The sequence below is a fragment of the Monodelphis domestica genome, chromosome 1 (assembly GCF_027887165.1).
Source record: "Monodelphis domestica isolate mMonDom1 chromosome 1, mMonDom1.pri, whole genome shotgun sequence".
Lineage (NCBI taxonomy): Eukaryota > Metazoa > Chordata > Mammalia > Didelphimorphia > Didelphidae > Monodelphis > Monodelphis domestica.
In genome coordinates, this window is record NC_077227.1 from 569,974,266 (window position 1) to 570,118,444 (window position 144,179).

The 144,179-nt window shown below is 37.9% G+C and overlaps 2 protein-coding genes and 1 long non-coding RNA gene across 19 annotated transcripts in view; all 3 read left to right on the top strand.

Moving 5' to 3' along the window:
• The window catches only part of AAK1 (AP2 associated kinase 1), a 259,638-nt gene extending 251,825 nt beyond the window's left edge, over positions 1–7,813 (top strand). For all 15 annotated transcript variants that reach the window (XM_007476256.2, XM_007476263.2, XM_007476258.2 and 12 more), the window contains one exon: positions 1–7,813. This exon is cut by the window's left edge and continues 92 nt beyond it. In XM_007476256.2, coding sequence (XP_007476318.2) covers positions 1–1,053 — 1,053 coding nt within the window. In that variant the 3' untranslated portion in view covers positions 1,054–7,813.
• A 19,650-nt stretch (positions 7,814–27,463) lies between these two features.
• Positions 27,464–95,855, top strand: NFU1 (NFU1 iron-sulfur cluster scaffold). 3 transcript variants are annotated; one of them, XM_056813441.1, is made up of 9 exons: positions 27,464–27,618; positions 36,978–37,081; positions 40,498–40,633; positions 64,765–64,831; positions 67,091–67,205; positions 69,650–69,710; positions 71,085–71,132; positions 91,327–91,501; positions 95,571–95,855. In XM_056813441.1, exons 1-9 carry the CDS (start codon positions 27,560–27,562, stop codon positions 95,613–95,615), a joined length of 810 nt encoding a protein of 269 aa, XP_056669419.1. In that variant the 5' UTR covers positions 27,464–27,559; the 3' UTR covers positions 95,616–95,855. The 3 variants fall into 3 exon arrangements, with proteins under 3 accessions (XP_056669419.1, XP_001381686.3, XP_056669420.1); XM_001381649.4 differs by lacking the exon at positions 71,085–71,132 and having other exon boundaries at positions 27,465–27,618; XM_056813442.1 differs by lacking the exons at positions 27,464–27,618; positions 36,978–37,081 and adding an exon at positions 37,688–37,725.
• A 10,879-nt stretch (positions 95,856–106,734) lies between these two features.
• Positions 106,735–119,954, top strand: LOC107651969 (uncharacterized). Its single transcript, XR_001629388.2, has 2 exons — positions 106,735–106,921; positions 119,789–119,954. It is a non-coding gene; the product is annotated as an uncharacterized LOC107651969 (long non-coding RNA).
• Positions 119,955–144,179: the final 24,225 nt, after the last annotated feature.

The window sequence follows — 144,179 nt, forward strand, 5'->3', positions numbered from 1 at the left end:
GGGCCGGGGGCCAGATCTCAGAACAACTTGGAGTCCGACTATCTGGCGAGGGGGAGGCCTTCCAGCAACAGCTCCTTTCACAGCAGTGAAGAAGAGGGCACCGATCTCGAGGGAGACATGCTGGATTGCAGCGGCTCTCGGCCTCTCCTCATGGACTCCGAAGAAGAGGATGAGTCCTGTAAAGCTCCCCAGGCCGGGTTAGTAGAAAAAGTGAATCTTACTCAAGCAGAACCTGGCAAAGAAGAGACTAAGCCAGGCCAGGGGGGAAAAGAGAACCAGTTCCAAGCCTTTGTACAAGTGACCGGAGAGGTCTCTGGTGAGCCCGATGTCTTTGCCACGGCCCCTTTCAGGAGCGCACGGCCCCTGTACGATGGCACGGATGTGTTCACCAAAGCCCCGTTTGTCACCAAGGGCCACATGGCTCCTCAGCTGCCTGAGGATGCAGATGTGTTTCTGAGAGCTCCTTTCACCAAGAAGAAAAGCATGGAAGAGCTGGTGGGCCCTCAAGGGGCCTCCAAGGATTTAGCCTCCCAGGCTGCCCTCCACAGTCAGATGGGAGATGGCTCGCCAGTTCTTAACCCTCTGCTCTCAAACCTTGATAGGGGGGTGCACCCCACAGTCCTCCCTCCCCTCGCTCAGTACCCCATGGTGGGATTTCCCCACCAGTCTAGCCTCCCTCCCAATTCCCTCCAGTCAGCAGAAGGCCTAGACACCATCCCTTCCAAGGGGACCTCTCTGGATCCTGGAGGCCACCCTAATGACAGAAACAAAGGTCACCCGTCCCAGAAGGAGGCTGCCTCGGGCTCGATGGCCAGCAAACCATTCCGCCCCCAGTCATTGTCCAAATATTCCCGTCACTATAGCCCTGAGAATGAGCCAAGCCTGGAAGCCCAGCCCATCGCTGCCTACAAAGTTGTTTCCCAGAGCAACAAGCAGTCAATCTCTGGATCCATTTCCATCACATCCTTTTCCTCCAGGACTACAGAACTGCCCGGTGTTGATCCTTTTGCTTTGGCACCTTTTCCTTCCAAATCAAGCAAGCCGAAACCTTAAGAGCTTCTTCCATTCCTGAAGCCCCTCACCTAAAACACGTTCCCCACCCCCCCACCGCCACCATCCCCTTTCACACTCCCCTCAGCTGCTCTTTACTGACCCTCGGACCCCCCTCTCACCACAGCAGAACTTCTCTTCCAAGCCCAACTGCAGGAGTTGGAGTGGGGTGGGGGATGAGTTATTTTTAAGTTATACTCAAGTTTTCTTTTGCTTATATTGACTGCTGGGCTTCTTGGAGTGTTCACCTTTATGGTGGCTTTTCACATAGGTCCCTCCATGATTACTAAGAAGCTATTTACTTCACCCCTTTTACTCTCAATCTTGAAGAGGCCAGGTGATGTAAAACCTAATTTCTGTTTGGTGTCAGGTCTAGTGAGGACTCTGGAAGAAGGCCCTTCAGACCAATTTAATGTTCCCTAAGGGCTTTTTTTTGTTTTGCTTTTAAAGAGGTAGTTTCTGGGGGATTGGGAGTGGAGGGAATCGGGCCAGATAGCTCTTTCCTCCCAAGTGGAAATCTCATCTTGCAGCTACTGATTATTCTCAAAAAACCACCAAACTCCAGATGGAATGCCTCGTTTCAATGATGAGTTACTGTGTGCATGCTGGGCTTTGTGCACACTGTCACTGAGTGTGAACGTATGGATACGTGATGTGCCTCTTATCCATACAGATTCAGAAATGCATGCTTGTCTGATGTCTCCTTGCATATTTGTAGCAATGTCAATGAAGTCTCCAGATCATATTTTACCAACTGATTTGAGTACTCAGATCTGTATTTTCTGAGGCAACAATGCATTTGAAGCATGTGGCCTTTTTGCAATACAGGAAACATTTCCCAGCAGGTTAATACTATCCTCTCACTCCCCAGATAGCCTTTCATTAGCATTTCCCTATGGATCTAATTTCACTTTGAGACCCAGCTGTCATTTAAGTCCATTTTTTTTTTCTTTTGACAACAGGATTGAACCCAGGGGAAGGAATAAATGGTAAAGGCTTGGTGGAAGGGGTGCATCACGATAAATTTCTTTCCCTATTATTATTTTTTACTGGGAAAAAAAAACATTCATCTGATCATGCAATATTCATTTTATGTATGCATTTTTTTCTATCATGGCACTATAGGAAAGGACATTTTATATTTGGGTTCCAGCCAGGGTCTGAAATCTTAAAAGAAGAGTAGAAAAATAAAAAGCAGCAGGCCTGAATCCAATAGAAGATCAATAGAACAGTCATAATGCTGAGCTGGGAAAGAGTTTTTTGTTTAGGATTCTGGCTCTGTTTCTGTTCTGTTTGATTGAAGGAAGAATGGATTGGAAGTATCCAGATACAATATGTCAGGGCAAAGAAGGGACCCAGAAAATTTCCAATACTCTCCTCTCTTTTCATGATATATTCATTAGAGAAAGAAGCAAGGAAATGACGAGTGTCTTCCAAAACTGACAATACCTACTGTCTTTAGAAAAATCTGCCACATCCCTACTTTCTCTTGGACCCTTCATTATTAGTGCCTTAAAATAATAACTAGGTTTCTGGGAGATCTCAGCTGAAAAATTCAGCTACGTGTAAAAGCACACTTCATGCACAAGCTTTCATGTGAACTCTTCACGTGACACCTAGTGAGTTTTGGAAAATTTTTCTGTCAGATAGAAAACTTACTAAGCCAGGTTCCTACCTTGAACATTAGAATCAAACCTATCAATTTTATGGTAGCGATACCTGCCCTTCAAATCTGTTCCTTGTTGGGACTTTATCAAATGTCTAGTCCATTGGTAAATCGGATTCTATGTTCCATCAGGGCGACTAGCAACAGCTTCCAAATTGAGGTAGCAACTGTGCTAATTTATGTCCTTGTCTTGGGAGTTGCTAAGAAGACATAGATAGGTAGGTAGGTAGGTAGATGGATAGATAGACAGACAGACAGACTGTTAGACAGCTGCCTTGTCCAGCTAAAAGTGATGATAACCAGGCACCTCTATGATTGTGAAGCAGTCCATGGCACAAGTCATCCTGTTCACCTGTTGAATAAGTTAGGTATACTGAACCTTTGCCCATGGAACCCTGTCTAGAGCTCTTCTCATAGCCACTGTTGAATTGCCCACAGGGGCATGAGAAGAGAGATCAGAGATCTAGTGTCATCCAGGACCTAAACCCTCTGTCCTTGGGAGACGGCTATATTGTACACACACTGACAAAGAATGGACTTTTTAAGTTGACAGGAACCTTCCAAGTCCAATCTCTTCCCCCCCCCCCCGCCCTAATGATAGGCTCCCCTGCCAGATGATCATCCATCCATCTTTTTTATTTCATTTTTTAAAGAGCATGGCAATACATCTTCATGTCTGTGGTATCAGGTACTGCCAAGCAGTATATTTGGAGAGCACCTGGCTTTTTAAAAGACAAATTAACAACTTAATTATTTTGAATTAAAGTGGGTGAATAGATATGGTTTGTACACAGGAGAAAATCATGATAGCCAAATTACCCAGATAAAGAACTCATTAAAAGAGGTGGAATTGGACTAGTCATCTGTTTTCAATATCTCAGTCTAATGTAACTTAAGCCTGAATCTCTACAAATTACTGTATGGATCCAATGATCCTATGCATTTCTCTAGTATATTAAAAAAAAAATAGATGCCATATCATTTTCTTTTCTTCAGTCCTTAAGAGAAGGCTTCAGTGATCATTAGATGAAATCATCAGATAACCTGCTAATTTCCATTTAAAAACCACAACTTCCTGGGATCTGTGTTATATTTTCTCCCTACTTGTATTTTTTTTAATTGCCTCTACTCAATTTAGAGGTGGCAAAGTAGGGTAGTGGATAGAGCACTGGGCCTGGATTCAGGTATACAGAAGTTTACATCCAGCCTCAAATGCTTACCTAGCTTTGTGATCCTGGGCAAGTCACTTACCCATTTTACTCAAATGTAAATTGGGGATAACAATATCCCAAGGTAGTTGTGATGAACAAATGAGATAATTTGAAAAGTCATTAGCATAGTGCTTGGCAGTAATTGGCATTTAATAAATGCTTGCTTATTCCCTTTTCCTTCAATCCATTCCATTTTGTAAGTTTTGCCATTGAAAATAAATGAAATAAAATTAAAGTCAGAACCACAAAATTCCTAAGCATAGTAGGCCACAATTCCCAGTTAAAATTGAACTATCTAGAAAGAAGTCCTATGTGACATGGGTAGTTTTTGCTTCTCCTGTGACCTTGGCCAATTCACTCCTCTGGACCTGATTTTTCACCTATAAGATGAAGAAATTGGATTAGACAATCTCTGAAGTTCCTTTCATCTCTAAATGGTGCGTTTTTTACTGGGTTGCATGAAACTAACAGGAAAGGTTGTCACTCGAAAATTATTCCCTTCACCCCACCAAGACATCTTCTGAAATCAGTTAATGAGTTTATTTTGTAGGATAAATGGGGATCCGTAGAACACTCCAAATTGGCATCAAGTAAATAATGTAAAATAGACGTCCACTTCCATAGTTAAGAGTGAAGGAGACCAAATTTAGTTCATCAAGAAATGCTTTTATTCTGGATTTGAGGGTGGGAGGCATAGAGGATGGGGAAGGTTTTTTTGTTTCCTTTATTTCTAACATGGTCGGGGATATGCAGTTTAAATAATGACCGTCAAAGAAAAGGTATATTCTTTCTGTGAAGTGAGCCAGAATACTTATATCCTGATGTGAAATTTTGAGCCATAGCCTATGCTGATTTACGCTTCAAGAAGTCATGTTCAATCACCGTCACCAAGGATGACTGAATTAATGGACTTGATTCCTCCTGTGTTTTTATAAAAGAAAGACAAAAACCTTCCCTTACACTCACAAATTAGGTGGATGTGTAGTCCAAGAACCTGGGTTCAGGGCCCAATTCTGCTACTTACCTAACAGACCTTGGATAAAGCACTTGGTCCAGTGTCTGCAGCTATAAAGTGAGAGTTTGGGACTAACTGATCTACAGGTCCCTGCTAGCTGTGAATATTATTCTAAATCCTCAGGAAAAGTCATTAGGTGGGAATAGGGGCTGACTATGTTAATCTAAACTGAAAGGAGGCAACATAACAGATGTCCCCTAGACGGCCCCCTTATTTTTAGGTTGCTGTCATTGCTGACTTTGAAATTTTCTCATGTGTTGGCTCAGCCAAGTCAAGTTCTTTGGGTAAAGTGAAGTATTCATGTTCATGGACCATGGCACTCCTATGTGCAACCCACGAATATAGAATCTGGCAGTGAAGACATTCCTAAACTAAGTCTATGAATGAAGGTGCATAATGGTTTTTTACTGGCTGACTCAAGTTGGATTGCATTTACCACTCATTCCAACCCCTCTTCTTTCCATGGCTGCACATTCAACTCTGCATGGAAAATCGAAGTGTTATAAAAATAGGTGTATTTCCCTCAAGTGATGTGAGAATAGATATCAAGTATTGCAGGATCTTTACTTTCAAAAGTGGGAGGGAGAAGGCTCCTGTGGAAGGCCCAGTAAAATGGGTGTGCCCACACATATAAATAGGAAATGTGATTATAGGAAACTAAAGAAAGCTGAAATCCAGGACAAGGACCCTTTACTCTCCTGATGAGGAATACTTAGTTACCTGGAAAAACTTTTAAAAACCAATGCTATGCTTTTCCTTTGACTCGGTGGTGGTCCAGCTAAAACATGTCAAACATTTAATGAATTTTAGGTCTAAATGGTGGCCTAATATGGAAAATTATGAATCATGGCATTTCTGTCATGGGATTGATCACCCAGCTTACTCTATTAGGCTCTGGCAGTAGCGTCCAAATTTGCACCAGCAATAGTCAAGATTTCAGCAAGGTGAAAAATATATATCTTGAGCGGTAAGACGACATTTGGAGCTCTTAAATGATACTCTGCTATTAGTCATCCCCTTCCCAGAGCTCTCCTTTTTAAACCACCCTCCGAGGGCCAGCAGGCTCACAACTGGAAGCTGCTTGTTGCATTAAATCTTTTATCATAGAAAGAACTATGTTTAATATACGTGTATATACATCCATATGAAATAGGATCAGCATGTAGCTGTTGGCTCAGACGATGTTTGTTTCATGCATCAGGAATTTGATGAGATAACTGGCAAGATGCAAAATGGTCTCTGGGCACATGATTTTTCTGGTTACAAAATAAATTTGCTCAGCGTGGAGAAAAACCAGACATTTCCCCGTCTGCATGGGCTCCCATGTACGTGTGCCCCTTCCCTACCCCCCCCCCTTGAATCCTTGGCACCACTGCAGTATCTACCTGGTTCAGTCACGATGTTCTTCCACTTCTTGGTGCACAGGCATGCACACCCCCAGGGTGTCTTGTCCAGGGAGTCTTGAATTGCCGGAGGGCCGATGGGCCGGCTGGGCTTCTTTCTTGCCAAGCACGTCTCTACAAATGGTTTCGGTATCCGGCTCCTTTTCGGGCGCCCAGCCCACCTCCTGTGGCAGCCTTCCCATCCTAGCATCCTGCCAAGCAAGGCAGCGCTCGATAGGACCCCATCCCGCCTCACTGCCAGCCAAGGGGGGAGCGCTGGCGGGTGTGTCGCCGCTCTGCCTTGCCCGGGATCCAGGTGAAGGTGTCCCCTGCCATCACACCCATCCGCCCTGTCCCCGACGCGTCACCGGGCTGTGCTGGCTGGGGAAGCTCCATCTGGCCCTCTCGCCGGGGCGCATCCCACCTCCACGGTCACGTCTGAGTTTACAGTTCCACATTCTTTTGTTCTTGAAGTTCAGCCAGTCTCTGCTGCTTCGGGGCCCTGTTACAGTAGAACCCTAGGTGCAGAGAGCAGTGCCCGTTCTTAGGTAGCAAGGGTTATGTCTTAATTCCTTTTGAAAATGAACTGCAGAAACATGATTTTGATTTCTACCAATTCAGCTGGACGCGGGAGAAAAGGATGTTTTGTCAATGCAGCTTTTTCAATCACTCCAGCCAGGTTTATTCTCTGAGCAACCACCAAAGACTCCTGCCTGAGGACCGTGAATGGGAGCACACGTACGTTTGTTTCTCTCACCGTGCTAGTGACTCGTGGCCTACTTCTCTGTGCTCCCAAAGAAACCCAAAAGTGGACTCTAGGTTTTTGATATGAAAAAATTCTGCTCATGCTTCCGATGGCTCTCCTGGATCTGAAGTGGAAGGAGTGAGACATGCATCCCCGTTAATTAAAGGCTTGGATAAAGATGGCGTTGGCTAGCCTGGGTCCAGTTGGTCCACACTACGCTGCTGTGCAGGTGAGAGCTCAGACTGGGCCCCAGCCTCGTGATGTGAGAGGGGCAGCGTGTAGCCCCTCCCCCAGAAGAGTCCAGCAGGAAGCTATTGTAAAGGAAGAAACGTTCCAGGCCATCCTCTCACACTGGAGATGGAAACAGGTGACGCAGCCTCGGCATCCTCGGTGAAGATGAAGAGGCGGGCTGGCTCCCTCGGCTCACTGAGGCTTCAGGGTCTCCCGTCTAACTTTGTTTTGAGCAGACTGAATGAGGAGCCAGACCTGGGTATAAGAAGTCCCGGGGGCCTTAAGCTTCAGAAAACAATCTCAAGGGCTGTGAATGAGTAGCCCAGAAGACAGTCGATGGAAAAAGCCACTTTTCCATTCTCAGTGGTTTGGGCAATAATTCTCATTTGCAAGCTGTTGGCATTATGCCTGTGCACTCTTGGCGTGACCTATCTATGTATCTGATAGTTTTTATGAAGAATTGTTAAGAGTAAGAACCTCTTGAAAATGGACTTGATTAAAATAAATACTTTATGCCTTGCTTGAGTCATTCTTGCAATTGGGCTTCTTCGTAGGATTGGAAGAAGCCGTGAGCCGTAGTTGGGTCATTACTGTCAAAGCATTCAACCCTTTTTAGCCTTTACCTGTATTCTCGGGCACAGTGGAGGAACAGTCCCTTACAGGCCCTGTTTTCCTTTCTGGTATACAGAGATAGGCAGGGGCATGCATCCCAGGAGGCACGCAGGGTCACAGAAGTGCCGATGTTGCAGCCCTCCTACCACCCGGGGCAAGGGGGAACTTGGAAATAGTTCTCCCGGGTGAATCCCCTGCCGCCACCACTATAGTTCTGAGTGTGATCATGCATGATTTTACACATGAGGAAACGGAGGCCCAAAGGTCAGATGTCACACAACCAATTTGAAAAAGCTGAGACTAGAACTCTCAATTATGGAAACTCAGCCCAGTGTTCCTTCTGGGAGGCCACATATCTGGTGCTGCTGTCCGGTGCATCGTGTCTGGTTGTGACTAATAACACTTACATAAAGCCTTCAGGTTTGCAACAGCCTTGCACATACCTCAGCTGACTCGTCACAACTGCAGGAGGAAAGCACCCAGTGTTTTGATCTATGACTACAGTGGGGCAGGGGATGAGCTCCCAGTGGAATAACTCCCTCTAGCAATGCAGTTCCACTTGGGAATGGTGCTGAGGCACGGAAAGGTGGTGCCCCGCCAAGGTCAAAACTGGTGTGTTGGAGGTGAGAGTTGAACTCTCTTCTTTCTGTTTAAGAGGCTCACTAGCCACTACACTGTGCTATTTAATACCACAGGGTAGCCCCCATTTTGCAGCTAAGGAAATGGGCTGAGAGATTAAGAAACTTAACCACCAGTATAAGAGGGATCACAGGCAGGAAAGGAACCTAGAGCTTCCTGACTCCAAGTTCAAGACTATTCATTATGCTGCCTCTTGTGGGAAAGCATAGTGTCTCTGGAAAGAGAACCCCAGCACAAATATAAGGAAATGCAAAAACTTGGAAGAAGGGAACTAGCATGGGGCATATTTTCTGGTCCTCTCAAAAGGGTAGAAAGATGATAGGCCCATCTTTCCTTTGAAAAACAGTACCCCAATGAGATTTACCCAAAGTTCCTCCAGATAGCTCCTATTCTGGCAGGCATGCTCATAGGAGAAGGAAGACTCCAAAAGAAGCTGTGGCATGCAGAGTTGGAAAGGACTTGCTCACTAACTTGCCACAGTCACATGGTAAGTGGCAGAGATAGGCCTGGAATGGGAGCGCTCTGGTTTTGAACCATTGTGCCACATGAAGTCCAGGCTTTTTGTCAGACATTAATTGAATAAAATATAGAGCTTATCTATTAGGATTGTATTTTATGATCAAGCAAAGACAGCTGAAGCCCAATATTAATGACCTAGTGATTCCTGAAATGAAGCGATGTCTCTTGAGTTCTTCTGGACAATTCACTTATCCTAATGGGAGAGATTGGAAACTTCCCTAGGGAAATCAGACAGAAAATAGGCTACTTTCAGAAGCTTCTCTTTTCTGAGAATTACATAGCTCTGGCAAGCCCTTATTCCAAAGTAGCAGAATTCGTCAATCAACATGTATTATGTAACTACTATGTGCCAGGCACTGTGCTGGAAATAGAAAAAAAGAGGCAAAAGAGTTCCTGTCCTCAAGGAGTTTATAATCAAGTAGGGGAAACAATCAGCGAAGAAATACATACAAAGCAAGCTATATGCAAGATAAATAGGAAATAATAAGGGGGGGGGTCACTATAAGAGGGATTGGAGAAGGCTTCCAGGAAAATATGGAATTTTAGTTGGGATTAGCAGGAACCCAGGAAGCTCAGTAGTTGGAGTAAAAGGAGGAAGAGCATTCCAGGCATGGAGAAAAGTCAAGAGAAATTGCCTGGAACTGGGAGATGGGAGTGCCCCCAAGGGGGCAAATGGAATGAACCATGGGTAAATCCATGCAGACCAAAGTGGACCATGGGTAAAGTGACATCAGTTCCCTGGAGCCACAGGGCAACAACTTCCCAAAGTTCCCAAACTAAGCAAGATGGCAAGTTTTCCTGAGAACACCTACCCACCCTCTTTATCTCTCACACTACCTCTTTACCTCAATTACTATACTAAATACTGTTGCTACATTCTCTTCTTATGAAGCTTATTTCCTTGGAATGAGTCTGTATGAGTTATCAATCAATACTCTGGAGGAGAACCAATTAGCATTAACCCCATCAATTATGTTACACCATCATTCCTTACATTATACCACAGAGGTCTAATCCAATTTTTAATTTACCAAGAATTAAGCACTTGCTATTGGCTAGATGCTTGGAGTTATCAAGTTTACCATCCAGAAAGGGGATTGTACATGGATAACTAGAAAACTGTTCTATGGATGAAGTAATTGAAGGCCAAAGAGGCCAAGTGATTCCCTGAGTTCCAGAAGTTAGCATAAGAGCTAAGACCAAATCTAGGCTGCCTGCTTCCCATTCCATTAAACCACACTGTGCCTGGTCCAAGGTAGGACTGAGGGTTTGAAAGGTGGCAAAGTTTAAAAGGGGCAGCCCAAAACATCAACAATGCTTTGTTTCATTGAGTGGGGGATTGGAGGGGGCCTGCTTCCATCAGCATATATTTTGACTCCCATAATTCTGTCAGCAAGTTTTGGGAGTTGTTTGAGAATCAGGAAGTAAAGTGGTTCATGATGGGCAGAATTTGAGGCCAGACCTTTCTGATGCCTGACAACACAATCCACTTTATAAACTGTCTAGGCAATGAGGCAGCTGATGGTTCAGTGGATAGTGTGGAGTCAGGAACCAGGAAGATCTGAGTTCAAGTCCATCTTCAGATACTTGCTGTGTGACCCTGGGCAAATAACCTAACTTCTGTTTTCCTTAGTTTCCTAAACTATAAAGTGATGGCATTAATAGTACCTACCTCCCAGGGTTGTTTTCAGGATCAAATGAGACAATTTTATGTAAAGTACTTAGCATATTAACTGTAATAGAGCAGGTATTTAAGTCTTTAATGTCTTTCCTTTAGTCCTCCCTTCCTCTATGATTATGCTGTTATGTAGTTAGTCAAGAGTAGTTTGTGAAGAGGAGACACGAGATGGTGTGAAGCTAGAAACGCTAAGACTTGGCAACACATTGGATATGTGGAATACAACTGAGGAGTCAATCTGGCTTGTGGGCCTGTGTGACTAGAATGATGGGGATACCCTTAATAATTGGGGAAAAGGGAGGGTGTGTGCAGGCTGATAAGTGCTATCAAAAAGAAAACCCTTACCTTTTGCCTTAGAATCAATACTATGTAATGGTTTTAAGGCAAAAGAGCGGTAAGGGAGTTAAGTGACTTGCCCAGGGTCACACAGCTAGGAAGTGTCTGAGGCCAGATTTGAAACCAGGACCTCCCATCTCTAGGCCTGGCTCTCAATCCACTGAGCTACCCAGCTGCCCCCCAGTTATATCTTGAACATGTCAAGTCTGAGATGTCTACGGGACATATAATTCAAGATGTCTATAGATGGTGATATGAGACTAGAGGTCAGGCAAAAAAAAAATAGTGCTGGATAACTAGATCTGATATCTTTTACATAGAGGTGATAACTCAACCCATGGAACTGAGATCACCAAGTGAGAAAGTAAAACAAAAGGAACCCAGGAAAGAGCTTCAGGGGCAGTCGTGTCCTGGTAAATATTTTTTAAATTAATTGTCAAAAAAAATTTTATGTTTCATTTCCATTATTAACATTTTCTCCATCACTTTCTTAAATCTAAACAATCAACAGAACAATGAAGCAAATCCTAGCTTATAGTTGCCCATTTCTGAGGTGTAAATGGACACCCTAAAAAATTAACAGTCAGCTCTTAGGTTTAAACTGGCTCCAGCAAACCCTTCCTTGGGAAACACAATTAGTAAGCATGTCCTGGAGGAAGAGTCAGCAAAGGAGACAAAGAAAGAGTGGCTAGATAAATAGGAGAAGCAGAGAGAACAGGTTCTTGAAAACCTAGAGAGAAGACAATATCTAGGAGAAGAGCGTGACTGGAATTGTCAAAGCTTTCAGAGAGGTCAAGAAGGAGAAGGATTGAAAAAGGACCCATAGACTTGGCAATTAAGAACGACTAGGTGGGGTTATAAACCCTAAACAATCACCCTAGTGCAAATATCAATAATATGGAAATAGGTCTCAATCAATGATACATGTAAAACCCAATGCAATTGCACATTGGCTATGGGAAGAGGGTGGGGAGGAGGGGAGGGAAAGAATATGAATCATGGAAACATGGAAAAATATTATAAATTTTTCAAAAAATGAAAAGAAAGACTGGGGAGGGGGCAGCTAGGTAACACTGGGTAGAGTGCCAGGCCTGGGTTCAAATGTGATGTCAGATACTTCCTAGCTATGCGACCCTGGGAAAGTCACTTAACTCCAATTGCCTAGCGCTTGCCGCTCTTCTGTCTTAGAATTAATACTAAGACAGGAGGTGAGGATTTTTTAAAAAGGAAAGCATTAGTAACTTTGGAGAGAACAGTTTCAGTTGAGTGTTAAGTTCAGAAGTCAGACTGTAGAGGGTTTGGAAGAAAGTGAAGAAAGAAGAAGGACGTATAGATACCTATCCATCATAGCTTTTTTAATTGCCATGAAAGGGAAGAAAGATATAAGATGGTAGCTAATGGAAATGACTGGATTAAATGAAGATTTTTCCAAGGCCAGAGGATACCCAGAAGCATTTAGGTTGGCTGATAGAGATTGACATTTAGTGAGAGAGTAGGGGTGATAAGGGGGTAAGAAAGGAGACTGTAGAATGAAATTAGATCAAGAATGCTTGTAAAGGAAATTACACTGGCAACAAGAAAGGACACCTCTCCGTGTGAGACAAGGGTGAAGGGGGAAATAGATGTCTGAATAAAATGAGCTCACGAGGGGAGAAAAGGGAGCTCTTGATGAATTGCCTCAATTTTCTTGGTGAAGTGTGAGGCAAGAGGGTCCCACATTTGATGTTTCTATCTGAAATACTGAGATATTCATATTTGAGCTTTTCAGATGTTTCAGGCCCTCCGACAGGAAATGCTAAAGAATTTCACATCTATACCTCTCAAAAGAACAAATTCTTAGGCATGTCCTTGGTGAGATGCAATATTACAAATGTTTTAAACCTCTATTGTAGTAAAGCCCTGTGCTAGGGCATTGAGGGTCAAAAAAACTTAAAACATAGCCCTTGCCCTCATGGAGCTTATACTCTAAAGGAGAGCTGATATAAATATAGCCTTATCTCCACCAAAAAAAAAAAGTAAGGGAAAACAGGATGCCCACAATAATGCCACCTAGAACCAGTCTTGTTAAAATTCTACCAAAGGAAGGATAACATCCTGTTGCATAATAAGTTTATTAGAGCATTATAAGGCAAAGTGTTGCATGAGGTCAGAAGAAGTTCAACATTCAGGAACAATGTTCCATCCAGACGGTAAAGGGAAGACTTCTTGAAGAAGTTGGCATTTGACAGGTTTGAAAGAATGGGTGGATATTCAACAGATGGAGAGAGCTTGTTCCTGGTCCAAGGAATTGGGGCCAAAGAACAGGTGGAAAACGAAGAGGACTGTTTGGGGGCAGATGGTATTCCAGTTTGGCCAAAACATACATCATTTGAAGAAAAGTAATGTTAAATAAGGCTGGAAACATAGGAAGGTAGCAGACTATGAAGGACTGCTAACCCAAAGAGTAGGAGGGAGAAATTGCTGTATTTGTTGGGGACAGCCCCAAAGACTGCACAGTTTTCTTCCCCTTAGAGTTCAGATCTAAGTGCCTATAACCCTGGTAAAGATAACACCGAGGAAAAAACTTCAAAAAGAAAATGTTTCCATAGTAAATTGTTTTAACTATATAGCTCAGTCTCCCTTCAAACATGAGTTACTTCTAGGTTCAAGGTCTAGTTATTCAAAATCCAAACTAAGATTCCTTTTTTTTTCCCTTCCTTCCTTCTCTTTCCTTCCTTCCTTCCTCCCTCTATCTCTCTCCTCTTCCTTCCTCTCCCCTCCTCTCCCCTCTCCTTCCTTCCTTCCTTCCTTCCTTCCTTCCTTCCTTCCTTCCTTCCTTCCTTCCTTCCTTCCTTCCTTCCTTCCTTCCTTCCTTCCTTCCTTCCTTCCTTCCTTCCTTCCTTCCTCCTCTTCTTTCTTTCCTTCTTGGATCAACTAGAAGATGCATTAGTTCAAAGTTTTAAAAAAACATTTAATTAAAAAGTCAAGAAAGATTAAAAAAACATGGACAATCCCCCATGTATCTGATATAATGTGGCTATACTCTCCCATCATTCCCACATTACCAGTGGGAGAAAATATGCCCATATAGAATACATGTGGCCTGGGAACATAGCATGAAGGACTCGGGCAGAGCGAGTATGGGAGGCTAAGTCATGTTGTTAAGACTAGAACTCTCTGCCACAAAGGCTACCACTTAGTATTTCTTTCAATTTGCTGAAAATTACTGTTATCTGCTGCCAAGGTTCTCTTTGCTGCTATTTACTCATTCTCCCTGAAATTACATCTGTCACTTAACTTTCTTCCCAAATGGGAGGGAGCTCAGCTCTTTTAATTCAGTCTCCGGAGTTTTTTCAGCATTGTCAGACACATAGCTGTATCCTCCCGCCCAAACCCTAGGTGTAGATCGTTAATTTTGCTAAAATCCTTTTGCTTCTGCCTCAGCTGCCAATCCCTGATCTTGGTCGGATATTTGAGTTGAGGTGAATACATTTCTTTCTTATTGAGAACAAAATAACAGCTTTCCCTTCATAACTAGGGGATGCAAAACAGTCAAGATGATACAGATCACCAGGTCAGGTAACTTGGAATGGTCCACACAAGAATTTTTTTAACCCTTACCTTCCATCTTAGAATCAATACTGTGTATTGGTTCCAAGGCAGAATTATTGTAAGGGCTAAGCAATGGGGGTTAGGAGACTTGCCCAGGGGCACACAGCCAGGAAGTATCTGAGGCCAGATTTGAAACCAGAACCTTCCAACTCTAGGCCTGGCTCTCCATTTAATGAGTTACTCAGCTGTCTCTCACACAATTTTTAAGGAAGGGGATGATGGGATCAAGGAATCATCCTCTTTCAACTACTAAGCATAGTTTGCAATTGGGAAAGGGTGAGAAAGCCTAAGGCTGTTTTGGCTTCCATGCCAAAAGGCTATATAAGCACCACAGTAGTGATACTACATCTCTAGTGGTGTGTTAATCAAATTCTAGGTTAGGGATTATTTGAAACAAATTGAAGGAACTGGTCTCTTTCTCTACCACCAAGAAAAGCAAAATGTACATCTCTACCAAAAAAAATTGAGGAAAAGCGTAACTTGTTATCCATAATATTAATACCTGGAACCATCAAATGGGGAGACCCTAGGACAAATCTCATTTCTAGAGCAATGTAAAATCCTTCCTCCCACCCCCTGCTAGCCTTTTCAGTCTTCTTACACTACCCTCCAAGCCCAAGTACTCTCTAATGCAGTGACACTATCCTCCTTATTGTTCATTACAAAAGGCATTCTATCTCTTGATTCTTGGCATTTTTAAAGTCTCTCCCCATGCCTAGAAACCTCTAATTCTCATCTCTGCCTCCTTGCTTCCTTGAATCCCTTCAAACCCCAGCTTAAATCCCACTTTCTACAAGAAACCTTTCCAGATCCCCCTTAATTCAAGAGCCTTCCCTTGGCTGATTATCTCCGAGTTATCCTACATATAATTTATAGATAGTTGTTTTTGTTCTGTCTCTCCCATTAGACTGTGAGCTCCTCAAGAATTCTTTGATGCTTTTTTGCCTTCCTTCTATCCTCAAAGCTTACAACAGTTTCTGGCATGTAGGAGGTACAAAATAAATACTTGTTGCTTGTTTTATTTGTATTTATTATTTTTAAATGTTTTTATTAATTCAAAGATATTTTATTTTCCCAATTACACAAAAACAAAATGTTCAGCAGACATTTTCCCAATTTATGAGTTCCAAACCTTCTCCCTCCATCCCTTTCCTTCCCTCCCTCTTGGAGATGTTAGGCAATCTGAACTGTGTTATACATGTATTATCATGCAAAACACACTTCCATGTTGGTCCTTGTTGTAAGAGCACACTCAGGCAAAATCAAAACCCCGAAATAAAGCCGTAAATAAACTGATGTGAAAGACAGTAATATTTGTTGATTGTTAACTGACATAGATTCCTGACTCCAAAGCCAATACCCTTCCACAGCTGCCTCGAAGAAGACTGGGAGAGGAGTGAAGAATGGGTTTCAATGAAGTGATTATGCTATTACAACCCATGGTTTTTCCAGTTATTTTAGTGCCAGACTAATGACTACAGATGGCTCTATGTATATATAAAGAAATCCTCTAGTAAATTGGACATTTCCTTGGCATGGCTCCTTTTTAATAAACATCACTCACAAACCTCTCCATACTTTAGTCTGTGATTTTTGTTCACATATTTCCAAAAATCCAAATAGAAGTTTGCCCAATGTGCTGAAGGCTTACCTCAGACTTTTTATATCTGAGGGGTTCCACTCAGGCTATAAAAATCAAAAGTTCATTAAACATACTGACTGCAGTGGTGGATCATTTTTAATGACATGATATTGTGACAAGGAAATCACTTTAAAAGACTGATATATATTAATTTAAGGTCGCCAAGGAATTCAGCTATGTAATTCCTAAATGAAAACTCAAGTCAGCAGTCAATCTTTTATGGAGTTTAATTACAAACAGGAGGAAGAAAGGTATTAGAGATAGAGAGAGAGGGGGAGAGAGAAAGGGGAGAGAAGGGAATAGGGCTTAAATACCCCTTCTGTTTAGGCTGGGCCAAAAGGCCCAAGCCCTTAGATAGCTGGGGCAAAGAAAAGAGATCAGTCCCTATTACTCACGTGACCAAAATGGAGAAACAGTTTCAGAGGCCCCCACCTTCAGCTTCCTTCAGAGCAAGCTTCTCAGAGCACACTCCAACCACTCAGACCAACTCCTCAACCACCACCCCTGAGTCTTCAGACCCCTCTATCTTTAAGGAAACCATCCAAGTTCCCTCCCCTCAGTTCTCATATCTACCAATCACTGTCCATCAATTTCCCTGTGCCAATGGAGGCTCTAGCTTAACCCAGGACCGCCCAGAGGTCTCTGGCTTTGCACATGTCTGTTGAAGGCCATATTTTCAAATAATTAAATCTTTGATCCTTTGCTACAGCCCTTCCTAAATCCTGTTAACCTGAGTAGGATATAGATTGGAATAATTACATTTTGATCTATGCTGCAGCCCTTCCTCAATCCTGTTAGGACTGAGTAGGGTAGAGATTGATTCCAAGTATCTCCATTGTATCAATTCTAAAATCAATCATGACTCAAAGAAATTCCTGTTCTATGCTTAAGCATAGGTCAAAGTCCTTTCCATTGTTCAGCAAAAGGTCTCTGTCCTAAAGTAATCTTAAGAAGGGAGGAGGAGGAACCTCCCATGCCAATGGGGTTCACATTCCAATAGACTATCAGTAAGAAATTTTCCAAGTATGAAATTTCCCAATGGTGAAATTTCCAACATTTATAAGTCTAAGGAATTTTAAGGTTTACAATCCCCCCTGATGATCATTGGGAGACTAGTCTCCCCATTGATCATTTAACATAATCATTTTGTAGTTCTAAATTCACTTCTAACTAAAGATATACACAACATTCAATTTTCTAAGAGAAATTAGAATAGTGAGAGAGGAAATAGAAAAGAAAAGAAAGCAAAACCAATGTTTTGCTAGGCGCATTGACAGAAAGCCAAATTAGGGGCAGTCCCTTTTGGCATAAATGTGTACAGTTACAATAAATGTTCAATCAAAAGTTCAGTCCAATCAATCACATCCAAAGTTCATTCTTGATCTTCTTGATGAAGTGTAGGTTTTCGGCATCTTTCTGCAACAGTTCATTCTCTGGATATAAAAGTTTCAAGCTTCTTTCTTGAAGATCTTTTCTTAAACAGAATCAAAATCTTTGAATTTTTTTATAAAAGTAAAATCTTAAACAAAATTCTTGGATTTTTATAAAAATACAATCCCAAACAAAAAAATTCAAAAATTCTTAGATTTTAAATTAAAATACAATATTTAATTAGCCAATCATCTAGCATTTACATACATGCATCTATACATACATACAAAATCTCATTTGATCCTTACAACTCTAAGATATCCTCATTTTGACAGTTGGGGAAACTGAGAGGTTAAATGATTTACCCAGGGTCATATAGCTGCTAAGTGTCTCTGTTGGGATTTGAACTGAAGCCTTCCTGACTTGAAAAAGAAAGGATCTTTGTTTTCACAGAGTATTCTTTAAATGATTTTTTGGGGTAATCTTTGAAAGTTGGTTTTGTCTGAAGAGTCAGATCATCAATTCAAGTCAAATTAAATTATTTCTGTAAAGGGCTTTAGAACCATTAAACATTGTATTAAAAATGAGATGAGGAGGAGGATTTCATGCAGGTATGTGTCGCCTTTTCAATGAATCTGTAATTTCCTTGAGTCCAGGGACCAAGACTTAAACAAACACCATCATGACCACTATATAGCACATTTCACTTTTCAAAAGGCTTTCCCATAATTCTCTTATTCACCCTTCACAGCCACACTGGGATACAGGCCTAGCAGTCATTATGATCTGACCAGAGCCTGGCTCACCAGACTCACAGCCTAGGAAAGTACAGTGACAAAATAATTTGTTGGCCAGTTGTCTCAGTTGTGTCGGACGCTTGGTAACCCCATTTTTGTTTTTTTGGCAGAGATGTTGGCATGATTTGCCATTTCCTTCTCTAGATCAATTTCACACATGAGGAAACTGAAGCAGACAGGGTTTTGTGACTCGCCCAGGGTCACACAGCTTGTACATGGCTGAGGCCAGATTTGAATTCAGAAAGATGGGTTTTCCTGACTTCAGGCTTGGTACCCTATCCATAAAAGGTGCTTAACGTTTATTCAGTTGACATTCATTTAAAGATAGGCCTTGAGGGGGCAGCTGGGTAGCTCAGTGGATTGAGTGGCAGGCCTAGAGACGGGAGGTCCTAGGTTCAAATGTGGCCTCAGACACTTCCCAGCTGTGTGACCCTGGGCAAGTCACTTGACCCCCATTGCCCAGCCCTTACCACTCTTCTGCCTTGGAAGCAACACACAGTATTGACTCCAAGACGGAAGGTAAGGGTTTAAAAAATAAAAAATAAAAAAATAAAGATAGGCCTCGAAGCCTGGATATTGGCAAATGCAGAGACCCCTAGTAAGATGAGCACACTGCCACACTTCTCACTGCAGAGTTTAACAAGCTGGAGCGCATCTAAAGGCGTTGGCCAGGAGGGGAAAGATGTCATACAAGTGAACTGGGATGAACTAGCCCCATTAACTCACTAGTCAGACAGCAGACAAATAGGTAGATACACAGAAGTGGAAGAAAAAGGGAACAGTGACCCTGGATCACTGTGTCTTCAACAGTATCACATGGTAGAAACATTAGACAACGTTCTTCTTGGTCTCAGCAAGGCAATGGGTGGAAGTGTTAGAGAGGCAGACTGAAGCTCAATACAAGGAAACATGTATTTACTAAAAGTGGAATGGTCAGCCTCAAGTGGCTTCCCCTTCCCTGAAGGTCTTCTAGCAGAGACCCCTGGCAAAGAATGGCGGATGTCCGGAGATCTGAGGCAAAAATGCCCCTCAGATGAATAAAGGTAGGAATTCATCACTTCAGCTACTTGAGAGGAGTCCAGAAACAGCTTCATCCTCAAAGAGTGAAGGAGGCTCAGAGGAGACGCTGGTGACGTGGGCCAGACCAGGGTTGGCGAACCTTGGACAAGTTGAAGTGCCCAGAGGGCAAATTCGAGCTGTTTGTGAGCCCCAGGATGACCAGAGAGAGCAGATGGAAGTGCTTGCTTTAGGAGGTGGGGCAGAGAGGCTGGGCAGCAAAGAATGTCCTCAGGCATGCTGGGAAGAGGGGAACGGAGTGGCTCCCTCCTGCCCAAGACGGTGCCATAAAAGAGCTGATTCACAGGCTGGCCTGCATCTAGAGTCAGGAGTAGCTCCACCCAGGAAAAGTTTCCCTCCTGCTCTCTGCCATGATCTCTCCTGGGAACCCCTGGCTGTGCCTCCCATGTGTACAAAATCAAGTTAAGTCATGAATCCTGTTCAGTCATGAAACTTACCCACAGTAGAGAAGGCAATAATAATCAAAACAAATTCAATAGGAGAAAGCAAGAATAATTATACATATATATATGTTATATATATATATGTATATATGACTACTCATAAACCCAGGTCCATGGGAAATGCATGCAGTGTCCATAGGAGGCACAGCCAGGGGATCTCAGGAGAGAGAGAGATCATGGCAAAGAGCAGGAATGTATGGCTGCACTCCCCCTGCCACAGTGACTACAGGACCTAGAAGAATGAACTGAAGCTGAGCGGTGGTGACAGCTCTCCACCTCAAATCCAACTCCCCCATCCCCTTTACCTGGCCAGTATAGACCCATGATGGAGGCAGCCAAGAGAGGGAGACAGACAGATAGACAGACGAAGACTGAAAGAGGTGACAGGCCCAACATCAGGTCACATGCATGGGCTCCCTACTGTAAGGGTTAAATTGGGAATTTTGACAAAATAAGAGAGCAGCTTTTAATAATTTAAGTTTTAATGAGAATATAGAAGAGCTGTAAATTAATATTATCCCTTTAAGGCAGAGAAAAGAGAACTTCTAGCAACTTTTAACAATTAGCTTACTTTAATTAAAAGAGATAGTAAAAGAATATAGTAAAATGAATATAGTAAAGGAGAAAAATATAGGAAAGAGGTATAGAAAGAAAATTTCCTAATGTCTGTTCTAGTTATCCTATAACTACCTATAATTACTACTTAAAACTGCCTATATCTACCTATAACTAACAACCACCCCACAAAGTTCCAACCCAATCAATGTTTAATCCAACCCCAATTAGGTCTGTCAACGAAGACCAGCCACTCCCAAAAGGTTCAAGAAAGAAAAAAAAAACCTAACAGCCCAAACTAAAAAAAGCCCTCTAAAGGCTAAAGCCCAAAGGCACTCTCAATAAGGTCAGGCCCACCTTTATATTCCAGCAAATAATGCTAAGCACTAACCCAACTCACTCCGAGCAGCCAACTTCCTAGCAACTGCTAGGCCTAATTATTAGCAACTGACAGCCTGACCAACTCATGCTGGCTCCCCTTTTATACCCTTCTCCTTCCTCACTTTCTGTCTCTATGGTTTCTACTTCCTGTCTCTATGGTCCCTACTTCCTGTCACTGTGGGCTGGTTAATCCCTACACATCTCTATGGTAAGAGGACCTCCAGGTCCCCCCTTAACTTAAAAAAGGAATAAAGAATTCTTTTTACACTACAAATGACAGATCCAAGAGTCATTTATTCTCTAACCATTTCCAACCCAACCACTTGGGGTCTTGGGATAAGCTTGTCTCCTCTTGGCCATGGATGACTCACAGCTTGAAGAGCCATCCAGGACACCTGGGCACACTCATGGGAGCCTCCCGTCCCTGTAGCAACCTTGAAATAACTCTTTGGGGGGGTGAGGGGGTTTGGAGGAGAAAGGGGATACCTTGGAATCATGTGTTCCTTTAGTATGTCCTCAGAACTCTGACTCAGAGACCAACCTGAGGGATGAGGAGCCTCTCACTGCCACCAGGAAGAAGGCTCGCTGTGAGCCCCCCAGTGGTTGCAGTGGAAGGAGGCTGTGAAGTCCACATGTGCTTTGTTACTGAGTATACTCAAGGAAGCCACTGCATTCAAGGCCCTCCACACCTCCAACCTCTCTAACTTTCTATAGTACAACTACTTCTCATACTAAATATGCTAGCCAAAGTGAGCTACTCTACTATCTCTCAACCAATCTTTTCCCTTCTTTCTGCTTGCGCCCTTTTCCGTTCCCTATCCCTAAAATGGATATGCCCTCAGTTAAATCTAACTAGATTCTTCCTTCAAGGCCCAACATATCTATTATTTCTCCACACAGCTTTTACTATCTATTCTTCCCCAAGTAAGAGTGCTCTCTCTTCTCAAACTTGTCATGCTTCTTTGCTTGTAATATAATTTCTCCCAGGGAGATAGATTATACAGAATTTAGAGCACTGGCTGTGAAGTTAGGAAGACCTGGGTTCAAATCCAACCTCAAGTCACTTACAGGCTATGTGATCATGGGCAAGTCACTTGACTGCCTCAATTTCTTCAGCAATAAAATGGGGATAATCATAGCACCTATTCACAGGGTTGTGATCAAAGAGATAATATCTGTAAAGCCTGGCTCACAGTAGGTACTTAAATGCTTATTTCCTTCCCTTTTCCTCTGTAGTTATCTCAAGCTCCCCAAGAAAAAGATCTTTGGAATCTCTATATGTCCAGAACCCAGTATTAGACTTTGCACACAGTAGGTGCTTAATAAATATTTGTTGAAGTGAAACTTTAAATTAGGAGGTCAGGGATGGAAAAGATCACTTTTTAGTTGAAGAGATTTGAGAAGGCTTGTAAGAAAAGTAATATTTGAGTTGGAATTTCAAGTATATATAAAAAAGGATAGAAGAGAAGGGTAAAAAAGTAAGAAAAGATGAAAAAGAAGATCAATCAATCAATAAACATTTATTAAATAACTTCTATGGGCTAGGCACTATGCTAAGTGCTGTGGATGCAGGGTGGTGGTGATGGGAGAGCAAAACTCAGTTCCAACCCTCAAGAAACTTACAATCTAATGGGAGAAACAATATAATCAGGAGAAGTGAGGTAGCTTAGTGATTTGGGAGCCAGGCTTAGAGATGGGAGATCCTGGGTTCAAATCTGTCCTCAGACACTTCCCAGCTGTGTGACCCTGGGCAAGTCACTTAACCCTCATTGCCTAGCCTTTACTGCTCTTCAGCCTTGGAATCAATACACAGTATTGATTCTAAGAAGATAATGTGTGTGTGTGTGTGGGAGAGAGAGAGAGAGAGAGAGAGAGAGAGAGAGAGAGAGAGAGAGAGAGAGAGAGAGAGAATTCAAACTCTAAAAATGATAAATAGGAAATAATTAACAGAATTAACTGGAATTAAGAGGGGGAAAGACTTCCTGTAGAAGGTAGGATTTTGGTTAGAACTTGGCCAGGCAGGTCAGTAGTCCAGTTGGTAGAGGGAGAGCATTCCAAGGATGGGGGACAGCTTGGAATTACTTGGAGCTGAAAGATGGAGTGTCTTGTTTGGAGAATGATTAGGAGGGCAATTTCACTGGATGGAAGAAAATATGTGGGAGAATAAAGTGTAAGAACACTGGAAAAGTAGGATGGGGCTAGGCTATGAAAGACTTTAAATGACAAACTGAAAATTCTGTAATCAGTCTTGAAGACAATAGGAAGTCACTGAAGTTTAAGTGAATGGGTGAGTGAGTGTGCATGAATATTGTGTGTGTGTGTGTGTGTGTGTTTAGGGGGATGTGAGATTTAAAATGGGTGAGGTCTTAAACTGCAGTGATTAAAAGAGTGGAAGATATAAATTGTGATAGATATAAGAGAGGGTGAGTAAATTTGACCGCAGAAATATGTTTCACTACAGTGTCTTGGGTTTTAAAATCAAATATAAGGTGGTTGCCAGGGAAATATTCCTAATTATTCAAATACCCAAGTCAATTGGGTTTTATAGAGATTTTAATTAACAATACAATGAGTAATCAAAGAAAGAGAGAGAGAGAGTAAGAAAGGAATAAGTATGAAGGGCCTCAAGCCAATATGGCCTAGACCTGAATCTTAAAAAGAGAAATCAGTCAGTTAACACTCACCACAAGGTCTGACTAAACAAGGATACTAGTGATACCAGGCCAGCATCCTTCCTCAAAGAGTCTTCCAGCCAGAGATTGTTTCAAAGGGCCTCTCTCAAGAGCCTCCAGAGCTCCTACCCCAGAGGGATAGGGCCCCTCAGAGGAGCTCCTCAAGGAGCTCTCCTTCAGAATGAGATCCTCCAGAATGAGAATCAGAAATCAAGATCCCTGAATGAGATCCAAGCTCTTATTTTTAAGGGCAAAATTTCCTCTGTCACCTCCCCTAAGTCCTTACATCTAAGAATCACTGTAGATGTTTTTAAAGGACTGCCCATTTTGAATTCACAGCTGAGTAGTTTTAATCTCTTTAGTAAGTCAGGAAAAAATGCTGCTGTGTCGACAAATTTCATTAAGAAAAAACCTCTGAATAAGTTATCACCCTTTTAGGTTTAAGTAGTTTACAAGTTGCCCCACCTTTATAGGTACTTAGTATCCCATTGTATCAATTCTAAAACAGTCATGACTCAAAGAACTTCCTGTCCCTTCCATAAGCATGGATCAAAGTACTTTCATTGTTTAGCAAGCAGTTTTAAGTAGGGTGGAGTAGGGATACTCCCAAGGCAAGGAGCCTTCACATTCAAGTAGAATTCTCACTATCTGCTAGGGAATTCTTCCAAGTAGAAGATTCCCCAATGGGAGAAACCCCTAACATTCATAAGTCTGAGAAATTTTGAGGTTAACAGGGAGGAGGTGTCATGATCAGACCTGAGCTTTAGGAAAATCATTTTAGTGGGTGAATGGAGGACAGATTGAAGTAGGGAGCAGTGAAAAGGCAGGCAGACCCACCAGCAGGTTACTATAATAATCTAGGCATGAGATGATGATAGCCTATACTGGAGTGGTGGCAGTGTCAGAAGAGAGATGGGGGCATATTTGAGAGATGTTGCAACATAAAATCAACAGTCCTGGTAACAGCTTGGATGGAGGGAGGGGGCAAGAGGTAGTGACTCCTAGGTTGTGAGTCTGAGGTTAATGTTACCTTCTATATGATAGGAAGGGGAAGAGTTGGAGGAAAAGAAAATGAGTTCCATTTTGAATATACTGGGTTTAAGATGTCTACTAAAACTCAGTTTGAAATGTCTCAAACACACTTGGAGATGTGAGACTGATGATCAGCAGAGAGATTAGGGCAGAATAGTAGATCTGGGAGTCATCACAGCCAAGAGAAAGTAATTAACCATGCAAGCTGACAAGACCATTAAGTGAAAAAGCATAAGAGAAGGTCCAGGACAGAACTTTTAGGGACACTTACTATAACAGGACATGATCTGGAATAAAATCCAGCAAAAGAGACAGAGAAGAAGTAGTCAGATAGATAGGAGGAGAACCAGGAAAGAGTAATATCCTGAAAACCTAGAGAGAAGAGAGCATCAAGGAGAGAGTGATCAACAATGCCAAAGGCTGCTGGGAGGTCAAGAAATGAATGAGGATGGAGAAAAGGTCTTTGGATTTGGCTACTAAGAGATCATCAAAACAGGAGAGAGCATTTTTCATGAAGTGATAAGGTGAGAAGTGTGAAGATAGGGTTATCTCTCCCCTTGCCTATTTTTAAATTAATCAACAAAAACTGAAAATACCCCTATTTAACACTAAGTAGTGGAGGTCCACAAGCTACTTGCTAAAAGTGGGTGTCAACTGCAGAATCGACTGACCACCCCCTGAACAGTGCTAAGCAAATTTAAAGACTACAATTGGCTCCCTTAAAGTGGAGGAAGAGACAGGAAGGGACATGCAAAAATGACTATAAAAGTCTTGAACTTTCTGTCGAGGGGGGTCCTAGTCCTGAATTTTCGGCTTAGAGGATGTTGGACTAGAACTGCAGCTTGGAGCTACTACTTGGGACATCAGCCTGGGACTCTGGCTCTTGGACTGCTTCTGGTAAGACCGATCCTAGATCTTCTCCTTTGGAGCTTTGGCTTGGGTGAGTAAGAAACTTACCCTCCTTTCCTGGCTTCTCAAAGAAGTAGTAATTGCTGAGCAATACAGGTCAGGGGAGAACCTAAAAGGGGCAATGAAAAGCAAAGAGCATTCCAACTCTCCCACCTCACCCAGTGAGACAAGGAGAATGAGTGAAGGTGCAGCCAGTATTGGAAAGTATGGCCAGGACGCCTGTGCCTTCAGGGGGAAGGCCAAGTTATATTAAGCGCTAGTTGCTGGAAGGAGTGGGAAAGGAAAAGATTTAAGATGAAAGGAAGTTTTATTGCCTATGGAACAGGCATTCTAGAAAGTACAGTGGAAGGGCTAGGTGGTTTTTGGTTGAAACTTTGGGGTGGGACTATTGAGGGGCATAGAAATGAGGAATTGGGTGGGTGAGGGGTAGAGAATGGGATTTAGATGAAAATCTATAGGAATTCAGTCACTGAGATGTGAAGGGTATGACCAAGGAGGAAAATGTTCAACATTGAGTGGAAGGTGCCACTCTTTTTCCCAAGAGAGGCCGGAAAGCAAGGTGAAGGCAAATGTGCCTCAAAGGAGAGCACACAGTCAAATGAGAGGTCTACCTTCACAAATCCTCTTCCCTCCTAAGATTGGAGATTAGGCTGGGAAAGGGTACCGCTGGAGATGAAAAATGAGTTTAAACAGTAGGAAAAAGAAGCCTCATTCCTTCCCAGCTTTCCTCTTTCACTTCTCCCAAAGGACAGGTACCGTAGGAGATAGAAGGCCTGAAATCTTTTCCCATATGGAGCTCTCCATCCTAGCTGGGAGACCAGGCTGACAGTAGGAGATGGAAGCTGCTTTGGGCTAGCACAGATCAAAATCTTTGCTTTCAGGTAGATGTAAGATCCAGCCAAACCACTTACAGCCTTTCCTCAGGGGACACACTAGGCTGAGCAGGAGATAAAAGAGCCAAGTTACCCTTCAGGTCATCTGACATCTTTTCACTTGACGAACCTTGCTATGAGGTAGCAGCAAGAAATGGTAGTCTAAGTTAGCTAAAATAATGGTGTTATAAACTAAGAGGATACTAGGAAGATACACTGGAATTTAACACCAGGAAAATGGGGCATCTGGAGGTGGAGTTAGTTTGATTTAAAGGGGGCTGTGGGAAACAGTGGTTTCAAGCCAGCTCCTCAAGGTTTGTGAATTGGGCAAATCTTTAACCTCTCTGGCCTGATGTCAGGTTCTTCATTTATAAAAGGAGGGACCAGATTCATCTCTAACAATAAGAGTTCCTATAAGCATTCCAAATTACAGACTGGCAAATGTTTAGCTGATTCTTGGGGGGGGGAGGGGTTGCATCCGACATTTTAAAATTTCATCTGCATTATTGACATTTTCTCCATTACTTTCTTAAGAATGAGATAAATTAATCCGATTTCCTCGTGCTAAAAATTTGACAATAGAGCTGGCTGCTTCCATCTGACTCCAACCCACCCCCACCAGAACGCCTTCCTCACTACAACCCTGGGAGAGTGGTGGGCAGGAGGATACTTATCTTCATCTTAAGGATGCTGCTGAAGTCTTTGGGGTAAGGGAGTAGCTAGGGGTGGGGCAATACATTTTGCATCCAAAACAGGTTTTGACTTCGGACCGCCAAGGCTCCTGCCTCTATGGTCCCTTCCCACACTATGCTTTATTTAATTTGGGAAGAACCTGAGATGAGCTTCACGAATCTGTGGCGATCTTGCTAGGCAACTGCACTTTCATTCATGGTAAAGTAGAAGCAACAAAACCATGTGGCTCTCAACTGGACCAGTTTTCCCCTGAAGGATTCTGCAATTCCTGAACTGACCAGCAGAGGGATGTCAATTCCACACACCACTCTTGGAGACTCTTCTTCTTTAAGTAGGTCCTTGCCTACTTCATTTCCGGCCTTTCGGAACAGGCGTTTGGTAAGGCCTACCATTCTGAGGAGAGGGTCCTTGATCCACGCTTGCGCAGCTAAGTAACTAAGATGGCCGCAGGTCGGCTGGCTTTGAGAACAGCGGCAGCTTTGGCTGGGCTGCGCGGGCGGTAGGTGATGCTCCCGGAGCCCGCGGGTGGGGAATGGGATGATTGGAGGCTGAAGCAACTCTTGGGGTTGCCCTCCCTCCACCATACGTAAGCGTGAGACTGGGGTCGGCCGTGTCTCCCTAGCAACATACCCTCAAGTGTATCCTGCCCTCTAGGGGGTGGAGGGGAACTGGATCCCCTTGTCTGACTTTCTTTCCGCACTCATTCTCTTCCAGGACCCAGGCGGAAGTGGTGTCCTTGAGGGGCGGTGATGCTCTGGTCCCTCCCTTCTCCCGCCCCTTTCCAGCCGGCTGGGCCTTGGTTGGCCCGATTGGCCCGGTCCAACCCAGGCCCAGGCCCAGGCCCACCTCCCTAACCTATTCCATTCTCCCCAGCTGCTACGGGTTGGGGGGAGAAAGGGATGCCAAACTTCGGGAATGTCGGCTGCAAAGGGCTTTGGGACAGCTAGAGCTGGAGAGGATTGTGGAACCTAGGAGTAGGATCAGTTAGAAAGGGCTTTAGAATAAGAAATTATATCCGAACTGGAAGAGGCTCTGCTTTGGATACAACATTTTAGAGCTGGAAGGGGATTTAGAATAAATAGAATATTCAGTTGAAAGGAACCCTAGAACATAGAATGGCTGAACTGTAGGAGATCTTAGAAGATAGTCTGTTGGAGATGGAAGTAACCAAAGAAGTAGTGTCAGAGCCAGAATGGACCTTACATATAGTGGGACAGATAATATAAAATATAGGTAGAGATTCTGTAATGTTAGACCTGCCAACACAAAACTCGGTCTGGAAGGGACTTTAAAACAGAGGATGTCAAGACTAGGTGGAATCTATAATAGTTCTAGAATTCCTTAAAACAATTGCAGAGTTGAAAGGGAATTTAGTACTCTTTGCTCAGGTAAAAATATCTCTCCTTCTAGCATTTCTATTTAAACCTATTTTGGATGCTTCTCACCCTTCCTCTTATAAATTCTTTGTATTCATATCACCATGTATCTATTTTTATATGCTTAAATACACATGCCACCCCCAGTAGAATGTAACCTCCAACAGTAAGGTGACAGTGAATAAAGTGCTGGTCCTAGGGTCAAGAGGACTTGAGTGAAAATTTGGCCTGAAACACTAGCTATATGACTAGGAAAGTCCCGGAACCTAGTTTGTCTCAGTTACCACATCTGTAAAATGGGGATAATAGCACCTATGTGGATGAGTGGTTGTGAAGATCAAATGAGATCATGTTTGTAAAGCACCTGGCACATAGTAAACACAGTATAAATATTAGCTAGAACTGATTTAGTTCTGTCTTTTTATCTCCAGCAGCCAAGACGGTATCTACACATAATAATCACTTAGTAAAATGCTTATTGATTGATTGATATATATCTCCTCCTCCCCCATTAGATTGTATCATCATCATCTAGCCTAGTGTCTAGGTAATAAATCTTTGTGAAACTGAGCTGAACTATTAATGGACCTCAAATCAGCTTGGATTTACCAAACATCATTATGAGGAAGATAAGAGCATAATAATAGCTCATTTATATAATAACAATGCTTAAAATTGATATAACACATTATATTCATAACTTCAGTTGAGCCTTATAGAAATTTTATGAAGTAGCAGTATTACTATACTCATTTTACAGATGAGAAGATCTAGCCTCAGAAAGAGCAAATGGTAAGAGAAAATAAGTATGTATTTAGTACCTACTACCTATTATGTAAAAAGTGATTTAGTCTCCACCCTCCTAGCCTTGCAAAGAACTTATATATTCAAATGAGGTGGATAGAGGGGAGGCAACACTTATAAGGAAGTGGTAGCTCCAGGGAAGGGAGTTTTGGTTTGGGATATCTAAGGGATTGAGAGTGGAACCAAAGAATAGTGGGTTATTTCCTCCTCTCTTAGCAGTGGTATTATTGATTTGACTGTTGTCCAAAGCATCACACCTAGCAAAATTTGGAAAGATCATTAGTAATTATTTATTAAGTGCCTGCTATATGTCAGCATGTGAAGACTTTCCTCAGTGGAATGAGCAAATGAGAACAATTTGTTCCAATGGCCAGGAGCACTTGGAGCTTGGTCAGACATTGAAGATGCCAATGTTATCCACTGCATCCCTGGCCATCTCCAGTCTTCCTAATTTTGTCTTGCAATTGGATTTATGCAGCTCTGGAAAAGAGAGATGCTGAAGATTGGGCAATTCTGACTCACTTAAGTCGATTTCACATACAAATCAAGCCATCACCCTGTGATGTCATTGGTCCTCTTCAAAACAAAGAATGAACAACATGTATCTTCCATATAGAGAGAGGATTTGTGATAGTCTTTAGGGAAAGGAAAACCTGAATTGACAAAGTCATGTATTCTTAATTTACTGAAGTATGTGCAATGTCCTTTGACAAGTGTGATAGAGGCTGCACTTTTGCCAGTCTCTATCACACAAGGTTAAATAATTTGGCTGATGACACATAAATATTTAGTGTTATATGTTGGACTAGCAAACAAATTTCCAAACTTACCATTCAGCATTATTTCTATGACAACATTGACACCATTCCCACTCTTTTTCTATCTTCTTTCTTTGGTTATTTATGATTTAATGCCAAAATTGATCAAGGAGTAGAAGTTCATCACAAGCATAGTTATTCTAAATAATAATAACTAACATTTAAATAGCACTTATTATTTAACATTTTACAATTATCTTACTTGATATAATAACCCCAGAAAGATAGGTGCTATTATTATCTCTTTTTTTATGTGTGATTAAGCTGAGGCAAATGGAGATTAGGTGACTTGACCAAGGTCATATAGCTAGTAAATGTCAAGCTGATTTTTAAACCTAGCACTCTATCTCCTGTGCCATCAAGCTGCTTCCAAATAAATAAATGTTTGTAGCAGGTATCATTAATTTTTGCCATAAAATACTTTGTTCTCCCTACATACCCATTTTAAAAGAACAATCAAAGCAAACATTTTCCCCAATTTTGAACTAGCTTTTCTGGGTCAGTATGTGTTTTGTATTAGCCAAAGAAAGCAAAGGATTTATTTAAAGAAAAAAAAAACAACAAAACTTTTGCTACTGGCTGAAGTGCAAAGTTAATCAAATTCATTGCTTACCCCAATTCAACTGTCTTATTGCCTCCCTTTTTTTTTTTAACCCTTCCCTTGCATCTTAGAATCAATACTGTGTATTAGTTCTAAGGCAGAAAAGTGGTAAGAGCCAGGCAATGAGGGTTAAGCCTAGGGTCACACAGATAGGAGGTGTTGGAGGTCAGATTTGAACCAGTAACTCCCATCTCTGGACCTGGCTCTCCATCCACTGAGCCACCTAGCTTCCTTTCCTCCCATCCTTTTCGGTCATTCTACTTGCTTTGGGCCCTGAAGTGTTGTTAACATTTGAATAGTAAGATAAAACCTCACAAGTTTGTTGCTTATTCTTTTCTTTGATACTGAGGCATTTATGTTTCAAATCTCAAATTTAAAAGAAAAGAATATCTTAAGTATAGATACCAAGAAGAATTTTATTACCAAATGATTATATAATGATGAATTTTTTAGCAATATCAGTTATCAAAGACCATCTACTAAATCTGCCCACCTGCTCTGGAGTACCAACATCAACAAAATCACAGATTGAGAAGTACTAAATTAAGTATACTCTCTCCTAAAAGATGGTGAAGTGAACCAGGGAGAGAAGCTTAATTTTGAGCTCAATCTTCCTATAATAGATTAGAGAACTCAAACCAAATTTTCATGACATTTGTGGTCAATTCTTATTAGTGAGTTTGTGAAATTACTTTGGAGTAACTATTTAATACAAGATCTAGTCCTTGCTATTCCATACTCTGATTCATAAGATTCATATATTGGGAAGCAAGGAATGGAAAGCTGATTGAAAAGGAAAAGAAATGGCTACTATAGGGGGAATCACGAATTTTTATTCTGAGAAGCTAATAATCTGGCCACATATATACAGTATACCTTTGTTACCTTTTTACCTTAGAATTAGAGAAAATTGAAAAATCTAGTTGTATACTGCTACCTTTATAATTAGAGGCCTATAGGCTCCCAGTTATCAAGTATTTCTTCTAGTCTACTTTTGATAGGGTATGCATTTCATTTAGAGTTATACCTGTTTGTGAGTTATATAAATTTAGTTCAGCATGCCTAGTCACAGGAAATATTATTTAATATTCAAATAGATCTGTGATTTCAGAGGTTTGTAAATTTCATCCATTACTACATATCACAACCCATCCATGCCTGCTATTTTTCATGATTTTTGCTCTTATTCTCCCATACCTTAATCACAAGTCTAGCCAAAGTGCTAGAAGCTTTGTTCATCAAAACTTGACATTACAGTTTCTAGTAGAGCATTTTTGACTGTTTACCTATCATCCTTGTTCCATATGATCAGCTCATCTTTCTGTCATTCTATTTCTTGATTACACCTTTACGCCTCTTTAGATTTCCTCATGGGTTAAATGTTTTGGATTATTCACAATTATCCTGAGCCTCTCCATCACTCTCTTTGTGAAAACTATGTTTAATTCTTTGAAGACTTATATTCCTTGTTTCATTGCTATACAACACTGGTAGAATGATGATATTAAAAAGATGGACCTTTATTTTCAGTGGAGGTTTGGGGTCATTAAAGAAGTTTTGCAGTTTCCTGAAGGCAATCCTGCTTACTTTCCTCTTGTTGAGCTCTAGACCCAGCTCATCCCTTTGAACTGTTCAATATAAACATACCTAGAGATTATCCATTCAAATGCATGCTTTACTCTTTTTTTTTTTTTTTAAACCCTTACCTTCTGTCTTGGAGTCAATACTGTGTATTGGCTCCAAGGCAGAAGAGTGGTAAGGGCTAGGCAATGGGGGTCAAGTGACTTGCCCAGGGTCACACAGCTAGGAAGTGGCTGAGGCCAGATTTGAACCTAGGACCTCCCATCTCTAGGCCTGGCTCTCAATCCACTGAGCTACCCAGCTGCCCTTCATGCTTTACTCTTAACACAGTATTATTCTTCATATACTGTGTGGCTGGGTGGTCAAGCCAAACTGCCTTGAATAACTTATTGGATTTAATTCAAGACCTGTGAAAGGATAGACATACCCAGTAATTTTTTCTTAAAGCTCTTGCAACTGCAAAGTGTTCTCTGATTCTTAGTCTATGTTGTTTTTTGGGAGGGCAGAGTGGGTTTGAATAGGATAGTGGCATGGTGGAAAAGAGATAGATGATCACTACAGGAGGAAGCAAGAATGTTCACTCTGAGAAGAAGCTGGATTTCTTCCAGGAAACTATAGTGTTCTAAGAATTGATGCAATTAGCACGATATTAGCAAACAAGCATCTGAATGACCTCACATTCCATAAGAGACCCTCTTCAACTTGGACTCTATGTTAGATCTCCTCTATCACATGTGAATGCCTTTTGGCAAGCGTACATCTCCCTGTTTATGCCTTACCCAGTGTTTAAAGACAAACTGAATAGGATTATTTCTATTGTTTTTTTTTTCTTTTAAGTCCTTTTTGTGTTTTTTATTGTCATTCAAAACACAATTTCATATTGGTCGTGGTTGTAAGAGCACACTCATACATAATTAAAACCCCAAAATAAAACCAAAGCTACACTTATGTGAAAGACAATTCCAGCTGTTCTTTCTCTGGAGGTGGATAGCATTCCTTCTCTTTCAGGATTATCTCAGATCATTGCATTGCTGAGAGTAGCCAAATTTTCACAGATAATCATGGTCTAATATTGCTGTTACTGTGATCAATATTCTCCCAGTTCTGCATATTTTGCTCTACTTTAGTTCTTGCAGGATTTATCATACTAGATTTCTGTGGTTGTTTAGAACAATATATTGCATACCTAATCTTATTCCCGTGGCCCACCAATCTATTCCTTAGCCTGTACCAGATTGTTTTGATGATTGCTGCTTTGTAGTAAGATTTGAGATCTGATACTGCTAGACCTCCTTCCTTCACTTTTTTTTTCATTAGATCCTTTGATATTCTTGACCTTTTGTTCTTCCAGATGAATTTTGTTATTTTTTCTAGATCTATAAAATAATTATTAGGTAGAATTATCATTTTTATTATATTAACTCAACCTGTGAGATATTAATGAGCAATTAATATTTTTCAAGTTGTTTAGATCTGACTTTATTTGTGTGAAAACTGTTTTGTAATTGTGTTCATATAATTGCTGTGTTTGCCTAGGCAAGTAGATTCCCAGGTATTTTACATTGTTTAGAGTGATTTTTAATGGAATTTCTCTTTCTAACTCTTGCTCTTTATTAGTAATATATAGAAATGCTGATGATTTATGTGGATTTATTTTGTATCCTGCAACATTACTAAAATTATTAATTATTTCAAGTAGTTTTTTTAGTTTATTTTCTAGGATTCTCTAAGTATGCCATCATATCATCTGCGAAGAGTGAAAGTTTAGTTTCCTCATTGCCTACTTTATTTCCTTCAATTTCTTTTTCTTTCCTTATTGCTAAAGCTAGCATTTTTATTATAATATTAAATAATAGTGGTGATAATGGTTATTATTGTTTGACCGCCGATCTTATTGGGAAGGCTTTTAACTTATCTCCATTACAGATGATACTTGCTGTAAGTTTTAGGTTTTACTTATCATTTTAAGGAATTTTTTCCTAAAATTTTTCCTTAAAAAGAAATAACACTTGTTCCTGTGATTTCTAGAGTTTTTAATAGGAATGAGTGTTGTATTTTGTCAAAGGCTTTTTTCTGCATCTATTGAGATAATCATGTGATTTCTGAGTTTGGTTATTGATATGGTCAATTATATTGATAGTTTTCCTAATATAAAACCAGCCCCACATTCATGGTGTAAATCCCACCTGGTCTTAGTGAATGATCCTTGTGATATATTGCTATATTCTCCTTGCTAGTATCTTATTTAAAAATTTTTCATTTATATTCATTAATGAAACTGGCCTATAATTTTATTTCTGTTTTTGTTCTTCCTGGCTTAAGTAGCAGTACTGTATTATTTTTATGTCTTTTTTTTTTTTCAAGAGATTCTGAATGATTATGATGTGGTAATAGGAAACACTTTGTTTTTAAAAAGCCTGTAAGGCAACATCTTTTTCTACCAAATTTAGTGCTTTTTCATAATCTACAAATGGTAAGCTCAGAGGGATCTTAAGTACTCTATATCTTTCAGTTAATTATGAAATTGTAAAGATATGGTGTGTATTATTGAATATCCTTGAAAAAATTTCCTGGTTTCCTATCAATATTCACATCAGGGAAACTTAATTCATGTTTGACTGATTCAAAGTGATTTGGTATAGGTGGGAGAAGAGGCATATAGGTTAGTAATTATTGATAATTTTCTTGGTTACTTTTTTTGGGCCTAAGCTTTTTTCCCTGTGCCTTTGGTATTTTTCCTATCTTCAGTTATCTTGTATATTGGCTTTCCTCATGATTGTCTCTCCTACAGTAGAGATTATATATATATATATATAAATAAAATGGGTCTAACCAGCTGCTTTCTCTCTCTTTGTTCCCTTTTAATGCTTTTTATCTTTTTTTTGGTAAATAAATTCTGTAAGTACAGTTGCATTGTCCTTGATGAAAAAAAGTTAAAATTTTTACAAGTATTTTTCAGTTTTGGTTTATTTCCTTGTTTGTTGTCTTTACGTTTTTATCTTTAAATATCTGTGGAATGACTTTGCTTAGTTGGGCATCTTGCCAAATTTTCTTTAATCTGGTTCTCTGTTTGTGAACCAACACTATTACAAACTCATCCATCTTCCTTTGTGAGATTTTACAAACAAATTTATATTCTAATATGGTGTTACCTTTTGGGCAGGTAAGTCTTATGGTTGTTGACTAAGATGCTTTCTGGGCTTTTTTGGTCTTTCATGGTAATTTACATTGATTAAACCAATAGATAAAATTGTTCTTGGTATCAGTATGATTTTGGGTGCCCATTTTCCATTTTTATTGTGTATTTTCCATTTACATATTCAAGATTAAACTTAGTTATATCTTTTTTCTCATTCTTGCTTTTAAAAAATTCTATTATTAGTTCTGATAATTCAACTCAGGGATAATCCCTACACTGACACAATAATTACAATTCTTTTCTTCTCAAAATTTAATGTTTGATTTTTTTTGTTGTTGTTTTTCAGGCGCTTAACTTGGGAATTAATTTTTTAAACCTTTGCTTTATGTCTTAGAATTGAGATTAAGTATTGTTTCCAAGGCAGAAGACCAATTAGGGCTAGGCAATTGGAATTAAGTGACTTGCCCAAGGTCATGATAGCTGGGAAGTATCTGAGACCAGATTCAAAGGACATTATTTGTCCAAACATTTTTCAAAAGAAGTTTTCATTATATTAGGATTCTTTGACCTTCAATTCTGTCTTCCTGAGTAATGCTTTAGCATTTATTTTTCCCCATTCCTACTTTCCCCACTGTTTCATCAAAGTCACTAAGTCACATATGCTGATTTAATTTGGAAGACATTACCAAATTCTTAATAGAATTTCTTTATATCTTCATTTTAGCAACTAATATTGATACATAAACTAGTTTCATAGTAGTCTTTAAAAAATACTTAACAATTGTTGACCAAATGTCCCAGGAAATAATGTTTCTTATTGTCTTCGTGTGTACCCAATTCTGCCCACTTCTTACTTTGCCTCTCCAATGAATACCTGAGTCATACTCCCATTTAACTGTAGTTTTCTAATTTTGTTAATAGCAAGAATATCAAGAAAGATGTGATTCAGCTCCTCAGCAATATGTTCAGTTGTTGAGATTCTTGCTCAAGGAACTTACATTACAGAATCAATAGTCAGATTAAAATTTATTGATAGTTTGAACAATCTGATCTTTTTTCTGCCCTTCTTCCTGCTACTATATTGCTACTGTAGAAGTAGAAAAGGAGATTCAGTACTGAAACCATTTAAAAATTTTGTTTCATGGATTACCATGGCCAAAAATTTCTTCATTAAGTGGCAAGCTTACTACTGGTAATGCTTTATATGTTTAGCTAGAATAGTCCTCTAAAAATAGACTATATCTGTTGTCTAGACCATTTATGAAACCTTTCCAAAATTATAGAAGAACTTGCCAGATCTAATGTTCTACTGATGTAACCTTTGAAAACCCTGTTTACCACCACACTTCAGTGAAACATTGAAGTAGGATTTTGTGAAGAAAGATTATTATAATGTGAAATGAAAAACAAAACCCACAATTATTGTGGTTTTAGTGCTTTATGTGGCTGATTACTTTTCACTTTTATGTCTTTTTTTAAAAACTTTTTTTTAAATGAGTTGAAACTTAGGTGTAACTTCTTTTTCTTTTTTTAATTTAGATTTTATAACATAAAGCTAAATACGAACGACATTAGAAAGCAATCTCTGCATCAATATGTACAAAGACAGTTTCTGCCTCCATTCACAGCATTATATAATACAGGTAAAGTTCTATTATAAATTGAGTTTCACAAAAGCTAATGGAACTGTAATAAGACTGACATTCTTGTGATTTCCATATTACATTCTTCAACATGAGAAAATAAGTTGTATTTTTTAAATTTGGAGATCTGTAAAATAAATCATTATTTCATAGCATCACAAAATTGAGACTTGTAAGAGAGAACCCCTTCCTCCATTTTATAGTTTGTTTTTTTTCCTTAGCATTTCCTTCATTGGGCAAATATTACAATCTTAGCTTATAAAAGGTTAATTTTGTTGTATGCTACAATAGTTAAAATTTTTCTATATATGTTCATTCTCTGGGTACTTTGTGCTATCTCTAACAACATTGGTTATTTATTACAGGTCATAACTTGTTAGAAGACAATAGAAGTATGTTTTATTTCATATATATCTCATATCCACACATATACATGTGTATGTGTATATGTGTATTACATATAGATAAAATTAGGGAAGGAATAAGCATTTATTAAGTTAGGCACTGTGCCAAATGCTTTTTATAAATGTTATCTCGTTTGTTCTTCACAACAATCTTACAAAATCGATGCTATTATTGTCCATTTTTACAGTTGAGAAAATTGAAGCAAACATGTTGAACGACTTGCCAGGATAATAATATTTGTAAGTGTTTGAGACCACATTTGTTCTCAAATCTTCCTGACTGTGGATCCAGCACTCTATCCATTGTACCACCAACTGCACCTTAGGGAAAGATGATTTAAACAGGAAAATGAATATTTGATTTTCTAGACAATTTCCTGGAATCACCAAATACCTGAAATATAAGTGTAGAATAACAGAGCTATTTGACAAAAATTCATTTAGACCTCTTAATTTTGGGTGTCTTATTTCAGTAACCTCTTGGTTCTTACCATTGGTGAACAAGTCATATTGTTTACTGTTTTTTTTTTTGTCATCCATTAATCTAGTTTGGAATAACAATGAGGGAAAGTGAAAAGTCAAATAAAACACCAGACCCTGAATTAGGTGAATGATAATGCCAGTGGACAGATACTAAAGTCAGAATAAGAATCAAGATTAGTAGAGAATCTCATCAAATCCTAAATTTAGAGCAGGAAGATACCTGAGAGGTCATTTAATACAATCCTTTCATTTTTACACATAAGAAAACTCACAAACTTAAATGACTGACTAGACATAAATACAAATATTAATTTGGTGGGATTTGAACCCAGATCTTTTTGACTCCCAGTCCAGTGTTCTCTTCATTACACAGCATTGCCAAAATGATGAGTTAAGTTTTAGATATGTTGAGATGCTTAAAGGACATCTAGGGAAAGCTATCCAGAAAGAAGTTTGAGACTGAAGTGTGGCGCTTAGAAGGAAGTCAGAATTAAAGATAAGTATTTCAGAAAAGTGATATTGAAGTCATAGGAATAAATTAGATTGTCAATGAGAAAGTATAGAAAGAGAAGAGAAGAGGGCCAAGGATAGACTTTTAGGGAACACTCACATTAGGCATTAGGAATTATTTGAGTAACCTGAAAAAACACTGGGAATGTTTAGTGATGTAGGAGGAGAATGAGGAGCTTTTATTATGTCTGAAAGCAAGGATATCTAGTGAGTGGGGTTTTTAACAATGCAAAAAACTTCAGAGGGTCAATTAGTATGAAGCTTGAAAATGTAAAGTGTGTAGGAGAAATAAAAAGCACAGTGAGATTTGAGATGAAAGGAACTATGTTAAGCTTGGAAATCAGAATTCACACCTAAGCTGAACCTTGAAAGAAGGGGTTAATGCTAATAGACATAGAAGAAGTCTATTTCAGGCATTGAACTCAAAGGTTTGCAACTGATAAAGTTCAGGACAAAATCATTGCATAATTCATCTGGACCATAGATTACTATGAAATAGGGCTAGTTGGAATAATATTTTTGTGGACCTTGCAAGCCACCTTGAGGAACTTGTTTTATTTAGTAGGCTGTGTAGAGGGAAGAGTTGAAGGGGATTTTGGGAGGAGACCCAGGAATTATTGGAGGAGCAAAGTATTGGAGGGGGAATAAAAGGATAGGATTAAGGATACAGGTAAAGGGGTTACCTATGACAAAAAGGAGAGCTGTCTATTCCCTTGAATCAAGGAAAGGAACAGAGATGATGTAGTAATATTAAAAAAAGAAAAGAGGATGGAAGTAAGGAGTAAGGAGTTTACCTCTGATGGTCCCGATCTTCTCATTAAAGTAGTACATAAAATTACTTGCTGAGAGAGTTGGGAAGAGGTGGCATTTAAATGTTTTAATAGAGGAAATGGTTTTAAAGAGCTGCTGTGTATAGTGTGATAGGAAATCCATAAGAGCCAAGTAAAAGAATTGCCTTTTTAAAGAAGGACCCAATTGAGAATAAATAGTATAATTTCACATTGGACCTACTTTCTATGCTAAGACCTTTCCCTGCCTCATCTGTTGTTCTTTATCTACTTTCTTGTATTCAGGTAGGTGAGTAATGCTTCCATTACTTCCCAGTTGGACTGGCCTCCTCAAACACTCCAATACAGAATTAAAACAAATAGTATATAATAAAAATTAATATGTCTCTCTACTTATTTCTCACATCCATTCCTTCCTCTTCCACTCTCAAATAAGGAGAAAGGGTCAAGATACTCAAGCTGACAAACTGAGTGTATTTTCAAAGTGATGAATATAGAACATTTCCATGGCAACCACATATCTTGCCAAATAATCTTCCTTTTAAGCTTAAAATAAAGTTGTGTTGTTACCTTGTTATCTCACCACATCCCCAAGATAGAACACTTGTTCATATATTTAAGTAGTTTTGCTTGTGAAAGGATAGTTTTAATTTTATTTTAGTCCAAAGAATTGTTGGGATGATAGGTTCCTGGAGACATAATTTAATACTATAAATTATTGATTCATCATTTCATCAACTAGTTGTCATAATTGCAAGATAGGAAAGGAAAACTTCAGTTTTCTTCTTATTTTTGCCCATGACAAAAATAAATCTATTTTCAATCAAACCTGGAAACTGGAAGAAACAGTAAGAAAGAATTTCTGATTTTTCTGAAAGAAACAATCCAGAAAGCAATTTGCATGCTCACTTACAAATGTATTAAACTTCTAATCTTTTTTTTTCTTTAAGGGAAGTATGCTGTTTTGTATAGAACAAATGAAACATTTTGCTTCAGAATCAGTATTATAGAGAACATACTTGAGTGTATAGGAACAACATCCCAAAATATTATATTAAAGCCATTTTGCAAAAATGATGAAGATTTTTTAAATAGATGTTTTCCATCTTTTGGACACTTAAAGACTGTCTAATTTTAAGAATATTTTGAGTTCTTAAGGGAAAATGTAAAAGCATTAAGATTTTTGGAAACATTTTTCTAGAATAACATTTTTCTTTCCTTCATCTTTCAGTGCGATGCATGTTTATTCAAACACAGGATACCCCCAACCCGAACAGTTTGAAGTTTATTCCAGGAAAATCAGTGCTTGGATCACAGACCATGGATTTTCCTACACCAGCTACAGCCTTCCGCTCCCCTTTGGCTAGGTACTTCAAAATGTTTCATATATTTCCCGAAGTAATACAAATGTCTGCTGAACCATAAATAAGATAGCATGTTTTATGGGATCTAAGTTTTCTCATTATAAAGCAGGTATGTTTTCTCTCTAAAAGCTTTTATACTTTGGAGGTGAAGATAAAAGAAAAATAACAATTAATATTATAAGACATTTATCCTATCATATTTACCTATCACTCAATCTCCTCCTTATTGCTGTCATCTGTCATCCTTCATCCAATTTCCTAAATTCCTCCATGAATTTAGCATATTCTTTCTGTGTAGTTCATTTATCATCTTCCATTTTCATGGATGTTAGTGTCTATTTTTAAAGAATTGAAATGTAAAGAGTGAGGACTGAACTTTGTTTCCCTTTTCTTCTGATTTTTTAAACTTTTAAACTAACTCAGTTTATGTTATTGGGTCCTATACAAAGAGAAGGAAAATGCTCTCCATATGGGGGAGGGGCAAGGAATGAGAACACAAACACACAAAGGAAAGAGGCTTTGGTGTCTGGGGGCTTTTGGATAGTTGTTCAGTCAATTATTATGTGGGCAATGTGCCTAGGATACAAAGAATATACTGGAGATACAAAGAAAGGGGGATAAAAACAGTCCCTACCCTCAAGGAATTCTTATTCTGATGTGAGAAATAATATGCAAGTAACTATGTATAAAATATGTAGTGTGAATGGAAGATTATATTAGAGGGAAGGTATTAGCAGTTGGGTGGATAGGGGGAAAACAGGAAAGAACTCCTGGATTTGAACTTCTGATGTCTTGGAAGACATCTTGGATGTATTTGTAGGCATCAGGGGAGACTGAAGATTAGAGAGTGGAGATCATATAAAGGAAAGGAAGGGATGTGAGATGAAGATGAGGGGAGATGAGGAAATTCTCACTGAATACCTCAATTTTCTTCAGGTAAGTATAAAGCAGCTTCAATTGAGATAATGTAACAAATTTATAGTAGACCCAGTCATAATTTTCTCTAGGTCCATTCAGCAGAATATAAATAAGGATGAAGGAGGAAGATGATCAGAGTTATACAAGGTTGGGATTTGGCAAGAAATGACCAGCAGTTGAACAAGAAGGCAAGAGACTCAAAAAAAGTTGGTCCTGACACCATACAGGTCTGACAAACTGTCTTTGGGGATATACAAGCAAATATTACTTTGGGAATCCACAATGAGAAAATGGTAACTAGAATGTTACAAACTTCAAAGATGGAACAGTATAAGGGTAGCCACAGAGAACATTAGGAATAACTTTCAGATCTTTTATACTGGTCCAGCTGTACCATGGATGGTCAGCTCATTTGAAAAGATTGTCTGGCTTTGGAAGGCAGAAATTACTTTGTCTTTGAGTCTCATTAATATCTTTAATTCCTGTTGTAACTTCTTGCTAGACACTTAAGGGGTAACTCTCCTTCAGATTTGCTTCCCTGCTGACATTAGCAACAGCAATGGAAATACCTCGGTCATGGTTCTGGGAAGCCACTGGGGACAGAGGAAGCATCAGTTTTCTTCTGTATGCTTATTGGTGACCATCTCTGACACACTGTCCTCATGATTCCTCAGCCTCATCATTCCCCTGACCTCTCTCTGGCCCATTTAGCAAAATATTAATGTGACCACACTTTAGACTTCACCATCTCCAAGATCATTAACTTTAAAGTTTTATCCTCATAACCCAGTCAGTTCCATTTTTCCTCTCTTCCTCTTATACTGTGCCTTATCCTTCAGCCTCATACACCCTGATATCCTCTTTTATCTCATTCTTTTCCCTCATGAGCTATCCTGTTTGTTGGCTCCTCTTTCTCAATCAGTCAGTAAGCTATAATTAAGCACCCATTATGTGCCAGACACTATGAGAGATATTGGGAACACAAATATGAAGGTAAGATTACATACCCTGAAAGAGTTTACTTTCTACTGGGAAGGGAAAGCATGTGACATGTTCAAAGATAAATACAAGATAAATATAAATACAAAGTAGGAGGAATGCCTTGCATTAACAACTGGAGGAATAAGGAAAGTCCTCTTGAAGAAGGCAGCACTGGAGCTGAGCATTTGAATAGGCATCAAGGTGGAAGATGCAGTGTGATGAATAGGAAACAGTAAGTAAACAGATTTGGCTGGAACATCCAGAGTAATGTGAAATCTGCCAGAAAAATAGACTGGAGCCACATTGATAAGGGCTTTAAATGCTAAACAGGAATTTGTATTTTGTCATAGGCCGTAGAGAGCCATTGATATTTCTTGATCAGTGAATTGACATAAGTCTGTGCTGTGGGACAGTGGCATCAATCAAATAGAAATCAAATTTCAGGCTGCATATGGCCTTAGAAAATCACAAATTAGCATCATGTTTTATTGTATTTTTATTTATTTTGTTAAATTTTTCCCAGTCATATTTCAATTTTATTGTGCCACATTGGAGTATGTTGAGACCTGCATGCTATAAGTTTGATACTTTGACTTTAGGATATCATTTTGATAGACATGTGTCTGATGGATTGGAGAAGGTATATATTAGCTGTGCAGAGACCAATTAAGATGCTAATATAATTTTAGTGAGAGGATTGGCCCAGGATGCTATCTGGGGTGTATATGGAAAGAAAGGGTTGAATGGGGGTAATGATGTGGAAGTAAAATCATCAAAAGTTGGCAACTGATTAGATATAGAAAATGAGTGAAAGGACAGAATCAAGGATGACTCTTAGATTGCAAACCTGGGTAACTGGAAGAATGGTGATACTACAAACATAAATAGGAAACTTAGGAGAAGGGGATAGGTTTAGGGGGAAAGATAATTAATTCATTTTTGTAAATGTTGAGAATATACATGTGAGGAATATCAGAGTGAATATATCTACCAAGCAGATGGTGTTGCAAGTCTAAATCTCTGAAGAGACTTTAGGGCTAGATATATATGATAGTTGAACACGTAAAAAATGATGAGATAACTAAGAGGAAAAATATAGGGGGAAAAAAAAACAAACAAGAAAATGGCCCAGGAAAGAGCCCTGGGATATACCTATATATAATGTTTAGGACACAGAAGATGATTCTGCAAATGAGATTGAAGGTAGATTGGACAGGCAGGAAAGAACATGACAAAGCAATGTCACAAAACAGAGAAGAGAGAATATCCAGAAAGAATAGGTGATTAACAGTGTCAGTTACTATGTATAGAAAAAAAGGATGGGAACTAAGAAAAGGCTATTATATTTACCAACCATCTTGACCTTGGGGAGAGCAGCTGCACTCAAGTGGAAGGGATTGAAGGGTTGGGAGGTGAGAGAGTGGAGGCAATAAGTACTAAGTACAGGCAACTTTTTCTAGATGAACTATGAGAGGAAGTAGAATGTGTAAACCTCAAAATTTCTTAGACTTATAAATGTTGGAAATTTCACCATTGGGAAATTTCATACTTGAAAAATTTCCTATTGATAGTGGGTCTTGACTATTGGAATGTGAACCCCATTGGCATGGGAGGTTCCTTCTCCTCCCTTCTTAAGATTACTTTAGGACAGAAACCTTTTGCTGAACAATAGAAAGGACTTTGACCTATGCTTAAGCATAGAACAGGAATTTCTTTGAGTCATGATTGATTTTAGAATTGATACAATGGAGATACTTGGAATCAATCTCCACCCTATTCAGTCCTAACAGGATTGAGTAAGGGCTGCAGCCTAGATCAAAATTTAATTATTCCAATCTCTACCCTACTCAGGTTAACAGGATTTAGAAAGGGCTGTAGCAAAGGATCAAAGATTTAATTATTTGGAAATATGACCTTCAACAGACATGTGCAAAGCCAGAGACCTCTGGGCGGTCCTGGGTTAAGCTAGAGCCTCCATTGGCACAGGGAAATTGATGGACAGGTGATTGGTAGATGTGAGGACTGAGGGGAGGGACCTTGGATGGTTTCCTTAAGGATAGGGGGGTCTGAAGACTGGGGGGTGGTGGAGGAGTTTGTCGGAGTGGTTGCGGTGTGCTCTGAGAGGCTTGAGCTGAAGGAAGCTGAAGGTGGGGGCCCCGGAGACTGTTTCTCCATTTTTGGTCACGTGAGTAATAGGGACTGATCTCCTTTCATAGCCCCAGCTATCTAAGGGCTTGGGCCTTTTGGCCCAGCCTAAACAGAAGGGGTATTTAAGCCCTATTCCCTTCTCTCCCCTTTCTCTCTCCCTCTATCTCTCTATCTCTAATTCCTTTCTTCCTCCTGTTTGTAATTAAAACTCCATAAAAGGTTGACGGCTGACTTGAGTTTTCATTAAGGAATTACATAGCTGAATTCCTTGGCGACCTTAAATTAAATCAGTCTTTTAAAAGTGATTTCCTTGTCACATTGATAGCTTGAAGAGGAAGGAGTAAATGAAGGCTTTTGAAGGAAAGAGGCAATCTAGGAATTGTTGGTGAAGGAGAAGTTGAAGATTATGTAGACAGAGAGGATGAACAATAAAGGGAAACTTCCAGAGAAAATGGAAGACCTAGAAGTGAGGAAAAGGTGTATGGTGGAAGTAACAGAAACCAAAATAGGGATGTGATTTGACGGGTGAGAGATAACAGTAGGACAGAGGGAAAAGGAATTCAAGTATACAAGACAGTTGTTAACAATGAAACTTTAATGTTAATGTTCTCTAAGGTTCTGTCATTAGCCTTCTTTTCTTCTCTCACTATACTTTCTCACATCTTATTCACTTCCAGTTTCTACTGTCATTTTATATAATTGATTCCCATTTTTATATCTCTACCTCTGATCTCCCATCAGAGCTCTATACATAAACCTACATAGATATTTGCAGTTGTCTTTAGGACATTACCACTGTAGCGGCAGCCCACCAGCACGTCAAATTGAGCAACTCCAAAATTAAATTCATTATCTCTATCCCAAAACATCCCAGCTTTTGGACTTAACTACTTATGTCAGTGATCGTCCATGTTTAAAATCATACAATCATCTTTTATTTTCCCAATGTCTGGACTCTTCAAATCAATCACTTCTCAATTCCTAGATTTTTCTTGTACCACAAAATTTTTTGCATTTATTCCTTCCCTTTTGCCACTCTAGACTTATTTGTGGCCATTTGTTGTACTTATTGCAGTAGCCTCTTTTTTTTAACCCTTACCTTCTGTCATATAATCAAAAATAAGTATCAGTTCCAAAGCAGAAGAGTGGTATGGCCTAGGCAAGGAATTAAACAACTTGCCCAAAGTCACAGCTAGGAAGCTAAGAAGAGGCCATATTTGAACCTAGGTCTTCCCAATTGCCAGCCTGACTCTCTATCCATTGAGCCACCTACTTTCCTCTTACAGTAGCCTCCTAAGGACCTCTTTGGTCTCTTCCTGCTTTAATGTCTCATCCCTCTAGTTCATCATAAATCATGCTGTACCTCCAAAATTCATGCCAGTCTTCTACTTAATAGTACTTCTTACTACTTAATAATACTTCTACTTTAATATGTCCCCCTTAGCTATTGAATGAGGTCAGTTATTTAGTTCCAATGCCTTAGCTTGATGTTTGGGGATCTCTATAATTTGATTTGATCCTACTTTCCAGCTTTATTTTACAATATTTCCTTATATGTTCACTATGTTCTAGCCAAATAAAACTACTTACTATCAGTCAACCAACAAGTATATATTTAGTTATTACTATATTCTAGGTATTGAAGATACAATTAAAACAAATGAAACAATCTCTAATCACAAAGAACTTACATTGTAATGAAGAAGACAATAAGAACCTAAGTATATTCAGAATAAATATAAAGCGAATACATACAAATAGTAAAAAAAAAAATAGTCAATACTATATTAAGCACCTACAGGCCCTGCTCTGAAGAAGCTAGATCAATTATGGAGAAAGACAGTACAGAAATAAATTAAAAGTCTTGGGGGGCAAGGAGGCCTATACCCACAGTGGTAAATGATCTGAAGGAGATATTAATTACTGAGTTGATTTCATCTTGAAGAATGATGAATATATGGAGATTATGAAATTGAGGTCAATTGGGTAGGAAGTGGTGAAATGAATTCCTTGAATCCCTCCTTTAATGGTAGAGAATTAGAGAGGAGCTCTCCAGTATCCTCTCCTTTCTGAGTAAAGAAGGAGCCCTGGGGACAAAGGTCAAACAAATAGCCTATACAGACTCCCACTCTCTTGTCTTGATTCCTTTGCTTAATCTATTTCCTAGGCCCAGAATCCCTTCTCAGTTCATCCTATACTTTCTTCAAGATCAGTCCTAGTCAAAAATAATCCTTCCCCTCTTAAGTCTTATATAGTATTTGGTTTGAACCAATATTATGTACACATTTAGTTTTTATTATAGTTATTTGTGTGTTTTATTATCCTCCTAGACTACAAGCTTCATGAGAATTGGAACTCTGTCTTTTGATAATCTTTGTTTCTTACCCTTTACTTACCACAGTGATGTCTATTTACTGATGGAATGTTTGTTAAAGCTTAAGAAGGTCTAAAACTTGAATAAGATTAGAGATAATGTTAAGAAAAAAGCAGAATGCTTACATTATGGTGTTAAGTGTGGTAAAACCTTTTCCATGTTCTTGTTGTTTAAAAACAAATTGAAACTATTCTACATATATTTAAAGATAGCTGAATTTCTAGACATTTAAAGACTAAATTATGAACCCATTCCAACTGGAACCAATACAGAAGTAAAGAGCATAAATTATACTGATTCTATTACTGGCATCAGAAATAGCCTAGCTTTTGAAAGCAGGTGAGAGAAAGTAATTTATATGCTACTTGGACAGAAAAACCATTGTGTAAGTGTGAAATATATCACATCATGAAACTGTGAAAAAGAGAAATGTTGGATTAAATCTTTTCATGCTTGGTGTTCAGAGAAGGTATGCTAAGAGATTTTAGATTCAGGCACCATCAAAATAGACTTTTAGGAATTTATAACTGTTACTAAGAGCCAAACATAATTAAATAATATATATTATTTTAATCTTTCTATCCTTCTCCACTGTTCCTGATTCAAGATACCTAGAACAGTTATAGGTTCAAGGATAATTTTAAGAAATTTCTAATTAATCTAGATTCACAATCTAGCTTAAGTGATAACTGTCAAAACTCTAGGTGGCAAAGAGCCTTTAAAAATTTTTGGAAGTAATGTCATTTCCTGAATTCAGAAAGTTCAGTTATTTCGTTTCCTGCTACCCTTAACAATTATTCACTTAATAGTGTATTCAAGGCTCAGAACAAGCCTTCATGACAAATTAATCTTATTTCAAGGTTTACTAAAGTGTTAGATTTGTGATAGAGATCCAGAGACTTTGAAGGACAGAGCCTGGAAGAAAAGCAAAGGTTCATCCACAGCAGGGGATGGTTGAGAAAGCTTGGAATATTGAGGTAAGAGGAGTTTCCAAGGAGGGGCAGTTGATCTCTCTATCTTGAGACAGTAAAGGTGCAGACCTGATCAGAGACCATATCCTGAGCCATACAAAATCCCTCATTGAATTTAATAACCATTTCCCCCCAAAGATACCAAGAATTGTGGCAGAACCCGAGAAGGAATAAGAAACAGCTAACAAGATCTCACACAGCTCCTGTGACACCCTCGGTCTGGACATTGGCTCTGCTGTGATAGACCAGGGGTCACAAACCCTGAACCTCTCAGAGACCAGATATATATTATGACATTATTTTAGCAAAATACTTGCAGAGGCTCTTGTAATAACCTTGTGAACAAGATAAAAGAATGCTAACCAAACAAGTTTAATTTTGGAAATACCAAATAATCACACATGAAATTATTGGTTAACCAATCACTGTTATCTGGAAGAATGAGGAAGCAGTGATATGTATGTCACAGCTCTGTCTTTGTCCCTCTTATACCATTTATTATTTGGATAAAAACAAACATAAAAGGGGGCAGCTAGGCAGCTTAGTGGATTGAGAACCAGACCTAGAGGTGGGAAGTCCTGGGTTCAAATTTGTCCTGAAACACTTCACAACTGTGGGGACCCTAGGCAAATCACTTGACTCCCATTGCCTAGCCCTTACCATTCTTCTACCTTAGAATTAATACATAATATTGATTCCAAGACAAAAGGTAAGGATTCAAAATTAATTTAAAAATTTGCAGATAACAAAACTGGAAGGGATAACAAGTATGCTAGATGACATTCATAATTCAAAATTGGTCAGCATTGATTGATCAGAAAATTAACTGAAACTAGATTAAATTTAATGATGATAAATGTAAAGTCTTCATTTATTAGACCTACAAAAGTTTGTTATGTTCAGGATCCTTGAGACTTGGTTTATTTGGAGAAAACCTAAGGAATTTAGTGGACAATTCACTTAATCAAATACAAACCCAAAGTGTAACCAGACTTCTAAAAAAGATAGTACATTTTTAGACTGTGTAAATGAAAGAACAGTATTCAGATAAAGAAAGATAATATTATTAATTTAGTAAAGCCATGATCTTGTAATATGTTCCATTCTAGGTGAAAAACTGAAATGTGTCTGGAGCAAGGTAACTGGGGTGGTAGAGAATGGAAATCCCTTTTGATGAGCAATAATTGGAGAAAATAAGGATATCCAGCATTAAAAAAGAATTGGGGTCCGAGTTGGAGGCTGGTTTCTGGGTTCTTTCAGTTCTTGCACCAGTCATTTCCACTGTCTCAATAATCTCTCTCTTAATACCCTTTAAAAGCAAAAGTCTGCTGGGGGCTGTAACCCAGAAGTACCAATGCAGCAAACCTCTGAACAAGTGGTGCCTAAGAAAGAGGCTCTGAACTACTCATGATGGAAAAAGTAGTCTCTGCTTGTGCCAGAGAAAGCAAGCTCTAAACTTCTGGTGCAGGGCCAGAGAACTAAGGAATTGAGGGAGTGGGATAGGTGACCAGCAGGATATTATGCAGGTGGGGAGCTATGCAGCACTCTACAAAGTTTGAGAAAAAGTGCAACCAGTTCTGACCACCCAAAAGTCACTGGGAGCAGAGACATGGGCTAACGAACCATGGATTGCTCCATGTGGGCAGAGGCTGAGATGCTTTGACATGCAGCCCCCAAAGAAATCACAATCAGAGAGGAAATAGTCAAGAAGTGAGGAAAGGAAACAAAATTAAGAGGCAATGGGATAGGAGACTGAAAGTACCAAAAACAATTTCAGGAGGAAGAAAAACTTAGAAATCTTGAACATAAACAAATCAACAGAAAAAAACTAACAACAGAAGGAAATATGACCTCCAGATCTATTCAATTATTTCATGAATAAATACTACAAATTAAAGAAAAATATTCTATCACTTGATGAGACACAGGACCTGCAGAATTCAAGGAAAACATGGAATAATATCACACTGTTCTTAAGTAGCTAAAGAGAGAAATAAGAATTATGAAAGCAGAATTTATATCTTGAACAGCAAAATTAACCAGAACAGAAAAACTTGAATCTATTCAGAAACAAGTCCCACTGGTTGTCAAGAGGAAAACTATCAAAAACAAAGGAAAGGATATTTAAATAATGCAAAAATATTCCACATACACTAGAAAAAAGAGTTCTTTTAGAACTTAGTGTTCCAAAGAGCCCTGGAGCTCAAAATACGGCCCAGGGTAAACTATCCTACAAATATGAGTTGAACCATACAGAACAAAAGAGAATTAGTCGGTAATAAAGAAGAGTTTGGAATGCTTTTAGAAAAAAGAAAAAACCAGAACTGAAGAAGTATTTGCTTCTCCAACACTCCAAACAATAGAAATGCATGAGAAATAAATGTAGTAGCCAAGAACAGCAACTTACAATAGTGATTACAAAGAGACCAGTAAGAGACTTCTCTAAATGTTCACAAAGAAACAGCAATAAAGGTGTTAATCTGGTAGAAACAACCGTGAAGAGACAGACAAGGGGCATTATAGACAGAATTTGGCAACACAATGTCTACAGTTGAATCAGTTGTTGATTTTTTTGGGGGGTGGGGCATACTATAACATGGGAGAGTACATGAAGAGGGTAGGGGGAATAAGAGTTAGCAATGAGGAGAGGTACCTTTGTGATCTCAGAAAGAGGAGCACTTTGCCATTAGTACTTCCTTAGTAGTCTCTGCCCTTGAGTTTACAGTATAGGGCACTAATTTCCTTTCTCTCTTTTTTCAAATCTTATTTTCCATCTTAGAGTCAATACTATATATTATTTCCAAGACAGAAGAGCAGTAAGAGGAAGGCAATGGGGGTTAAATTACTTGCCCAGGTCACACAGCTAGGAAGTGTCTGAGGCCAAATTTGAACCCACAACCTGTCCTTAGGCCTGGCTCTCAATCCACTGAGCTACCTAGCAAACCTTGTGTACTACTTTCATAGGAACCATAGGCATCATTATTTGTTTTTTGTGAGGGCTTTGCAGTCTTTTCTCCAGCAAACTAGAATGTGTGTCTTTATCTCTTCTTTGCATCTCTCATCTTTTTCATTCTCAGATCTCTGCTTATTCTGTTTTAAAGCCTAAATCTTAAGATGTGACTCAGATGTACACTAGCCATGTCTCAATTAGTGATTCCCTAAAGCCAATCAAATTAATTCAAGAATTTATTATGTAGGTATTGTGTGTCAAATACTGTGCCAACTGCTAGGATCACAAGATAAAAACAAAAAAGAACAACCTTACAGAGCTTTCGTTTAGTTGGAAAAAACAACATACAGAAATATAAATAAATACAGAGTACAGTATGGCCCCCATATCCACAGGAGATACATTCCAAGACCCACTATGGGATGGCTGAAATCACAAGTGAACATCTGCCTGCCCCTATATGCAAATATAGATATATATATAGATATATATACTCTCTCTCCTTGCTCCTACCCTTCTGGTTAGAGCTCTGCAGCCTTGCAACAACACCACACCAAACCCACCCTATCCCCCCAAAAAGTGAAAGTCAAATTGAACAATCTGCCGACCCAGGGTAACTGATATCAGGGAAGGTGAAACCTAAGATAAATGGCAGGGGGGAAAGTACTGTACATACAAAGAAACTGTGGGGCCTCTAAGAATCCTTCCATTTCTAAGATTCTGAGATTCTTTAAATATAAATCTTTTGGGACTAATTTGACTGTGCTCACTCTCTTTCCAGTTAATCATGCAATTCTCTATTTTAAGAGGGTTTGAGTCATAGAAAATCTTTCCTTCAGATTTTTTAGGAAACTAGAAATCATAGAAATCAACCTCCTACCCTATGCAAGAACATTCTCAAAAACACCCCTGACAGGTTGTTTTTGCTTCAGCACTTCCTGTGGTGGGAGATTCATTGCTTCACGATATACCTCCCTTCTTTTTTTGACCAGCTATGAATTTTGGAAATATTTTTTCTTGTATTTCCTCCCTATAATTTTTACTCATTCATCATAGTACTGTCCTATAGAGTTACACAGAATAAATTGTCTTTTATATAATAATCCTCCAACTATTTGAAGATACAAATTAGGTCTCTTCTAAGTTTTTAACTTCTAACTTTTCTACACTAAATATCTAGTTCAGTGGTTCTCAACCTCTCAATTTGTAGAAATGAGAATACATAATGTATATCAGGTATTTACATTCCAAATCATAACTGTAGCAAAATTACAGTTTTGAAGTAGCCACCAAAATAATTTTTTGGTTTGGGATCACTGCAACATGAGGAACTGTGTTGCGGGGTCACGGCATTAGAAAGGTTGAGAACCACTGATCTAGTTGTTTCATCTTTTCTTTATATGAAAATCTTTTGAGATTCTTTACCATTTTAAAGTTCAGAGATGTTTTTGTTCACTTGACTGATAAGCAGGACCAGTGATCAAAATGAAACCTGGGTTCAATTCAATTCAATACTTAAACTCCCACTAAGTACCAGGTTGAAGAAATTATTTTCTGTCCAAAAATAATAGGGAACTTTGCTGTCATACTAGCCAACCTGATAGGTGTGAGGTAGTATCTCAGAATTGTTTTGATTTGTATTTCTCTAATTATAAGAGATTTAGAACACTTTTTTTCATGTGCTTATTGATAGTTTTGATTTCTTTATCTGAAAATTGCCAGTTCATGTTCCTTGCCCATTTAGCAATTGGGGAATAGCTTGATTTTTTTGTACAATTGATTTAGCTCCTTATTTGAGTAATTAGACCTTTGTCAGAAGTTTTTGTTATGAAGATTATTTCCTAATTTGTTGCTTCCCTTCTAATTTTGGTTGCATTGGTTTTGTTTGTATAAAAAACCTTTTTAATTCAATGTAATCAAAATTATTCATTTTACATTTTGAAATATTCTCTATCTCTTGCCTGATCTTAAATTCTTTCCTTTCCCATAGATCTGACAAGTATACTATCCCATGTTCACCTAATTTACTTATAGTTTCCTTCTTTATATTTAATTCTGAATTCATCTTGGTGTAGGGTGTGAGATGTTGATCAAAACCTAATTTTTCCCATACTGTTTTCCAATTTTCCTAGCAGTTTTTGTCAAATAGTGGGGGTTTGTCCCCAAAGCTGGGGATTATTTGGGTTTATTGTACACTGTCTTGCTGAAGACATTTACCCCAAGTCTATTCCACTGATCTTCCCTTCTGTCTCTTAGCCAGAATGACCACTGCTTTATAGTACAGTTTAAGTGGTACTACTAGGCCCCACACCTTCACATTTTTTTTCCATTAGTTCCTTTGATATTCTTGATCTTTTGTTCTTCCAAATGAACTTTGCTATAATTTTTTCTAATTCAGTAAAAAGGTTTTTTCATAGTTTGATAGGTCTGGCACTAAATCAGTAAATTAATTTGGGTAGAATTGTCATTTTAATTATATTAGCTTGTCCTACCCTAGAAATTAATGTTTTTCCAATTATTTAGATCTAGTTTTAATTGTGTAGAAAGCGTTTTGTAGTTGTGTTCGTATAATTCCTGTGTGTGTCTTGATAAATTCCTAAATATTCTTTTAAATTTTATTTAATTAGTCAATTTAGAACATTATTTCTTGGTTATAAGAATCATATTCTTTCCCTCTCCTCCCCCACCCTTTCCTGTAGCTGACATTCCACTTGGTTTTACATATGTCCTTGATCAGAACCTATTTCCATGTTGTTGATGTTTGCACTAGGATGATCATTTAGTCTACATCCCCAATCTTATCCCCTTTGACCCATGTAATCAAGAAGTTGTTTTTCTTCTATGTTTCTACTCCCATAGTTTTTCCTCTGAATGTGGGTAGTGTTTTTTCTTGTAGATCCCTCCAAGTTGTTCAGGATCACTGCATTGCCACTAATGGAGAAGTCCATTATATTTGATTACACCACAGTGTATCGGTCTCTTTGTACAATATTCACCTGGTTCTGCTCCTTTTGCTCTGCATCACTTCCTGGAGGTTGTTCCAGCTCCCAAGGAATTCCTCCACTTTATTATTCCTTTGACCACAATAGTATTCCATCACCAACATATACCACAATTTGTTCAGCCATTCCCCAATTGAAGGGCATCCCCTCATTTTCCAATTTTTTTGCCACCACAAAGAGCGCAGCTATGAATATTCTTGTACATGTCTTTTCCCTTATTATTTCTTTGGGATATAAAACCAGCAGTGCTATGGCTGGATCAAAAGGCAGACAGTTTTTTTTTTGCCCTTTGGGCATAGTTCCAAAATATCCTCCAAAATGGTTGGATCAATTCACAACTCCACCAGCAATGCATTAATGTCCCAACTTTGCCACATCCCCTCCAGCATTCATTACTTTCCTTTGCTGTCATGTTAGCCAATGTGCTAGGTGTGAGGTGATACCTTAGGGTTGTTTGGATTTGCATCTTTCTGATTATAAGAGATTCAGGGCATTTTTTCATGTGTTTGATAGTTTTGATTTCTTTATCTGAAAATTGCCTATTCATGTCCCTTGCCCATTTTTCAATTGGAGAATGGCTTGATTTTTTGTACAACTGGTTTAGCTCTTTATAAATTTGAGTAATTAGATCTTTGTCAGAGGTTTTTATTATGAAGATTGTTTCCCAATTTGTTGCTTCCCTTCTAATTTTGGTTGCATTGGTTTTGTTTGTACAAAAACTTTTTAATTTGATGTAATCAAAATTATTTATTTTACATTTTGTAATTTTTTCTAGCTCTTGCTTGGTTTTAAAGTCTTTCCTTTCCCAAAGATCTGACATGTATACTATTCTGTGCTCACCTAATTTGCTTGTATTTCCTTCTTTATATTCAAGTCATTGGTGTAGGGTGTGAGATGTTGTTCCAAACCTAATCTCTCCCATATTGTCTTCCAATTTTCCCAGCAGTTTTTATTAAATAGTGGATTTGTGCCCCAAAAGCTTGGATTTGGGGGCTTATCAAAGACTGTCTTGCTGAGGTCACTTACCCCAAGTCTATTCCACTGATCCTCCTTTCTGTCTCTTAGCCAGTACCTAAATTGTTTTGATGAACACTGCTTTATAGTATAGTTTAAGATCTGGGACTGCAAGGCCTCCTTCCTTCGCATTTTTTTTTTCATGATTTCCCTGGATACCATACCCTTGATCTTTTGTTCTTCCAAATGAACTTTATTATGGTTTTTTTCTAATTCAGTAAAAAAGTGTTTTGGTAGTTCGAGGAGTATGACACTAAGTAAATTAGTTTGGGTAGGATTGTCATTTTTATTATGTTAGCTTGTCCTACCCATAAGCAATCAGATGTTTTTCCAATTGTTTAGATCTAGTTTTAATTGTGTGGAAAGTGTTTTGTAGTTGTGTTCATATAGTTCCTGTGTTTGTCTCAGCAGATAGATTCTTAAATATTTTATATTGTCTAGGGTGATTTTAAATGCAGTTTCTCTTTCTAACTCTTGCCTGCTGGGTTGTATTAGAAATATATAGAAATGATGATTTGTGAGTTTATTTTTTATCCTGCAACTTTGCTAAAGTTGTTGATTATTTCCACTAGCTTTTTAGTTGATTCTCTAGGATTCTTTAAGTAGACCATCATATCATCCGCAAAGAGTGATAGCTTGGTCTCCTCATTGCCTATTTTAATACCTTCAATTCCTTTTTCTTCTCTAATTGCTATTGCTAGCATTTCTATTACAATGTTAAATAATAGAGGTGTTAATGGGCGTCCTTGCTTCACTCCTAATTTTATTGGGAAGGCTTCTAATTTATCCTCATTGCAGATGATGATTGCTAATGGTTTTAAATATATACTGTTTATTATTTTTTTTATAAGACCCATCTATTCCTATCTTTCATAATAGGGAACTTTGGACCCTTTTTGAGCAATGAAGTGATATGATTAGTTATGTGCCTAAGGAAGATTTTGGCAACTCCGTGGAGACCAGATAGGATAGGAGACTAGAGGCAGAGAGACAAATTATGAGAATGTAAATGCAGTTGAAAGATGATGAGAGTCATCATGTTAGTCAAACATGAAGTACACAACATACTTAATATATTAGACCTCAACTTTTGGGCAAGGACTTACTATTTGATAAAAACTGCTAGGAAAACTGACACAGAAATTGAATTTAGACATATATCGTACCATTTACTGAATTAAGTTCTAGATTGGTAATGACCATAAATTATGACAAATGATAAGAGCAAGGGAGGGAATAATTGTCATAGCCAGTCTGGGGAAGTACCAAATAAAGGGCAGAGAAGGTCATATAAGGTAAAATTAGTAGTTATAATTACATAAACTGGAAAAGTTTTTGCACAAATGAGACTAATGCAGTTAGAAGAGAAATAGTTAATTGAGGGGGATCTTGTAGCAAGTTTTTCTGACAAATATCCAATATTCATGATATTTGAGGAGCTGATTTAAATATATAGTAACAAGAATCATTACTCAATAGATAAATTGTTAAATAATTTGAACAGGTAGTTCTTAAAGGAAGAAATTCAGTCTATCAACAATTATGTGAAAAGATGTTCCAAATCACTAATATTAAGTTAAGGGAAATGCAAGTTAGAATAACTCTAAAGTTCTATCTCATACCTATTAGATTGGAAAAATAGACCAAAAAAGGAAAATAAAAAAAGTTGAAGAAGCTATGGGGAAAACAGGCAAAATTAATAGCTTATTGGTGAAGCTTTGAATTGGCCTAAATATTCTGAAAACAATTTGGAACTATATCCAAAAAATCTAGGCTTATTCTCCCAGAGAGAAAAAATGAAGAAAAGGACCTAAATGGACAGTAATTATATAGACAAAATATTTATAGCACCTCTTTTTTGAAGTTACAAATAAGAAGAAATAAGGTAGAAACATTAAATTGGGAAATTTCTGAATAAATTATGGTACTGTGAAAGAGAGGATTATACAGAGAGAAGTTATGGAGATGGAGAAAGAGATTCAAAATAGTATAGCAGAGATACAACAGGATATATATGATTCAAATAAAGGGAACATACAAACAAGAAAAGAGAAAACCAAAGAACAGATAAGATCATATCTGGAAAATTTCTTTGCATGTAGGTTTGGTTTAGGGACTTGAAAAGGAAGGAAAAGTTACAAAAATTTACATCAACAACAGTATAATTACATCAGTAGAGAAAAAGCAATACCATAGTTATCTATACTATCCTAACACAGTAGCAGCAAAGAAAATCGATACAAGGAAACCTACAGCTGAAGAAATGAAACACATTGTTGATAGCCTTACAGAACCAAACCACTCCACACAGGTGCTAACTGAAACAACCAAAGAACATTTCGGACAGCTCAAGAGAAAACAAAGAAGACTAATTTTAAATGTAGAAGCAGCAATATTTTGCCCATCGCAATTTAAAGAAGAAGATTCAAAACATATTAATTGTAAACTTGGGAAAGGGGTTGACATGAATATACAATCACACAAACAAGACATGCTCGCCCTAGTACCAAAGTTGGCAACATCATATAAAAGCATGGGTAGAATAGAGCAAGAAACACTTCAGTCTTCAAGCAACTTGACATCTGCCAATATTCTAAGTGCAGACCCTATGTCTCATCTCATGCTGGGAAATAAGATGGGAGCTGTCCCCGGTCCTGAACTACAGTCTCTTGACATAGAAAGATATGGAAATGATGCAGAAGGCAGGAAACAGAATGCAGTTTACACCAGGTAGTTTCAGTAATCCAACCACACAGACAATAGCTAATGTAAAAACAGTGCACATTAACAACATGACAATTGATTCAGCAACAGATACACCTGAACCATATGTGTGTATTAAAGTGGGAAAAAAGAAATACAAAGCTCTCATTGACACTGGTGCTTCAAAGTCTGTGCTAAAGTCATTCCCAGAAGATACTACCATAGAGTATGGTTTCAGTGGCAGGAGCTACTGGGGAAATACAACAGGTCCCAGAGCTCAAAAGCACAATGGTAAAACGTGGTTCTCTGTCCATTGACCACACATTTCTCCTAATACCTGGATATCCAGGTAACCTTTTAGAACACAATTTTTTTATGTAAGATAGGAACAACTTTACAGTGTGAACAATCTGGAAATATATATTTACATCTACCTAAGCAGTCTCTCAAGCACTATCCTTTGTTATTTCTGGGACAACTAAATGAAACAACTGAACAGAAGCAAGCAGTAGCATTGATGTGTGATATACCTAAAGATACACACCAGGAGTACTTGCTAAACACCAGAATGATGTGGGTAGAATTAAATCAACAATACCAGTCAAAATAGAAGTCAGGGATGGCATACCTCCTAAGATACCTCAGTGTAGACTCAGTAAAGAAGCAATTCAAGGCATCACTCCTATAATTAATAGCTTATTGGAACAGGGCATATTAAGACCTACAGTGTCAGAATATAACAACCCAGTACTAGCCATCAAGAAAAACAAACGAAATCCTGATGGATCATACTCATGGAGATTTGTTGAGGATCTTAGAGCAGTCAACAACTTTAGTAAGAAGACACACATCATAACACCATCACCGAATGACATCTTTACAGAGATACCCCCCAATGCTTGTTGGTACACTGTGATAGATCTGAGCAATGCCTACTTCACTAATCCATTGCACCCTGACTCCCAAAATATTTTTGCATTCTCATGGGGCCAAAATAAGCTCTGCTGGACTTGTTTAGTTTAGGACTATTGTGAGAGTGTGTTGATTTTCTGTCAGTTACTTAAGAAAGACCTAGAGACTATAAAATTCAAGCACAGCAAACTGGTACACTATGTTGATGATTTATTCCTTGAATCACCTGATCCTAAAACATGTTTGGAGGATTCTAAAAGGCTGCTAATAGAGTTGCATAAAAGAGGACATATGGTCTCCAAAAGAAAGTTCTAGTGGATTCTCCTGAAAGTCGAATACCTAGGATTTATCCTGGGAAAGGGCAACAGGAAAATCTCTAGCAAAAGGATGGCAGATAGTCAAAATCTAGGAATCCCAAGAACAAAGAAACAACTTAGAGCATTCCTTGGGATGGCAGGTTTCTCTCGGCAATATGTCATAGGATATTCCAGTGTATCTAAATGCTTAACAGACTTGACAAAGAATGAGGTGGAAGAACCATTGCAGTTAACAAAAGAATATCTCCATGCTTTGTCACAGTTGAAACAGGCAATTCTAACAGCCTCAGCATTAGGAATACCAAATTATGACAAAGAATTCCATCTGTACATTCATGAAGCTCAGGGCACAACTTCTGGAGTTCTAGCACAATACTTAAGACTGAATTTGAGACCTGTAGCTTATTACAGCATGATCCCAGATAAGGTAGCACAGGGTACATTGCCTGAGTAGCATAGTTGCAGCCACCCTCATGGTGAAAAAAGCAAATGACATAGTACTGGGATGTAAGCTACATTTATATTCTGCTCACTAAATTGAAAAACTTTTATAGTCACAGAGTATGCATGCATTCACATCTGCCAGGCGGTCTCAGTATGAAGTCATTTTGCTAGGAAATGATAATTGATCTTTCATAGATGTGCACCTCTAAATCCAGCAACCCTGATGCCTGACTTGCCTTTGGTAGGAGAACCACTGCATGACTACATCCAAACAATAGAGATGATACATAAACCAAGGGAAGACCTAAAGGATATCTCTTAGGGATCCAGAAATTGAGTTATATACAGATGGATCCTCATCCATTTTTAGAGGACAAAGAGTCATAGGTGCCGCAGTAGTGACCAATGACAAGATGCTATGGCATGCTTCACTAACTGGTAATGTTAGTGCCCAAGATGCTGAATTAAAAGCTCTAAAGACATCACTGGAATTGGCAAAAGGCAAACGGGTGAATGTTTTTACAAACTCAAACTATGCTTTTGTAACGTTGCATGCGAATGCATATACATGGAGAAATAGAGGTTTTGTAACATCAACTAGAAAGAAAATTGTATACAAAGAACTTATATCCTGCCTAAGAGTATCTATAGAATTGACAAGTGAAGTAGCTGTTATAAATTGCAAAGCACACACTTCTGGCACGGACAGTATATCCCAGGTAAATCATAGGGCTGATATAACAACTAGATATGTAGCCAGATTTGATCCTTTCTGTGTTCTGAGTCTTTCTCTTGTGGAAAAGCACGATATTACAAAAGCGTATCACAGAGAAGAAATTCAGTTATGGCAAAAACACCTTGGGGCCAAATTAGTGAAAGGAATATGGCTAGTGGAAGGAGGAAAGCCCATACTGCCCAGAAAGCTTTATCAACATCTATGTAATGTGATTCACTCTAAAGGTCATTACAGAATGAAATCCATGTTAGACGAAATCAGAAGATTTTGGGCAGCACCAGGGATATCTTCAAATGCTATTAGAATTTGTCAGGCATGTGATATATGTAGGAAGTTCAGTCAAGGTCATTTCAAGAACAAAGCATTGGGAGGGAGGCCATTAGCCTATACACCTTTCCCAATGTTTGCAGATTGACTATTATCAATATGCCTAGTGACAAGGGACACAAGTGTGCATTTGTAATCATGGATCCATGATTAGATGGATAGAATTGTATCTGGCTAAGAATAACAATACAGCTGTAGTAGTGAAAACACTACTGAAGGAAATAATTCCTAGATATGGCATTCCTGATGTTATTGATTTGGACAGGGGTTCTCATTTTACATCACAAATATTGCAAGAAGTATATAAGAACTTAGGTATTAAGAGTAGCCTACACAATGTCTATACACCACAGAGCTCAAGTGAGGTGGAGAGGATGAATTAAGAGTTAAAAACAACCTTTGGAAAACTGTGCACAAAAATACCTAAAGTGGACAGATGCTCTTCCTTTGGCTCTATTCTACCTTAGAACCAGACCCAGAGGAAACTTGCCTATTTCACCATTTGAAATTCTTTATGGACAACTGTTATGGCATGGAGGGACCACTAAACCATTTTACGTATCCATGCTAGGAGGAGAATGCCAGCTCCACACCTATCTGGTAGAAATACAGGATAGACTGGAAGAACTCAGGAATTTAGGATTATTGGTTCAGAGAGTACCACTAGATTTCTCACTGCACAATATTATCAAACCAGGTAATAAAGTGTATATGAAGAATTTTGTCAGAGACACACCTACTAAGACTAGATGGAATGGTCCACTAGAGGTAGTCTTAGCTACTCCTACATAAGTAATAGGCAAAGATCAGTGGTACCATGCCTCTCATGTGAAACATCACTATGCCCATGATGACAGCCCAATAGAAAATCTAGAAGAGACTACAGGAGAACTATAAATGAGAACAATGAGAGTGAAGAAATAGAAGAAAGCACTGCAAAAATAAGTATACATAATTATCTTAATCTCAGAAACAACTCCATGAAACATCACGAATCTCTGCTAGATTAATGACAAAATGTTAACATCCAAAAAAACCCATCTCCAAACCTATATAACAGAAATATACTTATAATAAACTACAGATTTAATATATTATACACACATGAAGATATTCACGTAGAATCACACATGCACTCACAAATAAATCAATCTTACATGCACATGAGAAAAAAATTCAATCTCACACACATGCACAGAAGAATCTTACATACATGCATGATCCTCTACGTTACCATCATCAAAAGAACACAAACTTCATTCAAGGTGAGGCAACAGTTAAGTAGGTATGCTCTACAGAGGAAGATCATCAGACCAATAGAATTTCTCCCATCAACACCAAAGACAACAAAAGAACTTTAACACCAAGAACTGATGATATATTGGGTCACCTAAGATTGATCGTCGCGCACATTAACATCACATTTAGGGAACTGCATGCACAGGCACACATAATACTACATGTGAAGAAGAAAACGATCATCAGTCAAAATGAGATGAGGATTCAAAAAGAAGAGAAGTAAGTATGCATCTAACACTACACAATTAGTACATGAATACATATACACACTGACAAGAAAATTTTTGGTTGAATCGTAGATAAGATCAACTTACATAGACTTTCTACCTTGCAGTTGAGTTTTCTGCAGGACTCATACAGGCAAGAAAATACAAGAATTCTTGTCTGGATGAATTCTGAACAAGGCTCATATATATACATGTAATATGTATTTGTACATATGTAATGTTTGCATAGGAAGAATACATGTACATATGTAAAATACTAATGGTCTAACATACTAACACATAGCATAGGAAGACTAATATATTAATCATTAACAGACAGGGAAGATTAAATCAGGGAAGTTTGGAATTAGAGATAGACAAGGGACAGATTTATTTTATGATAAGATTTTTCAAGGAAAATTATTAATAGAATAGATGTTAGAAAAGTTCATGAAATTTCATAGCTATAAATCTATAATTGTACACTGCGATAAGAAAACCATAGATTATTGCAGTGTTAAAATGTTGAAAATATTATTTTGTTAAAAGCCCCATGTATTCAAAATACTTTCCTACCTCCCACTTTCCTATAATCCTAACCTTAGAAATAGAATTAGTCAGAGTAGGAGATACTAAGATAGGTTAAGATTTGTTATTTTGGGGGGAGGAGGAATACTTAGGGAAATTTAATATATAGCATAGACAGAGTAGAACTTATGGATAAGAAGGTAAGTAATGGACATTATTACAGGGATCAGGTTTTCCCTGTACAACAGAAAAGGGGGAGCTGTGGAAAAGGATTACAGATTTCATTGCAAAGACTTAATTGCAAAAACACCACGAAGGAAGATGTTGGAATGCTGATTGCCAGAGGGGGATGGGCTAGAAACTCTAGCTGAGAAAAGCAGCTGGACAGTTTGAATCTTGGCTCTTTCTCATCTGACAAGGAGGAGAGAAGAGCATCATCGGAGCTCAATCTGTTGAGGTCCTTCAAATCTCTGAAGTAGATCAGAGCACAGCCCTACCCATTTTAATAATGAATAGAGACTTTTTCCCTGTTGAGAATAGAAAAGACTATCCACTCAAAAGGGTTACAATTGGCATCTTCTATAATTGATATCCCTCTAAATCATGAATCTACCAGCCTGACTCTACATCTCTCCAGGGACTCAACTCCCCAGACCTGAGCCTGAGGGGGGAATTTAAAATATTAGTTAGAAATTTCTTACTTTCCCCTCTACCCATAAAACCCCATTCTCCTTATAGAGAATAAATAGTTGTTATTATCGGAGCTGCAATTGACAGTTGAAACCAAAGAGGGAGAAAGAAACATCTTCCTTACCATCAAAGAGTTGTTGAGATCAGGATAAACATCCATAAGGGGAGTAAGATCAGAAACTAAAGACTGAAGGGGAACTTTACCTCTTACTTTCAGCTCTAGACCTTGGTCAGACCTCTCCCGTTCCATTGTGTAGCTCTGCCTGTGAGGGGAGGGAGTACCTTCTTCCATCTTTCCCTTCTCTTACTCAAATACTTCTAGATTGGTTTCTGACCCTCTAGGACAGTACATAATAATATATCATAAGAAGTGATAGGGGGCAGCTGAGTAGCTCAGTGGATTGAGAGCCAGTCCCAGAGATGGGAGGTCCTGGGTGAAAATGTGGCCTCAGACACTTCCCAGCTGTGTGATCCTGGGCAAGTCACTTAACCCCCATTGCCTAGCCCTTACCACTCATCTGTCTTAGGACCAATACATAGTATTGATTTTAAGATGTAAGGTAAGGGTTTAAAAAGAAAAAAAAGTGATAAAAGATGATTTCTAGAAGATAGAATCAATTTTTCCTGGAAATGGCCCCCTTTTTTTTCATTTTTATGACATTTACATTGCCATAATTTGTTCAGAAATTTCTAATTTAATGTATATCCCTTATTTTTCTTGGAATCTTAAAAGAAGGAGTAGAGAGATGAGATTAAAAATGGGGGAGGGGAAGTAACATAAGAATGGAATGGAAGCATTTAAAATGCATGGAAGAGAATAAAACAAAAGTCAGGAATCACAGACAAGGTCAGTTATAGAAATAATTAAATTTGTATGTTTTAAGAGAAAAGCAAGCTGTTTTTAATACAGATCTATGACTTGATGTATAGCTTTTTTAAAGTTCTGCTTTGTATGTGGAAATACTCCTTTTATTTGGTATTAGCTAAGTTCAGAAAATAGGAGAAGGATGATGGTGATCTGAGGTGGCCTATGAGTGCTGGGGTTGGGACATGAGATCTGGCAACTGATTGGATACCAAAGAGTATGGAAAATGGGAGAAAGGAAAGAATCGGGGATGATTCTGAGGTCACAAGCTTGGAAGGTTGGAAAAATATTGTTATCTTCATCCAAAGAGGAAATTTTTGAGTAGGGGTGTACACTGTAGAAAGGTGGTAGAATTTTACTTCTGACTACTCCTTTCAAACAATATGACTTTGGTTAAATGAAAACATTTTAAACTCTGTAAATATAAGCTATCATCTTTTCTTTTGATGGGAAGGGAGGTTATACTTTAATTTCTAGCTCACAAGATTTTTTAAATCTTTTGGTTTTGATCAGATCTATCATTTCATTATTTACAGAGTTTCCAATGAGGAACTCTACCACTACAGGTAGATTTCAGCTCTGCAATGCATAGTTTTAGATGTCTGGAGGTCTTGAGAGGTGTCACATAAGCCAATGTATGTCAGAGATGGGACTTGGACCCAATTCTTCCTAACTCCTAAGCTAACTCTAGCCATTGTGCCTTTTTGAATCTTACTGATTAGAAAAAATTTTTTCCCCTTTGATTTTAGGCAATTATTCAGGATTGAAGGGGTGAAAAGTGTCTTCTTAGGACCAGATTTCATCACAGTCACAAAGGTAAGAGTAATCAGAAATAGGCCTAGAAATGTTTTCAGAATTTCCTTCCTATCTAATTCTCCATTCTGTCTTAGTAAAGTGCTGCCTAGTCAATAGGAGATATAAACTGTTTCATTAGATACTTCCATTTTAGTTTTTCAAAGCAATTGTGGGAATTACCCCATGACATGAAAATGACCATAATAGATCAAATCTGTGGATCATTTACTGCATTATTTTATTACAGTAGAAATTAATTTTTGGAGAATACAACTACTTTCAACATTGTGGATATCTTCTAGGCTATTTCCAAAATTGAAAACACTTGTGCAGCATTATTTTTCTTTTTTTTTTAATTAAATCACCTCTTTCAAACATATAAAATCCTCAAGTCTTGCTATCTATTTACAAAATTGTATTTGCAAATTCCATGCCCTCATAATTGGGTAAGCTATCACCATATCCCTTTCAACCTTCATCTTTTCACACTAAAGGGTCCTAATCATTGTAATACTTTCTTCTACCTCATTGTCGCCAATATCTATCTTCTTTTAGCTCCCCTAGAATGGGACATCCCTAGCATTTTGTTTTACTTTTCCAAAAAAATTAATTATTTACTTTTATATATAACAAAATATTCATGCCCATTATCACCAATTTTTATATAGTATTTAATTTTATTTAACATAGTATGAGAAATGCTAGCAGGAACAGTAAGAGAAGAAAAAAATTAAAGGAATCAGATGATAAGATAACATGTAGAAAATCCTAAAGATTCAACTAAGAAACTATCAATAATTTTAGCAAAGTAGCAAGATATAAAATAAAACCAAATAAATCATCAGCATTTTTATATATCACTAACAAAGTTGTGCAAGAAGAGATAGAAAGAGATACCCCATTTAAAAGAACCACAGACAGCATAAAATATCTGAGAGTATACCTGCCAAAAACAAACTCAGGAACTGCATGAACATAATTACAAATAAAGTCAGATTTAAATAATTGAGGAAATATTAATTATTCATGGGTGTGCAGAGCCTATATAATTAAAATGACAATCCTGCCTAAACTAATCTGCATATACAATGCCTTCCCAATTAAATTACCAAAAAATTATTCTAGTGAGCTAGAAAAAGTAGCAAAATTTATTTGGAAGAACAAAAGATCAAGAATTTTAAATGAATTAATGAAAAAATGGAAAGGAAGTGAGTTTAGTAGTAGTAGATTTTAAACTATTGTAAAGCAGTAATTATCAAAACCATCTGGTACTCGTTAAGAAATAGAAAGATCAGTGGAACAGAATAGACATGCAACAAATAGTAGTAAAAGATTATAATAACCTTGATTTTGACAAAATGATGGATCTAAGTTTTCGGAATAAGAATTCACCATTTCACAAAAATTGCTGGGAAAATTTGGAAAGAAGTTTGACAGAAACTAGTTATTGACCATTAATTTTACACCATTCCCTAAGAAAAGATCAAAATGTAAACATGACCTAGTAATAAAAAGGAGACATCACAAGCAAATTAGAAGAACAGGGAACATATTATCTATTAGATTTATGGATAAGAGAGGAAATTTTGAGTAAACAAGAGATGAAGAGCATTGTGAGTTGTACATTGTACAATTTGGATTACATTAAATTAAAAAGGGGTTGTACAAATAAAACTGATATATCCAAGATTATCCTGAAAGCAGAAAATTGGTGGGAAATTTTTATAGTTTCTTGGATAGCAGTCTCCTATCTAAAATATATAGAGAACAAAGAATTTAGTCAAATTCATAAGTAACCAAGCCATTTCCCAATTGACAAATGGTCAAGGGATATGAATGAGCAATTCATAGAAGAAATCAAAGCTGTCAGTAATTATATGAAAAAATGTTCTAAATCCTTCCTGATTAGAGAAATGCAAATCAAAATAACTCAGAGATACCACCTTACACCCCTGATATATGATCTGGAATATTTAAGGAATCAGTCATTACTGTCCTAGAGGACTCTTGGACAACCGAGTCAGTTTCTGGTCTTCAGTTTCACCTTTCCAGATGAACTCACACTAGTTTGGATTAAATAGTGTTGTCTTGAGTCTCTCACCTCCCTGAGTCACTAAGATGAGTAGCGAACTCTGCACAAGCCCAGAACTGAAAGCTGTTAAAATAAAATCTGATTGATATTTTATAAAAATGATGTTGTTGTAAAGGTCCTTTAAAAATAGTTACATGTGAATGTAATTGAAAAGAAATATTATAACATTTTTCTTCATACACTTATAGGAAAGTGAAGATTTAGATTGGAACTTACTGAAACCAGATATTTATGCAACAATAATGGATTTCTTTGCATCTGGTTTACCCATACTTACTGAAGAAACACCTTCCTCAGAAACAGGTAAATGGAAATATTAGGACAATAGTTCTTGTCTTTTTAGAACTTCCATACGTAATATCTTTTAAAGTTTGTTCTTTCTGAGAAAGAACTTTCTCTTTCAGAGAAATAAATGAATGAGAAATTTTTGGAGACTTAAGTAATATATTTGTCTCTGTAAATGACTTCATGTGACTCTAATACCCTCCAACAATCTGGAGTATATACATGTCTTAAAAAGAATAAGAGAGCTCACTATTTAAAAGAATCTTATAAAGCAAAAAAATCTCTGTGCTATGAATAATGACAATCAGACTTAAAGGTTTTAGAATTGTCAAGTAGAGCATACCTATATAAGTTAATGTATAGAAGAAAAAAGTTCTGAGGATTTTAATAAATTTTCAGAAGGGAATTAATGCTGTCCATTAGTATGTATTTGAGAAACTTCAACAAATGATTTTGAATATGAAAACAAAGACTTTCTGAAATTCATTCACCAGAGAAGCCTTTCTTTTTAAAAAATACACCTCCCAGATACATCTTATCAATCGGGATATGTTTTTTTTAAAGGTTTATCTTTCACAGTTTTAGGGAAAAACTTTATTTCCTGAACAAACCTACTAGTTTAAGATTTACCCCTTTTAGCTTTCAGTTTCTCTGTGTTTGTAATGTTGACATACCATATTTTCTCAAATTTACAAATTGGTAAAGGCCTTTAGGTGGTACAAGAGATAGAGCACTGGTTCTGGAGTAAGGCCAACCTGAGCTTAAATCTAGCCTTAGATATTTACTAGCTTTGTGACCCTGTACAAATCACTTAATCTTGTTTGCCTCAGTTTGCTCATCTGTAAAATGAACTAGAAAAGGGAATTGCAAACCACTTCATTATCTTTGCCAAGAAAACCTCAAGTGGAGACCATGAAGAGTCAGGATTGACTGAACAACAAATTGGCTGATATTTTAACTTAAAATTTTTCCTAAATTTGTGCATGAGTGTCATCTAGTGGCAAAATAAGGCAACTGCTTTGTCATGAGATATTTAAGGTGTCAGATAAATCCAGAAATTAAAGCCAAAAAGAATAAGAAATGTATTTCAGATTTAGTGGATATAACTAAAGGTCATTTCTTTTGTTTCTCAAAATTGAGTTAAAAATATGTGTTGTATACACCACAGATGCCTAATAGAATGTTTGTTGAATTGAATGTTAAATTCATATTAATAAAGATGTTAGTATTGAAAGGCACAAAACAATGAGGGAATAATTAAAGCCTTTTGGAAGGAGGTGGTGCTTAAGCATCACCTGGCACAGAACTGGAGTTTTAACAAGCTGAAGTTAGACTGGTGGTGAGCCTTTTTCTGTTTCCTCTTATTCTCCATAATTTTCAGTCTTGGAATCACTTAACTTCTCAGGGTTCTGGACAACCCTATGAGACTTTCAAAGTAGGCAGAGATATGAATTAATCAAATGAGTTTCCTCATGGGGAGGTCCTTATACCTTTGACATCATAGATCTGATCTATCCAACCTTCCCACCCTACCCCTAAATACTAACAGCAACTTCTACATATAGTTAATAAAGTAGATGGTCCTTGACTTCTAAAAATGTAAAATCTAAAACACATACTGATGTGGATCAGCACATAATCTTATACAACATAGTAACACCAAAGTAGAACAAATGAACAAAAGTGTTAATGATGGAAACAGAGCTGATAGTAAGAGCTTTAACAACTTTATAAAGACTTTAATAGTTTTATAAACATTTATTCTAGAGCTTTAACAACTTTATAGAGATTTTAATAGTTTTGTAAACATTTATTCTAGGAAAATTTGTAGCATAATTTGCCCAACTTTAAAGAGTTAACAGGTATGATGTTTCATTTAGAATGATCCTCCAAGAAGTAAAAGACATCTCTCTTTTTTTTTTTTGGACACTCTCCACTTCTTTTGGCTCATGAAATTTTATAGTGTTTCTGGTTAAGATTTTAAAATTTAAGCATATTCAAAGACATAAACACAACAACTATATCATATGACCATTTAACATACTAAGACAAATAATCTAATTTCCTAGTTCCCTCCCTAGAATATCATCAAATAAGTGGAATTTTCTATTTAAAAAGTTGTGGAACCAACAAATAATATTAAAGATGTGACTTTGCTAAAAAAATTCAAATCTTTTTTTAGTCCTAAATTTTATTTTATTTTATTGTAAAACCCTTACATTCCATCTTATAATCAATACTCTGTATTGGTTCCAAGGCAGAAGAGTGGTAAGGGCTAAGCAATGGCAATTAAGTGACTTGCCCAAGGTCACACAGCTGAAAAGTGTCGGAGGCCAGATTTGATCCTAGGACCTCCTGTCTGTAGATCCACTGAGCCACCCAGCTAATCCCTTAGTCCTAAATTTTTAAAAATATTACATTATATTATTACTTTTAATACTTTGATTTGTGCTTGTTTCTAGCAACTGAAGAAGATGATGAAGTTGTAGCAATGATTAAAGAACTGTTGGATACGAGGATAAGGTATCACCATAGAAATGAGTTTAAGAGTTTGAAAGATTTATTGTTATGAGCACATGTGCAAATTAATTTAAAATTTTAATTTATAAATCTAAAAGAATTTAAATTTTACTTCTCTGTGCTTATTGAAAACTAATTCACAGGATGAAGTAGACAAAATGTAATTCTGAGGAATATATGTATCAAACAAAATACAGGGTCATGAAGTTTAATGGCATGGTTGTATGTAAGGACAATACTGTTTTGAAAGAAGAACCTTTAGAAATAAGTTAAGTTTGGAAAAAACTATTAAGAGTTGCAGAGATTTAGAAAACAGATAGGAAGTTAGGAACATGTTAGATATCTAAATTTTAAACAATATAACCAAAAGTGCCTCTCCTATAGTTCTTCTTGGTCACCCTTTAGATTTCAGAGGGGGCCCTGGGTTCTTAAAGGCTATCTATCCTATTGGAGTATAAGCTATGAAAGATTCAACTTGTAAGGCTTCAAGTACAGACTCAGGAAAAGAGGATTTAGGTGCAAGATTTTGAGGGTTATTTTGGTTAGAGGAATTCTTAATGACTTTCTTTAAAGTCATAGTGTGGATGTAATCTGAGTCTTTTGAGGGAATTGTTTTATCCATAGATCCTTGAAGTAAGCTTGAATTCTGTATTTGCATGATAACTTTACCTAAAATCATATAGACATTGACTTACATATCCTGTAGAAGATTCATTCATTTATTCAGCAATCATTTAATAGCTGTTTTGGATAAAGTACTGCCTTGTACACTGGGAGGAAATAAGCAAATAATTGATCTTTGCCCTCATGAAATGTTCAATCTAGCCTCTACTCGTGCATATATTGTGTATATTGGTGGGAGTGTATGTCCTAAGTATATGAGAAAAAATGTTTTCTAATTATTGTTCTTTTGTGTTATTTAAATAAATACTTTTGTTGAGAGTTAATTGTATCTTCCAGAAGACTGTTATTAGGAAGCATACCAAAGGGGGTTCAGCAACCACAGCTTTAGGCATATAGTTACTTTCCCACAAGGATCATTTTTAGAACCTAAGGAAGCAGTTGTCCCTCTCAAGGACCTTATTCCATCAGTAGTAAGAATTGGGGAGAACGAGCCCAAAGAGAGATGTAACAAAAAGAACAGTAGAACTTCTTTCTGGGCGTAGGAAACAATGTGAGCAAAAGTATGGAGGCAGGCATTAGCAAAGGCATAGATGGGGAATGACTGGTGGTTTATTATATAGTAAATGGCATGAAATAATGCTGGAATGGTAAAGATAATACCCTATGAGGTAGGTACTGTGGGTATTAGCCATATTTTAGAAATAAGGAAACTAAGATTCAGAAATATTAAGAAATTCCTCTATTAAAATCCAGGTCTGCCGGAGTCCTAAGTCCAGCCTTCCTTCTGTTATTCCAAAATAGGTAAAGTGATGCTGTACTGTGGCTTTTTCAATATTTGCCAAGGATGTTGGATATTTTTGGCAATCAGAACAAGATTGAAGGGTTTTGAGCAGAATTTACTTGACCAAGTCTTTTTTTTTTTTTACTGGAAGGTAAAATTTATTCCAAAGTTCAAGTGTCACAAGAACTATATATCAAAGGCAAGCATAAAATGTAATTACATAATTATAGTACACTTTCAGTAATTATCTGTCATTTTACACCATTATGACATTGATGTTGTAATAGATGATATTTGAGGGTGTATATTTGATGGATACTAGATAACTAATGGATCAGATAGTTATCTTCTTTTTGTCTAACCTCCTCCCTTTTGTACCTCCCTCTTCAGAAGCCTTTCAGCCTCCCCTGCCCCCTTCTTCAGTCTCCCTCAAGTCACTCAGGGTGAGCTGTGAGATTTCAATGAAATAGTTATTAATCTTCCTTGTCAAGTAAGTGTTTATTGGGGAAAACAGGAAAGGTGGAGGATAAGGTAAGAGGGTTGGAGGTTTCCCTATTCTCTACAGTGAGTGTTAAGTTAGAGGATATGGAGAGAAATGGCAATTCAGTCACTATTATGAAACAGAGCCACTCAGAGAGAGATATAAGGGCTATTGTCCTACTTCTTCCTTCAAATCAGCCAAGTCACCTCCAACTTGATTATCTCAAGTCCCAGAGATAAAACCAGCTTTTTCCTTCACCTCAGCCAGCAAGCCAAAAGCTTTTTGCTTCAGTCACCACCATCAGCCCAAAGACCTCCAAATCCAGTCCAACAGTTGGCTCTTGCCTCCAACTGTTTCCCAGTCACATTCCAAATGGAATCTTCATTTGCTTGACAGATGATCAGTCTCCAGCTTTTTGTCCTTTGCATGCATGCCTCTACCACAATACCTCCCTTTTTGTCTTAAAAAAATTGCAACCCGCAATTTTTAATGATACTTACATTTTATTTATATATCTAGCTATCCAATTATTAATCCTGTACTATCTTAAATATTCCTTTACCCTCCCAAAATAACAAATCCTAATCTTATTTTAGCTATTCTGTCTATCTAGTTCTATGCTAAGTTTTGGGTATAGGAAAATGGTTTAGATAATAGGGATTTACATAAACATGGTTTTCACACAATAACAAATTATGTAACAATTTTAAACAATTCCAACAATTTCAATAGCATTTTGAATATGCAACTGTCTTATCTCCTTAATGTCTATAATTCAACTAAGTAAAATTTTCTATTACCAACAATTGCTAGCCTACAATTATAATGTAATCTAACTTCTAAACTTAAGTAGTTTTTATGTCTGTCCCTACTTCCCTAAGACTTTTGAACAAATTTTTCTAAACTCTCTCTATAGTTTAGTTATTAGAACATTAATAAATTATTCTAATATAGTTAGTTTGTTAGTATATTAGTATTTACATGTGTACATAGGTTGTACCTATACATCCATATATATTGTTCTTGATTTTTGTGCAAACTCAAAGGAATATATTTGTCTGTTTGAATTTTCCACAGAAATTAATATTTCAGTGTGACCTTTATGTTGTGCAACTATGAATATGTTGTATACTTACCCATTCCATGAGATATCTTCCTACATTATATTTCTATGTAGCATGTATATACATATATATGATGTTAACATGTATGTCACAATCTTACATATACTCATGATCATAAGTCCAAACATTCAAAGTCCTTCCATATCCTTAGATGTTGATTATAGAAACCCTGTGTGTCCTTCGTCATCTGGTCAGCATGCCACTCTTGTCTTCTGTCACTCTTTATTGTAGTCCTGTGTTCTTCAATTCAGGAACAAACTGGAACAATCAGGAACATACTGGAACAATCTGGAACATGCATGCATGTAAGGTTTTTACATGTGCATGTATATAAGATTGACATTTTCATTGTGCATGGAAATAAGCTATGAGTTCTTCATGAATGCTTGTTAGAATTCATCAGTCATTCTTCATGTGTGGAAGTAAGCATTACATGTGTTCATCTTCATGCATGGAAGTAAGCTTTACTTATGTTCATCTTCATGGGTATGTGTAAGCATAATAGTATAATATAATTTTAGAATTTTGTCAAGAATATGAATTTAAAGTTTTCTTATCTTTTGGATGTTTGAAAATTTTCAAGGAGATTTATTATATTCTGTCTTTTATTATGTCTTGGAGATAGAATTTGGATATAATGTATTTCGTTTGGTCATGGAGTTATGTATTCATTTGAGATGAAAACATTGTTTCTTTTCTGTTACTATGGTTGGCAGAGAGTTTGTATAGAATATGTAGAGACTTTCTCTGGCTGCAAATCTTTTAAATGCATATTTCTTTTACTCTGTTTTACTGGCTTTTGCAGTGCTTTCCTTTCATCATTTCCATTCATAGGCTATCATTTCAACATGTGTAATGCTCTCTTGTCTAAAATTTCTGTTGATACATACCCTCATGTGTGCTTTCCTTTGTTTTCCATCCATAGGCTTTCATTCATAGGGACTGTTATTGATTTCTTCTAGGGCTATTCATGTTGCTGCTCATGACTAGGACTTTTTTTTCTCTCAGATGTCATTTTTATGCATCTTCATTGATGACATGATCACATTGTTGTTTCTTGTGAGGTATCTGAAACTGTGAGGTAATCTCTTCATGGTATACCCTCCCTCTCTTCCTTCTCCCAGTAGAGATTGTTTTAGGATGAAGGTTCAGATATATGGATAACCTGTTTCAGTTTTCAACTATAACTTGATGTTAAAGTCTTGATTACAGATTCATCCAATGTGAATCTATGCTTCCATAGCATTCTAAGTGTTTGTATCTGTCATAGTTATGAAGTTGGAGTTTTCTGCTACAAGCTTAGGAGTGTCCTTGTTGTTGTTGAATTATTTAGTTCTTTTGCTGGAATATTTTCTTTTCTACCTAAGACTAGTCTTCATTCTCATAAGGTCTTCTGTTGTATGTTACCCTGTGGAACTCCAACTAATCTTGGTTTCACTCTTATTGCATGAATGGTATTTGTCATATTTTTGAAGTTAGAGAATAGATGTGAAATTGTATATCATCTATCTCTCCTCCTCTAGTTCTCTAATATGTTCCTTGATATCCTCTTTCCCATTCAAAATCTGTATCTGTACAAGCCATGTAATTCAACTTCTCTATAAAGTCATCTTCATTATAAACCCCTAATCTTGTATTGTAAGATTTAATATGGTTGAAGGCCTTAAACTGTAACAGTTAAAAGAGTGATATTGTAAACTGTAGTGAGTTAAAATGGTGGAAAATATAAATTGTGATAGATATAAGAGAGGGTGAGTAAATTTGACCGCAGAAAATATGTTTCACTACAGTGTCTTGGTTTTTAAATCAAATATAAGGTGGTCGCCAGGGAAATATTCCCAATTATTCAAATACCCAAGTCAACTGGGTTTTATAGAGATTTTAATTAATACAAATGTGGAATTAAAGAAAAGAGAGAAAGAGAGAAAAAGGAAATAAGTATGAAGGGCCTTAAGCCAACATGGCTTAGACCCGAGTCTTAAGAGAGATCAGTCAGTCAGTCTTTTAACACTCACCACAAGGTCTGTCTAAGCAAGGATTCTAGTGACACCAGGCCAGCTCCATCTCAGCTGACTTCACCAGAGAGAGTTCCAGCCAGAGTCCTCCTTAAAGAGCCTTCCAGCCAGAGACTGTTCCAAAGGGCCTCTCTCCAGAGCCTCCAGAGGGACAGAGTCCCCTCAGAGGAGCTCCAGCGAGACCTCCTTAGAGATTGTCCTCCAAGAGCTTCCCTTCTCCAGAACCTCTCTCAAGAGATTCTTCCCAAGCGATCCTCATCAGAGATCCTCCAAAAGGATTTTTTTTTCAAGAGATTCTGCTTTTTCTTATATAGGGGTTTTTCTCCTATGTCACCTCCCCTAAGTCCTTACATCTACCAATCACTGTAGACATTTTCCAAAAGACTGCCCATCTGAATTCCTGCTAAGTTGACTAATCTCCTCAGTAAGCCTGAACCAGTGAAAACACAGCTGAGTCAACTAATCTCATTAAGAGAAAACTTGCCCGACCCTTTTAGGTACCTAGCATCTCATTGTATCAATTCTAAAAAACAGGCATGGCTCAAAGAACTCCTTGCCTTATTATAAGCATGGGTCCAAGTACTTTCATTGTTTAGCAAGGAGTTTTCTCCCCTAAAGCAGTCTTAAGTACGGGTGGAGTAGAGGTCCTCCCATAGCAAGGGTTTTTCTCCCCTAAAGCAGTTTTAAGTGCGGGTGGAGTAGAGGTCCTCCCATTTCTGATCCTGATGAGTTCTCACATCAAAATGGGGAATGTTTCCCAGTAGGGAATTTGTTCCAATGGAGGATTCCTCAATGTGGAAATTTTTAACATTCACAAGTCTGAGAAATTTCAAGATTTACAGTATAAAGTTCTTCCAATGGTATGCAGCTTCTGTGCCCAAAGAACATTTCATCATCATAATCTTGGTAAGATTTTGATTGTACTGGTTTCAGGTATTCAATTTTTTCACTTGTGTCCCACACATCCCCTTCTTCGTCTACCTCTTCATAAAGCTTATAAAATTGATAGGGCATTTGTTCTAAATCATCTTGGTCCATTATTAATACACCCTCTGGTATTCCTTCTGTCACTGTATCTGATTCTGACTCACTGAATCCAATCATTATGTTATTCATTAGATTTTGTTCAGTGTCATGTAAACTTGTGTCAGATGTTGCTAACTCTGGCTTTGTATGCTGATCTAAGCCTATGTCACCAGCTTTTATGTCCCCAAATCAGTTTCTGATTGTTTCTCATTGCTAAGCTTTAGATTTTTGTTTTCAGTTGGTAAACTTGATAGTATGGGGTTAGTTTCTTCTTACAGATATTCAATGCTGTTACTATTCATAGGTGCTACTCTATCACCAATCTGAGGTTTATGTTCATCTTCACTCTCTTTTGACTGTGTAGAGATAGAAATCTGTCCCTCTGTATTGTGTTGTTCTGGGAATAAGTTTAGTACATCTGCATTTCCCCCTGCATCATCAGGATGTATGACTTCATTCTTTCCCACAGTACTGCATACATATGTTTCTGGCTGTGTAGCTAAGTCTATAGTTACTAAGTCACTGTTCATCTCTTTGCTACCGCCAGCTGTATGTTTGGATCAGCTAACTCTTTTTGATTTAATTCATTTCCTGTTGTCTCACCTTGAAAGATGATTAGGTATCCAGAACTACAGGATCATGCATGTGTGTAAGATTAACGTGTGCATGCGTGTAATGTGAATATGTTGATGCATGTGAGTGAAACTTTATACAGGATGTTTGTGCCATCCTTGTGTGTGCAAGTGAGATTCTTTTTTTTATGTAATGAATGTAGGTATCTTTACTTAATTTGTGATTGTCAGGCGATTATTCTATGCCTGTTGGTTGACTGTAGAGGTTAATGATATTTTAGTCTAGACTTGAGATTGAAATTCGTGCCTCTTCCACAATGTGCAGTTCCTTAGAAATGTAGAGAGTTTTCACTTGGTCTAGAATTGTGTGTGTGTGTGTGTGTGTGTGTGTGTATTTCCATTGTATTAGGCTACGTATATTGAGATCTATAACCAAATCCTATTCAAATACTTCATCATAGAGTGGAGATGACCATAGGTTTTTTGTTTATTTGTTTTTTAATTTAATTGGGTCAATTTCAAACATTATTCCTTGGTTACAAAAATCATATTCTATTCCTCCCTCCATTCCCCCAGCCCTTCCCACTCTCAATTCCACTAGGTATTACATATGTTCTTAATCAGAACCTATTTCCATATTTGCACTAGGATGTTCCTTTGGTGTCCATATCCCCCTCAACCCATGTATTCAAGCAGTTGTTTTTCTTCTGTGTTTCTAATCCCACAGTTTTTCCTCTGAATGTGGATAGTGTTCTTTATCATAGATCACTACAGGTTGTTCAGGATCACTGCATTGCCACTAATGGAGAAGTCCATTACATTTGATTACACCAGTGTATCGGTCTCTTTGTACAATGTTCACCTGGTTCTGCTCCTTTTGCTCTGCATCACTTCCTGGAGGTTGTTCCAGTTCCCAAGGAATTCCTCCACTTTATTATTCCTTTGACCACAATAGTATTCCATCACCAACATATACCACAATTTGTTCAGCCATTCCCCAATTGAAGGGCATCCCCTCATTTTCCAATTTTTTGCCACCACAAAGAGCACAGCTATGAATATTCTTGTACATGTCTTTTTCCTTATTATCTCTTTGAGGTACAAACCCAGCAGTGCTATGGCTGGATCAAAGGGTAGACAGTCTTTTGTGCCCTTTGGGCATAGTTCCAAATTGTCCTCAATGGTTCTATCAATTCACAACTCCACCAACAATGAATTAATGTCCCAACTTTGCCGCATCCCCACCAGCATTCATTACTTTCCATTGCTGTCATGTTAGCCAATGTGTTAGATGTGAAGAGATACCTCAGAGTTGTTTTGATTTGCATCTCTCTGATTATAAGAGATTTAGAACACTTTTTCATGTGTTTGTTAATAGTTTTGATTTCTTTGACTGAAAATTACCTAATCAAGAGAATGGCTTGATTTTTTTGTACAATTGATTTAGTTCTTTGTAAATTTGAGTAATTAGACCTTTCTCAGAGGTTTTTGTTATGAAGATTGTTTCCTAATTTGTTGCTTCCCTTCTAATTTTAGTTACATTGGTTTTGTTTGTACAAAAGCTTTTTAATTTGATGTAGTCAAAATTATTTATTTTACATTTTGTGACTCTTTCTAAGTCTTCATTGGTTTTAAAATCTTTCCCTTCCCAAAGGTCTGACATGTATACTATTCTGTGTTCGCCTAATTTACTTATAGTTTCCTTCTTTATGTTCAAGTCATTCACCCATTCTGAGTTTATCTTGGTGTAGGGTGTGAGATGTTGATCCAAACCTAATCTCTCCCACACTGTCTTCCAATTTTCCCAGCAGTTTTTATCAAATAGTGGATTTTTGTCCCAAAAGCTGGGATCTTTGGGCTTGTCATAGACTGTTTTGCTGAGGTCATTTACCCCAAGTCTATTCCACTGCTCCTCCTTTCTGTCTCTTAGCCAGTACGAAATTGTTTTGATGACCACTGCTTTGTAATATAGTTTGAGATCTGGGACTGCAAAGCCACCTTCCTTTGCATTTTGTTTTTCGTTATTTCCCTGGATATCCTTGTTCTTTTGTCCTTCCAAATGAACTTTGTTATGTTTTTTTCTAATTCAGTAAAAAAAATTTTTTGGTAGTTCGATGGGTATGTCACTAAATAAGTAAATAAGTTTGGGTAGGATGATCATTTTTATTATGTTAGCTCGTCCTACCCATGAGCAGTTAATGTTTTTCCAATTGTTTAGATCTAGTTTTAATTGTGTGGAAAATGGTTTGTAGTTGTGTTCATATAGTTCCTGTGTTTGTCTCAGCAGATAGATTCCTAAGTATTTTATATTGTCTGGGGTGATTTTAAATGGAATTTCTCTTTCTAATTTTTGCTGCTGAGAAGTGTTGGAGATATACAGAAATGCTGATGACTTATGCAGGTTTATTTTGTATCCTGCAACTTTGCTAAAGTTGTTGATTATTTCGAGTAACTTTTTGGTTGATTCTCTAGGATTCTTTAAGTAGACCATCATATAATCCGCAAAGAGTGATAGCTTGGTCTCCTCATTGCCAATTTTAATACCTTCAATTTCTTTTCCTCTCTAATTGCTACTGCTAGTGTTTCTAGTACAATGTTAAATAATAGCGGTGATAATGGACATCCTTGTTTCACTCCTGATCCTATTGGGAATGCATCTAATTTGTCTCCATTGTAGATGATGTTGGCGGATGGCTTTAGATAAGTACTTTTTATTATTTTAAGGAAAGACCCTTCTCTGTCTATACTTTCTAGTGTTTTCAATAGGAATGGGTATTGTATTTTGTCAAGGGCTTTTTCTGTGTCTATTGAGATAATCGTGTGATTTTTGTTGGTTTGTTTATATGGTCAATTATGTGGATGGTTTTCCTCATATTGAACCATCCATGCATTCCTGTTATAAATACTGCCTGATCGTAGTGAATAACCCTCGTGATGACGTGCTGGAGTCTTTTTGTTAGTATCCTATTTAAGATTTTTACATCTATGTTCATTAAGGACATTGGTCTATAGTTTTCTTTCTCTGTTTTTGACCTGCCTGGCTTTGGAATCAGTACCATATTTGTGTTGTAAAATGAATTTGATAGAACTCGTCCTTTGCTTATTATGTCAAATATTTTGTATAGTATTGGGATTAGCTGTTCTTTGAATGGTTGATAGAATTCACTTGCGAATCCATCTGGACCTGGGGATTTTTTTCTTAGGGAGTTCTTTGATGGCTTGTTCAATTTTTTTTTTCTGATATGGGATTATTTAAGAATTCTATTTCTTCTTTTAATCTAGGTAATTTATATTTTTGTAAATATTCATCCATATCACCTAGTTTGGCATTTTTATTGCCACATAATTGGTAATAATAGTTTTTAATGATTGCCTTAATTTCCTCTTCATTGGAGGTGAGGTCTCCCTTTTCATCTTTGATGCTGTTAATTTGGTTTTCTTCTTTCCTTTTTTTATTAGATTGACCAGTACTTTGGCTATTTTGTTTGTTTTTTTTCAAAATACCAGCTTCTAGTCTTATTTATTACATCAATAGTTCTTTCACTTTCGATTTTATTAATTTCTCCCTTAATTTTTAGGATCTCTAATTTAGTTTTCTTCTGGGGATTTTTAATTTGTTCACTTTCAAGTTTTTTGATTTGCATGTCCAATTCTTTGACCTCTGCCCTCCCTAATTTGTTAATATATGAACTCAAGGATATAAATTTTTCCCTGAGTACTTCTTTAGCTGCATCCCATATATTTTGAAAGAATATCTCATCATTGTCATTTTCTTCAATGAAATTATGAATTGTTTCTATGATTTGTTCTCTAACCAATTTTGGAGACTCATTATTTAATTTTGAATTAATTTTTGATTTGGTTCTCCACATACCCTTACTGATAATTATTTTTATTGTGTTATGTAGCAGTCCACACCTATCTAGGGACAAGGGAAACAGAATGTAAAGATTGTCTTAGAAGAGAGTATGCTCAGTCTTGCACATGGCTAGCAAAATCCTCTGACCCTTGACCCCAGCTTCCCCCAGCTTAGGCAGGAAATCAGGTTTCTTTGTGTTCACCTGGCTAAGAGAAACCACACCTATACCTTGTCATTAACCAATGATAATCATCCCTATGTATTGTGTATATTTGCATATCAAAGAGATTAAAAACGGCCACAGCAATCTCTGCCCTTTTTTGGATCTTAGCTCTCACTGATGTCTGTCCTTAATTCCTTTCCTTATCTACCTCTCTCACCTGGGACCTGGCTTTCGGCCAGGCACTCTCTTCTCTTTATCGTGTCTCCGACCTGTGTGGTATTAATTGTGGATCTCAGGATGAATCATGCCTCTGAGACATCCTAAGATCGGGGTTCTGCTGTGGCCCCATTATAATCAATAAGGCCTGGTTTCTGATTCATTTCTGCCATCTCATATCTATAACTTGGCTCCACCACGCCCCTCGGGGTATCCTAAACTTCTATCCTTCCTCTATCATTCTACCTTGTGGCTTCTCGCAGGCCGAGAAAGCCACATGTTATGATCTGAAAAGGTTGCATTCATTATTTCTGCTTTTCTGCATTTGTTTGCCATGTTTTTATGACCTAGTACATGGCCAATCTTTTTAATGTATCATGTGCTGCTGAAAAGAAGGTGTATTCCTTTTTTGTCCCTATTTATTTTTCTCCATATATCTAATAACTAATTTTTCTTAGATTTCATTCACATCTTTTACTTCTTTCTTATTTATTATTTTATTTGATTTATCTAAATTTGATAGTAGTAGGTTCAGGTCTCCCACTAGTATAGTTTTACTATCTATTTCCTCCTTCAATTCCACTAGTTTCTCCTTTAGAAATTTGGATGCTATACCATTTGGTGCATACATGTTGATTACTGATATTTCCTCATTGTCTAAACTCCCTTTTATCAGGATGTATTTACCTTCCCTATCCCTTTTAATCAGATCTATTTTTACATTGCCTTTGTCTGATATCGTGCTCCTGCCTTCTTTTTATCAGTTGATACCCAATAGATTTGGCTCCATCCTCTTACTTTCACCCTATGCATATCTACCTTCCTCATGTGTGTTTCTTGCAGACAGTATATGGTAGGGTTTTGGATTCTAATCCACCATCCTATTTGTTTTCATTTTATGGGTGAGTTCATCCCATTCACATTCAAAGTTATGATTGCCACTTGTGTATTCCCCAGCATTTTGAAATCCTCTCCTAATTCTGTCCTTTCTTCTTTTGCTATATCCTTTTAAACCAATAGTTTACTTTTAATTAATCCCCCTAATCCCCTCCCTTAATATGCTTCCCTTTCTGGCCACTCCCTTTTTGTTCCCTCTTGTTTTTTTAGGGTCTGTTAAGTTCCCTTTCCCCTCTATTTCACTCCCTTCTTGTACTCCCTCCCCCCGCCCCCCTTTAGTTTTCCCTTCTCACTTTCCCTGTCGGATAAGATGGAATTCAAGACCCCAATGGATCTAGATGTTCTTTCCTCTCCAAATTGATTTCACTGAGAGTAAGGTTTAAGCATTACCTATTAGTGTTCTCTTCTTCTCCTTCTTATAAGAGTATTCTTCCCGTCCCCTTCCCATGTGTATCTTTCTGTGATAAAGATTATACTATTTATTTTACTTCTTCAAGTATCTTTTAGTGCCATCTTCAATTCCCCCCTCCCTTTTACTTTTTTGTATATCATCTTATAGCCCTTAATGCCCCAATCTCTTCCTGTGAATGATTCTTCTAATTAATATAATAGTGGATATAATTTTTGAGAGTTAAAAATAACGTTTTCCCCATATATTGATATATATAATTTGATCTAATTGTAGCCCTTAAAGAAGAGAGTTTGAATAAAAAAAACCATTTTCCCCCTTTTCCCTCTCTTTCTTATTTACCTTTTCATGTTTCTCTGGATCTTTGTGTTTGGATATCAAACTTTCCACTTAGTTCTGGTCTTTTCTTTAGAAATACTTGGAAATCTTCTATTTTGTTGAATGCCCATACTTTCCCCTGGAAGTATATAGTCAGTTTTGATGGATAGGTGATCCTTGGTTGAATACCCAATTCTCTTGCCTTTCTGAATATCATGTTCCAGGCTTTGTGGTCCTTTGGTGTGCCTTTAGAAGCTGCCAGGTCTTGTGTGATCCTAATTGGTGCTTCATATCTGAATTGTCTCTTTTTGGCTTCTTGTAGAATTTTCTCCTTAGCTTGAAAGCTCTGGAATTTGGCATTTACATTCCTGGGAGTTGTCTTTTGGGGATTTAGTGTAGAGAGTGTTTTATGAACTCTTTCAATGTCTATTTTGCCCCCTTGTTCGAGGACATCAGGGCATTTTTCTTGGATGATGTCTTGTAGTATGATTTCAAGATTTCGGTTTATTTCTGGATTTTCATATAGACCAATGATTCTCAAATTGTCTCTCCTTGTTCTGTTTTCCTGATCTGTCATCTTGTCAGTGAGATATTTTATGTTTTCTTCTATTTTGTCATTCTTTTGATTTTGCTTTATTAATTCTTGCTGTTTTGCTAGCTCATTGTCTTCCAGTTGCCTAATTCTGGTCTTTAAAGACTGATTTTCCTTTTCAGTTTGATCTATCCTACTTTTCGTGGCTTCCAGCTATTTCTCTAATTGGGAGTTCTTGTCTTTTAAACTGTTATTTTCTCTTTGAATTATTTCCCACTTTTCTTGCCAGAAGGTTTCCATATTTTTGATGAGTTCCATTTTAAATTCTTCAAGAGCTTATGGACAATTTCCATTTTGGGGGGAAGGTTTTGGGTTTATTTGTGTTTCCTCCTCTATTTCCTCTGTAGCCTGGGTTTTTCCTCCATAAAATTTTTCAAAGGTCAATCCCTTCTTCCTGTTTTTCTTGGAGGGAGGTTGTTGCTCCTGGGCACAATTTGCCATCACTGTGGAGGTTTTTCCTTCCTTTTTTAGTCAGAAATCTGAGTGAGATTGGCAGGCTCTCTGTGTATGGAGTTAAGGAGAAAGAATTTTACCTGAGGCAAGCTATTGAATCTCCACAGCTTCTGCTGTTTCCTGCCCTTCTCTGTGCTTTTTTCCCACAAGTGCCCATGGTCTGCGCTCTTCAGCCTGCTGGGGTTTCAGGTGTAGCAGCTCTCAGGGGTAGGTCTTTGGTGGTATTAGTCAGCTCCCAAGGACCTAGTGGTGCCCCTCACTCACTCGCTGATTCTGGTGCACGTTGGCTGGTGGGGTTGGGGAGGGTAAATCAGCTCGCATTTTGATGGGAGCGTTTTCACCCCCTTATAGTGTGGAGATGCCCAAATACCATGTACCTTCAATGCTTCTCCCTACTGTAGAGTCCCTTCGTTATCATTATTTTGGTTTTTTTTTTTTTGGTCTTTTGAGGTAGTCTATATCTGTGGGTGCTAAGGAGAGGAAGAGTCTTACATCTAAACTGCCTCCATGTTTATTTGGAAGTCCCGACCATAGGTTTTTAAAAGCTATGTCAATTGAGGCAGCTAGATATATTCAGTGAACGAGAATCAGGCCTGTAGTTGGGAGGACCTGAGTTCAAATCACTAAATTCCCATTGCCTAGCCCTTATTGACCTCTAATTTTGGAATTGATGCTTGTATCAATTCCATGGGATGAGGAGGTTAGCTTATCAAAGGAATATTCTAGTGTGAGGAAGCTACAGGCACTGTTCCAAGGTGAGATGGCAACTGAGGTATGTTGGCAAAGTAACATGACTGTTCAGGGAAGCAGTCTCACCTAGACCCAAGCTTCAGAGCACCTCCTAGTCAACTCCTCCACGAAAGTCCACCAAAGCTGCAAAGGATGCCAAAAGCCTTGACCAAGTCTTTTTTTTTTTTTTATGAGGAATATTACTTATTTGGGGAAGGCTAGATCAGAAGAGGAGAGTACAGTTGCAAAGAAGGCCTATTGGGTCTGAACTAGGGTAATTATAGTAGAAATAGAGAAGATTGTTAGAAATGAGTAATATTACAAAGAGAAAATCAACCTGTCTTGGTAACTGATTGGATGTAGGAGGTGACAGAAAGTACATAGTCAAATATAACACTCTTTTTCAGTGTGGGTGACTGGAGAAAGAGAAGATCATTTCCAAATAGAAGTTGTTGGTGAAACTTTAAAGAAAAAGTGGTGTTTGAATTTAGGCTTGAAAAATGGACTGGATTTTAAAAGATAGAGTTTAGGTGAGAGAGCATTCTAGGAATAAGTTTTCCCTCCTAGCCATTGGGAATTGTGGAAACAACTCCCAGTATTAGTAGTAATTATTGATAGTCTTAAAGCATTCACTAAAACCCCAAGACTTGTATAAATGTTTGAGAGATTTACTTTTTGGTTTCTGTTTTTTTTTTTAAGGGACGCGAACCTGAAAGTATTTGTGGATTCTTTGACTGAGTTTGTCTAATTGAGAAAATTTTTTATTGTCAAGAACAGTAGACTTAGAATTAGGAATGATTAGTGTTCACATATATTTGTTTTGAAGAGTCTTAGTTCTTGATAGAACATTTCTATAGCTTTTTATCAAATGTTGATGTATAAATTTCAGTTATTGTTATGATGATTTTTTTCTCTTTATTTTTTGCTATATTCCTCATAAGGAAACTCAGGAAACTACTACAATACAAAATGACTAAATATCCCATAAAAATATTTCTTGTTGCTTTTGAACTCATGATAAAACTAATTCCTTCATTGTCTCTTATTAGAGAATCTGTGAAGAATTCTTCTTTATCAACCCATTGTTCACTGGACAAAGATCTCATTTAGAGTACTAACAGTTAAATTAATGTATATAAACTGTCTAAAAAACTCGCGTTTCTTATTATCCATTGCCTCCTTGCCTGATTGCAACTCTCAGTGCTGAAGAGGAAAGTAGAGATGCCCAGAATTAGTGCTAATTTGTTTTTTTCTTAGTTTTATTTAACCTTTGAAAAAAAAATTCATCACCTTGTGTTCACTTTACTGATAATACTTAGCTAGATTTGTCTTTGAGTCAGAAGGATATTTGTGATTGTTGAATCCTGTTGAATTTTCATGACCACATTTGGGGTTTTCTTGGCAAAAGTACTGGAGTGATTTGCCCTGGGTCATACATCTGACAAATATTTGAGGCCAGATTTGAACTCCTGACTTTAGATTAGGAACTCTATCCACTGCACTTCCTTGCTACTCATTAGAACCCATTAAGATCTACTTAAATCTTTTTTCCTTTGTACAAAACTATTGTTTGTATCTTGCTAGAATGTTGTTTTAAAATGTTGATACCATAATGAGGTATTGGTATGTTGTGGGGGGGCTAGAGGTGAGCCCCTGGGATTCGGGATGGATACCCCTTTGCAAGAGTGCAAGACTCCATAATTTAGCTTAGAAATGAAAAGAGAAATTTATTAATTTGGAATTCATGTTGAATTTGGCTAGGAGGTCAGCATAGATAGGACGCTGTCTCCTCAAAGGGTTGAACTCTGGGGGGTTTATACTTTATTTACAGCAGGTTCTATATGACTCAATGGAGTGTATGGATTCAGGCAAAAGTCAGGGGTTAGTTACCTGATCAGGGTCAGAGCAGTATCTTATGTCCTGAAGACATTCGCATTGTGTAATATTTATTGGGAAAGGAAATAGAATGATTGGAAAACTGCTAAGATTCTGAATTATACAAAACTGGACTGATATAGAGGAGGTGGAAGTGGGAAAACCCTCCGCCAGCCTCTAGGGCCTGGCCCTATACTCTGGAGCTAAGGAAAAACTCCAATTCCAACTGGATTATTAAACTTTATATTATTTGAATTCTCAGTCAGATAAGTGGACTATCTTTTCTGGTCATAGAGGGAACTGAAAATCAGTTCAGTCATCAAGGCAATAAAAGACCTTATCGGACCCCTGCCATTTACTCTCAGCAGGGGGCATCTCCCTCCTTTGCCTCTCCAAGCTATATGCCTTCTCTCCCCTCAACTACTCCATACCCCATACAAACTTCCCTTTATCCCCCATTTTTCCAATCCTATTTCCTTTCCCAATAAATATTACAGTTTTTGGTGAGCCAGCCAGGATTTCCAACCTATTTTGTCAAGAATTTGGAAAAAAAAAAGTCAGTTGGAGGTTTCAGAGAAGTTGAGCCTGCATACATTTCAAAAGCCTGTGTGACTTTGAAAAGTAACCATTTTGAGAGCAGTGCAGAGTGCAACTAATCTGCCTAGTGATACCACGCCCAAAAGAAACCACTCCTCCTGAAGGGAGGAGTCGACTCTTAAAGGGCCAGACTTAAAAACATTTTTTTCTGTTGCAAAAGGCTTTTCAAGTTACAAGACGGCAAAGAAACTATTACTTGCCATGGGTTATCTAGCTTGGATTGCGTATTTCTTGTATATGTTTTACGACTTATTTTTTGTCACGATTCCGGATTATATTTATTTTCTGCTTAGCATCTATGAAACTTTGCAATGGCTGAATATAAGTATGTATCGCTTGATTTCATTCATTCCCACATATGCTGGAGCATTATTCTTCGTAACCCAATTATACCATGCCCTAAGAAAAGGTGTGCATCTAATTTTTGGAAAAAAAGCAAAAGATAATGAAATGGCTGTGACGATTTTAGCCATAAAAGAGGAGATGATGCAACTAAAGGAAATGATGAAGCAACTGAGTGAAGAGATACAATGTGGCAAAGGTATTAACACACAACAAGAAATACCTAAAAATAACAATGTAGTTCAGCAAGAAAATACAGATGGGGCTGAAGGTGGAATACCAATATTGCCACTAAGAGATCAAACAAGCCTACAACCAGATAGTGGCATAATTCATATTAAAACACATAAACCATTTACAACAGCTAAGACTTTGAACTTTGTAAATTTGTTTATATAAGAAGAGGACAGATTGAACATGAGACTTATATGTAAGACTGAGTGTGTTGAAATAATAAAACAAAAGTAATTTCACATATTAGGGAAATAGCATGCATCACTACATAATATGGAAGAAAGAAGAGATCCATCAGTCAACATGAGAAGTGGAAATCTGAAGAAACTTGATAAGTATTAATTCAACACAACACTATTAGACACAAAACACAAAATCACTAACATATTAAGAGACCTTGTTTATATAAACAAGTGTCTGAAATTGTATTTATGCAAAATGTAAATATGTATATAGTTAGTTCCATAAGGTCTTAGGCAAATAGAAAGATCAATAGATATTTCTAGTTGACTGACATGATGTGGAACAATGTATATTGTTGTATTATATGTAAATAATTTCTGTAAATAAGATATTAGTTTTAGTTAAGGTAGAGTAAGTAGTATTAGCACTAAGATTCAAATTTCTTGTAATAGTTTGTTCAACATTTATTGTACTGAATTTATTGTAAAACTCCCAAACTACCCTTGCCCAAATTTTCCTGCTAGGAATTCCTTAGAGTAGATAGAAAGCAAAGAAGAACAGGTCTAACCTTCAGAAGCGACTGGGCCTGAATCTTCTGGCTGAACCAAGAAGAGCATGCCACTCCAGACTGGGCTGAACAAGCTCCTCTCTCATCCAACACCCAGAAGCAAGTCCCACCCAGCAGGAAGGAAGTGCTAGTCACAAGATCCAACTGCCACTCGAAGTTGAGCCCTTCCCCCACAAACTGTCAGTCTTATTTCCTTTCCACAGTTGGTTGGGCATAATTTAGGGGCCTAGATTACAACCTGATGGTATCGGGACATAACCAGAATTTGTATATCTATGTCTATCTCAAAACCTAGGGGAGAATCCAAGGGGGATAATTCTCTTAAGAGTCTTTCTTATCATTAAGTTTTTGAAGTCCAGGCCCACCCTTTCTTTAGCGTTAACAAGAATGCAAGGAAGCAAAAGAATTTTCCTTCTTATAGTTTGACCTGAAGCACTTCTATAATTTGGAGGTGCAAGGTAAACCTACAGTCCCACATCAGGAATAGGATTTCTGTGAAGGACTATGCAAATAATAGGTGATACATTGTTTTGAATGAAATCAATTGCTATTGCTCTCACCTCAGTATAAGCTCTCATTTCCTGTTGTAAAAATAAATTTGGTGAGTTAATAAATAAAATATTTAAATGGAAAAACTGTTCAAGACTATTTAACTTGCCATTCAGGTTCAAACTGTTTAGATACTTTTGATAGAAGCAATCAAAAGTATCCTCAGTGATGAAGTGAAGCTCAAATCTGAAATTCCCTTCAGGGCCAGGCACAAGGACACTAGAGACTCTTATTATAAACATAAAATGCTTATTGAAATATATAAGAATAAATAAAGGATTTCTAATTCTATTGGATTCTAAATCCACCCAAATAAATTCCCAGTTTCTCCTGTGTTTCACTGACTATACTATTCCTCCCTGATCTGACTAACCCAAATTTATACTATCTAAATAAAAACTACCACTATTATCCTTATAAATCTTAATTTTGCCTTCAAATTATAAAATAGCAAAGGCTAGCTGGTTGAGTCTCAACAAGAATCCAGTTAGGACTCTGAGTCTCAGAGTCCAAACCAAAGACCAGGTTTTTCTTTGGTCTTCTCAGAGTTAAACAATCTATAAAACCACAATAGATAGTCAATAGTGTTTCCCAAGTTGGGAAAGGAAAACACTGAGATCCTTCAGATCTTTCCCTCAGACAGAGAGAGAGAGGTAAAGATGTCACCTCCTCCAGCCCTGAGTCTCTGAGAGTGTGTCTCTGCCAACTGCCAAAGAGCAACTCCCAATTGCCAGAGAGAGTAATTGACAGAAAAACGGTTATAACTGTCAGCAGTTGAAATTAACCTGCTCTCTCAGCTCTGCTTCAAATTCCAGTTCTTTTCTCAAGCCAATCACTTTACTTCGTATCTCTAAACTAATAAAAACAATACTTATTTTCTAATATCGTCCTTACACTATCTAGGCCATTTCAATAATAACAGTAACAATTTACACTTAATAGGTGCTTTAGGTTACAAAATGCTTTGAGTCTTGTAAAGTTGGGGGGCATAAATCTTATTATCCAGTTTTGCAAACAATAAACTGAACCTCAGTTAAGTGCTTTGCTTAGGGCAACAATAGTAAATGGCAGTCACAATTCAACTCTAATTCTGAGCTTATTGCTTTTTCCACAGTAACATGCCAATTCTGTCTCCTACCTGGGCTTTCCCTCTTTAATCTATTTTGATGTCCAACTTGGATCATGTCATCCTACTATTTCAAATTCTAACATGGTTCTTCACTGACTCCTGATTAAATTCTTTAAAGCCTTGCATTCAAAGCCTTCCACAATTTACATGTGTGACTGCGAAAATATGGGTTCAAGACTTTGAATTGCCAAAACTGTAAAGATAATTTTAGTGTCTTGAATTTATATCAAAAATAAGTGGTCGCCATGGGAAAAAATTCCCAAATATGAAATACTCAAGTCAGCTGGAGATTTTAATTAATACAAATGAAGAAATCAAGAAAAGGGAGAGAGACAGAGTAAGAGGAAATGGTAGGAAAGGGCTTTTCAAAGTTATATGATTCATGTTGTCTCACCCTCCTTGCTTCTCTCCCCCCTCCCCCAGAGCTGACAAGCAATTCAATCTGGGCTGTGCATATTTTATCACACAAAACTTATTTCCATATAATTCATTTTTGTAAGTGAATAATCTTACAATACTAAAACCCCAAATCACATACCCATATAAACAAGTGATAAATCATATGTTTTCTTCTGCATTTATACTCTAACAGTTCTTTCTATAGAGATGGATGGCATTCTTTTTCCTAAGTCCCTTAGAATTGTCCCAGATCAATGTTTTTCTGTTTAGTAGTAAAGTCTCTCACATTTGATCATTCCACAATATTTCAGTTACTGTTTATAATGTTCTCTTGGTTCTGCTTTTTTCACTCTGCATCAGTTCACATAGGTCTTTCCAGTTCTTTCTGAAATCATCCTGTTTATCATTCCTTATAACACAATAATATTCCATCGCCATCATATATGACATTTTGTTTATCCATTCCCCAATTGAGGATCATCCCTTTAGTTTCCAATTCTTTGCCACCACAAAAAGCACAGCTATAAATATTTTTGTACAAATGAGTCCTTTCCCTTTTTAAAAAATCTCTTTGGTACTAGGTACTTTGTACTAGGTACAGACCTAGTAGTTGTATTGCTAGATCAAAAGGTATGCATTCTTTTATAGCCCCTTGGGCATAATTCCAAATTGCCTTCCAGAATGGTTGAATAAATTCACAACTCCTCTAGCAATGCATTAATGTTCCAATTTTGTGACATTTCATCCAATGTTTATTATTTTCCTTTATTGTCATATTGGCCAATCTGCTAGATGTAAGGGGGTACCTCAGAGTTTTAATTAGCATTTCTTTAATAAAGAGGGATTTAGAACATTTTTTCACATTGTAAGATTTAAAATAATATCCAATAGCTCCAAACTATATTTTATAAGATTTATTAATAATCACTTAAAGTAGGAAAAATACAAGAACAAAAGTAAAAGCCTGAGTAAAGACATGTGAGAAAAATTCTCCTGTCTGGGACTTATCCCATCTCCACAAACCTCAGTCTGGGAGGAAGAGAGTGAGGGTGGAGCTGTGCAACACTTATGTCTTCCCTACATTAGCATGTAGCATCAGAGGGAACATGGGAAGCTATAATATAGAGTTCTGGGGAGCAAATCCTAATTACACATCATGATTATTGATAGCTTTAATTTCTTCAACTAACAACTGCCTATTCATATCCTTTGATCATTTATTAATTGGGGAATGACTTTGATTCTTATAAATTTGATTTAAATTTGGTAAATTAAGTAAAAGTTCAAGGTATAAAGTAACTTCTGGCATAAACTATTATGGTCATTGGCTTGAAAAAAAAATAGTTACTTGTGCCCTTCCATTTCTGAAGTGTAGTTTTAACTTTCTTCATTTTACTTTTAAAAAGCTAATATATATCAAAATCAGATGAAATCTTTTCATGTCTTTCTCTAAAACTGTTTCTTTTAAATATTCCCTACCAAAGGCCAACTGTGCAGGAGGATGGGGGTGACGTGATCTACAAAGGCTTTGAAGATGGCATTGTGCAGCTGAAACTGCAGGGTTCCTGTACCAGCTGCCCTAGCTCTATCATCACTTTGAAAAATGGAATCCAAAACATGCTTCAGTTTTATATTCCAGAAGTAGAAGGTGTGGAGCAGGTAGGCCAGACCTAGCTTACAACTTAAATAAATGTGTTGTCATCCATCAACAAGTATTTATTGAGAAACCTGCTTTGTACCAGTCATCATGCATAGGCACAGGGGACATAAAGACAAAAATGATAGATCCTATCCTCAGAGGGTTTACATGTTCTCAGGGTAGACAACATGAGCATATATATGTGGAATGTATGTTTGTATAAGTTTATGTGTATGTATGTGTATATATGTATAAAATAAATACAAGTACATTTAGGAGAGAGGGCACTGGGGAATCAAGAAAGCTTTACATAGGAGGCAGTACTTCAGCTGAGTCTTGAAAATAATGAGGTATTTAAAAGGCAACAGGAAGGAGGGCGGACATTCCAGGATAGGAGACAGCCAATTAAAAAGCACTGAGATGAGAACTTAAGTGTCAAATATGAGGAACAACAGAAAGATTATTGTTGCAGGTCCTTAAAATGAGGCTGGAAAAGTAAGTGAGGGCAAAATTGTGAGGGACCTTAAATAGTAAACAGAACAGTTCATATTTTCTCTTCAGGCAATAGGGAGCTACTAGAATATACTGAATAGTGTAGTGACATGAATAAACTTGAGCTTAAGGAAAATCTTTTTAGCAACTATGTAAAAGTTGGTTTGAAATGAGCAGAATCTACCAGAGGTAGGGAGACCATTTGACAGACTGTTACAGTAGTCCAGGGGAAAGGTGATGATAGCTTCAACTCAGTTGGTATTTGTGTCAGGAGTAAAAAGTGTTACATATGGGAAAAAAGGCTAATGAGCTAAACTTGATATCAGTAGCAAAACCCTATTGTAATGTGCATTTTAAAAATAATCACTTGATGACAGTTCATTTTAGTTACTTTAATCTTCCCAGGTGTTAATTCTGTGGTCTATTTATTTTTAGTTCAGCATGTTAGAGGACATTGTTAAGAATGCAGCCTGTTCTTTTTAAAGCTGAAAGAAGGAAGGTCATCCATAAATCTTATTTGTCACAACACACACATTAAATTGCAGAGGGAAATTGAGTTACTTCTTCAGCAATTATTAAGAATAAAATACCCAGCCATTGCCTTGGGACTTCTGATAAATTTTTTTTCCTGGAATAGATGGTCTCCCAAGGTTTAAGAGTTGCCTGAGGAATTTCAGCCTGCAGTGATAAATATGACCTAGAATTCTTGAGAGTTGTTGATCATTTACACAGGGACTGATTCTTTTCAAGTTATAAATGTCATTAGAAATGGACATCACTTCCAACTCAGTAATCTAAGTGCCCCAAATTAGTATTTTAAAAAATGTTCTTACATTATATGATATTAGAATTTTTAATTTTTTGCTCTATTGTCTTCAGGTCATTGTTTTATATAGAGTATCAAGAGCCACTTGATGAATGCACAAGGAAATGTTTATATTCACTGGCCTGAATGGAATTGTTATGTGGTATTTGTGTTATAAAGTTGAACTGGCATTTATTTGCAATAGCCTTAGTGAAATGGAGGAAGTTCTTTGTTTATATGACCTCTTTTCCTTTCCAAAGAAAATAATTTACTGAATTTTTCATCAACTTATGCAACATGGCCAAACTCTGAGACCTTTCCCTTTGGGGGTAGGCAGTACCAGAGAGTGGAAAGAGCTCTGGATTTAGAATAGAATACCTGGTCTTGGGTCTTAGCTCTGCCACTTGCTAGCTAGGGCACTTTGGACAAGCAATCTCTCTGTAGCACACAGTACTTAGCTGTAAGATGGAGGCAATAACATGCTACCCAAGTCTCAGGGTTGTTGGAAGCAAAATGTTATGTAAATGTCCCTGGGCTTGCTATTTTTCTCATCCTACTACTTCCTTCACCCTGTACCCTCACCCCCAATATCAGAATTCCTAGTTATTTTCCTTAACTTTTTTGAAAAGTTTTTTTTTTATCATTTTCTTAGGTCTAAAATGAAAATTTTTGTTTGGAAGGAAAGATGGCAATCATATTTATTACTAGTACTTGGATTCTTATAAATGGTTTGGGAATTCAAGGTTTGGGGTTTTAAATTCATGATAAGGCAAAGTGGATAGGGAACAACCTGACTTCCTGGAAGATTTGGATTCAAGATTAGCCTTTAACATATACTGTCTTTGTGACCTTTGCAGAAGTCACAGTGGCCCATAGAATATGGGATTTAAGATATGAATTGCAAATAAGATCCTTTCCTGAATTGGTAGAGGGAGTTTTCTTCACTGAGAGTTGCCTAGTGAAATCACAGGTCTAGCCCTTTTGCTATCCCTTCTCAATGAGGGGGAAATGAAATTTGAGTTTTTACAGTAAATATATCTTAGTGATACCTTTTATCTTTTGTAAAGAATAATTTTAGCATTGTGACCTAAACTATATTAATTATTTGGTCACCATGGATATCCCAAATAAAAAAAAATACCCAAGTCAGCTAGAAATTAATGGTGATTTAATTAATATAGTGGAAAGAAATTAGGAAGAAGGGAGAAGGAAAGGGTGTAGGATTTCTCCTGCCTGACTTGTGCCAGGAGCAAGATTAGAGGCTCTAGGAAGGTAAGATTTTGGAGAGAAAAGGAGGAAGGAATCAGCCTGAACTCCAAGGACTCCGCCAAGATGCCTGAACCTGAATTAGCTCAAGGGCAAACTCACCACCAAAACCCAGACAAATAGCTGCCACCACGCCAAGATGTCGGAACACTTAGAAGCTGCCAGCCAGAGCCACCTCTCTGGGGAAAGAGAGAGAAGATAGGAAGTCATGTGCCCTATATAGACGGTTTTACGTCACTTTCCTGCGTCTCATCTGTACCAGTGTTAGTTTAGCTTGACTTAAGACAGCCCAGGGGTCTGTCAGCTGTTTCTGCACATATCTGTTGAAGACCATCTTCTTAGATACTTAATCCTTGAGTATGGGTTCAGACATTCCTGACATTGTTAGACTGAATAGGGTGGAGCAATGTAGAGTTCCCAAGACCTGATTCTGTCAGACCAAGTATCTCCATTGTTACAAATAAGGAAATAGCTAAATCAAATCTTCTAAAGTATGGTCTGAGTAGGGTGGAGTAGTTTTAAAATTCACACTTTATGACAAAGAAAAATGGTTAAGAAAAATATCCAGGGCACAGTTTTAAGAAAAACATCTGGTGACTACCAAAGCACTATTTGACTAGTGTTTTGGTTTATAATCATGTTTTTAAAATACATTAAAATATTTTTATAAATACATGGTATGGAATACTACTATATAAAAAATGGTGAGCAGGTTAATTTTTTTTAACTTAAAAAGATCTACATGAAATAATAAAGAATGAAATTAATAGATTCAAGAGAACATTATATACAGCTATAGAATATTTGAAGAATAATTTGTGAATGTCAATCTCCAGAGAAAGAATGGATAAAGATATGAAAGACATAATTTACATATATAATTTTTTTTGGTCAAGTTATATCTTCTATGGTGTGGGGTAGAAAAGGAGGGGTTGAGATACCTGGGAATAAAGTCTATTAAAAATAAAATTTAAAATACATGGTAAATAATACCAGTACTACAAATATGACAACCACCACCATCACCACCATTATCACCACCATCACCAATAACAAAGGGACACTTTCAGATTTATCTCTGCTTTGCAGATGGAGAGCTGAGGCACTAAAAAGAGAAGATGCAGTAGTAATAAAAGCCAGTAACATTTTTTTTGGCCAATGGAATCATGTCTTCTTATGCCCGTATGACTGATACTAGAGAGATCTTTTCTGGGCCAGGAAGGTTGATTGAACTTCTGGTTATGTTTGCTTCTTAAATATAAATATTTGATTTTACTTCTTCCTGTTGATAACAGTGGAGTATGTAAATTTTGTCAGATATTATACATCAAAGGCCACTCACATATTTTTATGGAATTTTACTGTAGTCCTGCATTATTAGAGATTATATCCTCTCAGAAAAGATTATTTAGAAAGCCATGTTCAGGAAAGTAGTTTGTCCTGAACAAATATAATAATCAAAACTGTATAATAGCAATTTGAAACATATTTTCTGAAATCCTTAATTCATTTTACTTTGTCTTTAGGTTGTGGATGATGAACTAGAAGAGAAAGATGCAAACTCACCTTGAAACCCTATAATTTCCTTGAGGTGAATGGCATGGACTGTTGAAGAAATTTGAGGATGAATAAAAGATGTCATTCTTCAAACAACTATAATTAGATGTGGCAATTATTTTTCTTTGTTTTGTTTGCTAAATAATTTATTTCATCAATATTTTGTAAATGTGGTTTGTTTTCAAATAGATATTTTCTTTTTTGTTCTTAATTTCATTACAATTCTTTTATATAAAATATGGAAAAGCTTAAAATTATTTTCCCTCATCTCTTTTATTTACCTCTGAGAACAAAGAACTAGGAATAAATTATTTTTACACTTTGTGAACAAAATAAGGACAAACTTTCTGCTCAAAAAACATCTTTACACATATTCTTATTTTTTTCCTATTTTGTAAACAATGCAAGAACTGTCTATACAGACAATGGTTTTTCTTAAAAATTAAAGTAGAAAGTTAAAGCAGCCAACTGCTTTCCTCATAGAGGGAAGTATTTTTCTAAACTCATGCCCCTTCTTATTTAATTGATTAACTAATTAAGAATATTTTTCTATGGTTACATGATTCATGTTCTTTTCCTCCCTTCTCCTTCCCCCATCCCCAGTCATATTCCCATTGAATCATGTGATCAAGCAGTTGTTTTTTTCTTCTGTATTTCTACTTTCACAATTCTTCCTCTGGATGTGGATAGCATTCTTTCTCATAAGTCACTCAGAATGGTCCTGGATCATTGCATTCCTGCTAGTAGAGAAGTCCATTACGTTCGATTGTGCCACAGTGTATCAGTCTGTGTACAATGTTCTCCTGTTCTGCTCCTCTCACTCAGCATCAATTCCTGGAGGTCATTCCTGTTCACATGGAACTCTTCCAGTTCATTATTCCTTTGAACATAATAGTATTCCATCCCCATCAGATACCACAATTTGTTCAGGCATGCCCTAATTGATGGACACTCCCTTATTTTCCAATGTTTTGCCACTACAAAGAGTGTGGCAATAAATATTTTTGTACATGTATTTTTCCTTATTATCACTTTAGCATACTCCTTATTTCTAATTGCTACCTGGTCGTGTCTTCCTCTGTCCTACCTTTTGTTGAGAGTTTATGGCATAAGACATTCCCATTCTCAGAATGGTCACTTGAAGTGACCTTTGAACTGTAAACCTCAAAATTTCTTAGACTTTTTCAAGTATGAAATTTCCCAATGGTGAAATTTCCAGGGTTTACAGAACTTAAAGGAAGGTGTTCAGTTGAGTGCTCCAAGGACCTAGCCTGAGCTCTCTTCTGTTCAACCTTTTATCAATTACTTGGATGATATTTTACACTTATCAAATCTGCAAATGACACAAAGCCAAGAAAAGCTACCTTATATACTGGATGAGAATCAGGATATAACAGAATATTGGGCTAAATTTCATAAAGAAAAAATATAAAGTCTTACACTCAACTCCATGGAGTTAAACATTTAGAAGTGGAAGGATCCTTAGAGGTCACCTACCTCAGTTTCCTCATGTTGAAGGATGCTGATAGCTATTAGACAGGTTAAGCAACGTTCCCATAGTAGCAGAGCTGGGATTTGAACGCAGGTCTTCTAATTCCAAATCTAGTGCCTATTTTACTGTACCATGCTTCCTCCTCAGTAATTAAAAACAAAAGACTTAGTATCATAAGGATACAATGGTGAAAGTAAGTGTGTCTAGACAATGGTTTTCATGAAATAAGATCTAGAGTTTTTAGCAAACTACAGGCTCAAAGTGAATAGACAGCTAAAGAAACTTAGGGTATCAAGAAGCACCATGTCCAGAAAGCAGGAGGGAGGTGATTGTATGCTGTGTGCCCTGCTCTAAACCATCTGGAGAATTGTGTTCAATTTAGAACATCACATTCTAGGTTAGACCTGGACAAACTGAAGGGTGGGTGATAACAGATAGAGAGAAGACTAGAGGCTTTGCCACACATGAACCAGTGGAAGAAACATTTAGTCCCAAGGAGATTTGGAAGGGAAAATGTTAGCTGCCTTCAAGTATGTAAGAGGCTGTTGTGTAAAAGAGGAATTCGATTTGTTTTGCTTGGACTTGGCAAAACTAAAAGCAATCTCCGGAAATTATGGAGGAGCAGGTTTTGGTTCCATTTAAAAAAAGCTATGGAAGGGGTGCATTGGAAGGGAAGGAGGGAACTTTCCACAGGGGGTCTTTAGGAAGAGATTAGATGATGGTTTGAGAAGGATAATGTAGAGGGAATTTATTTTCAGGTTTAGATTAGATTCTAAAAGCCTCCCAACTCCTGAGATTCTGTGATTTTATTATGAAAGCAGCTGCCGGCTGTTCTTTTCTCTAAAGTAAACCAATCTGTGCCTAAATCCAAACCTGAATCTAGAGGAAGTAAAAAATGTAAATATTCACTTTCAATCTCTTAAAAGCGTGCAAATCTTTCAAAACAATATACAAGGAAGCCTTGCTTAAACAAGTCTCTCCCTATAAATATCAAGGAATTGCTGAAGGAAAAGAAGCAGGTTGGAAGATCCATACTAAATTAACTTTACTATTAATTCCTCTATCATTTCAGGTGAGTAACTAGAAAAGACTTATGATTTCTCTGATGTGAGAAACTGTCTAGAAGGAAACTCCATCTGTCAATGAAGACCTGCAAGTCCTCTGCAACTTTACAGTCTTGGAAAATTTTCCTGAGACAATGAGAGTTTAAGCCATTAGGGTGTAAGCTTTTCTCAGAATCACACAACCATTATGTGACAAGATTCTGAACTTAAAAAGAAGTCCTTCTGCCTGCTTACAAGATCAGCTCTTGTTAAGGTCCAGTTTGTCACCCACCACCATGGAAGACCCACAGACCATGCAATCAAGCAGGAGGGTCCTTTATTCTGGTATACACCAGGGGAAGCTCAGCACAAGAGTTCCGCCTGAAGTTGTGAGTGCAGAGTCTTTTATACCCAATGCCTGACAGCATATCACTAGCCACCATACGTGGCCCACAAGTTTCTCCTGGACTCTATGTTTTGGGCGTCGGCACATTTAGGTTCCCTGACAGGGGTCTGTTGGTCAGATGTTCTATAGTGATATGTGCTGTACTGACCAAGCAGCTCCCTGCTTGGGGCTCCTTCATTCCCAACTTCTTTTTCTCTTAGGGCGCAGAGGGAAGGCCTGTCCACTGAGGCAGCTTATGGCTCTCAGTCCGGGGCTCGCTAGGGGTCGGTACTGTTGTCGGAGGGCCAACACCTGGGTGGCAGCCAGCCGGCCTTTCATGAACCGAACAAGGCGGTTAAAAACGCAGGGGCCAAATGTCAAGAGTAAGATTATGAGGGGTCCTATGAGGGACATGACTAGGGAGAAGAATTGAAAAGGTGGGCGTACCAGGGGCTGGCAGTTTCCCTCTGCTTCAGTCAGGGCTTCTAGACCTTCTCGTAGCTTGCTCAGGGAGTCCCTAATAATCCCTGAGTGGTTAACATAGAAGCAGCACTCCTCACCCAAGGCTGCACAGAGGCCCCCTCCTTAAGGAAGAGGAGGTCCTGCTTGGCATAGTAGGCCACTCGGGGTACTATTGTGAGGGGGTGCAGCGGGCAGTGAGGGAGCTAGGGGAGACACAGGGCTGTAGGCCAGAACAGGGGCACAGCCAGTGCGCTCCTGCGGGTGGGATAAGGTATCTCCCGATTGAGGGATACTCTGACAAGGGAGGGGGAAACCAAGAGGCGGGGGAGAAAGTGAAGTAATGGAAGAGAGTGGGTCATGTATTCCTTTTGCTAGCTGTCTCCCCACTGCTTCTAGTGAGTCCTGCCATCTGGCCAGCCCAGCCATCCATAGGGGAACCACGCAGCCTCCCAGAGGGCCAGAATCTCAGGCCCCACCTGGTTCAGTGCCCCCTGCCATCCCATCCCCTCCCCTCTCCAAATGTCTAAGGGGAAAAGGGCGGAGGTCCAGATCTTCTGTAGTGTCTTCAGTGCTGAGCATGGGGGTAGAGCTGTCCCTACCTATGTGTAGGAGAGAGGGGGAGGGGAATACGAGGGGGAGGGAAGGCTGCAGACAGTGTCTTTAGGGGCCCGTCCTCAGTGGATTCCAGGGTCCCAGGTGGAGAACTGCCTGGAGATCTGAAGGGTGTCCTGTCACTCCTTCCCTCGATTGGCAGACTGGTCACAAGGGGAAGTCAGCCCCTAAGAAAGAAGGGTACTGGGGCAAATAGCAGATAGGAACAGGACATTAATACAATAGCAATGAACATCACATATTTGCATTTGGGTATCTTAACCAACAGACTTCATCCTCAGAAATCATCTTCTGACAGGAACAGATCCCTTCCTGAGTTGTTTGCAGAGTTGGTATGTGATGTTTCTGTTAAAGAATATCCTATTGCAAAGTACACATTAACTATAACATCTAAAAACACTGGAGTAACAATATCTTACAGATGTATTTCCTTACCCCAGAGGCTGGGGAAATCAAGAAGGCTGTGAGCTATCTTTCCAAGCTCAAGAACCAAACCTCAACTGTGGTAAATTAAGGCTACAAACACATGCCGTCTAGGAATAAAGTCCACCTATTTCTCAAAGCATGTTCCTAACAATTTGAGAATTCCCAATTATTAGGGTTGTTTGAGGAAATGGAAACTTTAATATCACAATTTGCATTATGTGCTAATCATGGGAATTGTCACGAAGGAAGAAGGCCCTGAAAGGGAAATATCTCCAAGTCACAAAAGACACACCAAGCAAGGCTGTCACTTGCCATTGTTGTTCCACTCGAGGTTGGTCAGGAAAATTCAGTCCAAAGTGAGCCTTGGGCTGCCTTCTCTATGGCCATCCTAGGTCTTTTTCTCTCCTTAGAGCACTTGCCACTGGATGCAAGAGGCCTTCTTTTCCTTAAAGGACAAGTCTCACCCATTAACAGCTCAGAGAAATTTGCTTATCAGCACTCCAGAAACAAATCTCCACACCCTCAAACAAGCCTTTAATATCCCTACAAGGCTGATCATGCAATTATTTTCATGTATTTACACATCAGGTGTACACATGAGTGCTGAATTAAGTGGTTCCCTATAAACCAGGGCTGTATCATCTCCTGGACCTAGGCCATCTGCAAGACTAAGACAAGGTCATGCAGGAATCACTTCAGGGTACTGTCCAAAGAATCATGTGTGATTTTCCCACATACATTACTTTATATATTATCCCTAAGTTAAAGAGCCAATTATGAGAGCAGAACATTCATCTGTTCCCTTTCACCTTCTCTCTCCCTTTCTGTTCCTCCAAAACCCTCTGCTTAAAAGCAGAACACACCATCCATTCTTCCTTTACAAACCCACATACTAAAGCTTTATGGACTTTAAATCAAAGTCCCTTTCTTCCAAATTCAAACCCAACATACCTCCCCACTTTCTCTAACATGCTTTTACTATCATAAGTCAAACAACCAGCCCCCTGGTATCACTTCAACTGCTAATCGGTAACCCAAAGAATTCTGATTTAAAAAGATTACATCATTGAACAGTCTTTAGCATAGAGCTCAACCATTATAAATTTCAGTTCATAGTACAAATTGGTAGACTGAGGTAACAAACTATATGGTTGAGTCAGATTTACAGTGAGGTTTGTTTTTTTAAATATCCAAACGATACTTAAACACATTTTAGCAGCCACTCACATGACAATCATAAATTTCTGAGCAAGCATTTTCACATATATGCCATTTTTTAACACCCTACCTATTCTTTGGCTATTGTTTGTCACATATATCCTTATACAGATCAAAATGTAATCAAAATATCAACCAACAATCCCCAGAACTCGTATGAGGTAACTTCATCAATTACATATCACTCAACTCATTTTATCATTCTGGACCTGGAATGTTTGTAGTAAGATTCCACAGCTGCAAACAAGCCTTTTTTTTTTTTGTCAGTCAGGGCTGGCAATATTTGCTTGCTTGAGCACCTTAAAACCTCCGTTTCTACAATTAAGATATACTCATCTTTAAGTTCTATCACACAGCGGTTGTTAACTCTTTGAAGCCCCTATGTCAGTTCATAATGTTATAAGCACTTCTTTCTCCTTCCTGGGTGCAAGGAAGGGGTAAATAGCTTCTGAGCAATTTCATCCCAAGGCTGCTGGCCTTGACTTAGATTTTATTACTTAGCAACCTTGGTCCATCCTTCTTTAACCAGTGAGCTCACTATAATGTAAAAGTTTGAAGGTATCAAACCCCCTTCATAATAATTTAGTCTCAGTGGATTTCAATTTGAACTCCACACTTCCAAATAACTCTGATTAAGTCCTTTAGCAGTGTTTCAGAGTAACCAAACTGAGGTGCAAAGCATTTACCTGTACTTCTCTCAAACCTGTCTAAAGTAGAATAGAACCTCCAGTTTAGTCTCTTTCTAGCTCAAAACATTGCTACATTCCGAATTTAAGTCCATCAACATTATTCCAATTTATAATTTGTTGTGTCTATTTCACACTAGAATTCATAGTATCAATTAGAAGCTCTATTCATTACTCTCATTGAAGTGGAGCACTTCATAAAATGAATCCAGACACCCCAAAATCCAATTATTAACTTGTCTAGCTAGGTTAGAAGACATAAAGTTATTTCCCTTCACATGGACTTAATCACTTTTCCCTACTTAGCTTCATGTTACCTGGCATTCCAGCCTGACCTCTCTGATATACCTGAAGCTAGACTGTATTTAATCCTCATGAAAAGCCCTCTCGATTACAGGGCTGGTTGAATTTGTCTTGTTAAGGGCACACAGGTTGTATGTTATATACCCTTAACCTATTTAGGTGGAAAACTTAATCCTCTCCATAATATAATGCATACATATTTAGCATTCACTCAGCATTACTAATTTCCAGCATTTGGCATCTAGATTACAAATTCCTTTCTATGCATTTTGCATTTTGCACATTTAAGAACAATTCATATAACCTTGATTAAAAACATTATTTAAAAATTTCCTCTTTTGTAAAACATCAATTCTTAGCATTTATCTCATTAATGCCATGCACAGATTAACCACTTTGAAAAAGAAAAAAAAACTTCTTGTGTGTGTAATATAATTTCTTGCTGCTTTTTCTGACAGCACATATATTAAAATAAATATGATTTGAAGGATTCCCAAATTCAAATTCTAGAAAAAGTTCTTTTCAACAACACAAGTTTGTCTGAATGACTTTTACATCTATAAAGTAGTCAGTACAATTTTCTGTCTATACAGAATAAGCTTTCCTCTCTGCATCAGACTTGCTATCAATCATATTTACACAATTCTCAAATTCACTGAAATCATTATGCATTGCAAGGTTTAACAAAGCAAACTTCTAATCAGTTTTGTTGTTCAATAAAAATCTGGCAACATTTCACATTTGACAAACAGTAACTACAATACATTACATTTGTACCATATCAAAATCATTAGCAATCCACCCAATTTGAAAATTAATTTTAAGAGAAAGTTTCTAACTGTGGAGTAAGAATCTCCCTTTTCTGCTCAGAATTTTCTCTCTTCCGCTCCTTTGGGGGCCCATCCAAAGGGAGAAGGAGGGAAAAATCATTGAATGGGTAATTGCACTCTCTCCCACCCTGAAGCCTATCACAGTGTTACTTTATCATAGCTTGCCTGGTTGGAACGCAGGCAGAGGGAGCAGGGGTGCAAAATCTATTCTCCTTTGTAACCCTGCATCCCAAACTCCCCCCTTTTTTTTCTTTCCCTTTAATCCAGCCACAACAAAGACTCAAAGAACCCTATAGGTCACCCTCTCCCACACATCCACATACCTGCATCCAAATACAGAAAGACACACAAGACAAATAGCAAAAGCCAGAAGACAAATAACAGAGACATGAACATGTAAACTCACCAATCCTAGGAGCTTATCTTAAGATCTCATTTCTTGGCATGTACTTGTAAGGACCGTAAAACCTTGAGCAAGCTGTTTGACAAACAGGCTGATTTTCTAGTATTGAGACCAAGAAGTTGCAAGGAAAGGGTTAACAACTGCCTAAAGCAGCTAGTTTTAATCAGGAAAGAAACCTGATACCCGCAATTACTCATCAGTGGCCATCTCCCTTCGGCTGTTTCCAGCTTCCTTCAGTTGCCTCAGGCTATCTGTCAGGGGCAAGCAGCCAGTGGCTGGCCACCTGATCCCTCTGTGTGGCAAAAAACCTCAGTGTGTCTAAAAATCACCTAGAGATCATAGGGCGTCCCCCAGTCTCTCCTAGGGGTGCAATATCTTCCCAAAAGGGGACTCAAACCCCTTTCCCTTCAAACCAGTTGAGAGCAGTGTCCACCTGGCAGAGACACGGAGCTCCACACTCAGGGCTCTCTCAACCTGACGGAGACTTTAACTCCGTATGGCAGAGTCAGACCTCTGTCCTCAGGGGCCTCTAACCACCTGGAAGTTCTGATCTCGGCACCTACCCTGGACCATATCCTTTCCTCACCGCTGATCACAGACACTTCCTCAGTTTCCCGACTGGCCTTCTCTCAAAGGACACAGAATTGCGGTAATCCCAAGTCCACACTCAGAAACAGGTGGGAGGGTCAGACCAATGCCACGAGGCTAAGCCTCTCACCTTAGAAAAAGGCGGACCCTGGGGCTTGGCATAGCAGCTCTTGTTTAAACCTCAAGAACAAATGCCCCACTGAGCCTTATGCCCATCAGGGGTCCTCATCTCCCCCATACACATTCGGTCACCATTCGCACCCACAGTCACACAACACTCAGCTCACCTGAAGGTCCAGTCCAAGGCAGTGCCTTAGGCCCTCCTGTCTGGGGGTTCCAAGGTGGAGGGGTACCAGTGAGCCCCCAAATGTTAGGGTCCAGTGCATCATCCACCACCAAGGAAAAACCCACAGACAATGCAATCAAGCAGGAGGGTCCTTTATTCTGGTATACACCAGGGGAAGCTCAGCTCAAGAGTTCTGCCTGCAGTTGTGAGTACAGAGTCTTTTATACCCAATGCCTGACAGCATATCACTAGCCACCATACGTTGCCCACAAGTTTCTCCTGGAATCTATGCTTTGGGCATCAGTACAAGTTTCTCCTGGACTCTATGTTTTGGGCGTCGGCACATTTAGGTTCCCTGACAGGGGTCTGTTGGTCAGATGTTCTATAGTGATATGTGCTATACTGACCAAGCAGCTCCCTGCTTGGGGCTCCTTCACCACTAATTCCTCTATCATTTTAGGTGAGTAACTAGAAAAGACCTATGATTTCTCTGATGTGAGAAACTGTCTAGAAGGAAACTCCATCTGTCAATGAAGACCTGCAAGTCCTCTGCAACTTTACAGTCTTGGAAAATTTTCCTGAGACAATGAGAGTTTAAGCCATTAGGGTGTAAGCTTTTCTCAGAATCACACAACCATTATGTGACAAGATTCTGAACTTAAAAAGAAGTCCTTCTGCCTGCTTACAAGATCAGCTCTCTATTTCCCATGCTGTTTTTCAGAATTTCAGTGAATCTCAAAAATTGATAAATGTTCAGGTTGTTGTCCCCAGTCATCAAATTAAACAACCTTTTCTTTTTCATCCTTCCTGACCTCTATAACATTTGAAATAGTTGACTCCCATCTGCTAGATGACCTTTCTTCTCATACTAGTACCTACTCCTTGGTTCTTCTTCTACTTTTCTTAATTAACTGGTAATTAAGTTAGACCATGTAAGCTCCTGGTCTCTTTTGCTAGATCCCCATTCATGTCATATCACCTAACTGTGGCCATACTCCAAGGCCTTGTCCTGTAAAACTAGAGATTTGAACCCTGGACTTCAATCCTCAGAAGTCCTTGCTCTGATTCCCAAGATGCCCTCTAATCTCACCTGAATTCCCACCTGTGCCAAGAACAGAAATTGTTTTTAAACTGACTCTGCTTTCTGCTAGCTCTCTTCCTGCTTGCGCTTCGAGGGATACACATCTCTCATGATGTAGTGTAAGTGAATGGGCCATTTGGCCCTCCTAGGCATGTGTTTTCTTATTTTGTATTTTATTTAATTCTTAATCTTTAATAAACCTCATAAAATTATAATACTTTTAGCAGAGAAACTAATTTTAACTGTTACAGTCCTGGACCCTTTTCTTTCCTCTTACTTGGTGACTTCATGGAATTCCCATCGGTTCAATTATCATCTCAATGCAAATGACTCAAAAAAATTTATATATGCATATGCATATACATATATATTATCTATCCATTGATTCATCCATCCATCCACCCACTAATCCATACATCCTTTTGTCCATCCATCCATCCATCCATCTATCTATCATCTCCAATCCTAATCTCTTGAGCGCCAGCCTTCTCAGGTTAGTGGCGAGATGATTCTCTAATACCATCATTTTGAGCCCTAACTAGTGTACTTCCCCTTGATATTTTGAATTCAGATCCAATTTTGTCATTCGGTCTTAAGTTCCTTTTAAAAGGTGGGGGACATTTACTAAGGTGGTACAATAAAAATGGTTGATATATCTCTCCAGAGAGTACATGTGACAAAGGGGATAGCTCACAGATTCTGGTTGCAAAAGTTCCTCTCTCCCCTCCATGGGGTACTCACAAAGCTCCCCTGGGCCACTATAGTTTCTTTTTTAGATCCAGTAGAGCCACAACTCCAGTCTATGCTTGATTTCTCAACCATACATGACCACTGGCTTGCCTGGGAATACTGAAGATGCCCAGTATTTTCTAGATCGTTTGAAGCTCATAAGTTGCTCCTTCAGCCAAAGAGAAGGAAGAGATGTGGTCAAGGCCAGAGCTGAGGCCTTTCCTTTCTCCCCAGACAATCCCTCCTTAAGGATGTTCTCAAAAGACATGCTCTCCCTGACCATTAGGATCAGTCCAGTTCACACCTTGGAAGGCCAAATTTTCTCAAAACCTATCCAAACACTCCTTTTTCATTATCAGTTCAGGGGAGCTTTTTGTATTTAGTCTAAAACCTATGATTGACTGAACATCTTCCCACTTATAGGTTGGGGTGATTTGATTGAGTAACTATCAGTCACTCTGTAATGATGGGGAGTAGAACAAAAGAACCATTGCGGGAAATAGAAGTTGAAAGCTCTACAGTGCATGAGGCAGGAACGGCAGTTGGGTACTAAAGACGGCCTTCTGGGAAATTCTCCTGGAGTGCTGAGACACAGAGGGGAGTGGAAGGAGTTGCTGTTTCTTGGGGTCATTTTCAAGATACCGGTGGGGATTTCTGACACTGACAGAAATCTTAACATGGCGGGTTCCTCTTTAAAACATTGCTGTTTCCTATCAAGAGACCTAATTTCTTCAAAGACTTTCATCATGAACTATTGAGATACTGGACTCAAATCGGTGAGCAGCGCTCTCTCCCCTTTTCTACCTCTCCCCTGCCTACAAAAAAAAATCCTTTTACTTCAGTAATTAGATTATTTAGAAAAAGATTTAGGGCGACCTACCACCTCTCTAACCTCTACCCTTTACCCCAATCAACAATTAAATCAAACAAGTAGTCAGATAGCAAATTCAAATGAGTAGTCAGATAGTCAGACAGTAGTCAGTAGTCAGAGAGCAAATTCGTTTATTTACATGTAGAGAGTAAGCCCATTGGCAGACTCCATCTTTTTGCCAGTTTCCAAGAAGACATGAAGGGGAGGCTTGTGAGCTCCCCAAAGCAGTGCATATCCGGATGGAGGTCCCACATACCTCTCCTTGTAGAGAGGACTCCCCTACCACCCTTGAGGGCTAGCATGGCTGTGGGGGTGGGGGTGGGGGGAGGGGCCTTCACGGAGGGGAGATCTCCATTTTGTCTCCTTCAAGTAATTCAGGGACTCCAGGAGGGAGTAGTGAGGGAAGCCATTTTCATCAACCTTTTCCTCACTGCCTTCAACCCTCATTTCTCTATCTAAGGAGTGAGTCCCCCCAAATTACAGCACCTTATATTTTCATATATATATATATGTTGTATACATGTTGTCTCTGGCATTAGAATGTATGCTCTTGAGGACAGGGACCATTTTGTATTTTGTTTTTGTATCCCTAACATTTGTATAGTGCCCAGCACATAGTAAGTGCTTAATGAATATTTATTTATTAGTTGATTGGTAAAATGACCCATCTACATAATCAGAACTATAATTTTTGTATCTGGGGCCAGCAATATGAAATAAGTGGTTTTTTTTAAACCCTTACCTTCTGTCTTAGAATCAATACTGTATATTGGTTCCAACGCAGAAAACAACTAAGAACTGGCAATGAGGGTTAAGTGACTTACCCAGGATCACACAATAAGTATCTGAGGCCACATTTGAACCTAGGACTCCTGTCTCTAGACCCAACTCTTAATCCACTGAGCCACTCAGCTCAAAATAAAAGTGTTTTTTTTTTTTAAATTACAACCCTTCCTTTCTGTCTTAGAATCAATACAAAGTATCAGTTCTAAGGAAGAAGAGCAGTAAAGGTTAGACAATTGGGTTAAGTGACTTGCTCCAGAGTTGCACTAGATTGGAACCCAGGATCTCCCATCACCAGGATTGACTCTTTATGCACTGAGCCACCAAGCTGCCTGGAAATGTACTTTTATCTCATCTTTTTACAGTAGATTCAGTTGAAACTATAGGGAAGATCCAGGGACATAAAATCCTGTGGCACCAGAGATGCTGGGGATGCTGTCTTGGAAGTAGATAGAGACACAGGTGTGCAGCCACTGAGTGCACCATTAAGTTGTTACTGAGGACAGAGAGGGAAGCTTCTGGTGGCTTTTCTCGTTAATTGTTCTTACTAGATAAATGCTAAATTCATTTGTTCCTCACTGATGAAAAAAAGGAAGGAAAGAAATAAATATTTTTAGGGTGCCAGGCACTGTATTAAGCACTTTATAAAAATTATCTCATTTGATCTTCTTAACAGCCTTAGAAAGGAGATGCTATTATTTTACAGATGAGGAAACTGAGGCGGACAGAGGTTAAATGACTTGTCGCAGGTTACACAACTAGGAAATGTCTGAGGTTGGATTTGAACTTACATTTTTATGTCTCTAGGCCCAATGGGCAGCTGAAAGGATATAATTAACCATGCCATCTGAATGCCCATGACCTGGTGCAGTCTTAATCACCCCAGTATAGTTAATGTATCACTACAACCTGGAGCACATTTAATATACTCACCAGTCTTTGGAATCAATCAGATGTGCTCATTTATCTATAAAGCCCATTATAAATGTAAGGAGTTGAGTCATGTAACCATGGAAAAATATTCTAAATTAATTAAATAAAAATTGTCAATTAAAAAAATAAATAAATAAGAGCTGCTGCAATGAGAAAAAAATAAATGTGAGGAGTTATTATTGCTATTATTATGATGCAATGTGACAAAATGGAAAGTGAACCAGCTAGCAAAGGTGTAGATTCAAGTATAGCCTCTATCACTATGGCTTTGGCAAACAAGTCAGTTAACCTTCTAGTACCCCTGGCAACTCTGTAAGACTGTAAAGGGTCAAATTTGCATTGATAGAGGGTGGTTTCTCACTAGGGAGTTTCCTACATGAATGAAATAAATCTTCAATCCAGATTGTTTTTTAAATATCTGCATATTCAGTTCCTGGTGATGTACATTTCAATGCTGGTTTAAATACAGCTGCTCGTGTTAGCCTTATGGAACAAAAAATAAAGTAGGGGGAAAAAATCCACTGGTCACCATCTTAAATGCTTTCAGATAATGACTAGATAATGGAGGTAAATAACAATGTGGCATTTCCTGTTAGAACAGCTTTACTGAGCACACACTTTCCTTTGGCAGTTCCTGGTGTACTCCTGGCATCTGCCACCACAAGACCAGTAAGATGAAACCATCAAAGTTAAACAGAGAGGTGAATAGGGTATTGTATAGTGTCTGGATTCTCTTTTTAGGAAAAATGTGTTTTTGTTAGATTTCTCTCTCAGCAATTATATAACAACATAACTTTTAGAGAAATGCATGCTATTATAACATACTTTTCCTCCCTCTCCCAAAAAATGATTCCGACTCCTGACTACTTCCAGAGTCTAAGGTACTACTTGGAGTTAGTGTCTATTCAAATCCACAACTCTGAGCCCCCACCCAATGACTTTACTGAGCCAGATGGTTTGTGAAATCAGAGCAAAAGACATTTCATTGAAGCACAATAAATAATTATCCAACCCTATCCCCTCATCCCCAGCTTCTTTTTTCTATAGGGTCCCCCACTATTGATAGAAAAGAAGACCTTATGTTGAAAATGTCTCTAGTTAGGGTGGTGCCCTCCTCTCCATCCCCATCCATTCACCTGTTCCATCTTGTTGCCTCCATCTACTGTGCCTCCTTGCTGTTCAGGATGACCTCCACAGGTACACCTTGTTATTGCTCCACAGTTGCTTTAGATAAAGAAGTAATTTCTTGGAGCTTTGACATTCTCAGAAAAGGCATTTACTCTGGTGCTTCCTACAATTCTATATTGACCTCCAGGTAAATTACATTACTTTGTTTCTATAAAGTTGACCCAAAAAAATCATCCCTGTTAGGATTTATCTTCTTCCTTCCCCTTTGCCCCTTTGTTTCCAGCCAGAACTCAAAAACATCTGGAAAAGTCTCATAATAAAGGCTATAGGATTTGTGGGGTGGGGACAGAGGGAAGAAATATATAGCTCTATCAGTAATTGGGAGTTTTCCAAATCCTTCCTCTTCCAAACTTCCCTTTTAGTGTTGTGAGTACAATCGTCCTCCTTGGGCACCTGGCTTGGGGTCATCCTCAAGTCCTCCCTCTCAAACTCACCCCATATTTCTAATACCTATTATAATGTCTTCACAACATCTCTCATTTAAGTCCTTTCTCTTTTCACACAGCCACCACCCTGATGCAGACCCTCATCATTTCATGTTTAGTCTATTGCAATAGCCTTCTGATTGGTTTTCCTTCCTCAAAGCTCTCCCCACTCCAGTCCATGCTCTGCTTAGCTGCCAAAGTGATCTTCCTTTAAAAAAATTTTTTTTAAATTAATGACAGCAGCTAAGTGTCCCAGTAGATTGAGAGCCAGGTCCACAAATGGGAGGTCCTAGGTTCAAATCTGGCCTCAGACACTTCCTCCTTGTGTGACCCTGGGCAAGTCACTTAATCTCCATTGCCTAGCCCTTACCCCTCTTCTGCCTTGGAATCAATACACAGTATTGATCTAAGATGGAAGGTAAGAGGTTTTTGTTTTTTTTAATGAAAAAATTTAAAAATTAAAAATTGAAGAAGGCATCATTTGACAAAAAGTATATATGGATATGTATATATGTGTGTGTGTGTGTATATATATATATATATATATATATATATATATATATATGAACTGTATCTTGCTTGTTTCTATTGATCAATTCTTTCTCTGGAGGTAGACAAACAAGTTATAATTCAAACTATATTTATGTTGACTATATACAATGTATTCTTGGTTCTTCCTAAAGAGTGGGCCTGATCACTACTAAATAGACTTCTAAGGTTCCCTTTTAGCCCTAGGTTCAGATATAAAATCCCTCATTTGACTTTTAAAATCTTTTATAAATTCGCCCCTTCATACCTTTCCAGGGTTTTTATACTTGATTTTATGGACTCTGTGTTCCTAGCCTTCATGCTAGCCTTCACACATGACATTCCTCTTGACTCTATATATTTCTTTTTTTTTCTTTAAAAATTATTTTTTCAGTTACATGTAGAAACACTTGACAATTGTTTTTTGGATTTTCAAAATTCAGATTTTCTCTCTTCCTCCTCTCCTCAACTCCCTGAGGCAATGTGTAGCCTGAAATAGGTTATACTATACTTCCATGTAATCAATATTTCTATATTGCTCATGTAATGACAGAACACATCACATACACAACAGATGTTTCATGAAGAAAATATGGGGGAAGATGGCATGCTTTGATCAGCACTCAGATTACAACCATTCCTTCCTTGGCTATGGGTAGTATTTTCAAGAGTCCCTTGAAGACTTGCTCTTCTAATAATCATTTAGTCTTTCATAATTGATGATCATATAATATTTCTGTTATTGGATACATTTTTCTCCTGGTTCTGCTGACTTCACTTTATATCAGTTTATAGAAGTCTCTCCAGGCTTTTTTGAACTCATCCTGTTCATTATTCTTTATTGCACAGTAATATTTCATTACTACTATATACCCTGACTTCTTCATCCATTCCCCACGTGATGGACAATCTCTCAGTTTTCAATTCGTTGCCATGATAAAAAGAGCTGCTAGAAAAATATTTGGGTACAAGTAAGTCCCCCTGATCTCTGATCTCTTTGGGATACAGACACAGTAGTGGTGTTGCTAGGTCATTGGGTACACATAGTTTTGTGGCTCTTTGAGCCTGTATCCATATTGCTCTCCAGAATAGTTGTATCAGTTCACAGTTCCATCAACAGTGTATTTGTGTTCCAATTTTCCCACATCCCTTCCAATATCTTTCATTTTGGTCATGTTAGCCAATCTGATAGGTGATATCAGAGTTATTGCATTGTTCTAATCAATAGTGATTTAGAGAATTTTTATATGACAGTTTTAATTTCCTCCTCAGAATTGTCTATTCACATGCTTTGATCATATTTCAATTGGGGAATACTTCGTAGTCTTATCAATTTGACTCATTTCTCTATATAGTTGAGAAATGAGGCTTTTGTCAGAGACACTTGTTTTAAAAATTTCCCCAAAATTTATTGTTTCCCTTCTAATCTTGGTTGCATTGGTTTTATTTGTACAAACCTTTTTAATTTAATGTAATCACATTTATCTATTTTATTTTTTGTAATGTTCTCAATGTCATGTTTGGTTATAAATTCTTCCTTTATCCATAAGTCTGACAGGTAAACTTATCCATGTTCCCCTAATTTGCTAATGATATTACCCTTTCTTTCTAGATCAAGTATCCATTTTGACTTTACCTGGTGTATGGTGTGAGATGTTGGTCCATGGCTAATCTCTGCTATACTGCTTTCTAGTTTTCCCAGCAGTTTTGGTCAAATAATGAGTTCTTTCCCCCAAAGCTTAGATCTTTGGGTTTATTGAAAATGGAATAGATCAAGTAATCAACATGTGGCTACTTGATCTATTTTTGATGATTTTGATGATTACCATTTTAGAGTATAGTTTGATATTTAATAGCCCCCTTCCTTCGTATGTTTTTCCTTGATATTTTATTCTTCCAGATGAGCTTTGTAGTTATTTTTTTCTAGTTCTATGAAATAATTTTTGGGTAGTCTGGTATGGCACTCAATAGGTAAATTAATTTAGATAGGATTATAATTTTCAATATATTGATGTGGCCTATCCATGAGCAATTAAGGTATTTCTAATTATTTAGGTCTGACCAGTGGTTTATCTACTTATTTTTATTTCATAAAATATTTCATAAAACCAATTTCTTGTCTCATTTATTAGATCAGTGGTTTTTATGCTTTCAGTTTTATTAATCTCTCCATTGATTTTCAGTATTTGATGTTTAATTGCAGAGTTTTAATTTGTTGTTTTTGTAGTTTTTTAAATTGCATACACAATTCATTGATCTGCTCTTTCTCTATTTTATTGATATGAGCATTTATAAATATGTTTCCCTTTAACTATTGCTTTGGCAACAGTCCATAAAGTTTGGTGTATTTTCTCTTCATTGTAATTTTTTATAATGAAATTGATGACTATTATTTGTTCTTTGACCCTTTAATTCTTTAGGATAAGATTATTTTGTTTTAATCAATTAAATTGATTTTTAGTCTTTCTTTCTGCTATCCTTTGTTGAGTATAATTTTTATTGCATTGGACTGAAAAGTATGCATTTAATATTTCTGATTTTCTACATTTGGATAGGAACTTTTTATGCCCTATAATGTGATTAGTTTTTGTGAAGGTGCCATGTACTGCTGAGAAAAAGATATAGTCTCTCCAGAGGTCTGTCATATCTAAATTTTTTTAAGTTCCATTTACCTTTTTAACTCCTTTCTATCATTTACTTTTTAAATTGGATTTACCTACTTCTGAGAGGGGAAGGTTGAGGTCCCCCACTGATAAAATTTTACTCTTGTAAATCCTGTAACTTTTCCCTTAAGAATCTAACTTGTATGCTATTTGGTGCACATATGTTCAATACTGACATTGTTTCATTGTTTATGATGCCTTTTATCATGATGTAATTTCCTTTCTTATCTCTTTTGACTAAGTCAGTTTTTTACTTTTGCTCCAAGATCATGATTGATACCTCAACTTTTTTTACTTTAGTTGAGGAATAGTAGATTCTGCTCATCTCTTACTTTTACTCTATGTGTGTCTCCCTGTTTTAAATATTTTTCTTGTAGACAGCTTATTGTGGGGTTCTGGTTTTTAATCTATTCTGTTATCCTTTTCTATTTTATGGGTGAGTTTATCCCATTCATATTCACAGTATGATTACAAATTGTACATTTCCCTCTATCTTAGTTTTCCCCTGTTTACTCTTCTTTCTCTTTCCTTTTAGCCATTCCCTATTCATAGATGTTTTGATTTTGATGACCACCTCCCCAATTCATACTCCTCTTTGTCCATTCTTCCCCACCTCCCTTATTCTCCCTACCCTCTTACTTATCTATAGGGTAAGGTAGGTTTCTATAGCTGATATAATGTAGGTGTTATTCCTATTTGAGCTAGTTCCAAGGAGAGTAAGTTTCCAGTATAGCCAATCCCCACCCCCACCATCTTCTTCATTGTATTTACCACTTATGAGCTCCTTAATGAGAGGTAATTTACCTCCTTCCATCTTTCCTTCTCTCTTCTCATGTGTTCCTCTTTCCGATTCCCCATCTTTTTTTGGACATCACCACATCTTATTTAGCTCTCTTCTTTCTTTGAATATTACTTTTCATTGTTCTAATAGAGAAAAAGTTCTTAAGTATATTAGAGATTTTAGGTTTCTTGCATACTTTAAGTACTTTACCTTTCTTGAGTATTATATATTTCTTAATTATTTCAATTATCACCTTCCTAGATATGAATGTACTTAGTTTAACCTTATCAAAACCTTTAAATTCTCATGTTTCCTTTTTGTGCTTCTCTTGAGGGTTAAATTTACTCATCAGATTTTCTTTTCAGCTCTGGTTTTTTGATCAGGAAAGTCTGAAACTTCTCTATTTCATTAAACATCAATTTTTTCCACTGGAGAATTGTGTTCAGTTTTGCTGGATATGTAATTCTAGGTTGTGATCCTAGATTCTTTGCCTTTCAGAATACCATATTCTATGTTTTCTGGTCCTGTAATGTAGAAACTGTCAGATCCTGCATAATCCTGACTGTTGCTCCTTGATATTTGAATTGTTTCCTTCTGGCAGCTTATAGTATTTTTTCCTTGGCCTGGTAATTCTGGAATTTGTCTACAGTAGTCTTGGGGCATTTTATTTTGGTGTCTCTTTTAGAAGGTGATCATGGATTATCTCAGTTCCTATTTTTCTCTCTTTGAGGATATGTGAACTTGGAAACTACTCCACCCTAATTAGACAAACTTTAGGGGAAGATAAAGTTGTAAACTCCTGATTGAACAATGAAGTTACTTAACTCATACCTTATAGTGAAGCTAAAACTTAAGCTAAGTCTATTTTTAGATCTAATACAAAAGGGTGTTAAGTACCTTATATAAAGGTTAAATTAATCACAAAAAGTTCAAGTAACTCACAAAAGGTAAGCTTAACAAAGAAGTGTGAAGTTCCTCAGAAGATATAATCTAATCAGAAAAGGTGAGAACTAAAGAGTAGACAGTCCTGGAGAAAATCTAATCAAAGAAGGTGAGAACTAAAGAATAGGCAGTCCTGGAAAAAGCATCTACTGTGATTGGTAGATATGAAAATTTAGGGGAGGTGACATAAGAGAAAATTTCTTTAAAAGGAGGCTAAAAAGTCAGTTGAGGCAATTGAATTCAGTTCGGATTGAATTCAGTTCAGAGTTCAATTGGATTCTAAGTTCAGTTCAGTGAGAACTGGAGCTCAGCCTGGAGGATCTCACTCAGCCAGCTTCCTTGGAGATGGTCTCGTGGTGAGTGATAAGACTGACTCCCTTTCCTTTAGGCTAAGGGAGGCCACTTTGGTCAAGGCCTTTAACTACTGCCTGGCTCAGCCTGAGCCAGAGCAGTTTAAATTAATTCTTCTCTCTCTCTTTCTCTCTCTCTCTCTCTCTCTCTCTCTCTCTCTCTCTCTCTCTCTCTCTCTCTCTCTCTCTCTCTCTCTTCCTTATTTCCTTCTTTCTATATTAATTAAAATCATCATAATTCTCAGCTGACTTGGGTGCTTTATTATTTGGGAATTTTCCATGGCGACCAATTAATTAGATTTCAAGTCACAAAGCTAAAATTATGTTTACAGATATCAGGGCAGTTTTTTTTCTGGTGATTTCTTGTAATATGCTATCCAGACTCTTTTTCTCATTGTGACTTTCGGATATTCCAATGATTTTTAGGTTAGCCTTCTTAAATCCATTTTCCATGTCAGTCATTTTTCCAGTGAGGTGTTTTAGAATTTCTTCCATTTATTTATTTAAAAAAATTTTTTTCTTAATGTTTCCTGGTTACTGATGGTTTCATTAGTTCCTATTTGTCCAAATCTAATTTTTTGGAAAGTTATTTTTTCCTTGAGTTTTTTGTTTCTTTTTTCATTTGGCCAATTCTACTCTTTAAAGAGTTGGTTCCTTCATTTTTTTTTGGGGGGGGGTCTATTTACATTTGGTCCATTCTGTTCCTTAGGAGGTTGTTTTCTTCAAGGTATTTTTGTGACTCACTTTCCATTTGGCCTATTCTACTTATTAGGAAGCTGATTTCTTCAGTTAATTTTTTTTCTCCATCTGTTGAGTTTTTCTGTCAATTCTTTTGTTACTTCGATTTTGGCTTCTATTTAAGTTCTTCCAGAGATTCTTTTGAGGCTTGACATCCTTTCACACTTTCCTTTAAGGCTTCAGATATGTCCTTTTGGCATTGTTTATTCTCTTCTGAGTTCTTATTTTGACTTTCCCTGTCACTAAAGTAACCTTGTAAGGTCAGGTGTTTTTGTTTGCCTTATGGTCATTTTTCTAGCTGTTTTTTTCCCCCATTATCTTATCTATCTGTTGATATTCTTCTCTGTTCCTGGGGAAGGGGGTGTAGTGCTCCAAGCTTGCAGAGTACTCTTCCCTGGTACTTGGGATAGACATGAGGAACAAGGGTAATCAGATAGATAGATAGATATACACACATATATCTGTGTGTGTTCATGTGTGTACATATATTCATTAATGACTAAAGACCACTAATAGGTACCTGGTTTGATTTACTTGTAACTAATGAAACTGTGTCTAAAAATTATGGTTCAGATTTTTAAGGCATTCAGCTTTTTTCTAAAAATTAGTCTGAATCAGCATAATCAAATTCAGTTTTGCTCCTAATTAGAGAATAATTTGAACCTAAATATCCAGAATGTTTTATTTAAAGCAAAATCATCTAATTAAACCAGGTCCTTTGATTTTTTTTGAAATGGCAAATAGGCCCAGCTCAGAGGTTTTTTCCATCACATCTGTCTTACCTGACTTCTCTTGTATCTTTACTGTACTTTGTTCAATAGAATTAAACACTTATAAAGCACTTACTGTGTGCAAAAACTTTTAATTAGGCACACAAGTCCTTGACCTTAAGGTTATCACAATCTAATGGACAAGAATAAAAACACAAATATCCATGATCCAAGGGAGTTGAGTGCAAAAGATGGTTCCTGGCAAAGTGCTGATGAATTTGGGTGGTATAATAATGGGAGTGTGTTGAGAGAGAAGAGAGGGAGAGAATGGTGGCTTCCCTCCCTCAAGGCAAGGACAAAGGAGGAGGAGCTGATGTTATGGTTAAGTCAAGAGAAAAAAGGAGGGTGAGTCTGTTTTTTCCCCTTTCAATCTTCTCTGATCATGGCCCCTCACTGTGTCTGCCTTTTTTCCCTCTATTGCCAGACTCTTCCTAAATGATAAGCTTGGGAGAGAGAGAGGTCACTTCTCTCCCCCCTCAGCTGTGAATGCCCTTCACTGAGGCTTGAGTCAGTTAAAGGTTTTGAAAGCAGGTTTATTCTATGAAAACAAAGATGAAAGACAAGGTTGAAATGTATGGTGGATTGGGGTTAAAAGGGAGGAAGGGATCCCTACCTAGATAAACCCTTCCCCCCAAAGTTAGGCAACTCCGGTTTGGTGGCCTGAGCCCCTGAAGGGTTCAGAGCAGTGAACCCTGGCTTTTGGCATAGCACAGCAGGTGCCTTAAGTTCAGAGTAAAGGGAGTTTGTGACAGGATTGGGATCAGGTTTCAGGGAGAGAAAGGTTTCTGGGATGGGGATCCAGTCAAAGAATGGACCTTCTTAGCAGGTCTCAGTCAAGAGAGCAGAGCCAACTGACTCTCTCAGGGTTTTTTTTTTCCTTTCAGAGTTCCAAAACTTCTCTCTATGTCCAACCCCTGCTGCTGATGGAATTCTTGCAGCTCCACCAAGCTTTCCTTCCCAAACTCTCTGGATTTTCTCTCTCTCTCACAGTAGTCAATAAATATTTATTAAACATCTACTATGTACCAAGCAGTGTGCTAAGAGCTAGAGATAGATACAAAGAAAAGCAAAAAACATTGACCCTGACCTCAAGGAGCTCCCACTCTAATGGAGGAAACAATATGTGAACAAGACATTCATACAAGATATATTCATTTAGAAGGGAGGTAATCTCAGAGGGAAGGCAGAAGTTGGGGAGGGGAGGGACAGTAAGGGAGGAAGAACAGAGTGTGGAGAGAGCCCTTCTGCAGAAGGTGGAATTTGATTTGAGTCTCTAAGGAACCCGGGGAAGCCAGGAGGTCAAGGTGATGAGGGAGTTCTTTTCATGCAGAAGGAGCCAGACCAATGGAACGTCATGTGCAAAGAACAGCAAATAGACCTTTGTAACGGAATCATGGAGTATGCTCAGGAAAATGAAGTACAAGAAATCTGGAAAGATAGGAAGAGGAGAAAGGAGATAATTTTTCATTAATAGAAGGAGGAGAACGGAGAAAGGAGAAGGGCTGTATGCTGGAGGAAGTCATCTTTGAGTTTCAGGACTTCAGCAGAAGAAGAAAGTCATAGAGGCATCCGTGTATACTGGAGGGGGATAGTGAGCAAAGGCATAAAGATGAGAAAACACAGAAGAGCTAATAAAGGCTGGAGAATAGTGTAATGTGGCTGGAATGCCATGACTCTCTGTGTATCTATTTACATACACGTACACATACACATATGTATACTCATATGTGTATATAGGCAAAACAGGTGTATCTACACAATCATATACATATGCACACAATACATGTGTGTTATATGTGTGTGTGTGTATATATATATATATATATATATATAAGTTTTTTGTCCTTTTCTTCTAGAGCCTTCTCAGATACCATCTCCTCACTGGAGCCTTCCTTCATCCCACCTCCAGATGAAAGTAATCTTTTCATCTTCAGATATCTCATAATCCTTTTATTGGATTTCTGTTTTATAGTTAGTTATCTCATTTCCTGAATCTGTTATTTGTGCATGTTCCACTGCTATTCATGACCTTGTAAATTGTAACAGTTAATTTAGTCTCTAGTAATAAAAGTATTATATTTTTAGAGGTTTATTAAAGATTATTAGAAATCAAGGATACAAAATAATAAGCCATGTGCCCAGGGCTAATTAGCCCATTCACAGCCTAATTACAACATGTTGCAATTTCTGAGTAGAGGAAGAGAGAGTGCGAAGTAGGCAGAGAACCTTTTAAATTATAATTCGTGATCTTGCAGTCAGGTGAGATTATAGGGAATTCTGGGAAGTACCAAGGACTTCTGGGGATTGACTGGTTGGTGATACTCTTGAAAGGAAAAGAAAAATTAGAAAGAGAGGTGGTGGGCAGTTAGTGTTCTGTGCCAGAGAGAGCAAGAAAGCCAGTGACATGGGATTATATAAAGTATATGGAAAGGAGGAAGGTGTATCATGTAAATGGAAGATAATCTTGTGAAGGGAAGATTGGCAAGGAGCTGGTATCTGGGAAAAGGACTCTCAAAAGGCAAGATTTGAATTGAATTTTAAAGGACATCAGGGAAACCAGGAAGAAAATGTGAGGGGCTTGAAATGCCAAACAGAAGATTCTATATTTAATCCTAGAGGTAATAGGGAAGAAATATCAGAGCTAATTTAGTCTAACCCTCTTATTTTACAGAAACTGAGACTGAGAGCAGAAATATCTTCTCCAAAAGTCACTCAAGTAGCCCATAGAGTTGAAATTCAACCCCAGGTCTCCTAAATTCAAATAGTGTTTTTGATTCAACATTGCACTGAACTGAATTAAAAGGCATCACAGGTAATAAAAATAGCAGTACAACCTTTTTATTTTTTAATTGTATCTTTGAAAACATTCCCTTATGTGGTGTCATTATTTTCTTTTTCTTGTTCTAAACCTTTAGCTTCCATCTTAGAATCAATACTAGGTATTGGTTCTAAGGCAGAAGAATGGTAAGGGCTAGGCAATGGGGGTCAAGTGACTTGCCCAGGGTAACACAGCTAAGAAGTGTCTGAGGCCACATTTGAACCTAGGACCTCCCGTCTCTAGGTCTGACTCTCAATCCACTGATCCACCCAACTGCCCCCTGGAGTAGTTATTTTCAAGAGCAAGGAATCTTAGCAGATTCAGAGTTGTTCACACATAGGTATTTTTAAACTATAACCTTGAGACAGATAATGTTTTCAAGCAATAGACTTTAACTGTGTAACCCTGAAGCCACATTTTCAGTGATCATTAACCAAAAAAGCCATATAACCAAGGGATACCTTGTAGAGTGTGAAAAAATTTCAGGTTGTTAATGGGCTTTAGAAGCATGCCCAATGTGAATCTCCCTGCCTCAGACATTTCTGGTACCAAATAAGGCTACCTACAGTCTATTTTTTTTTTTTTGGTACCACAGGACTGATTGAGTTTTCAAGGAACTTGCACAATTTTCTTCTAATTAAAGCAACTTCACCACAACTTCTTAAGACATATTTGGTGTTGGACTGGTAAGCAAGACGAACCTCGGGTAGGGAGATCTTTTTAAGCCTAGGTCGGGATATCATTACATGAGATACTTAGCAGCTATCTAATTTTAAATAATTAGTGGAACAGTTAGATGGCTTAGTGGATAGAGATAGAGAGCCAGGCTAAGAGATGGGAATTTGGCCTCAGACACTTCCCAGATTTGTGAGGCTAGGCAAGGTGCTTAATCCCAATTGCCTTGGAATTGATTCTAAGACAATTTGATAAGGGTGTAAAAAAGAAGGAGAAAGAATCAAAATGAGACCTAGAATCTTCCATCTCTTTCAACTACAATTCTGACCTAACTAAATTCTTTATTGTTCCCCACTTCTCCACCATGCTGCCACAGTCCTATGTAGATTGTTGTTATTCAGTTGTGTAAAGGTTAAAATTAATTGTTGGATGATAATTATATGAAATTATATGTTTGCCAGTATTTATTGTATCTTGAGTCAGAAATATATTTACAAATAGAGAGGAAACAATAAAGAAGAGAAATGTGATGGGGAGAGAGAAGTTATCTATCCTATCAACCTAAATGTTTTGCTCTGGGTCTGCTTAATGCAGGCAGAGATTAATTAACTCTCAACTAGGAAGACTGGTAGTGAGCAACCATGTGGCTTTCTCCAAGATGGAAGATAGCCTCTCCAGAAGCTAGAAAAGGGATCAGCCTTTTACTCACCCAACAAAGTAGTCTAAGTGTCAGAGTCCAAGTAGAAGCCAAACTCCAAGCCCACAATCCAGGTATCGTCTCCAGTAAAGCTCCCTGGAAGACTATCTAAGACTATCTCCAGAAGACAATCTCTTCAGACTATCTTCTCAAAGACAATCTGCCCTGAAGGAGTTCTCTCCACAGGGGCCAATCACAGTTTCCAAATTGTTTAGCACTGCCCTGGGGGAAGTGTCTGTAGGATCAACTTCTCACCTTCTGAAGGTTAAGTTCTCACCAAAAGGATTCACAGATTCCCTGGATGATTGAATCAAAAAAGTTCACAGTTTCTTGATTTGGTTAAATTTTTAAGGGTGTGAATTCTCAAAGTACCTTGCTAACTTCTCACCTAGTACTAAGTGGGGTTTTTAATCTTTTGTTGATTCAATTTAAAAGTAGAAAAAGGGGGAGTTAATCCTGTCTTCAGTCTAGTGAGGTACTAAATAGGGGTACTTAAGTTAGTGTTAACTCAGGATAGGCAAAAGAGTAAAGAATTCTCTTTCACAGTTGAGCCCAATTTTTTGCAACCTGTGGACCATTCTATTCTTGGCAAAGATACAGGAATGTTTTGCTATTTCCTTGTCTAGTGAATTAAAGCAAATAGAGGTTAAGTGGCTTACCCAGGGTCACTTGTCTCAGGATTTGAAGTTGGACCTTCCTGACTCCAGTCCTAGTACTCTATCCCCTGAGGCACCTAACTACTCTCAACTCTACAGATAATAGGTGCTTAATGATTGGTTTTGTTTTTATTTTTTTTATCAAACATTCATTTAAAAATATTATTGTGAGAAAAGGACCCTAGGTTTCAATGCCACAACACCAAAAAAAGATGACAAAGAAGAACCCCTGAACTAGATGATTTCTAAAGTCAGCCACAACCTCGAGTCTCACACATGATCAAGTCCTTGAGCTCTTTGTGCAGAATGCCATCAATCCATGTAGCACTCAATGGTTTGGTCTCTTTGACCTTGTGCTTGATTGGCACTATGCAGTTTAGCTTTGTGCTTTCTTTGGCACTGTGCATTGGCTCTTTTTGTATTCCCTTCTCCTGGAATCAGACAAAATTATTAAGCAAAGTTCCACAATTTTTAAAAAACAACCAATGGCTCATTTTTATAGTCTAAAGCTTTTGGGTATGCATTGACATTAGGGCAAATTTATTTTCCACTTATATTATTGCAAAATTAAAAAATATTAAAGAAAAAATCTTCTCAATACTGGTGACAGGTGCTTCAAATACAAAAAAACTGAAATACTATATTGCACATGCAAGCAAAAACAATAATAAAAAAGTTTTAAAAATAAAAAATATATAGCTTTCAATCAATGACATAGTGTCAGCCAAGAAAAGGTAGAAAGAAAGATTCCTCACCAAAATGATCCATTTCCTTTTCAAACTTGGCCACGATCCATTGTGTGATTGCAAATGATTTTTTACGAAGTAAGTTTTTTTTTATAAAGAACAATAGTACAACAGGTAATGCACATTCAAAAAGTATCAAAATCGTCAAAGTTATAATATACCCACTTAATGAAAATAGCAAATAAACCCACTATCAATAGGATTCACATGAGTCTGCTGTATGACATTAAAAAAAACAAAACCTTAGAAGCTAATGGATACTTGTCACAAGTTTTTCAGGTATAGCAATCTTACAATCTTGGCTGACATATATATTTTTAAATCTATTACTGCCATCATTACAAAAATGTGGCAGAGGAATCTAGAAAAAAACAAATCTCTGTACTGTTGATGTTGGGTCTAAAAACATTACCAAGAATCTAGATCATTCTGGTGGAAGGGAAGAATAAGCTGAAAAGTGACAAATGAGAGATGGTCACTTTTGGGAGTCATCCAGGGGTACCACATTCTAGGAACAACTTCCCCTCCTCTGGTACGGGACTGTGATGTCCCATCCATTTACATTTTTACAAATGTGGAGATGGGGATATAATTGCACTTCACTTCAGCTACTAAAATGGACTCTACCTCTTGTTACAAATAACTCAGAAGCAGACAAGATGATCAGTCAGAGCTATTGAAAAAAATCTAAAAATCATGTCTAAAGACCCCTTAAAATCAGTTTGAGATATTTATCTCATGAAATTTTCCAAAGGTTGTTCAGTTCGAAGGGGTCCATCCATCATCTATGTGACAATTTAACAAATCCAAAATGGAAAAAAAAAGCTGTTTATGGGCTTTTACAATATTTTACAATATTTTGTTCAGTAGTCATAGGGGGAAAGTAGCAGAATATATCTAATAGTTTAAACACAGTAGATTAAAATGATTCAGTGTAACAGAATAGTATTGATCAGATTAATATATAAACTTTAAACCAACCAAGTTAAATAATAAACAATACAATCAGCAAAATACAATAAAATATAGAGACTTTAATAAAACAGTGGAGTCTGAAAAGGTTTAAAATTTTCACCTTCAGCTCTTTAAAGTTCCTTCTCTATCCATGCAGATTCCTTTTGTCAGAGCTCTGGGATCTCCCATAGTGATGGAGAATTTCTCGCTGAACATGGTTTGGAGGAATCCCAAACTGGATGAATCTTAGAGACTGGGCAGGCTCAAATGGCAAAGGATTGTAGGGAGATGAATTTTTCCCCTGAATCTCGGGCAAAATAATTTAAAGGACCAGTGAACCCAGGAATGGTAGAAAGAAAAAACATCCTAACCCTAAACTGGAAGTTGTTTGAAAAAGACAATATACTGTTCTTTCATAGAGTAAGCCATGCTTATAATTTTACTTCCTCTTTTGAAGAATAACCTTCCTTCCTCTTCCCCCATGGGGTAAAACATGCAGATTTGTTTCCCCTGCCACATGGACAGAGAATTAGGAGGCTAATTGTTACCTAAGAAAAATACACCCTGGATTTTACCAGCTGCCTGGAGAGGACTCCCAGCTTTGAGTTCCAAAGACACAGTGGCAGCTACCAGTAGCCCAGCAGGACCAACAACAGCAGTTTGGGTCAGGGCTGGGTCCAGGGCCAGGGGATCAGGAGATCAAGAGGAGGTTCAGGAGCAGGAGCAGGCAGGAGCAGGAGCAGCTCCGAAGAGAGGCAGCAGCAAGGAATGCTGGCTCAAGCAGATGGGCAAGAGAAGCGGTATATCCTTCTCTGCTAAGTCCCTCAAAATAAAAGATCCAGGCTAGGAGGGAGGTTGACCAGCAAAAGGTAAGGACCACAGAATTAAGGCAGCAACTCCAAAGAGAGTTCAGAATTCTCTCGGAGTTTGCAAGGGTGGTGTCAGGAGTGGGAGGAAAAAGCCTTGGCAGGAGAAACATGGCTTAAGAAATTTATGTAGGCTATCTTTAAAAAATTGAGAAGTGGAAGCAGCTGGGTAGCTCAGTGGATTGAGAGTCAGGCCTAGAGACGGGAGGTCCTAGGTTCAAATCAGGCCTCAAACACTTCCCAGCTGTGTGACCCTGGGCAAGTCACTTAACCCCCATTGCCTAGTTCTTACCATTCTTCTGCCTTGGAACCAATACAAAGTTGGTTCCAAGACAGAAGGTAAAGTTTAAAAAAGATGTAGAAGTCATTAACATCTTCAACACCCCCCCAGATCTCCCCTTTTCCAAATTTGCCTAGTCCTATGGTACCACCATTTTTTCAGTCACCTAAGTCAAAAGCTTAGTTGTCATCCTTGACTCATTCTCTCACCCCTTATATCCAGTCTGTTGCCATGACCTGTAGATTTTACCTTTATGACTTCTTTCATATATGTATTCTGCTCTCATCTGACAATATTACCACCTTGGTATAGGCTCTTATCTCAAATCTAAACTGTTGGAATATCCTGCTAATTGGTCTGACTACCAAAAATCTTTTCTCATTGTAGTCCCTGCTCTACTTGGTCTTCCAAATATGACTACATCAGTGTGCATTTTGCCAAAAATTTTCCCAATTATTTGTCATAAGCCTGAGGCAAGATTTGAACCCATGACTTCCCATATGTAGGCCTGGCTTTCTGACCACTAACTCTCCCCTTTGGTCGAAGTTCACCTTTTAAAGATTTATTTTACTTGCAAAAATCATTAAGGTTTGGGGATGCCTTTGCCTTGGAAAAAGTCAAATTGCCAACTTTATTACATTAGGTGTTGTCTGGAATGTAGAGCAATTACTAACTCTTCTGTCTGAGCCAGTAAACCACAATAAATAAGAAGCAGAGATTTTTAGCGCTGATAGACACATTTTGTGGTTGGAATCAAATCTCCTTTATGCACTTTATGTTCTATTCTGGCCGTAAAGGAGCAACTACTAGTTGTTTCCTGGTCTTGCCTTGGTGGCTTTCATTTCTGAGGATTCACATCGATCATTTTCTTGAGTAACTAGGATTCATAATCTCTTCATTTTCTTCTATCCTTACTTTATAGTAACTCTATTGCTGTCCTCATTCATTAAGACTTTCCTGATGTCCTCCAGGAGAAAGATCTCTCTTCACACAAATTTTCCTGGCACACTTTTACTGGATCTCTTCTTTATCCTTATTTATTCAGCCTGTTATTGTGCTTATGGGCATTTCCTCTGATGTTTCATTCTGGTAATAGAGTTTAATTAAGCCTTAGAAGGCTTTACTAGTAGAGTCGAGGAGGTTCTACTAATTTGGGAAGACTTTTGGTATAGGCTGATAGACTGTCTCTCTGACAGCCAAGATCAAGTGTAAAGTCCAGAGACATTCAGCAACCAATGAGGCTGCTTACAGGGTAAGGAATTTGTCAGTCATGGAAAATGTGGCTGTTTACCAGGCAAGGAATTGGGACCTGCAACTATAGTGGGATCGAGGACTTTGATGAAATCATAGATTCTTAATGTATTTAAACAAGTATACATGACATATCTCCCCCTAGTAGGAGTTAAACAAGTAGGGTGGTGGCAAAGTGATGTGATGGATAGAACCCTAGGCTTAAAATCAGATAGACTCATCTTCCTGAGTTCAAATCTGGCCTCAGACATTTATTAGTTGTGTGACCCTGGGCAAGTCACTTACCTCTGTTTGACTTAGTTTCTTCATCTGCAAAATGAGCTGGAAAAGGAAATGGCAAATCATTCCAGTATCTTTGCCAAGAAAACCCTTACTGGGGTCACAAAGAGTCGGACACATTTGAAAATGGCTAAAAAGTAGGTTGTAAGGGACCTGAGTGCAAGTTCCATGTCAATGCTCAAATTTTTATTCTCAGCTTGCTTCATGTATAATAAGAACTTAATACATTCTTTAAAAACCCTTATCTTCTGAAAACTAAAAAAAAAACACCTTTTACCTTTTGTCTTCAGTGTGAATTTAATATAAATTATACTCTTCTTTTCTTTTTAAGAAGGAAAGTTTTAAAAATCCATTTTGGTCCCAAGTCTCTCTGTTTGGGTGCTGTGATTGAAGAAATTCCCCTCTCTAGTACAGTGCTCATGGGTACTCTAGGAGGATGATATAGTCCCGGGGCTCCCTAGCTTCTTTGAAGATGCTTATTTCTTGTCCCTTGGGACTCCTGGTGTCTGGAAGGCTTACTTCTGACCTGGACTGAGGTCAAGCCTGTCAAACCAGGGAGATGCAGAAGGATTGATGTCACCAGGTTATTAATTAGGGATCAAGGAAGAAGTGAGGCTCTCAGGAAGAAGCACCCTGCTGGCCTTTTGACCTTTCCTGGTGGAGCAACTTTCACATTATCTCTCCTGTCTAGGGAACAGAGATGGGAAGGGAGGGGCAAACTCAGAATAACTATGTGGGCCCTCCTGACCATGTGCCTTTCATGTGTCTTTCTATCCAACTCACTTTCATTATCTAATAAATAATTATAAATTCTCTTATAATCAGAGAGATGCAAATCAAAACAACTCTGAGGTATCACCTCACACCTAGCAGATTGGCTAACATGATAGCAATGGAAAGTAATGAAAGCTGGAGCGTGTGTGGCAAAGTTGGGACATTAATGCATTGCTGGTGGAGTTGTGAATTGATCCAACCATTCTGGAGGGCAATTTGGAACCATGCCCAAAGGGTGCTAAAAGACTGTCTGCCCTTTGATGCAGCCATAGCACTGCTGGATTTGTACCCCAACGAGATAATAAGGAAAAAGACATGTACAAAAATATTCATAGCTGCACTCTTTGTGGTGGCCAAAAATTGGAAAACGAGGGGATGCCCATCAATTGGGGAATGGCTGAACAAATTGTGATATATGTTGGTGATGGAATACTATTGTGCTTAAAGGAATAATAAAGTGGAGAAATTCCATGGGAACTGGAACAGTTCCTATTCAGGAAGTGATGCAGAGCGAAAGGAGCAGAACCAGGAAAACATTGTACACAGAGACTGATACACTCTGGTGCAATCAAATGTAATGGACTTCTCCATAGTGGCAATGCAATGTCCCTGAACAATCTGAGAAAAAACACTCTCCACATGCAGAGGGAAAACCTGTGGGAGTAAAACCCCCCAAAGAAAAACAACTGCTTGACTGCAGGGGTTGAGGGGATATGATTGAGGATGTAGACTCTAAATGAACATCCTAGTGCAAATACCAACAACATGGAAATGGGTTTCGATCAAGGACACATGTAATACTCAGTGGAATTGAGAGTCAGCTATGGAAGGGGTGGTGGGAGGGGAGGGAGAAATAGAAAATGATTTTTGTATCAAAGAAATAATGTTTGAAATTGACTAAATTAAAAAATAATGTTAAAATAATTATAAATTAATATACAGTCTCCAGAGAATTTTAATCACAATACTTAGAATCAAGAGAAAGCATTGATTCTGAGGCAGAAGAAAGGGCTAAGCAGTTGGAATTAAGCAACTTGCCCAGAGTCTCCCAGGTACAAAATATCTGAGGACATATTTGAACTCAAGTCTTCCTGCCTGGCTCTCTATCCACTGAGCCACCTACTTGCCCTATAAATACTTTTTAAATGAATTGATTAACAGGCATTTATTAAGTATCTGTTATGTGCCAGATACTGTATTAGGCAGCAGGGATACAAACACAAAGACTGAAACATTCTCTGGGGAGAATTCTCTAATGAAACATTCAGGGAATCTACATTCTGTTGCGTTAAAGTGAATTGAAAATACGAGATGGTCAGATGGTCCCAAGGGACCAAGCTGGTTATTACTCAAGAATAACAGAATCAATAAAATATAAATCATTAGTAATCACTTAGAAATGTTAATAAGGAAATAATATAATGTCATATAAGAAACAATTTAATAAAATAAAGAAATCTTAAGAAATTTAGATTTAAACACTTTTAAGCCATTATCTCATACTTACTAACCTGACAAAAATAATTCAAAATGAAAATTAGATATAGATCAATATCTCATACCCTATACCAATTTAAGGTCAAAATGGATATGTGGTTTAGAAATAGAGGGTAATATTATAAGTAATTAGGGGAACAAAGAATAGTTTACCTCTCAGAATTGTGGAGAAGGGAAGAATTTATGACCATATGAGAGATAGAGAATATTACAAGATATAAAATGAATAATTTTGATTATATGAAATTTAAAAGGTTTTTTAAAAATATATATAAACAAAACCAATGCAATCAAGATTAGAAGGAAACAACAAACTTGGGGAATAAATTTATAACAAATTTCTCTCATAGAGGTTTTGTTTCTCAAATATATAAAGAACCAACTCAAATTTATAAGAATACAAATCATTTCCCAGTTGACAAATGGTCAAAGGATATGAATAAGCAGTTGTCAGATGAAGAAATCAAAGTTATCAATAATCATATGAAAAAATATTCAAAATCCCTCTTCATTAGAGAAATGCAAATTAAAACAACTGAGGTACCGCCAATATGACAATAAAGGAAAATGATAAATGTTGGAGGAGATGTGGCAAAATTGAGACACTAATACATTGTTGGTAGAGCTGTGGACTGATCCAACCATTCTGTAGGGCAATTTGGGATTGTGCCTAAAAGGTTAGAGAATAATACATACCATTTGATCAAGTAATGCCACTCTTAGGTCTATATCCCAAAGAGATTTTAAAAAATGGGAAAGATGGGATGGAAAAGAACCTGCTTATACAAAAATATTTATAGCTGCTCTTTTTGTGGTAGCAAAGAATTGGAAATTAAAAGAATGTCCATCAATAGAGGAATGACTGAACAAATTGTGGTATATAATGGTGATAGAATCCTATTATGCTGTAGGGAGTGATGAATAGGATAACTTCAGAAAGAGCTGGAAAGACCTTATGGACTAATGCAGAGTAAAAGATGCAGAACCAAGAAAACACTGTACATAGTAACAGCAATATTTTGGAATGATCAACTATGATAGACTATTATAGGCAATGCAATGATCCAGGACAATTCTGAGGGACTTATGTGAAAGAATGGGATCCACATCCAGAGGAAGAACTGTGGGAGCAGAATGCAGATGAACACATATGATTTTTCAATTGTTTATATGGATTTATGTTTTGGTTTTATATGATTATTCACAAAAATGAGCAATATGGAAATTTTTTGCATGGGAGTGGGGAAGGAAGGAAGGGAGGGAGATTAATTTGATCATATAACTTAGGAAACCTTGTGTGGAGATGTGTTAATACATGTAATTGTTTAAAAAATATAAAAAAGAATTAGATCTGATAGCAATATATGTGAATTTTAGATTTACTCCACCCTGCTTAGTCTTTAGAATTCTAGCAACCAGGAAAGTATACACCCCTACTTAAGGATTAACTGTGAGGAAGATGGCCTATGACTGGCATTTGCTAGCAAGTGACAAATCAGAAACAACTTACAGACCTCCCTGGACTATCCTAAGTCAAGCTTAAGCTACCATTGGTACATGTGAGATGCAGAAAATGATGTAAAGAATGGCCTATTTATTTTGCGGCACTTTCTCTCCCTGGCCTCTCTCTTAGCAAGGTTGGGCTCTTGTGGAGGTGTTGGGAGCACTGGGTGGCATTCTTTGTGTGCTTGAGGGTTTTGGTTCTGTAGCATGGTTTAGGTGAGGCATCTTCCCTGAGCGACCTTGGTGAATGGCTGCTGATTCCTCCTTTCCTTTACCTCCTAAAGCACTATCCTCCTAGGAAACCCCCCATCTTGGAGGAGACCTTGTGGCTAGAAGTTGAGCTAGATTTAATCTTCTGAGAAAGTCCTTTGGCTGAGGCCTCTGAACTTCCCTTGGCTTAGGTTAGGCCAGAGAAATCTTATACCCTTTCCTCTCAATTTCTTCCTACTATTGTAATTAAACCACCATAAAAATCCCAAACTGACCTGAGTATTTTATTGAGATTGAATTTAAATCCCTGGCAACCACTAATATAATATATTCAGTCAACAATCCTAATTTTACCCTTAACATATAGGACTAGGGGAAAGACAATGCCATGGATGGGTGGTTTTCCTTTGCCAACCCTCAGGTCCCTGGTATGACAGGTAAGGATGTAGTGAGTGGCCAGATTGTTCATTATAGACACATCAACCATTTTCCTATCTATGTGTCTGCCCTATAGAAGTCAGGCTCCCCTAGTTACATAAATTTCTCCTAGCCATGCAGAATGGAGCAGATGGAGGATAGCTTGGAACTGAGCCATCAAGGAGGCAGAGTCAGCCCTGGGAAGGAGGGAAGAGAGCCTTTGATATGCAGGCTTTCTTGATTGAACTAGATTGGACATCTGCCTTTGTAAGGTGGTATTTCATGAATACAAACTCAGATTTGTAGCAGAGACCTTGATGAAATCAGATGAGAAGATTATAGCCAGTTCCTCTCAAAGGAGGTTGGCTAGGTTCTCCATGGATTAATCAGACAGAGAGTTCATTCCTGGGTAGGTGCTAGCTGGATAAAAATCCAGAATGAGTCTATGTAATCCATGACTAGCCCTTGGCCCTCTTGGAGCTATCTGACTAAACAGTTGGCAGCTTCCTTTCAGAAGAGATAGACAAAAACTTTGAGGAATTTCTGGCACTTTTCCAGGATAGGGGCTGAGTTTCCTAATGTAACTGAATTTTAATGTATTTTTTTCAGATTCTATTTTCTCCCCATGAATTTGAACTCTTAGGGTCAAAGGTTTGTTAACAAATAGGACCTAGCCCAATGAGGAATCTTGGAAATCAGATAAAGCTCAACAGAATTCTTTTTTTCTTTGTCCTTTTGACATGGGCACTGTACCCCAGAAACTCAGGCGAACTATTATCAGGGAAACTCCCTTGCTCCCTTCCATCCTCGTGACTCTGAGCCTAAAAACACCCAATGACCCCGGTAGGGTCCTGAGATGACTATCTTCCTTTGATAGTCCTCTAGATTTAAGATGGACAGAAAGATGCACCTTCAGGTCACACCTCGATCCTATCAGACATCTGTTTGTCCCCTAAAACTAAGGAATGTTTATGTTCAGAGGCAGACCCCAATATGATCACCCCACCTCATGCCTGGGTGACTAACACTCTGTTGTAAAAAGTATAAAATCCCCAGAACTCATTTCTACTGGAGGAACAGCCTTTTCATTCTTGCTGTCCTCCCAGGAACTGCTCCCCATCTTGCTATTCCACCTTGCTATCCTCCTGGCCATTCTCAACCTTACTCCCTAAATTAATAAATTTCTTTTTGTTTTTAAGCTAAATATTGGAGTCTTGCATTCTTGCAAAAGGTATCCTTCCCAAACTCCAGGGGTACACATCTGAACCCCACAACACTTTTTTCTTCTTTTTAACTCTTACCTTCTGTCTTAGATTTGCTACTAAATATCTGTTCCATAGCAAAAATTAGGTTTAAATGACTTTCCCAGGATGACATAATTAGAAGTAGTAGAAGCCAAATTTGAACACAGGACCTCTGTCTCTAGGTCTGGTTCTTTATCCACTAACTGTCCCACTGATTATCTTTCACCTTTCATTATATTCTCAGCACTTACTACAATGTCTTGCACATAGTAGGTATTTAATAAATATTTATCCACTGGCTAACTTCCTGATTGGGTATGATCACTGCAGGAAGTGAAGAGGTGGAGGAGAGAAACATATGTTTGGTTCAGGAATTGTGTCCTTTTCAAATCTTTGATTATTACATAATCAATTTAAAAATTGAATTCTGTGTGGTCTACAAGTATTTAATTGCTTCCCATTTCTACACTTAAATGGTAAGACTGGCTTGAGCTGGCCTGGCCCAGAATATCTGGCTTGTCAAAGAGAATGAACTTTGGTTGAGTAACTGGGAAAATTCAGAGATGAGATGAGTGTAAAATACCCATTCAGCAAATAATTATACAAGGTGTTTCATGTTGTTAAGTATCAAGCCTCTCAGGAGAGTAAGAGGAATTATGGGTTGTTTCATGGTTTCAGTATTTGTCAGTGCATACTCTTGGCTTGGTAGAGAGAAGGCTGGACCTGGAGACAGGAGCATATATATATATATAAGTTCAAAGTCAGCTTTTGACACTAGTTATTTGATTGTGGGCAAGTAACTTAACTGCTGTCTCCCTTGGTTTCCTCTTCTAAAAAATGGGATTGACAATAGTACCTAAGATGGTTGTAAAGATCAAATGTGCATGATTCATAAAGCACCCAGCACATAGTAGGAACTTAGTAGATACTGGTTTCTTTCCTTTTGTATTTTAAGCCTTTTAGTGTAAGTTTTGGAGAAAAAACCCCATCCTATACTTTATTAAATCGAGCACCTTGCTAAAAGGGGCCCTTTTTAATCTCTTTTGGGGAGATCCTACATGTGAAACTAAACTCAGCTTTAAAAGGTTTGCCCTAGGGCTCCAGGGTAGACTGAACAGATTTCAGATGCCATGATTCTGTTTCATTTGGGGGCATGGAACAGCCTGTTGCTGGTGGGAAGCCTTCTAGATATAGAAAGCTTAAGGGAACTTGACACAGTATTTCACATTCAATAGTACATGCCCCATATTGCTTTTGGCTTTGTTTTCTATTGTTTTAAAAATAAATTTTCTTGTTGCCTTTTTTAACCTCATATTTCATTTCTACATATATCAATCCTCCTATTTCCCCCTCACATATAGGCACAAAGAGCCAGTTCCAGGAACTAAGAAAATCAATTAAGCAAGATCAAAAGGTACAGTGGCCTTGCAAGGGTAGCCAATGCATGCAACTTAAATAAAAATCCTTACAGTCTATCTTAAAATCAATTCTGAGTATTGGTTCCAAGGCAGAAGAGTGGTAAAGGTTAGGCAATTGGGGTTAAGTGACTTGCTCAGGGTCACACAAGTAGGAAGTGTCAAAATCCAAATTTGAACCCAGGACCTTCCAACTCTAGCCCTAGCCCTCTATCCAATGAAGCATCTAGCTGCCCCTCATGCAACTTTCTTTTCTTTTTTTTCTCTAAACCCTTACTTTCTGTCTTAGAATTCATATTAAGTGTTAGTTCCAAGGTATGAGAGGTAAGGGGTAGGCAGGCAATTAGGATTAAGTGATTTGCCCAGTCATACAACTAGGAAGTATCTAAGGTCAAATTTGAACTGGAGACCTCCTGTCTCTAGACTTGACTTTCAATCCATTGAACCACCTAGCTTTCCTCTCCTCCCCCACTCCCCCCCACACCCCATATAACTTCCAACACATTAGTCTCCAGACCCTATTCATTTTGGATGACAGCAGAAATAATCATTTGGAATAAGTTGGAGATCATCCAGTAGCAACCCATCAAAGCTGACCCTATGATATAAAAGATGATGCCTACGGAACAGGTATATGGACATTTTAAATAGTTTTCTGAGCTACTTTTTTTTTTTTAAGAATTTAAGTTTATTTAATTAATTAATCTAGAATATTTTTTCCATCATTACATGAATCATGTTCTTTCCTTCCCCTCCTCCCACTGCCCTCCTCTAGCTAGCAAGCAATTCCCCCGAGTTTTACATGTGTCATTGATCAAGACCTATTGCCATATTTTTAATATTTGCACGAGGGTGATAGCTTAGAGTCTACATCCCCAATCATATACCCATCAACCAACCATGCAATCAAGGAAATGTCTTTCTTCTGTGTTTTCACTCCCACAGTTCTTCTTCTGAATGTGGATAATGTTCTTTCTCATAATTCCCTCAAAATTGTCCTGGATCATTGCATTGCTGCTACTAGAGAAGTCCACCCTCTCACTTTGCATCAATTTCATTGCAGTCATTCCAGTTCACATGCCCTTTGGGCATAGTTCCAAATTGTTATCCAGAATGGTTGAATCAATTAACAACTCCATCAGCAATGCATTAATTTCATATTTCTGCATTAATTTCACACATCCCCTGCAACATTTATTACTTTCTCTTGCTGTCATATTACCCAATCTGCTAGGTGTGAGGTGGTATCTTCTGAGCTACTTTTAAAAAGAAGTCCTCTCTTTCTCTCTCTACTCTATTTGTGACATTTAGAAACCATTTCTACTTGGCAATATTTCTTCAGCCAGGAAAATATTTCAGTGACATGTTCCCTTCTACATTTCTTTGAAAATGTGGCTAATGCAGCTGCCAAATGATTCATTCTGAAGAGAAATTTCTTTTAGCTCCTTAGAGAAACATTTCCTTATTTGCTAAACCAATTGGCTTGATCTCCTGTCATCTACCTGATTAAAGCAGGAAATGGGAATTCAAGGGTGATTCATACAAAAGAGTTTCAAAGAAAAAGCAAATCTTTTTCTGATGAAATGTTATAAGAAACCTCTGAATTTTTTTCTTTCTTTAAAAAATATTCCTTTTTTATTATCATGAATTTGACAAAACTGGAAAACCCCAGAATATTTCTATATACACCTCTACTTTAATTTTGATTGCTAAACATAGATTTAGGCAGTATGTCTGAAAGAGCTATAAAACTCGGAGACACTGGTTCTTGTCAACAGGAAGCCCAAGTCCTTCATTTTGGATGAAGGTAGAAGCAAACATTTAAATCTGGTTAAAGAGCTTTCAATTCATGCATCATCATAGAATCCTACAAGCCCAGAAGGAATCTTAGAGTCCTACTCCCTAGTTATACCCTCTCATTTTACATGTCAGGAAACTGAGGCCCACAAAACCCCAGTGATTTATCCAAGTTCAGTAAAGTTAGATTAGCAATATATCAGAGATTTAACTCCCCAAGATTTTTTGACAAATGAAAGCAGTTAACACCCAGGCTGAGTCAGAATAAGAGATTGAAAAAAAGGTGGGGACTCTTTCTTTCTTACCATCCTCCTCATAAACTTCATCAAAAGTACAAGTGGCCACCTGCCAGGGGAGTTAATAGAATAATTCCATAACAGTGAAGTTTCAGTAAGGCAGCCCTTTTAATAATCAGAATCTTCTTGTGATCTAGGCTTCTCTAGGCACACCTGATTTTAACACAGAGATGTTCTTGAGGAGCCCTTTGAGAATGCCCAGTTAATGGAGCTCCCTACCATGTGTGTGTAGGGGTAGGGAATCCCCCTTTGATTGGAAGTCCACACTTTTAAAACTGGTGAGACTGAGCTGATTGTTCTTTTCAGCTCTGGTAACTCCTATCTGCCATGCTTAGCAGGGCACCATTAACTGAACCAATGAGGGGAAGGACTTGCTTTCCTAGCTCCCTCTTTTTTGATCCAAGCTCTGAAAAGTAGGTCTGGTAGTGTTTGTTCCTGTGTTATTTGTTTCCTTATGGTCAGGTGTTGGAGGTGTTCTCTATGGTCCACTTGATCCACTCAAGCCATGGTGACCTTGTAATCAGAGTTACAGATGGAATGTGGTAGTAACATGATCTCCCTCTCCCTCCCTTTGTACCAATTTAGGTTCTGGGGAGAGAAAGAGGAGTTGATTCACAGTTTAGCTCAATTTCCATAGAGCACAGCCCCAGTTCCAAGTCCAAAACCATTCTGGGCTAGAGTCTCAGGACACCCAGGCTTCTCAGGGCTCTCCTGCCAAGCTATCTGGCTCCACTATCCCTCCTGTCATCATAATATAGTGAGAATTTATTGGTCTCTTATTGATTTTCATTCCCTCATACCACTCATTGATGTAGTCACAGAAAGTAAAGGGTAGGAAACAAAATGGTAAACTAATTTCAAAGGTGCTTCTCTGCCTTACATCTTTTTACAAAGTATGAACAATTTATCTGATTGTATTTTAATCTGGGATCCATGAATTTAAAAGTACATTTTGATAATTCCATTGTAATATAATTGGATTCCTTTGTAATCACTTTTATTTCTTTTAGGTACTTAAAATATAATTTTGCCTTTATTACAGGTACATTTTCCCCCTCCTTTATTACAGGAACATTTTGCCTAATACAGTGGAAGATAGAAGGTTCACAATGAGAGGTTATGAGAAAGGTGACAAGTGTAAAGGAGGCAAGGGTATAAATAAATCAGAGGCACAAAAATGAAGACCCCAACAGGATAATCAGAGGTACAGGACCCATTTATAACATAGTCAGAAATGCTGGGGAATATAAGGTAGTGAGTAGAGAGGTCTCTGGTAAAGTGATCTACAGACTATTGCAGGAAGAGGAAGGGAATCTCAAAGGTCCAACCAGACATGACTCTTCTAATCTGAAACTCAGGTGATAATAGATCTTCACTACTCCTCTTAGTCTGGAGGCACTTAAAAATATTATTCTGAGAGGGGGGCCATAGGTTTCACCAGACTACTGTATTAGAAAGATAATCTAGGAGATATTTCTGGTAATAATAATTGAGATACTCTGGCAGTGACTAGAGAGATACTAGGGGAAACCTCAGGGTGCCTAGTTGTAATGGAGATAAGAGATACTTCTGAGAGATAGAGAGATACTACTGGAGGGGATACTCTGGGGTTGCCTATTTATCACTACTGATGGCTAATAGATCAAGATATTTCCAACGATCCACCCTTTACCTCCCAGTTTTCTACCCACCCCCTCCTGCGTCCATTCTCCTCCCCCCTGTTAGTCAGCCACCCTTCTAAGTAATTCAAAGGTGAACTGTGAGGTTTAGAGAAGATACTTACCACCTCTTTCTCAGGTAAGGAGGTTTATTGGGAAAAACAGGACAAGGATGGAAATTGAGGTGAGAGGGATAGGGTTATCCCTAATCTATAAGGAGGGTTAGGAGGATTTTAGGAAATGTCAGTCCTGTCACAGCTGTGACACAAAAATCTGTCAGGGAGATGGAGGACAACTGTTTAATCTTCTTTCTTCTTCCTTCAAACTCAAATCTCAAATATACAATCAGTTCTAGGCCACCAACAAAAATTAATTTCTTCTCAGCTTAACTCCACAAGCCCCCTCAAGGGTCCTTCAGCCCAGGACAGAAGCTAACAGGGTCCAGTTCAGAGCTTCTTCCCCCTTCAGCCTGGATTGCCTCCAACTGACTTTCCTGGGAACATTCTATTTGGAATGTTCACCTTGATTGACAAATGATGTCCCCAGCTTTCTGTCTTGCATGCATGAAGTTCTCTCTTCCTTCATGCCTCTTCCACACTAGCAAAGGGTTCATGTACATAAAAAAGGTTAAGAATCCCTATGTTAGGGGGCAACTAAGTGGCTCAGTGGATAGAGAGCAAGGCTTAGAGAAAGAAAAGCCCTGGGTTCAAATCTTACCTCAGACACTTCTTAGCTGTGTGACCCTGAAAAAGTCACTTTATTGCCTAGCCCATTTTGTTCTCCTGCCTTGAAACCAATACTTAGTATTGATTCTAAGACATAAAGCAAAGGTTTTTAAAAAAAGGAATTCACATATCAGGAGAACTGAACAAAATAATACCTACATCTCCAACTGGCCCTTAAAAGAGAGTAAAGCATTTCAAGAGTTTGAGAGTCTAGGCTGGCAGCTACTTTGTAGAGTATGACCCCTGTACTCTCTATGTCAGAGGAATAGAGTGAAGAGGGAATGCTAGAAAACTCCAGATTTGCTGGGGGTTGTGGAAAGGAGCTGTTTTGGTTTTGCTGCTCATAGAGTGCCATTTCAGTAAGTACTCTCACTGTAAATGGGAAGCTCTCCAGTGGGGGCTCTTGAGCTACATTTTAGAAGGGTGGCCCCACAGAATGCCCTAGTACCTTTGAGAGTAGAGCAAACCTCTTTATTCCCCTGGGTCAAACACACAAAACTATAAGTGCCAAGTTGGAGAGATATTCCAGATGTGGCATTGCAGTAGTATCCTAGGACCATGGCCAGATGACTTGAACAAAATACCTCACATGTGATCTAGCTGAGCACAGAGAAGCTATTGCTTCCATTACTTTGGGCATTATTAAATTAAACAGATTATTAAGTACCTTTACAGAACAAAGCACTGTCAAGAGGTATTGGGGATACAAAGGCAAATGGGTTTTATTGAAAGCATACAAAAATGTACAAAGATAAATAAATACTTGATAGATAGACAGACAGATAGACTGAGAATTAGAGATAGACAAACAGACAGAGACTGAGAGATAGATATAGAAAGAGATAGAGATAGAGAGAAGAGAGAGTAATATCAAGAGAGAAAGAGAAAGCACTCAAAATGGGGTAGGGAAAGAAAATCAGAAAGACTTTGAATAGGAGAGGGCAAATGAGCTATGTTTTGACAAGGAAGCTAAGGAAGCAAGAATGGGAAGATGAATTTCACACATGTAGATTTCTTGTCCAAAGACATGGAAGCAGGACAGGATATATGACACAAGGGGAGGAATTAGCAGGACAGTTTGATGGGAGGAGTGAAAGGCAATAATATGAAAAAAAGCTTAGAAAGGTAGGTTATATATATATATATATATATATATATATTCTACAGAGCTTTAAATGCCACACTAAGGATTTAATATTTTATATTAGAGACAATAGGGAGGTGGTAAAGATTTTTGAGCAAGGGAGTAACATGGTAGATGTATTTTGAGAATATCAATATGGTAGCCATAAGAAAGTAGAGAGCAGAGGATTGGAAACAGGGAGATCAATTAGGACTTTACTATGATAATTGGGGTGAGAGACAATGAACCCCAAACTAAAGCAAAAGTCTTGTGAATGGAGAGAAAAGGATGAATATAATAAAATTGACATTTGTCAACTTATTAGATGAGAGGAAAAAGTCAAAGATGACTCTGGAGTAGTGAACTTGGGTGGCAGATGGGATGATGATGTCCTTGTAATAGGTATGTTTGGAGGATGGACAGGTTTTAGGAAGGAAAATGATGCACTCTATCTTGCTCATGTTTCAGATTCCTGTGGGACATCCAGGCAAAGATTATAGTTTCATAGATGTAAAGTTGGAAAGAACTTCAGAGGCTATCTAGTCTAGCCCCCTCACTTTCAAATGAGGAAACTGAGGCCTAAAGGGATTAAATGGCTTGCTCAATGTCACACAGGTAGTCATCTGGATTCAAATCAAGGTTTTTTGACTCTATTCCATTGTTAGCATTCTCCCTCCAGAGAAGGGCCAGCTTGGCAGGTTAGGGAAAGATAATAATTTCTCTTTGAGACATATTGAATTTGAAATGAATATGGGACATCCTAGGGGAAATGATGATCATGTAGGACTGGAATTCAGAAAAGAGGTAAGGGCTGGATTTGCAGATTTGAGAATTGTTTGCCTAGAGATGATAAATTAACTCATGGAAATCAATGAGTTCACCACGGAAAGGTATACTGAGAAAAGAAGTACCAAGAAGAACTTTAAATGACACAAATACTTCATTGAAAGTAGAAAGAATTATGGTCTAGCTGGAGGCTAAGAAAGAGTAGTCATGAATAGGAAGAGAGTCAAAAGAGAGGTATATCAGGAAAACAATGGAAAGAGAGTGAATCTAGGAGGAAAAAGGTGCTCAACAGTGACAAAAACTGCAGGGAAGCCAATAGATTGAGGACTGAGGAAAGGCCTTTTAATCTAGTAATTAAGAGATCATTGATAGCCTTAGAAAAAGCAGTTTCAGTTGACAATGGCAGGATCAGAAGCCAGTTAACACTAACCATTTTGGCTGCCACACATATATCACACCGATAACTCTATTGATCTTTTAACCTGCTAAAAATCTCAGCACTTTCCACATATTTTCATACAGCTCTGTTCCCTCATCTTCCCAGCCACAAAGTGTATGTTGCTGTACAGATGATTCCTTCATGAACTATAAATAGAGTCCTTGCTAGGAATTTTTATCTGTGGCAAAAGGCAGGAAAGATGCTGGGAATGGGGATAGAGACAGATTCCCTCAAAGACTGGCCCTGGTGAATCGGGTGGGGAGCTCTCACAAGCAGATAATCTAAAAGTTTCCCATGGAGTTTCTTTTCTTGATACTGCTTTATCCTGTTGTTGTTTTTTTCCTACCTGTTTGAACAGTCCTCAGTGCCTTTTGTTGGATTTATCCTTCCTTGTAGTTAATCTGTCTTGTAAACTCTAGTCCTACATTTTGAACACTGAAGCTAGGTGGTCAAGTGGTTACTGTTTGTTGACAAGGCTAGCTTGACTGTAAGTGCCTTTATAATAGAGAAAAAATTTGCTTCATCTTTGTGTCCCTAATACCTAGCAAGGAAACTGCATTTTTAAAAAATCCAAGCTCATTTCTACCGATGTGTTTACTGTTTTCTGTATTTTATCAGAGTAGACACTTAGTTGGGCAGCTAGGTGATGATGTGGATAGGAGTGCTGAGCATGGAGTCAGGGAGACCTGAGTTCATAACTGGCCTCTGACACTTTCTGACTGTGTGACCTTGGGCAAATCATTTAACCCTGTTTGCCTCAGTTTCCTCATCTGGAAAATGAGTTGCAAAAAGAAATGGTGAAGCATTCTAGTATCTTTGCCAAGAAAACCCTAAATGAGGTCACAAAGAGTCAGTTGGAAATATATGTGGAAATATATATGTATGGAAATATATATGGAAATAGGTATAAATGATAACATCTGTATAACCCAATGGAAGTGCTTATTGGATCCTGGCTGGGAAAGGAAGAGGAGAAGGAAAGAAAATGAAATATGGAATCATGAAAAAATATTTTTAAAAATTTCTACCTTTTAGGTAGAGTCAGTTGGATAAGGATGAAATGATTGAACAACAAAAATAGTTAAAGCAAAGCTATTTAATGAAATAGCTGTGTAAGAAAAGTCACAATGAAATATTTCCCCAATAAACCCAGGGCATGTTCTCCTACAAATATAAATACTATCAGTGGGGGAAGTAAATATGCATAAGGATGATACCTGGGGAGGACACATATCAGGAGCCCTATGACTAAGACACCATGAGCCTGGACATGACTTACGTACATTGCTTTATTGCTTATAGAGTCCCTGAACATTGCCCTTTTTATGGTCTCAGTGGCTTCTGGGTGTTGTTCTTTGTTCCTAATTTCTGGACTTTAAACACCCACTGGCAATCTCATTTACAATTTACAATCGTGGCTAGAAACTATCTCTAACAAGAATTGTTGTTTAGTCATTTTTCAGTCGTGTCTGACTTCATGACCCTATTTGGGATTTTCTTTGCAGAGAACTAGAATGGTCTGTCATTTCCTTCTCAAGCTTAAGTTAAAGTTAAGGAAACTGAGGCATATGGTTAAGTGACTAGCCCAGGATCAAGTTAGTCTTCCTAACTTCCATACTGGACTCTTTATCCACGGAACCACCTACCTTCCCTCTAATAAGGATAGGCTGATAGCTATTTAGTCAGAATACCCAGTTAACAATAACCAGGTAGTTTAAGGCACCTATTCTCTTTTAAGAATGATTCCTTCCAATGACTATGTTCACATGAAGATTATAGCTTTTTGTTTCAGATAATTATCTTATTTAGGGTTTATTATTCTTCTGTTGAGTCTGACTTTCCAAGAGTCCATTTTGGGGTTTTCTTGGCAAAGATACTGGAGTTGTTTACCATTTCCTTCTCTAACTTGTTTTACAGATGAAGAACTGAGGCAAATAGGGTTAAGTGACTTGCCCAAGGTCGCACAGATATTAAATGTGTGAGGTCATATTATTTAGGTTAAATTGTATGAAAATTCTTTTTGATTCAGTATGCATTGGAGGTGGGGACAAAAGTTCAACTAAGGATGAAAGGTTATTTTTCACTAGTATTTCTGTCTCGATTATGAATATTTTTTCACAGAAAGTTGCTTTGGTGCTTTATTTTAGAAAATGAAAAACTTTGCTACATCCTTATATGGTCTGAACCAGTTATGCCATCAGTAGATAAAGCTCCCAGCAGACAAAGCTCTCCCTACCAATGCAGATTGGCATTTGCTTTGCAATATATCTTCTTAAATAATAATTTCAATACATGTATTCTAAAATTATGTCACAAATTGAATGAAACCCAATTCACTATTCTATAACTTGAAGTCCCTACTCATTCCTTCTTTTTGAAAACTAGTTTTGTCTAGTTTTAGGTTGGAGATACCTCTCCTCCTCACTATGATTCATTGAAGGTCATTAACAAAAATTCAGTAACCACATATGTAAATTATTTTTAGTAACTTAGTAAATACATCCAGGTCAGAGAATGCAACTGACTTCTGTCAAGTGTTTTAAAAACATTTAATGTGAACTCTTACTATTTACTTCTTTTAGGTCTCAATTTTCTCTTAAACTTAAAAACAATTTTCCCCAGCCTAAAGATCATTTTCTTTGGCATAAAAAAATAGATGAACAATAATTGAATCCTTTTGCTTTCTATTGTTCTTTATTATTGTCCCAAATACACCAAGAAGAGACCATAGGTCTTACTTGTTCTTCATGGCCCCAAGATAAGCCTTTAATAGTCCTTATCATTTATTTTTAAATTTAAATTTTTTCCCTAATTATATGGAAGAACAAATTTTAACATTCATTTAAAATATTTTTGAGTACCCAATCCTTTCCTTCTCTCCTTTTCCTTCTCCTCAAGAAGGTAAGCAATTCAATGTAGGTTATACATGGGAAATTATACAAAACATTTTTCTATTTTAGTTCTTTTGTGAAAGAAAACAAAGACACCCATCCCAAAAGAAAAACATGAAGAAAATACAGAAGTGAAAAATGGTATGCTTTGATCTGCAGATACTTTCAGTTCTTTCTGAGGATGATAATATTTTACATCAAGTCCTTTAGAATTGTCTTGGATCATTAAATTGCTGAGAATAGCTGTCATTCACTGTTGATCATCATACAATATTGGTGTTACTGTGTATAGTGTTTCCCTGGTTATGCTGACTTACTTTGCATCAGTTCATGTAAATCTTTCCAGATTTTTCTGAGGTTACCTTGCTCATCATTTCTTATAGTATGGTAGTGCTCCATCACAATCATATACTACCACTTGTTCAGGCTTTCCCCAACTCATAGTTATCCCCTCAATTTCCAATTCTTTAACACTTCAAAAAAGCTGTTCGCACAAATGGGTTCATTTCTCTCTCTCTTTTTTTATTTCTTTGGTATACAGACCTTGTAGTGGTATTGCTAGATCAAAGAGTAAGCACTGTTTAATAGCCCTTTTGGCATAGTTCCAAATTTTTCTACAAAATGGTTGGATGGGTTTATAACTCCATCAACAGGGCATTAGTGTCTCAATTTTCCCACATTCCCTCCACTATTTATCATTTTCTTTTTTTTTTTGGTCATATTAACCAATCTTATAGGATGGGATGGTACCTCAGAGTTGTTTTAATTTGCATTTTTCTAATCTATAATGATTTAGGGTATTTTTTCCATATGATTATTTATAGCTCTGAGTTCTTCCATCTTTATCATTTAAAAAGTAGTAGTAGTATTATCAACTTGACATTTATTTTTTAAAATTATGTTTTTTTTCACTCATCAAAAATCTGCTTTCTTTCCTTTCCACTCCAACCTTTCCTCCTTCCTAAACTGGGAACAAAAGAAAAATAAAATTGCTCTTACAACCATATATAATTGAGCGCAACAGATTTCCACATTGGCCATATTAAAAAATATAGATCTCATTCA

Coding starts and splice junctions, on each gene's coding strand:
- NFU1 (XM_056813441.1), top strand. CDS start 27,560: ATGGCCGCAGGTCGGCTGGCTTTGAGAACAGCGGCAGCTTTGGCTGGG. Junction 69,711..71,084: donor CTGTTGGATACGAGGATAAG/GTATCACCATAG, acceptor ATTAAAATCCAG/GTCTGCCGGAGTCCTAAGTC. Junction 91,502..95,570: donor AAGTAGAAGGTGTGGAGCAG/GTAGGCCAGACC, acceptor CTTTGTCTTTAG/GTTGTGGATGATGAACTAGA.